This window comes from Coturnix japonica, chromosome 3, assembly GCF_001577835.2.
Source record: "Coturnix japonica isolate 7356 chromosome 3, Coturnix japonica 2.1, whole genome shotgun sequence".
Lineage (NCBI taxonomy): Eukaryota > Metazoa > Chordata > Aves > Galliformes > Phasianidae > Coturnix > Coturnix japonica.
The window spans coordinates 20,032,907-20,158,990 of NC_029518.1; the positions used below are offsets into that span (position 1 = coordinate 20,032,907).

At 38.9% G+C, this 126,084-nt stretch overlaps 2 protein-coding genes and 1 long non-coding RNA gene across 8 annotated transcripts; 1 reads left to right on the top strand and 2 right to left on the bottom strand.

Annotated features, from left to right (window-relative positions):
* Window positions 1–20,119: 20,119 nt before the first annotated feature.
* On the bottom strand, window positions 20,120–26,513 carry SERTAD4 (SERTA domain containing 4). Its single transcript, XM_015857408.2, has 4 exons — window positions 26,426–26,513; window positions 26,099–26,276; window positions 25,711–25,826; window positions 20,120–23,007 (listed from the first exon to the last, which is right to left on the bottom strand). The coding sequence occupies exons 2-4, from the start codon at window positions 26,259–26,261 to the stop codon at window positions 22,261–22,263; spliced, it is 1,026 nt and encodes a 341-aa protein (XP_015712894.1). The 5' UTR covers window positions 26,262–26,276; window positions 26,426–26,513; the 3' UTR covers window positions 20,120–22,260.
* A 10,247-nt stretch (window positions 26,514–36,760) lies between these two features.
* Window positions 36,761–118,308, bottom strand: SYT14 (synaptotagmin 14). Of its 6 annotated transcripts, XM_015857364.2 has the most exons (10): window positions 118,182–118,308; window positions 108,443–108,490; window positions 95,367–95,531; window positions 93,091–94,356; window positions 89,352–89,570; window positions 65,401–65,669; window positions 62,943–63,392; window positions 49,363–49,552; window positions 47,524–47,580; window positions 36,761–46,383 (listed from the first exon to the last, which is right to left on the bottom strand). In XM_015857364.2, exons 4-10 carry the CDS (start codon window positions 94,004–94,006, stop codon window positions 46,070–46,072), a joined length of 2,415 nt encoding a protein of 804 aa, XP_015712850.1. In that variant the 5' UTR covers window positions 94,007–94,356; window positions 95,367–95,531; window positions 108,443–108,490; window positions 118,182–118,308; the 3' UTR covers window positions 36,761–46,069. The 6 variants fall into 6 exon arrangements, with proteins under 6 accessions (XP_015712850.1, XP_015712851.1, XP_015712852.1 ...); XM_015857365.2 differs by lacking the exon at window positions 47,524–47,580 and having other exon boundaries at window positions 118,182–118,306; XM_015857366.2 differs by lacking the exon at window positions 93,091–94,356 and having other exon boundaries at window positions 118,182–118,303.
* A 76-nt stretch (window positions 118,309–118,384) lies between these two features.
* On the top strand, window positions 118,385–120,187 carry LOC107311110. Its single transcript, XR_001553863.2, has 2 exons — window positions 118,385–118,458; window positions 119,068–120,187. It is a non-coding gene; the product is annotated as an uncharacterized LOC107311110 (long non-coding RNA).
* Window positions 120,188–126,084: the final 5,897 nt, after the last annotated feature.

Genomic DNA, 126,084 nt, shown 5'->3' on the forward strand with positions numbered 1-126,084 from the left:
TTAATGCAATTGTAACACCGCTGATCTCTTGAATTACAGACCAGTGAGAAGGGATCCCTCCACAAGCAAAACGAAGGGAACTGTGCTAACAATGACTCGTAGAGGAATACACTGGTGATTTTTCTAGCAAACTAAGTAATAATGAAAACTGGAACCAGACATCTGATACCTATGGTTCCTAGAATAAATTCCTTTCTTCTCAAGGAGGAAAAAAGCCTAAATGGGGAGACCAAATCTTTCACACTCATGCATTAACTGCAGGAACCTAATTTATGTACACAAATACACACAACCTGGCCCCTCATTCCCAAGACTAGATTGGAAAGTTACAACTCTAAGTAAAAGACATTTACATGTCCCACAAACAAAACATGCTTACCGCACAAACAAGTCCATATATAGGAGTAAAGCTATGAAATGGGATAGAAACAAATGCAGAAAGAATCAAGATCCAGCAGCAGAAGGATGCAGCTGTCAACTTAAACCTGAGCTTCCAGTTGTATTTATGCATCTGTAAGGACCAGGAGTCTTCTGAATAGAGGATTTTCCTACATTGTGGTCAGAATCAGGTCATCACGGACACTGCTTTAACATCAGGTTCTTAATGAGGGAATTGTATGGTTTAAACCAAACAAACTCTTGGGGTTTTGCTCAATCCCAACCCTTTGGTCACACAAAGTCTTGAATTTGCTTCCTAGCTTGCTTGACCACTGCCATTCAAAGTCCACATGAGCAGTCTGTACACCAAGTACACAAGCATATTCTCATCATCCAACCGACATTAAAGACTTTGTTCACAGTGCATGCTTGGTATTAAAACCTTGCCACCAAAAGTAGGATTTCTGCCTCCAGCTCATAGCTGAGTACAAGACTAAGCTAGTGGGATTCTCTTCGAGTTCTCCTTGCAATGCTGAGGTCAGCCCACAAGACCTACATCAATACCCGCTCCAACAAGTGTACACAGGAGACTAGCAAGCACCACTATTCAGCAGGAAGCCACTTGCTAACCTGCTACACAGCAAATACAGAGTGCTCCCCCAGTCTCCAAAACAACACACTGCTGATACTAAAGCACCACGTCTCCTATTTCCTTATATTCATAGATCCCTCCTGTGTGTTTTGCTTTTTTCTTTTCTCAAGCATGGCCTTTGTAATGCCATATTTCAATATGAAAAATCTTGGAAGTCTTGCTACCAATACAGTAACACCCCCTAAACCTGTTCACAGGTACTTCCTTTGCCATACAATCTCTTAATAGTTATTATTATTATTTTACCTATAGAAGGATCTTTAGACATCAACAGATATCACATGCTTTGCCCTTGAATAGTTCTTTAATGCAATTTGAAAATCTTAGGCGAACTTCTTTATCTTAGTAGATGTTACAGTGATGCTCTCTCTATGAAAGATACATTTTCAGTGTCATGTCTTTCATCTTAGCAGGTTATCCAATTCTATTTTAAGAAATTAATCTGAAAAAAAAAAAAAAAAAAAAAAAAAAGCTCATTTAGCTCAATCCTGAAGCCTTCTGCTCCAAGTGGTGGTGAAACACACCAACACAGACAGTAAATGGATAGTGAACTTATTCCACAATATCTTCTTTTACAACGTAAGCGCAAAAACTTCACACTATTCACGTCAGCATTTCCCGTACGGCCAAAACATAATCCTGAAAATTCTGTGAATTGCTAAGGATATTATAAGCTCAGGATAAGATTACAGAGAAACAATGCAGCCATTTTGAGCTGAGCTTTCCCACAGTGAAAGGTTCAGTGGGGCCCAGCTGGTTGTTTTGACTTCAGACACTGACTCAGGGATTGGAAAGTTGGACACCAAGGGTGGAGTAGAGAAACAATTTGGCAGGCAAAAGGAAAAAGTTAACCTTTTTCAGTCCACTTGCTGTGCAGTGCACCTACCAGCCACAGCAATGTCTAAAAGCAGATTAGCTTCTGTATATACGGGGCTTAGTGGCATACAAGTGGTTATGACACCTTTTTCTCCTCCTTCATTTATGCTCGGCTTTAAGCTGGAGGTCTGGAAGCAGCTTTTTTAGAATGCATATATTAGAGGGTCTTGATCCCATTTGAATATCTCAGTAGTGCCATAGCAAATTACTGAAAGTTGTAACTTCCAAATAAAATCTCAGGGAACCATCTAATTTTTTTTTAAAATATATTTTCTTTTTTTTTCCTTTCTTTTTCCTGATCATTTGAAGCTTATTCTGAATGTTTCATGTTTTAGAATAACAGCAAACATCCTTTCTGCTGGTACCCTGACAGCAGAATAGCTATTTTGGTTGGTGTGGCATTGGTTTTTTTCCCCCTACACAGTATAGTGTTTGCTTACTGCTGCTCCTTACACAGCCAATGCATGTTCAATAACACACAGAGCACTGCTTCCGACTCACCCCAGAGCAAGAGATGCGGGTTCAGGAGAAGCATCCACATGCAGGGGCTACCACAGAGGGCTGCAAGGGCAGGTCAGAGAGCAGCAGGAGCCCAGGCAGCTGCCCCAGCACAAGCTCTTGCCGTGCCCTCCCGCTGGCGAGGCAGCAGCTGGGCTTTCCAGCTGCGCACAGGGCTGCTGTTATGGCCCCGGCGCATAGCGGCGGGCAGGAGGCCAGCAGACACCTACTCTCTGATTTATAGGCATCGCTTTGTTGTGCATTCCTGCTGCCTGCAGGATCCTGCTGACTTTACACATGCTTAGCTCCCAGTAAGATCAGTGGCAACTTCGCCTTCATTGAGATCGTAATCCCAGAGCCTCCAAGAGGGAATATCGACAGACAGTGCCAAACCACTTGGTATTCTGTGTTTAGAAGGCTGTGCAGGCAGCAGCCGGGAGTAATTCAGGGTGTATTTGCTGCTGCAGTGCGGCGCTGGCAGGACTGCCTAACCTCCTGGTGCATCAGCTTGCCCAGCTGGGAACACAGGCTGCAACGGGTGTGAATTCCCGTCTGGAAAGCGCGCTGAGATGCTTCAGAGAGGAGAACAATTGTTTCTACAGAGTTATTGTTCTCTGAAGAGAATTATTGCTTTTACAACTGAGAACAATCTGCTTGAAACAGTTTTCTGTCTTAGCCTTTTTTTTTTTTTTCCACTGAAGTATTTTTATTTTATTTTTTTATACTGAGGAAATATGCCTCAAAGGCATTATTAGTAACATGTTTTCTTTCCTCTTTCTGAAATCCCACTTTTCAATGCTCTTTCACTCTCCAGTCCCAGGTTAGTGAGTACTGACAAATACTATCAACACATCTCGACAAAGAATAAAGTTCTGTCTGGAGACATTTCGCTCCCTCAAAAATGTTGAGCTAAGAGAGCTAAAGAAGAAGCGGGGGTGGGGGAAGAAAGAGAGAAATGAGAAACATTTCCAAACATAACATAAAAGGTCTTGCCTTAAGACCATGGATTTCCTTTTTGGTACTTTCAAAGAATGCGTCTTTAGTTCTCTTTGGCTGTGTGACCAACAGTTGTGGGGTGTGTCTGTGGTTTTCTTCTCTTCACAGTAACGCTATTGTTCAGAAACTGCAGCCAATTTATGGAAAGAGGTGGAATGTTTATGTAACTTACTTTGCTTTAGACAAGAAATAATAATAAAAAAAAAAGGCTGGTGGAGGAAGGCCAGTCAAAACAGGATTTTTCTTCCTTTCTGGACACAGATGTTGGGGAAAAAAAGCCAGCTCTGTCTTCGCGTTAAGCGAAACAGCATTTCCATTTTTAGACACTTTTTTTTTTTTAATTAAGTAGGTCAGAAAAACAAAACCAGCCATTAGATTAGCGCTATAATTTACTTGCTTCAAAATGTGCCGTGTTTGAGAGCTGCTCTGTTGACATGCTTACAACACTATAAACTGAAAAATAGATATATTAGGGTCAGATGATAGCACTTTTGCCTAGACTGCTGTGTCCCAAACATATAGTTGGCAAGTACTGCCAGACTGCAGATGGTGAGTGTCTCTTTGTCACTAGAATGATGTTCCCTGCCATTTCCAAATTAGCTTAGTTACAAATATGATTTGCTATTGCAAACTGAAGCAAGGTAGCCAAAAGAATGAGTTATCTTATTTCTGTGTCCCCACACATTTTTCCACATGTTGGAAAAGCAGAGAAATTAGGAGAAATTAGACTTCCACCTAATCTTCTCAGTACCCAAACACTTTGCCTGACCTCTTCTCCAACCAGAATTCTGATTCAATATCTTTAGGTCAAATTCAGCTTTCCTAATTGGAAGAACAAAAATAAATCAATTTACTTCAAAGATCTTTAAATCTTAGGGCATCCTCAGGTGGCTTCTCAGAGTTTACAACAATGCAGGTTGAGCCTAATCTGAGCTAGGCAGGTGCAACTCACCTGAGGCCAGCATGTTCCATCAAAAGTGCCTCAAAATGTGGTTTTTAATGTAAGAAACAATTTGCAGCAACCGCTCAATGCCATCACAACACATATCCTGCTCATGCTGCAGTGCCACCAGCATGAGACCAAGTGGGCATCCAGCCAGGCTGTACAGACACCAGCACTGGCAATACTGAAAGAGTGTCTAAATTCATAATTTGCTCTTTGTCTGTCTCAGACTTACACACGGAAGTTTCATAAAAACAACACGGAAAATATTATAAATAGAAAACAGAATGAAATTCGGTGGATCAAAACCCAAAATGAACACAGTGTTCTCTTAAGCCACAAGAAAATACAGAGCTCAAGGGAGACTGAGGAAACTGCCCCTGCCAAAATGTTTCAGCTTCAACAGAGAGAACAACTTCTGGAGGAAGATTCTGCTTCTATAATTATCCGATCCTTTGCCTCACTAAGACCACCAGTTTATTGCATTGGACCAATAAAGGCTTTTCAGGTGCCAGTAATGTTCAAGAGATTCCATCTTAGCCCAGCACTCAGGTGCCAGAGCACTCTCAACCTACTACCAAACTCCTAAGCTTTTCAAGTTCTCTGAAAGGCAGGGCTGCACCAGTACCAGTGAGGAAACTGTTCCAGCAACATTATTCAACTTGAAACCCCTACTCGAGTGTGCAGAGTTTATTTGACCCAACGGGCCAGATTGAGCTGTGATTGCCTTACCTCCTAGCCAACTGCAACAGAATTGCACAAGCATGAGCGGAGTCTGGTCCAACTACAAGTAATCTGCCATATGGAAGCTACTGAGCAGACATCTGCAGGACATTGAAAGTGCTTTTCTATATACAGCATAGAGTGCTACAGTTGTGCATTCCACAGAGACCCAGTTTGCAAAGGGATAGAACTGAAACATTACTTAGGGTTTTGGTTTCTTGGCCTTGAAAACTGAAATCTGAAAAGAATTATAGCCCAGTGCCATACCAAATCAGTTATGCAGTCATTCCTGGATTTTCCCATGGAATTTTTACATAAGAATTAGGCTGTATTTGATGCAAACCAACACACACAAAGAACTATGCTGGTCAAAGGCAAGTCAGCTTATAGATGAGTTTCAGAAGTTTCTGAAAATGCATGTAAAGATCAATTATACTGAAACACACTGCTAAAGATTACTAGAAATCTGATGACAGCTGACTCATTAAAAGCCATAATGCTTTACATCTTGTCCCTGTGAAGGTTTTCAGTACTCTCCCATTCAGACAGTTCTTACCTTCTCTATCGGTGCAGATTTCCCTCCCCACCTTGTACACTCTGTCCCACAAACTGGGAAACTGGAAATACCCTTTTCGTCTCCATTTGGACACCTTTGGCTTGAGGCATCGCTGGGGGATGGAGCAAGCTCTGCTGTTTCTCAAGAAATGGGCAACCTTTGATGGGAGGTTGGCTGCTGTCCAGGAACACACAACGAAGAGGCTCCCTGCAGCTTTCTCAGCTCTTTGTGTACCCATGCAGCAGCTGGGCACAATCTGCCCTCACAATGGTTTGTCTGTAACGACACAACCAAATCCAGTCCTAGCATGGAAGAGAAGCACCATCCAACCGGAGGTCAAGTTTTGAATTATAATGGTGTCCCTCCAGACTCCAGATATCTGAATCAGCTGCTTCCCCCTCCACTCAGAGCACTGTAGCTAATGTTCCATTATCCCACTGAAAGTCCAATAACCTTGAAAGGAGGCAGTTCTTTCAGAAAAGTGAAACTTTTGCTCATGAAAAAGAATGAAGATGACAGCATATTAATCAGGAAGAAAAGTCAGGCAATCAGTCTTTACTGCTTTGCCTTCATTGCAGGGGACCTGGTGTAAACTTTTAGTGAGCATGACTGTGCAACAGTAGGTCTCTGATTATTTCTTGTACCCTGTTAGAGCATTTAATTCAGTTCTCTAGTCCAGTCACAAGTACCAAAACCACTGCAAGGCTCAGAGTTAGTGATTAGTGTTACCACTGACCTTCAGAGGAATCCTGGAGGGAGCCTAATCCAATTCTGAGATGCGGACACAAAGGCTTACAGCACAGAATGACCATGATGGCCTGGTTGAAAAAAAGAAAGATGCTTTCCTTGAGTTTGGACTCATTTTGAGCCTTTTATGGTTAACTTGAAGCTTTTCTTTCATTGAGCCTAGTGTTGTCATAGCTTTCACTGCATTAATCTCTAGAGTTCAAATCCCCCTTTTTAACATGACACTTTGGATGTGAGATGACAAGTGTTAATATTCATTATTCTACTGAGCTATAAATATCCTGAGGTATAGCAACTTACTGGAAAGGACACAACCGAAATTATTTCCTCAGCCCTGTGCTTACATTCAGATCTTAACTACAGATAAAATCTTTCACATACTGAAATGAGCTCGTTGCACTTTTTATGCACTAGAGCTCACTTGGGCACTTTTATTTTAGTGAAAACTTGTAAAGTTAAAATAGACACAGTAGAAGACTTGCACATGCATATTTGCGTTCAGTCTACACACCATTCTCCTGTTGCAGTACATGAAGAAAAGCAATCATTTCAGAAGCTACTGGAGTTTCCCTACTGAATTTTTCTTACAGATTATTCTTCTAACAAGATCTTACTTGCAATGTGTTTTCCCATCGGAGGTGTGCCAGATTTTTGGGGCAATGCTGAACAAAGGTCTCACCACCTTTGTAACACTAAACAGCATTTAGTCTCTTTCATAAACTTGATAGCCTGTAAATCTGGGGTGTTCCACACCCTCTGCATTCCTATGTCACATACTAACAGCCTCTTCTTTAATTACAAGGTGTGGCATATCTGGACAAGAGACAGCTAATCCTCCAGACGTGTGTGTGTGTGTGTGTGTTACATTCACCTTAGAATTTCTCCCGTATGCAAAGTTTTGGCTCTGAGTATCAAAGGTTAAAGCTCACCAACCAAATCTCTACCTTTTGGCCAGGTTTTGTACCATTTAATATTCTGGTTCACTAACAATTAAGTAGAAGTGCTCTGAGCACACCAGATTGAGATCTAAAGGCTGGGAGGTATGGCGATCTAGGAGTTTGATTCATGCTGGTAAATGTTAACAAAACTTCAGCTGTCTGCAAACCAAACACTTCAACAGAAGCCCGAGTTGCATGGGCATCACAGGACTAGCCCTGCACAGCAGCAGAGCTAAACATGACTGTGACTGTCGCCGGTGGCTGAAGCACACCACATCCATCACCACCGCCCAGTGCAGGGGAGGACAGACACTCCCCTGGACCCATGCCTGCCATGCTTGCCAGGCCATTTCCTCACCCCTGTCCAAGTCTGTCACCCTCCGTGCTTCCCACATCCCACAGCTTCAGGAAATCCAAAAAGCCTCAGCCCCACATGACTCCTCCCCTCCTTTCCCTTGAAATATTCCTCTTGTTCAAGGGCTTCACTCATAAGAAACGCCCTTTCAGCACCACCCGTCCATGGGCCACCACTTTGTGGACAACACTTGGCCGCAGGGAACACTGGGGGCTATGGGTGGTGGGCAGTGGCTTCTGGAGGAAGCCACCATGGGAAAGGCTCTCCACCACAGACCTGCCCTTACACAGAGGACTCCCCTCTGTAACTGACTGACTGTTCACTTTCCAGAGAAAGAAAATCCGGATAATTCTGGACTCCACATAAAAAGGAGTGCCTCTGCCTGTTTTCACATATTGCCTTAGGCAGACAGCTAGGATCTACAACTCGACTCTTCCTTCTGGTTCTGCCCTTTAGAAAGGGCTGTCTGGCTGGAATTCACTGCACTGAGTGCCCATGGTAAGGTGGTAGCAGTGGGGCTGACTGCAGTGACCTCTGAGAGGCCAGAGCAGCTCCATGCTGAAGTCAGACACTTCCAATGGCACCACAATAGGGCACAATATCAAGATGGCAGTAGCTTGGGGAATAAGTACTCAATAAATGGTAAAGCTCTATAAAGGCAGAGAAGAAAAGTGTGAGAAGCAGCTCTGCAAACCGCACAGTGAGGAAAGAATGATAGGAGGAGATACTCCAGGTACCAGAAGAGGGATTCCCCTGCAGCCCATGGAGAGAACCATTCTGGAGCAATCTGTGATGGATTGCAGCCCATGTGAAGGACCAGGCAAGGTAACAGTGGGAGTGGCAGAGACAAATTGCTACAGACTGATCAGAAGCCATTCTCACCCTTCTTCAGCTGCTGGGGAGGGGGTAGAGAGAGAGCTGGGAATGAAGTTAAGCTTAAGAGCTGACCTAAAGAGAAAGGAAGGAAACATGCTGTTTCAATTCTTCTCTTTTTTCACTATCCAAATATATTTTGATAAGCAATACATTAAACTGATTTTTCTCAAGTCAAGATAGCTTTGCCAATGCCAGTAACTGGCAAGCAATCTCTCTTTATCTTGACCCATGAGGGTTTTTTTATCCTATGTTTCCCCCTGACTCATCACAGTCACATGCTGGAGCAGCCACGGAAAAAGAGAGGACAAAAAGAAGAGTTATCCTGGCACTGTGGTCCAAGCCTGGAGCTCATGATGCTTCCTTATGAACTGAGCCATTATCTGAAGATTGCTCTGTTCACAGAGTCCCATTTCAACACAAGCTCATCATGAGGTTGAATTTGTGGGTTAGGAAACTAGTTATTTGCAAGGACAAGGCTATCCCTGCCTACCGCCCAGAGACAGTGTTCTTGAGTAGGATAGAATCCTGAAGCAGTCCAGGGAACGTTCACTGAAAGGAGGGATCCTCCAGGAAAGAAATGAGAAAAGGAACAGATCACAGATTAGCAGCTTAACTGAAAGACTATGAAAGGCCCCTCTTCAGGGTTGCTAGGAACACTAGTACAAAACGCTGGCGTGAATTTTAGCTCATTTCCTTTGCTAACCAGTGCAAGTTGTGTTGGCAGATGAGGCACTACCATACTGATATGGTGCCCTTTCTGCCTCAGACTGCCTTACCCTGACTACACTGCCCAAGAGTGCCAGGCAAGCATATAATCAGCCCCTGCTTCCACAACTGAACGCAGCAGAAAAACTTATTAATGCAAAAAGAAGAAATGCAAAAAAGAGATCATCTCTGGACATAGGCCAGACAAAACGTAACTTGCCATAACATAGCCCTGAAAAGCACTGCTAGCAAAACACCCTGGCATGTTACAGCATCCTCCCAGCTTGTACAAAAGCTGCTTTCTTGCCGATCTCAGTTTACTCTATTTCCAGGCATAACTGAAGTGTGTTTTGTTTTTCTTTATGGGTCACCTGGCCTCCCAGTAGGTGTTCTGGGCCACCGTTAAGGCTGAGGTAAGGCAAAGCTCTTAAACTGTTTTCTCCTCTTTGCAGAGCTTTTTATCTTGCCTTTTATTAGCTGAGCTGCAGAAGCTGCAGAGAGATGTCCAGGTCCTTTCTTGAGGCAGTCCCTGAATAACCAATGGCTTCTTCTTTCTCCCAGAGCCACCCACAAAAAGCCAGGGACTGCAGAAGGCAGACAGTATCACCAGCATTTCCCCAGCCCCTCCAATAAACTCATATAGAAAATTCACTTGCAAAACTCAATTGTGAAGTTCTCGGGTGGAAAAAAAAGAAGAAAAAAGACTCAGAATGACAGTCTTTATAGACAAAACTGCTTCCTCCCAGTTTCTCCAGCTTCACCTGCTTCCCATGCTTGACGCAGCAAAAAATCCCATAAGAAGCTCATCTATTCATACTCAGGAACTGCTCATATTACTAATGTGCATAATCTGGATGAAAAAAGTCATCAAAACTTTAGTTCATTCCTGAATCCATATCCTGTCATATTCATTGTAGAAAGCATAGGAAAAAAAGAATCAACTTTGATGCAAAAACTTGACTTGTTTTATCCATGCGTGTAAGGAGTATTAAATAATGAGTCTGCAAGGGAAGTCAGTCACCCAATTCATCAGGACCATCTGGTTCATAAAGCAAGAAAAAGGGAACTGTTAATAAAGATATTCAGAAAGATGTGCTTAAAGGAAGGACTCTGCTTCCATGGAACAAAGACTGGTTCTTAGGTACGGAAAAGCACCACTAGTATGAAGGTTAGATTAAGGGAACCAAAGGAAGCGTGATGTGAAATTGGAGGTGAAATGAAGGAGAGAAATGGAAAAATCTAATGAGAAACTGCTTGTCCGTGGATGGAGTCAGAGGAGGGAGACAGAAAATTTCATGGAAATGTTAATTCATGTCCCAGTAACAGCACATTTTTCCCCCTTCTGCCATCACCACATTCTCTAGTTTGTACACGACATCCAGCAATGAGCTCTTGATGAGGGATGAAAGCACCTGCACTATTTGCTCAACTCTGCACCTGCTCCACAAGTGAAGAACAACAGGCCACATCTCATGCAACAGCTCATTGCTTGGGAACCCACCAGCCCAAAATCTTGCTGTTCCTCTGTGACTATTCTTCAAGTTTACAACCAGCAGGGTGATGCAGAAGTAACTGCAGAAGTAATTGCTGTGCAAGCCTACAGTAGTGCCAGAGGGTTGCTAACAGACCTGTAAGCATTATTTAGTGTCAGAAGCAAATTTCTGAGGCAGCACAGGCAGCTGTGATCCAATGCTTTGCAGCTGACAAACTGGAGGAAGCACTTGTGTAGCTCCAGAAAGGCGGCATTATCATGTAGACAGTCTGTGTTCCATTCTGGCTACTTCTGTCCTCATCACACCTGAATCCCATCCCTGGTGCTCGTACAGAAACCAGGGAGGATAGGGGAGGATGTATGGGGAAAAGCAGCATAGGAAAAAAATAGCTTTCATTCGTACTTTCCCATTCAAGATACCCAGTGCTATTTCTAATAGCTGATCACTGTCACTGCCCCAGATAAAAAGCAAAACAATAAAGCTCTGATGCATTATCTATACCTCTTAGCAGAAACTTCTACAGCAGCACATGTCAGAAACAAATGAGCTATATTTCATTCTGCCCACTGCAGAGATACAAAAGGTGGACCCGGACTCAAATCTCTGCCTGCAAAATTACGGCTCCAAGCCTACTGGCTTAATTTTGGGTTAAAACTCCTAGACTTGTCCTTTTCTAAATAGTAAAAAAAAATCCACTCGTTTGAGGCTTAACAAATGGTTTGAACTAGGATTTCACAATGAATATGTGATGATTAACTGTAGGATCATAGAGATTAAAGGTGAGAAAGAGCTATGAGATCATTGCAGCCCTATGGCAGCTGCAGGATTGTTTTCCTCTGTGTTTCTCCCCACACCTTGTCCAGGCTAGTTGGAAGTGGCTCAAGCAAAAGCTCTCCCAGCTTCTTCCTGGAGGCTGTTCCACACTCAAGCAGATCTTACTGATGTTTATTTGATACTTAATTTCATCTTGCTTCACTCTATAGCCAACAGTCATCTTAAATAGTCCTTTTTTTTCCCCCCCCCACAGCTGTCTTCATGTTGCTCACATCTATTTTTCTGTTTGCTCTCATTTCCTATGAACAAGATCAGCAGAGAATAAATATCACACTTCCCATGTATGCCATACCCTTTCTGACCTCTACAAAAGCAGCCAAGCCTTTCTCTGGACATATGACATTGACAGTTGTTGTTTTGACACACCATGTCATCTCCTGCTCCCCCTTTTGGCTCTTCGTGAGGCATCAAAGTGACAGAGAGCAGGACCCACCAATTAATAAGATGTAAAGATGGAGAAACGTTTGCTCGAGGTAATTGTCTGTGACAGCTTAGCATGACGGGAGATAGATGCACACTCAACATGAGGCCCCAGGATGGCTCCAGGTCAGCTCCTGCTCTGAGCTGGGTCTGTGGGTTTTCCTCCTCACAACAGCACTGCAGAGTGGCTTTTGGCATCACGTGTTTCCCCACTGCTGCCGAGGGGCAGCCTGATCCAACCATACTACACAGAACAGCACACTGCAACCAAATCCACAGGCTGAGGCCAGGAAAAATAAGTTCCTCTCTTCAAGTCACGTTAATGGAATATTTTATGCTGGACCGGGATCAGACATTGTAAGGTAGACATTGTCTAATACACAGAAGGATGTGGGATGAACACATGCCAGAGCGAGCAGCCCTAATGACCCTTGCTTTAGAGAGCCCAGAGACAAGACAGAACACAGCTAGGACTCCAGGAAGCAACTCAGCAAATGCATGCACATGTGCATGTCCTCCAACGAGCTCACTCAGCCTCCCCAGCACACCAGGCACAGCCTACACACCCGCAGGCAGCTGCCTTCTGAGGCAGCTCAGGTTCCCGTTCAGAGAAAACAGTGGTGTAGCAGCAATGTGGCTGCACACACGGTTTTCACTCAGAGAGCTCTCACAAACGCGAGTGCCTGCCGTTGATCACAGCACTTCTGAATTTTCTAAATTCCCTGCTTACTGAAGAGTGAAATTAGACTCACGCTCACAACTTGCGGAGAGCAGCTCAAGCAGGTAGCAGAGGGGATGGCGCACAGAGGATATAAAAAAAGACAATTGTGGTTGCAAAAAAAAAATTGTATTCCAGCAACACACATTGCTTTAGCGAAGTTCAGATCGGGAATTTGCATATGGAAATTATTTTTGAAGGTACTCATATTAACATCTTGAATTGCACTCTTAAGAGATTACAGCAGTCAGGGAGAGGTAAATGAGCTCTGTGAAAACAAGAGCAGCACTAAGTGATTCCCCAAAGCAGGATCAGGGCATGCACCATAGCAGACCTCTCCCACACTCTGGTGTTGGCTAGGGAAATTTTGGAGGAATGTCTCTTTTGCTTCAAAGCAGAGGGTCCAGCAGCAGCTCTTGCTCACCGATGTGCAATTTGAAACATATGAGTCAAAGCAATGTTGATGCAAAATTAATACTAGTTGAGGCCGTAGCTCAGCCACTACTGTTCCACCTCCAGTTTCCCATGTTCCAGGGCACTTCCTATGCAAGAGGGGAATGAGAATGATGGGCTAAGTCCTGAGGAGGGTCACGAAGAAGCTCAGAGAGCTGAAACACCTCTCTAGTGAAGAAAAACTGAGGGAATTGGGCTTGTTTAGCTTAGAGAAGGCTGTGGGCAGACCTCTTTGTGGCCTTCCAGTACCTGAGGGGAGCTTATAAGCAGGAGGGGGACCACTTTTTACAAGGTCTGAGAGCGATAAGACAAGGAGGAATGGGTTTAAACTAAAAGAAGGGGAAATTTGGATTAGATGTTCAGAATGAATTCGTTACTCAGAGGGCGGTGAGGCCCTGGCACAGCTGCCCAGAGAAGCTGTGGTGTCCCATCCCTGAAGATGCTCAAGGCCAGGCTGGATGGGACCCTGGCCAGCTGAGCTGAGTGGTGCAGCCCTGCCCATGGCTGGGGCTCCATGGGCTTTAAGATCACTTCCAACTCAATCATTCTGTGATTCTATGAGGTAGCAGAGACTGTTCGCTTGTGCAAGTAGCATAACTGGTAGAAAATGTACACTGGCCATTATATACTACTGATTCAGTTATATGGTACATATAGAGAGGGGCAAACCATCTTCTGAAGCCATGGTTGAAACAGGCTCTGACAATAGACCTGACAGTGCCTTAAAGCTCACAGTAAGCACCACTACAGAAGCTAGGAAAGATTTTCCACATGTGGGGTGAACTGCATTTGCTATGGCTAGAAGAGACTGCCTCAAAGCCTCCGTGCTGTGCATTGTGAGGACTGGGGGCTGACACAGCCGAGCATTCCCAGACCTGCAGGGAGCTCACCTGAGAGTCTTGCTTTTACAGCTCTTGCTTTTTAAATTTTCATCAGTGCCCTTGTGTGCTGTTTTATGATGTCAGGCCACAAAGAGGCATTTTCTGCTGTTCAGAAGAAACAATCTCTGGAAATCAGTTGTTGTTGTTTTGTTTCTTAATGAAATGAATGAATGTAAAGCATCACCTCCACAACACTCCCTGCCACCGAATCCATCAGCACCCTTTGTGCTTCCACAGCTGTATTCTCCTTATAAAAACAGTTCCACCTTCTCTGCTGCTATGAGAAAGGCTCAAACAAACGTCAGAATCTGACTGGCAGACAGCACAGGCAGCACACAGAACCCGGCTGTTAGGGGCTGTCAGGCATACAAAGTAAACAAAAGAACAGACCTATGCCATTTTTCCTCTCAAAATCTCCTTCAACAGCAACTCTTATTTTAGACACCACTTATAAAGGAAGGTGTAACACAACAGCAATGGGTTTTTAAATGTAAGGAGTCTCATTAGTTTTGATAAATGTTTCTATGATAGCCTTATTATTACTATCAAAGGCATAAAACCTTTTATTGTGTTTAAAAAGGCATAAAAACAATGTTGTGTTTTTAGTAATGGTGTGAGTTATGGCTATGTAAAACTACCATGGCCATTCCAGAACCACAGGACTTTACTAGAATTATGTTTCTGCCCATTCACCTCTCTCATTCCCTCTAGTAGAGGCCCTGCAGCCTTTCTACCCATGCACAACCAGGACAGATCTCCTATGCTCTTTGCTCATCTCCCTACAGCTCTCTCCTTGCTGAGGCTGTGCTGAATACAAACATCTGGGAGAAGCATATCCAGGTTTTGCAGAAGTAAACAGCACAGTGGATGAGAGCTTACACATCTCTCTGCCACAGTGCAGAGTGCCTGCAGGGCTGGCAGAGCTGGGATTTGCTCTCCCATCCTGCCAGGGACTCTGGATCCGAGGGAAGCAGGAGAGCTGCATTTGCAGGTTGGGCTTTAAATCCCTTTTTCTGACAGCGAGATGCTGCAAGCTCATCTGACAGACATCTGACCCAGGGGAGGATCAGCTTTGAAAAACCTTCCCCAGGATATTTTCACTTCCTTTTTTCTCTGCATTTCTCCAGCTCCTGCAGAGGGTAATTTTCATCAGCCAAAAACCAGGCAGAAGGGGGAAGGAGGAGGGAGAGGTGCGTGGGCAGCTGGGCCGCAGGTGGGCATGGCACAAGCAGGCAGCACAGAGCAGCTCATGAACCCACAGGTTTTGCAAATGCCGCAGGCAGAGCAGGCAAGCAAGGAGGGAGAGCAGGGCTGCATGCCCAGAAGCATCCAGGCAGAGCTTGTAAGAACACCTCACACCATTAAAGTGGGACAAGTCACCAACAGGCTCACAAGCACATCAGGAAGACTTGACCCTGCATTGCCCAGGGCTGTCCCATTGGCTGCAGAGAGCTGCACCCCCTCTGCCACCATGCAGTGACCCAGTCCAGAGGAATGCACATGCAGCATGACTGCACCCAAACGTTGAGACATTTGGGATTATTCATATTCTTTGCACTTTAAAGCTGTGGAGGATATATATATATATATATTCTTTTTCCATTTAGTATCTGTCTGGTTCTACCTGAAAATCAGATGTATGCGACAGGCAACTGAATGTGTCAAAGTATCTGAAGGCTCAAAATGCACAATGCAATACCATAATATAGCTCTTTGTTATGCTAATTATTCCTTCCCAGCTGCTCCTGCAATGAGTGCCAGGGCGACCTATCAAACAGGAACAAAACCTCCAGGCGAGCTCGCTGCTGCGAGGTCCCTTACCTCTAAGCCAGAGGGGCTGCGGTTGCCACCCCTCCAGCACCAACAAACAAAGCAGAGGTAGAACAAAACAATCCCATATTTCAGCGTCACTGCCACTGGGAGCACAAACCAGGAATTAAAAAGTGATACCCTCCTGACAGTCAGGTTGCCAGGATTTATGCTTTCCCTCAGGTCCCTTTCCCCTCCATATACGTCTTCTCAGCACTTGAGTAAAGGGGAAGGAGGAGGCAGAGTGGGAAAGCACCCAGGCAAACCCTGGGGGCTCAGTCAAGATCCTTATTTTGGTACCTACTGGGATTTTCTGCGTGTGGGTGTCATATTGATGACATCCTGAAAACACCCTAGTTGTGCTACCTAAATTAAAACTAAGTTTACAAATGGTATTAGAAAAGTAAGGTTCCTGTATCTAAATTCAAAAGAACAATATGATCACCTATTTGATTGCCTATCTCTTACGTTGAGATTCAGTTAAAAGAGATCTGTCTTGCCTTTGTGTTACTAGAGATAGAAGAGATACTAGAAGACATTCTATTGGTAGCATACAGGAATATTCAGAGGAAAGGAGCTCTGGCAGCTAGAGAGGGACTGCCAACAGCTCCAAAGACCACTGGGAACACAGGGCAAGTTCACTAGCTGGATGTCTTATTTGCAACAGTCTCTAGTGAAGTACCTCAAAAGCTGATATTATACCACCATCCTTAAGCCTCAGAATTAGCAAAAGAGGTGCTTTCAAGGAGTGGGTAAATTCATATGATAAAAATCCTCAGCCTGCACACGGAATGAGGAAAATGATCTGACAGGAGCTTATGCCCTACTCGCAGTTGAATATTTTCCTTGTGACTGATGACTACGTGGGCTATTTTGAGTTTTATCTGCTGGAGCAATTCTACAATGAATGTACACTTCACAATTACATTAACATTACACATCTTCTCACAGCAAACAAAATGAAATTTGCCACCATTACACTTATTACTCTGCTGGTAAACCAGAATCCAAGCTGTCAAGCAGAGGAAAGGGTCAAAGAAGGAACAAAGTGCATTCAGCCTCCAAAAACTGAAAAATTATTCAAAAGATGCTTTCAGGACAATTATAACAAGTTCCAAAATGTAGATCATCTTGGTCATACTTGTTGAGACGCACAGAAGATAGATTTAGGGAAAACACAACATTGAAAGTACATCACAGTTAAATAGTAGCAACAAAATACAAGCACACCACCTGAGGACTTCTAATAGAAAGGCCAACTGTGTTTCAAGCCAAAACTATGCAACCTCACTCAGCCATATGGCTGAGATGACATGGCTAGTACACTGAGCCTGGCCACATTAGTGAGTATAGGACATTTTGTCCCAAAAGAGCAACGGATGGAGACAAAGAAATTTTCTACGATTTTCGGTGTTGACAGAAGAGTGAAAACTGCATTAGGAACACAAGGGGATGAGCACAGGGTGGAAACATCATTGAGAAGTGCCGTCATGCTTTCTGGATAAGCATAGCCCTGATGGCTGCAGGCCAGGCTCTCAGGGAGGCCTGCTATCCTGTCACCTCCTCCACAACTGCCTGAGCCTTCAGTTCTTTCAGAAGGCAGACAGCCCACAGTATGGAATGATGAGCCTGGCAGACCGTGCCAGAGGGAAAACACCACTGCAAGAGGTAGGAGCAAGAGTGACCTTGATGAGACAGGCCATTTATTTTCCTTCTGCAGTCCTGGCATGACAGATTGGATGCTCCCTGCAGTAAATTGGACAATGATGCTGTACTAATTGAGAGGAATTGCTAGCCTTAGAAAATAAGTTGTTTTTCAAATTCAGCATCTCACTGCTTTGTGGTTTAGTTGGGGTTTTCTTTTTTTCTGCTTTGTTTCTGCTAAATATGCCTCCTTCTTTGCACACACAGACCACGCTTGTGACTTCTCCTTGTGCCCCCTGTGTTCCTCAGAAGGGGAACTCAAACACAGACATTAAAAGAAGTTAAACTACTAGCTTACCTGACCTTCCTGCTGTATTCCATGAGAAAGCTTCATGTATTTTGCAGCCACAAGCCAGCTGCAGCCCCAGGTGCTTACATTTTTGCATGATTAGAGCCCTGGTGTTTAACCCAACCTTCCACACCTGACCACAGCCCCCTGCTGCAAAGCTTAGTGTGGAGTTCAGTCTGGTCTCCCAGTTAGAGCTGCCCTGTGCTTTTTGTGGAGGAGTGAAGGCCTCGTGTTAAGGTCCTCAGCCCCAGGGCTGATTAGTGTTGGTTTCACCACACAGACCGGGCCCTCCACTGTAACTCACGTGGTCGGCCCTCAGCTGAGCAGGATTAGCTGCTGCTGCGAAGGCACCAGGCACCCTGCCACAGCCATGTTTACACTACAGCAAATGGACCTCACAGAGACAGTTTACAAACACCACAAGACGAACTTTTGTAAACTCCCTCGGTTTAGTCATCTTTCCCCATCTGTTAGAGAAGTTAAAGTGATATTGAAAAAACACAGGAAATTACTGTGTATTCCAGGCGGTTGTGGCGGAGCGGCTTGGCTGTGACATGGGATACCTCACAGAGGGCTCCCATCTCCACTGGGATCTTCTCTGGCATGTCCCCGACTGAGCTCTCCAGCCAGAATGAGCCCCAGGGGTGGCTCACACAGCTGGGAAAAACTGGAGCCATTGCTGAGAGGCCTGAGCATCTCCCTGAGCTGGGGGCAGCCCCCACCTTTCAGTCTGCAGAGTAAGGGACATGCAGAGACAAAGGCCAGGTGTCTCTGAGTCACGTTTGCTGAATAAAGCGCCACATGAAATCTTATTCCCTGGCAACGTGGTGCAATCCTTGCACCACTTTTGTTTTGTTTTGTTTTCCTTATGTTACAGAAGTACCGATGGAAGCAGGAATTAGCCTGCTGAACAGCACAGTGCTTTATAGTGCTCCATTCCAGGAGCAAAGCATCTTAGGCAGGAAGTGAAATGATCGCCCTGGAGATAAGCTCTTGTCAAAGAGCTCTTCAGGCAGATAGACTGGTACCAAGCTCAGAATGATTCATTAATAGTAGTTATGCACAGAATATACGGATGAAAGGCATTACATCATCCTAGAAAAGAACAATTTCTTGTAAATCTCTGATAGTAACTGCTCCCAGTATTGGAGCATGCAATTGGAAAATGGCCTATCTATCTGGTTTGCACTCTCCACGTGCCATAAATCAAAACAAAACTGAGCTACAAGATCCCTACTAGCCTGTATAGTGATAATAATGGAAAGATGATAGTTGTAAATACCCAAAAGGTTATTTACAGGAAAAACTCACCCGTATGGAAGCCTTCGGTCTGCTAGGAACCACTGAGGCAATCTCCACCAAGGAGCAATCTGCAAGAGATACAGCCTTAGTGGTGCTCAGCCCTTAAATGGGGTCTACAGGAGATGGAGTCAAGCTCCACCCCTTCCTGGAGCACGGCTACATTACTCTCACCTGTGCTCCCACAGCTGACCCAACACTTGCCTCAGCTGATTAATCAGAGGTTCAGACTGTGATTACCAATTTCCCATGCATAGCCCAAGTCAGAAAGCCTGTCAAGAGATGCTGCATTTCTGGCACTTGAACAGCGGTGTTTCCAACTCTCTTTACTAACACAAGGTACCTCTGACCCTTCTGAAGCAAACAGGGTAACTTAATGTGCTGAGTGCAATGCAGCACATTCGGTATTTTTGTGAGACAGAGTCTAGAAAAGGCGGAAAGATAACCTGACTGATCTTTCTGACAACTGACAGGCTGATCTTCTGAAATGAGGCATTTCATCCCTTACAGAGCTTGATGACACTCAGCAGGACTGCCCAGGGATATGATGAATTAATTTCTACACAAGCCTGCAACTGAAGGAGCTATTACAGAGCCTAGTTCATGTCACTTCAGCTGGTGCAAATTCAACCCAAAAACTGCCACACCTTACATATGCAGACTTGCTCTTGAAGACCAAGCTTCTCTTGGGGTCAAAAAGCTATCAGTCCTCCACAAACTGTTAGCCAGTTTCTGCCTTGGGCAGTATTTGGCTAAACACAGAGCAGCATATTGTTTCCTGGTGCACCTTCAGCCTGTCCTAAAGATCTCTGAGACCTGGTGATGCTGAGCTCCACTCTGGCCTCCACTAGAGGAGTGAGTGTCAACCACAGCATAACCTCTTCAGCACTGCAGCAGTGCTCCAGTTGGATTAAATAGGATTTCCTTGGGCAAGGGAGGGGAGCATAGGGAAAGGATTCAGTAGCCATTGGAGATGTAAAATTAAAATGAATTTTGGTCATTTTAATAAATATATATCAAGGAAATCTCACTTTACTACAACAACACATTAGTATACAAGCATCTAATATTTAAGCTCAAAACATCAAGTGTTTATCAAATATTGGAAAAGAGCAGACGTTACTGGACTATCTGGGTATAACACAAGAAAAATCAGTTGTTTTTTTTAAAAAATTGGTCCTTGTGGACAAACATCTAAATGATGATCCTACTCATACACTGTATGAATGAGATCTATATTTAATATTATTATTATTAATAAAAAAGCTTTTTCTTGGAGAAATCAGGTGAGATTTAGACTTTCATTCTTCACAGCGATGACCCTTACAAACTTGTCAGGTTGCACTCACGCAGCCAACACAAAGGTGATAACAGTGGTAACACGAAGGCTAACACTGAACTATGTCTTTGATGTTCACCCATGGTCACCTGGCTCGGGAGCACAGATCATTTGCCCTGTCACCACTGCACTCACTCGTGAAAGCTGCCCAGACTGCAAATGTGGCAGCAGGGCGTACATGCTGTCCTTAAAAATCATAGCCCAGAGGTCTCTGCACTGAGGTGGATCTTGCCCTCTGGACATGAACCAAGAAGGGAAGACGCCACTTGGACGCACGATGCTGTGGGAACAGGCAGCTATTATGAGCCTCCCGTGGCTTGGATGTGGCTATTTTGCTGAACACATCCTGCCAGTTGTTATGGGGACTGTGGGAACTAATTAATTTGGTAGATGTAGGACTCACAATGCACAGTCCAACCCTGGTAATGTCTTCTGGGCATTTTCAACAGCACAGTTCTACGAACAGTCTACCTAGGGATGACTAAATGTTGTCCTCAGCCACTGAAACCTCAGCTCATTTCTCCAAAATGTTCTTTTTTAAAATTAAAAGCCTTACATTCATTCAGATAAAATCATGTTTATCGCCACATTATTGACTAATTAACATTGTGCTTTCCGTTTTCTTTTGTTGACTTTCTTCAAATCAACAGCAAAAGTAATATAAAACTCCCGCATGCTTTTGCAATCTAAAAGAGAGAAATTATGCGAAACAGAATAAAGTATAAAACATGCCACTGGTTCATGAACTTCATTATACGAAGAGGGAAAAAAAAGAGCCCCAGCAACAGACAGTTGCCATAGAAACACTCAAGCATCGAATGCTTGTTTACAAGAGACATCTCTCTATTGTTTCTTAAATCCCTTCCTAAGGATGGCAAATCAAAAAGCAATTGAGCATCAAAAAGGAAGAACAGAGATGTTTGAATAGGAAGTTGAACTCAGTACTTCAAAGGTTAAAGGTTTCTAATAATGTCGATCCACCCTGTGCTTTTTTTTTTTCTTCTGCTTAGGTTTAATCCCTGCTGTATCACTGATTCATACTTAATTTTCACACTGGCAAAAATTAAGACAAAAAGTAAGGCACCAAAAAAAAAACCTGCCCTGGGGTACAACAAGCCCCATTAGTTACTACAGCCAAGGTGACAACGCGCAAGTGCTTGAGCTGCATGTTGTGTTTCTGGTTAAGATCCCACAAACAGGTTATTTCCTTATGCTATGTCCCATTTTGTCAGTTGAACAAGACGCCAAATCCAGGAGATCAAAATCCAGGAGTTCAGAAGTATCAGTACAACACGTAAGGACAGTTTATAACCCAGTCCCCGTAGCCAGTCCTTTGTCAGAGCAAACACTGAGTCGAAGGGAGCACATCGCCTTTGCTGGTAGCATCAATTTGTTTACCAGACTTCTAATTCCTTCGTAAACATAATGGAGGTTCTTCTTAATTAATGGCAGACTTCTTGGGGGCAGCGATGTATACAACGATACGTTTTCCCCATCTGGCTGATTGGTATTTTCAGCAACAAAAGCTACACCATAGCTGCACAGACTACAGCGCTAAGTGACAACGCAACTGTGTTCTTTATGAAGTCTCCACACTTATAAATAGCCCGCTGATGCAGATCGGAGCACCGTGCTACGCAATCTGCTCCCCAGTCATTTAAAACTACGCGTAATGTTTGTGGCGTGATTGTATCGTTTGTAGAAAACTATAAAAAATCCATTCAAAATACAAATTTGATAGACAAGCGCACATGCTTCGATGGAGCAAGAAAGATGCCTCATATTTTACTTCCTTTGCTGCAGCACATTTTATTACTTGGTAAAGATTCCTTTTTCCGCAAGGATTTTTTCCAAGATTCGCTTACATCACTCTTGTCATTACACCCAGTCTCAAAATAGTCATAAAATTTGCCTTTACATTCAAAAGTATGAGTGCCTCTTACAGGTTCACAGTTTAGGGGCTCGCTGTCTCGCTCAGGTTCGTCGCTGCCCTTCTCATCAGTGAATTTGGCCTTGTCCTGATTAGCATGAGGCCTGGTGTTAGTGACAAATATTTCGCTTGCAGGTATTTGCTCGTCACTCCTGTAAGAAGGGGCACTGCCAATGTCATAATCCACCTGCTGGGAACAGCTCGGCAACGAAATGGGGGATGAGGAGGAGGAGGGAGAGGAGGAAGAAGTATTTTCTGTGCTGGCATTGACCGAGTAGGGAAGATTCAAGTAATGACCACCGCACTCTTGATAGAAGCAGCATGTGTGGAGCTTCTCATACTCCTCCTTGGCCATCCGAAGACGCTTTCGGTAAGGGCAGTCCTGGGGCACAAACCACTCCTGTGGCGAGGCAGCCCCGAAGGAGCACGTGGAGAAGCACCAGTTGTTCTGCATGATGATTTCTCCATGGATTCGCTTCATTAAATTGTTGATGAGGACGGATCTCCGCAGGTAGACTTCAGGATCGTCAATGAACTTCAGCTTTTCCAAAGACATGTAAAGAATATGGGCCCGTTCCTCAAACACTGAGATTGTCTGAAAATACAAAGGAGAGAAGATACAGAACTGAAGTCAACCGGCTTTGTTCCAGGCAAGAGAAAGGAAACGAAGCAGGGTATTCACTCTGTGCCACTGCCTTTCTCCTTCTCCTCCTCAGGCAACTAAAATCAGCTTCCCATGCTGCACACCCATGTGGAACATGTTTTTTTCTCAGCATCTGGGGTTAAAACAAAATTGTCATACTGTTCTGCTCTGGTGATGGGGGCTCTTTGATGTGAATGGACCCAGTCCCATCCCCTGTGGGGCTCCCACTGAGCCCTGAAGCCAGACACAGGTCCTTCCCACAGCCTCTTTGCAGCAGGGAGAGGCAAAGCTTTCCAGGATGGGGCCAGCAATGAGTGCCAGAACATTTCACCCACAGCCGGTGGAAGGGGCCCTCGGTGAGGAGGTCTCCATTTGCCAAGCCCTCGCTCGCCGCTCTCACATATAGGAACACACACAGGGAGGCAGGGAGAAACCATCTCAAAGCACTGCAGCATCTGGAGAGCAGCTGTTGGCCCGTGCACGACACCGCTCACTCCATGGGACCGGTGGGAATGTGGGGAGGCAGGGACAAGGTCAGGAAACAAAAGAGAGGACGGGGATTTGCAGGGATCCTGGCCAGGAGCCCACAGATCGGTTCCCCCTGCCGCAGTCCCTCCGGGGCTCTCTTTCTGAGCACTGGCAGCAGGAGCAGGTTACTGCCCGGGGGGCCCTGCTCTACACTGCAGTCACTGCCCCGGGAATCAAAACAGAGAGGGGGTAACACACGCTACTGTACGCAGCATTAACTAATTTTCATTTTTAGTAATAATTTGGTTTGTGTAGGAGGAGAGAAGCACAGCATAAAGAGAGGTTGCTCTAAATCCCCCCCATCTGTGGCTCGCTCGTTCTTCCCTTTCCCACATGGTTACAGCATTTTTGCAGAGTGGAAGTCGTAGCTATGAGGACTGAAAGCGCTCAGAGCACAGCTGCTTTTCACATCCATTCAGTTCTCCCAGCCCTGCAGCTCTTTCCACAGCCTGGTCCTGTCTGCAGGGCTCAGAAGCAGCACAGTACCTCGTAAAAGCAAAAATTGGCCCTGTTTCCAAGCAAGTTCGCAGCTGAAGCTCTTCTTTGTTAGACAGTAATTTTCTAAACATTAAGCCTAGAGGTTAACGTGCTACAGTAGAATCACAGAATGGTAGAATCGTGGAAGTTGGAAGGTATCCTTAAAGACCATCAAGGCCAACTCCCCTGCACTGAACAGGAGTACCTACAGCTCCATCAGATGTCATCAGCATCCCCCCAGCCCGACCTTGATTGTCTCCAGGAATGGGACATCCACCACCTCTCTGGCAACCTGTGCCAGTGCCTCATCAGCCTGACTGTAAAAAGAATTCTTCCCTATATCTGATCTAAATCTCACTGCTTTTAGATTGAAACCATTTCCCCTTGTCCTGTCGCAGCAAGCCCTGCTAAAGAGTCTGTCCCCTTCTTTCTTACAGCCCCACTTTAGATACTGAAAGGTTGCTCTCAAGTCTCCCTTGGAGCCTTCTCTTCTCCAGGCTGAGCAGTTCCAGCTCTCAGCCTGTCCTCCTAAGGGTGGTTCCATCCCTTGGACTGTATTTGTGGCTCTCCTCCAGAAGCGCTCCAACAAGTCCATGTCCAAATACCATTTCTTTATACTACCAGAAGGGAACAGGTAACAACCACTCCTCCTCTTCATCATCATACAGAACCCAACAACCTACCCAAGAACAAAGCTGGCAGAACAGAGAAATCAGTGCAACATGTGGGAGAGGACATCTTTCACTACCCTCCATGCTATGTGCACATCTCCCCAGAAGCAAACCAAGTGCTCTGCTCCACCTTCCAGCTGAACATTCATTCCCAGCCACTGCTATCTGTAGCTGGAAATTCCTTCAGCTGCCCTGAGGCATGTGGGAAGAACCACCCGTACCTCTTCAGCATGGGGCTCAAGCAGGCCCTGAATGCTGTCCCGGCAGGCACTGGGCAATGCAGGACCTGCTCCGTTCAGGTTGCCTCTGGGATGCAGCAGAGGTGCTGGAAAAGCTTTAGGTGCATGGCTGCACTGAGGTACCTTGGGTGCAGAGCCTCAGGGTGCCCCAAGGCCTGCGCTGTCCCCAAGCACCCCACCCCTGTGCTCAGCTCATCAACACCAGCACCAAAGCTCCCACCAAAAAGTCTGGTTTCAGTGTAGGCACTCACCGGCCTGGAAAGTGTTTGCTGTAATCCCTCCCTTGATGGCTTTTGTTTAAAAAAAAAAAAACAAAAAAATACTCTTTTCCTTACTAATCTGTTCTTTTGGAGTTATTGGCTTTCTAATAAACAGGATTAACCATGGAAGGTGCAGTGCTGCTTGCAGAGCTCTCTGCTCTTCTGCAGCCCACAGGGAACCTGCTGTGTGTCCTCCCCACGGGAAGGTGTGGGATGAGCAGGGAAGCGGGGCCCTATTTGCTCCGTTCCCCACATGTGGCATTGCAGCCCTACTCCTGTACTCGTGGGACGAGCTACCGAGGAACAAAAGAATCTGGGGGGAAAAAAAGTTAGCTGAGCATTTAGGCTAAAAGGCTGCCCGGGCAACGCGATGCCCACAGCTCGGGGCACGCAGCGAGTGCCGGCCACCTGCCCGTGCTCAGGCTGCAGGAGCGCCCCAGCGGTGCGCGGGGTAAAAATAGCGGCTCTCGGGAAACGTACTTTGTGCGCGCAGCTGCTGAGCGGCGGGTGAAAATCCTCTTCTTCCACATATTTCCTTTTAAAGTATGCGATCTTGGATGCCGCTGCAGGATTTGAAATTCCCCTGTAATGCGATCCTGCGGGCAATAAATCAGACACGACAAATGACATGCGGTTTGCCGGAGGTTCTCCAAACAAAACACTTTCCGTTTCCCCTCTCGCCGCGGCCCCGCCACGTCTCCCCGCAGCATCGTCCATCGGACGCTCCGCTCCGCCCGCCCGCCCCGCGGACCCCGCGCATCCCGCGGCTTCTCCCCCGCCCCTCGGGGCGACTCGCGGCCCCCCCCGGCTCCGGCCCGGCCGCACCTGCGCGGGGCCGCCCCGCTCCCCGCTGCCCGGCGGCGCCTACCTGCGGCGGGGGGACCGGCGGCGACCGGAGCGGGGCCGGGGGCGGCGGGGCCGGGGCGGCCGCAGGCGGGCGGCTCCCAGAGCGCGCGGTAGGCGGCGAGGTCGGCGGTTCCTTCGGCGGCGCTGGGGCGGCCCAGCCGCTGCATGGGCAGCACCAGGGTCATGGCGGGCGCCGGCTCCTGCAAGGAAGCAGCGCGGTGAGCGCCCCGGCACCCCTCCTCCTCCTGGCCGCCCCGACCCCGCGGCGGGCACCTACCGTAGGATGTCAGACGGACGCACGCCCCGAGTTCCCCTCCCGCCGCCCCCGCCCGGCCCCGGCGGCGCTCACCCGGCGGCGCGGACCCGCTCAGTCGCTGCCCATCCTCCGCCGCCGCAGCTGGCACGGCGCGCCGGCACCGACGGGCGCGGGTCTGGTGCGCGTGTCGTGGCGTGCGGGAGGGCGCGGAGCGGCGGGGATCGCGTTTCTTTCTTCCTCTCTCCCTCCCTCCGTCTCTCTTTCCCTCCCTCGCTCTTTCCCTCCCTCCCTTCCTCCCACCCTCCCGGTGGAGAGGAGCACAGACTCCGGCAGTTGTTTCCACTCTCCCCGCTCGGGCCGCGCTGGCTCTGCCTCCAGGCAAAACACAGGCACCAAATTGGCTGCGGCTCCGCGCCGCCGCTGGCGGCCCCGGGGGGGCGGCCCGGGCGGGGCGGGGCGGGGGCGGCTGCGGAGCGAACTTCGTGCGGGGCCGAGGGCTGAGCGCGGAACAATGAGCCGGGCGCGGCTCTTCCCCTCCTCCTCCTCCTCCTCCTTCTCCTCCTCTCGGCCCCCCGCGGCGGGACGGGGCCGCGCAGGTGGCGGTGCCCCGCGGGCGGCTCCGGGTTGCGCACCGCGGGGGAAGGGGGAAGGTAGTATCGGCATCTGCCACCATCGGGCCGCGCCTGGGCAAAGAACTGCGGACGCGGGGATGGGAAGCCCACGGGCAGCTCCGGTAGCACAACGTGGGCCACGCACCCCTCGCACCTTCTATTCCCAACGGAGCGCTGGCACGAGGAACGCTGGCTGACCGCGCTGGCTGAATGCAGGGCGAGAGCTGCTGAGAGCCGCCGGGCGGGTTGTGTGTTTCTTGTTCCAAAGCGTTCTGCTGCCCTTAGAAGCACCCGTGGGCACCTCAGTCTGTGGCACGGAGCTGCCCACGGGGAGACGCTGAAACCCGGCACCCGCCCTCTAGGAATAAGGGTTGGGGGCAGCTCAGTGCTGCGCGAGGGGGAGGTCAGGATCCCTCCTATTGATGGGTTCAGCATCCCTTTGTGGGATTGTTTTATGAGAATGAATTCGAAGTCGAGAATTTTGGCTGTGCTTTCTCTTATATGTCTCATCGTCTGCGGGTGCTTCTGTGCTTCAGCAGACACACGGGAGGGAAGGAAGAAAGGAAGTGTTGGGATGCCTTCTGCACAGAGCTGCTGATTTGTCTTGAAGAAGAGGCTGCTCTGGACAGCCTGGAGAGCAGCCGGGCTGCTTCTGCCGTGCACAGCAGGGACCGAGGCGGGGCAGCCACCTCCCGCTGACAGCTGCCTGCCGTGTGCATTTGCCGTGCACTCAGATGGAACAGAAACAAGACATAAAAAACCGAGCTTCCCGACGAGGAAAAATTATAAAGCCCAAATCCCGAAGCGAGCTGCTAAGTCCCTGCACGCTCTGCAAAGCCGCTTGGCTGCAAAATAGGGCTCGTTTTGTATTTAGTGAGCCCTGTTTGTAGCCAAGGAATTGCACACAGGCAGAGCAGCAGCCTTCCAAAGGGCTCCATGTGCCCACTGGTCTTCCAGAAGTGCCGGTATCTGGCTGGGAAGGTCACAGCCAGTGCCAGGGTGATGCTGGGCCAGGGGCTGAACTCCCAGTCCCCTATTGAGTGCTTCAGTCAAAGCACATGGGCACATGGGGGTCAGGGCTGCAAACAGAGCCAGAGCCCTTCATATCCCCACTGGCTCATCCCGTTTGGGTCACGTTATTGTAGGCAATGGAGGCAGTCTCCTTTACAAATCCTATTCAACTCAGAGAGACTGTGCAGAACAGCACGTGCATTGTTCCACTGCCATTAACACCACTGGAAATAAAGGACGAAAGATTCACACTGGTGCATACAATGCATTTGCCATACAAAATCACAGTGAAAGGCCAACACTCGGGCCTTTATCCCATTCTGGAAAGCCATTTGGGAGCCCCGGATGCCTGCGGCATCACCGTGAGCTCCCGCTGCCACCACCACCGGTGCCATTCTGTCACAACAAGGCACTACAGCGGCCCCAAGGTTGAAGTGTCCAACTTCACAGTGCACTGCTTCACAAGGACACAACTGCACAGTGCAACTACTCCCAGTCACTGCTTTACTCCATTTGCTGGTGTGTTCCTCTGCAGTCATTGTGATGTTAATGAGAGAGCTGTAATGATGCCATTCACACATAACAAGCCCGATGGGATGGCAGTGAAAAGGGCTTTTTATGCACATCCAGAATGTCTCTAGAAAAAAACAAAGCAAAACAACAACAACAACAAAAAAACAAATATGGAATGCCTGTTAGGATGATACTGCGGGTCTGATGGGATTAAGAACAGGGAATGGACTTGGGATGACTGCGCCTGTCATGAGGAGAGAGGGGAGGCTTTGATTGCAGCAGTGGATGGGAGGAGGATGTTGGGAGTGCATGGCCCAGCTGGTCAGCATGCCTTGATGTGCCAGAAGTTCGAGGATGAGGAAGTCACAGAGCTGGGAGATTAAAGGGCCTGGATACACGTGGAGTCACAGCAGTGCTGTGAATAAAGCTGTGGGGCCAGGGACTCACGGTGTACCAGGGTAGCCTAACCATAGTGAGCAGAAGTAGAGAACGAGAGGTGATCCCTGAATCAGGGCTCTGACAACAAGGACCAGCACTGTGGTAGGTGGGAAAGCACCTGGAACATCCAGTTCATGCTGGATTTGAACTAGCAGAACAGCATCTGTGCTGTCCTATCTCATAATGTTGGCCCACAGTGTCGGAGGTGGACATTGGTGGTGTGGCAGTAGAGGTTGAACCTTCCCCCAAATATTCCATTAGGTTTGCAGAGCACTTCAGCATCCTGGTGGTGAGCGTTGCTCCTGCTGCAGTGACAGCTCCTCTGCTGGGTTACCTTTGGGACAGCTTGGCACTGCACAGGGGCTGGGGGCAGTTTGGTGCCTGGAGGTGAAGAGAAGAGGACGGACAGCTTTAGGTCAGGCTGAGGCAGCAGAGTCCATGGGGCTTCTTGAGCCCAAGAGCAGCTTCCCTTCTTTCAGTGAGGTCACAAGTAAATCTGCCTCCTGGCTGCATTGCCTTCTGGCATCACAAACTGTGTGTGTATGGAGTTTAATTGTATTGCCTTCTTCACTTTCTGTCCACTGAATAAGGTAAACAGCACAAAAGAAGTGTTTGGGAACAAAGAGCAAGCTGTCTGCCGCTCAGCCTGCGCTGCTTTCCATGAAGAATGAGTGCTATTATTATTCTTTTACAAGTTTCCTTCTAAGGGAAATAAACACCAAAGGTAGGATTCCAAGGAAATGACTCACAAATATTGGCAACGTGCTCCAAAAATTTGATCCAGTCTTTGCAGAAGCCCTTAGCAGAATGCTAACCCCTCTCATTGCAAAATAAACTTCTCCCATCCGTGCCACACAGCAGCTCTGATGTGTGTGTGAAGGGCAGATGGGGGTGGCAGGGCCCATTTTGTTGTTTTTTTCTTTTACTTCTTCCCAATCCCCTGACATCGCATTGGATGCAGCCTCCAGTATCTGTTCTCAGCCACCAAGCTGCCCTCCCAGGTGCGCAGAGGTAACCACACACTGTGCCTCACCTTGTAGTTCTTAATCAGGGACCCCAGGAACCAGGAAAGCAGGCACTGAAGGATCAGACAGCTGAGCAGAGGCAGCCTGGCAGCATTACCATCTGCAAACAGAACTGTCTACTTAGCATATTTATTTCTCAGCTGTTTAAGATTTTGAATCATAAACGCATTCTCTGCATCCCTTGTAAGGCACATGTTCAAAGGCTCCAGCGCTCTCTCATGTTACTTTTGGGGTTTTGTTTGTTTATTTTGTTTTTGGCAGCGTAAATCTGGGTAGACAAGAGCAATGAAAATTGCGTCTCTCACATGGAATTCCTTTGCAGCTCAGTTCTGCTTAGACAGTGCCTGCAGATTAAAGAAGATTAAAGATCATTACCTTTACAAACTCCCATTTAATCACTCCACTCTGAGATGGGGGACTCTGGCATGGAGTCAGACTTTTCAGACAGTACAGCAGCGCAGCGGGACCATGCAGATTCCACACTTTTCCATGCATTCCCACAATTACCATCACCTTTCCTACTTTGGGATATACATGTAGAGATATCATCCCTGTAGTCTATGCACCATCCATGGAGTTCACTGAGACTTTGGCCTCCCATCTGTCATAACAGTCTTTCAAGGCAAGCAGGATGATGCGTGGTGTTAGATTGCTGCACGCTGAATCCACTTCTGGTTCTGTCAGAATTCATTCTTCCTTAACCTGGGTACTCCTTACTGTAATGCCATTAGTGAGGGGTATGGGAATCATAGAAGTGATAACACGTGGTATTATACATTGGCTAATACCATACAACTCAAATTATTGACTGTTTTCATGTGGTATCAAAATATTGGCAAAGCGAGGCCTGGTCAGCTCATAGGGAAACAAACTCACAGGGATACAGTGCAGCAATGAGAGAGCAACCCAACCTGGGCACAGCCAGGAGGGGGACAAAGCTCCTATTGCAGGTCTGGGAGAGGTCTGGACAAGGCCACTGGGGCTCACACAGTTCATTATTATGAGCTGGGGAAACACACCCCACATGTATTTAATAAATCAGCCTCTGCAGGGTACATCTTAAAAAAGAAATCACAACAGCTAAAAATCTGGATGCTGAGGAATATACCATTCAATTACAAAGTAAATTGTATGAGCCTCCTGTGCGTGGTTGTGCTCTCAAAAAGCATTAGTGGCTTCTTACAGCTCTATGGCAATGGATGAGCAATTTCCTTGCTTAGGGAAGCACAGTAAATCAGAAGTAAAAGGTTCTTCAGAAAAATATATAGGTGGCAATTCATAATCCAAGGGGCAGAAAATGGGTTAAAAAGAAAAGGTAGAGCACAGCCAACAATTGTGAAATAAACTGGTAGGAGAAATGGTTCTGGGAGCCAGAGTGGGTCGCAGTATGTCAAACTGTAGGCTGCATTTGTTGTCTGAAATTATTCTGATAGCAGAATTATTCCAAGGGTAAAAGATAAATATCCTTGAATAATCCAAACCAACAATGAAATATAAATCAGGTCTATGGCTTTGCTGGATTCCAGGTCTGTGTCATCTTGAATCAGCCACTTGCCCAGGTTCTGCTCTGTTTGTACAAAGGGAAGGCACTGGAGAATTTCAGGGGTCAGGCTGGACACTAAAGCTAACTTTCTTACTCAGTTTATATAGTGCGTATATTTTTAAATAGTTATGTGTTTTTTTTCTCCCCAGATCTGATCCAGGCAATACAGAATGTCTGTTATGTTTCAAAGCACACCTGTATGAAGGAAGGAATCAGTAAAGCCCAAGATGACATCTCTAAATGCAAGTGCAGACTGTAGACCTGAGTTCTGTTTGCAGGGTACCAGGCAGCAGAAGCAGGTTTACCTGTACCACCTGGGCAGCTCTGCACACAGGTGTGAGCACCACAGCACCATCCATGTGCCAGGAGGTACACATCCACCTTTCACATTATTCTGCAAAAGATTGGTGAGATTTAAAAAACAAACACAAAACAAGGCTGAAAAACCCAACAGATTTGAGTTCAGTGTAGTTCAGCTCAGATTCGATAAGGATTTCTTCACTTGCTCAGCAGCTGTTTCTTGGCCTCCGCATGAGGGTTAATACATGAGGCAGCTACTCCTCCTACAGGTCAGCCACATTGAAGTCGTGTTTGTGCAGAAAAAGCTCCCAGTGTTTCGGGTGTGTGTTTTTCAGTGCCCAACCAGGTTGAAGGTAAGTATAATCCTGGACAGAATCAAGCGTTTGCTGCTTCTTCACTACAGAAGAGATGAAACCATGATCACAATTGTCTGCATTCAGTAAAGATCCTATTAAACATTTTAATACGAAATGGCTCTTTAACCTCAAGGCTTTGGCCAAATTCCAGCTCAGAAACTATCTTCCTAGAAGTTCTCCTATTAAACTAGGAGTGATGTATTTGTCTCCTCCTTTCAACTGCTCTCAGCAGTGCCCTGAGCTGCTCAGAGCTCTGTAGGCTTCAGTGTCACAGCAGCTCCACTCAGGGATGACATAAGGCTGTCTGTGCACCCACTGGGCACACGGCCACCTATCCATGTAGTGCTTGTGAAGCGCTTCAATACACAGCTAGTAAAGGAGCCATTGGAGTGAAAAACATCACTCCACTTTGTGTCCAGAGAAGAAACCAGGTCAGGTTATGCACAATGACCTGCTGAAAAATCCACTGACAAAGAGCATCACCAGGGATGAGCAAAGGCTGAAGGTCTGCGTAGGTACCACTGCGCTGTGTTCATAGTTTCAAAATGCACACTCCCAAAAACACAATGTTTCCATCCTTAGTGCAAGGTAGAAACATTTACCTCACAGTGGTTATATGGACTGTGAATTCATTGAATCGTTTTACAGCTTTTGTTCTTCTGAGTGCAGCATTTTCCAGGGATGTTTAATTTGGATTGCCCAGAATGACAATAAGCAGTTTAAGTGTATTCTGGTCTTCAGGCTCTCGATGCAATAGATGTTATGCAGCATGACTACCTTTAAAGAAAGCTTTCAGTGAGACGCTATGCATAATTAGAGAGGGTGGGATGGGCGCTAAGGGAAGAACAATTCCTTGAAATATTTCTGGCAGTGAAATACTTGCCTAAGGGTGGATCAATCCACTCTGTGGAAAAGCCAGAAAGGAAGCAGAGAAGCAGACCAGTGTGCAAGATGTGTGATGGTTGGGTTACCAGCGCGTTTGCACAAGTGCCTGCTTCAGACTTGCCTTCAGCAATCACCACCTCTCAGCTTGCTGGTGCTCCCATGTGGGTCACACAACAGCACCCCCCAACCCCATCACAGGGTTATGCTGGGGCCTGAGCACAGGTAGCAGCACCCCATGCATACATAGAGCCCTCAGAGCAACCGGGCCTCCACACAAGTCCTGCTGTAGGACCACTATTCTGGGGGCAGAAAGAGGAATATGAGAGGGGTTGTCATTGGAGATTTGGAAGAACCTCCAACTCAATACTGACAGTACATCATTTTAAATGATAGCATTCCATGTATTTTCTAATTTATTTTTCTGAAAGGATGAGCTATACCTCGACTAAGTAGCAATTTCAAGACAACACTCTGTGATGTTCCAAACTTATTTGGAATCAGTCCTGTCTTTCCCTATGGATTTCACTTACAAAAGGTTTGGCAAGATTTTGTTAGAAATAAGATGAGAAAAGGTTGGATACACTACTTTCAGACAATAGTCATCAATGTAAAATGCCTCCATATCCCTAAGCTTTTTTCAGGTTGTGGTTTCAGAGCCATATCTAGCCAAGTGCTGACCCCTCCCTGTGCTGGCACCAGCACTCCTCTGTGATCAATCCAGTCACACAGGTGGACTGACCCCACTGAAAACTGCACTTTAAGATCCTGATAGGCTCATCTCGATCCTTCAGCAGCTCTTGCTGGTAGCGAGAGTCCCCTAGAGACCACACAACCAAGGTATTCAGCATACAGTCTTTTAGCAGAAGCTGCACATCAGCCCTACAGATTGATTTCATACTATAGCAGGTCATTCAGTGCCCAGATTTATCAGTGATATGGAAGAAAACTGGAATTTTGGTAACGAAGTTATGAGACAAAGAAGCATTTTGGCCCAAAAAGGGTCAAAATAAGGGTCTCAGCTGAGGCTACAAAGGCAGTCTGTATCAAATAGGAAATTAAATGCAATTCCCACTTTCTTAGCCCATGCTTAGACCAACACATAGCACCTCACCCTCATGCTGTTTTATTTAAGGGTGTGTTCAAGAGGCTGGAAACAGCCTGATTGCTATTTCCCAACAAGAGCTGCTACTTAACAATATAAAATGAGTTTCGTTGATGGCAATAGTCTGTGTCTGCTGGCATGCCTTCTGTATGTGCTTGGAAATAAGGAAACATATAGAACTACCTCTTCCCGATTCTCTGCTTGGCTGTACATGGAGCAGATGGTGAAGGCTGAATGGTGAGTGCTGTTCCCTAGCCTGTTGGCCTGGCACGTATACTCCTAAGTGTTTTAGAGTTTCAGAAAGCTACAACAAGCTGGTGTGATGATTTGACCCTGGGGCTTAGGTCTGGGTAGGTTTTCATGACCTTAACCTGGCTGACTGATTTGGTTTGTTTTTTTTTTTTCCTTGTAATAAATGAGTCGTCCCTATGCTCTGTATCTCCTGATTTTACCAGATGTTTTCTGGTAAGGCATTAATTAGCAAAGGCTTGTGACCAACGTTTTAGTCTACTGGTACTTTAAGTCTCAGCACAGGCAGGTGCAAATGCTGCCATGTGATGGAAAATGTGTTCCTAGCTCCAATAATCAAATGGGATACAAACCACATCTCCTTTGGCAGATTGGTGCCTGTTCTCTTTCTTAACTATTGCACCACTGCAGCAGAACTGATATAACAGGATATACTATTTCAAGTTTTAAGTTTTAATTACCAATTGATTTCTTATATTATTATTTACTGAGATGAATTGGCCTGGCATTCTGGATTGCTTTTTACAATTAACCCGGAATTGTAAACTGTGGTTACAGAGATTGAACCATCTTCATTACAGCTCTGGACTTTCGCAAAACATGAATGAAAGATTGAGCTTCCCTATTTGGAACTAGCAAAATTAAAAGCAGAATGTCTTTCCCCCCTTCCCCCCCCCCCCCCCCCCCCCCCCCTTGCATAATGCAATGAAATAATACAAAATGCAATGAGGGGTGGGGGGGGTTTACTCTGCCTGTAAAATATACATATTAGTTCAACATGATTTTACACTATTTGACAAGAGGATTTTCATTATTAATAAGATGAAATGTAAGGCTTCTAATTAAGTGGAAAACAAACCGCTGTAAACTATACTCAGAACACACAAACCTATTAGGTTTTGAATTTAATAATAAATCATTTATCTAAACCCCAAGTGATTTGTTGCATGATCGTACTTGATGATGATTCATTTCATTTGTACATTTTTAGGCTTCCTTGCTTCCTTTTATCCTTACTATTCCCAATAGCAAATCTGCTTTTTTAGAACCCCTGTGCTGAAATGCAGCTACTCAAAATGATAAGCAGGTAACAAAATGCCTTGCTGTTGCTCTCATTGATTTTAGAAAAGTAGGGTAATTTACAAGTAAAACATACATCTAATGTGAATCGAACGCTAAATTAGAATCTCACCGCTGGACTCTAAAAACAACAACACCAGGGAGAAAATGCAGGCTACAGATTCCAGAAGGAAAACGAGAGACGGCCCTTACCCACAGGAGCTCTGGGGAACGAGTAACTAGTGACTTCAAAGAGATTCTAAAATAGTACCTGATGTGGAATTTGCTGCATGAAGACAACTATTCAGAGAGAGCCTTTGACAAGCCAAGGTACATCTGCATAGAAATGATGCAATCTGGCTCTGAAACACATGCTCCTGCACAACAAGCTATTTAGGAACTGTGAGCGTTAACCTAATTCTGTTCAGCTACCTGTGTGGAACATGGGTGACCAAAAGGTGCCACCCATGGGAGCTCAAGTTGGATTCAATACATGTGTATTAACTCTTATAGGTTGTGATAGTGAGCTACTGTTATCGTATTGACTACATATTTCTTTTGTTTCTTCCAGGCTTCATAAATCCTCACTTTTTAAAGAATTACCTGATAGTTCACACAAATCACATTTTTAGTAGGTCTTGGACTATTTTTTTTCCCTGTATTGACAAGGGTTACCAAATACCCCATGACACTGACTAAAGAATACGGACACACATTAAGTGCTCCTCTTGAAGTTTCTTAATTAGCAAATAAGTACCAGTCACCATACAGAATGGCAACTTATTTGTGAGTATATTGCCCTTTGAAAACGCCAGCCTTAACATTAGAGAGTGCCACATTAGCTGGTTTGTAGAAGTCCTAGGATGTGCACAGACAACAGGAGTGGGTCCAGGTGATCCACTGGGCTATGATCCTTTCATCTGCAGAAATGGGAAAAAACAATAGAAACTCCTTACCCCAAGTCTTCCTAGTTTTAGGATATGGATGTCTGCTAATGCATATTAATATATACATATATCTAGGCACATTGTAAAAAAAGAACTACCATAAGAGCCCAGAAAACTTTTTTTTCCTATCAAATAACACAAACGTTACATAAGTATAGAAGTAGTGGAATAGAAGATCTCATCTGTCACAATGACATACTAACTGTTACTTATGGAAAGCGTTCCTTTATGTTTAACTTCCAGTATTTCAGCCTACTTTTCCTTCAGAACGTGGAAGTATTTAAGTTGTGACTGTTCCTGAAAAATACATGCGGGGCAAAAAGAAGTACAAAGAAGCAGACATAACCCCAGCAGAGCACAGCATGAAGCCAATTTCCAGTCAGTCAGAATTATCACCTGAGTGTGTCTTTACTTGCCAATATACACATCATATTTGTCCGAACATTATCACACCAGTTAATCTAAAATTCTCCAAGTAGAAGATTCATGACACCAACAAAGACTGTGAGAAATGGGCAGGAATTGTGGGAACTTAGGAAATTTGGAAACAGAGCCAAAATTTAAGTTTTTGCTTCTAACGCAGACAGCAGTTCAAATAGTTGACAAAGTATTCCTGTCTCCTAAAAAATGAAGTCTGTGATGTGTGTTTAAAATTAATGAATTCCAAAGGAAAGTGACAACAACAAGCTTTAAAAGTTGTGTTTGTTTTTTTTTTTCTTTTTTTAAATACTTTCCAGCAATTAAATCAACATGCAAAAAGCTGATTCCACACACAGAAAATAATCGGAATTAACCAAAGGATCGCTCCTGTCCCAGAACTGACAGAAATACATTGCACAGAGTAAACAATACGAATAGAGCAAACCAAATAGAAAATGGCAGCTGCAAAGCTTCAGGTATGTTAAATGACTATTTTAATGTGACAGATCCACAGTCTGAAAGTATACTACAGCATGGTTTCGTCTAGCCAACATGGAATTAAAGTTACCTGTGCTGCACAGGTAAATACAGCGACAAATGGCTGGTGACATTTTGCCTTTCGCCAAAATCAGAATAGTAATGGAACGCATACATTGAAAGACCAGCTTTGTTGTTGTGTGTTTTTTTTCCCAGAAAGAATGCTGACGACACTAACTAATATTGCACACTGAAAACCCTCAAGTTTAATAAACACCAGCACAAAATGATAAAAGTCCTTTTTTTGCTAGTTAATAGTAAAGAAAACAAGAAGTATCTGACATCACACGACTGGAGACACTGTAGATACAGTGTGACACATAATTATAAATCCTTCTGGGAATTCACTATTTGACACCCAATATGCAGATCCACACACTCACTGCCAGAACTCCATTTTCACCTGCTGTGGACTGAGACACCATGAAAGGAATGTCTTCATCTGGGTTATAATGACAGATTCAAACAAAGTCCTAAGAATTTAATAAGCCACATAAACAGTTGAAAACAGTCATTCACTCCATTTACTATCAAAATAAATTAAAAAAAAAAAAAAAAGAGAGAAAGAGAGAGAGAAAGAATTGTAATTACTGCTTATTCAACTTAAAACCACAGAATAGGAAAAGAAGCTCAAGAATCCTGAAAGCATAGAGAAAACACAGACTCCAAGATTCTGTACAGAAATGAAAGCACAACAACAGAATCAGCAAATTCAAGAAGGAAAATGAGCACTGATGTTTCATGTCTAAAAAGTTCAGCCGAAATGCTTTTTATAAAAGCATATAATTAGGAGCATGGTTGGTAACATGACTGCATAATACCCATTTTCTATCATCTTTGATTGACATATAAAAATAATTCTCCCATTTCTGTGCTAAACAGGACTTGCAAATATAACCTCTTCCCTTTAAAACTGTGCTTGGTGTCTTAAATGTTTAAGGCTATACACGCTCTGAATTTCAAGGAAATTCAAGTTGAAACATTAGTTGAAAATAGCGTTATATTACATAAATTTCCCAGTGACGAAGATACCAGTAGGAAATGTACATATAATGCAACATGAGTCTGTTTCCATATGACCTGTATATGCTACACAGTTACTGTACAACACCAGGACTTCAGACACAAAAGCTGAATCTGTTCTCAAAACTGCACATTTCAGATCTATGTATAAATGGGTAAAATAAGCTAATTTGACAGCACTGAGTTATATTTTTGTGATGTGGCTTTGATTAAAAAACATAAAGAAATAGAAATTGAGCACATTGCTACCAATACGACAATGCTCAACTAGTCAGAAAAGAGGTATCTCAAATTCTCAGCTGTGAGTCACATTTACAGAAGCTCATTTTATATTTGTTCAAAAAGATCCATTAAGTCATTTTTGTCTTTAAATAATGGTCCAAACATTGTTTGTCTGAAGAATTATAAACAGCCTTGGTTCTTTGGTTAACACCATGTGACTTACATCAGACACAGGAATCAGCTGGGAACGAACAGTCGTGTGAGGAGGTTTCTGGAAAGGCAGGATGAGGGAGGAAAGGGAAAAGCCTAAATCTCAAAGAAATGCATCGTGTCAAACTGTACCGCTATTGGAAACCTCCTGTACTAGGGATAATCAGGTTAAGACATCTCGAGTTGCAGTAACATTGCTTACACGTGATACATTAGTTTCTCTACATATTGGTCTTATACAAAAGAAACAAGGCACCGAGTGCATCGGTGGCATACAGGCAGTATAAAAGTATGCAAGAAAATGCTACATACCCTTTATTTCATACGCTTATTAAAAATGTGGTGAATGTGTGCTATCTCTATGTAATATAATGCTTCACAAACCCAATTCCTTATATCCCAGTGAGAGAATGAATTAAAATGTGAAGCACATTTTAATAACCTTGCTGATAACAGCACAACTCAATATTTGTATTCACTACGATCAGTTATTAGCTTATAGTCACCAGAAAAACACGTTCAAAATTACTGAAGATCAAGGGAACTATAATCTATAACTACGCTTTTGGGACAGAGCCAGCAGCCTTTACTCACAACAGATGTCCCGCTAAGAATGGAGAGGAGGCTCAGTTTTACCACCATTACTCACGTTAATAGTACCTTCCTCTGAGTCACTCCAGAGAAATAAATGGAGTTGCTTATGGGGAAAGGTACTACACAACGTGAAAGAAGTGTGGCTAAACCAAAACCTGAGTGAAAGGCAGTAGGTTCAGGCCCTTAGTCATTATATTAGCACTTCAGATTGTGTAACAGTGATATAGCTTGCTCATAGAGCATTTAATTTCAGATTGTTAAATCATCTTATAGAAAAATAGGTAAGAAAGCTCTGTAAGAAAGTATATATAGTATATAAGGAGAAATTTCTCCTTAAAAAAAGCAAAGGAAGGGAAACATTGAATAAAAGGTTTCACTAATTACACTTGGTCAGGAAAATCACATTAAAAACAGTTATCATCATAAACAAAACAGTACGGAGCACTAATGAACCTTGTGGTTTACTGGAAAGGACAGCAAATTAGCTGTGTGTAGTAAAAAAAGATCATTGCTCTATTTCCTTTTTTCTTTTAATTCTTTTTTTGTAAATATTCCCTAATACATTCAACTGCTTAGAAATTTTCTTAAAATGTCACAATAAGCCATTTGCAAAATTTCCTATCAAAACTTGTTCAAAGCCCTGCCATTTGCTTGCATTACGGCCAAGAAATTACCTTACATCTTAAAGCTATGATAATGCTTCTGGTTAATCCTGAAAATTCAAAATCATGCTTTGAAAATGAATTAAAAGTTATAAAGCAATCCACTTTAAACCCCAGGCATGCACTGACTGCCCACAGGATTTGCAAAACGCAGCAAAGGAATTAACTTGATACAATGGGCAAGACTCCTGTTCTCAGAACTAAGAGAAAGAAGACGACAGCAATTACATCCCTGAACGTCCACGAGGTATTCCTTCAGTAGTATGGTATTACCGCTTCTCTCCTAAGCATTATTCTCATAGACGTGCAGCTTTTGGTGGGACTGTACCAACCCTATCAGCAGATGCTTCCAAGAAGCAAATGACTGCCCATTTCCTGGGCATTGCTGTTTCTTGGTTTTCATCCCTAAAGCAGCAATACTATCCACTTTCCTAAATCCTGGCCTATCCTTCCCCACACAGATTTTATTCTATATTACACAAGCAAAACCCGATCCAGCAAGTATCAGACCTACTATTAGTTCAGACACACCGTGTCAAACGTGCACTAATCTTGCTAACATTAGAACAGTTGTGCCATATTCAGGTAGGCATAATACAAACAAATACATTAAGTGCTTAAGATTTCTGCATAGTGTGCAGAAAGGAAGAAACCCTGCTTGAACTTAAGGAGGGGCAGTGGTAAGTTCTTAAGGCTAAACTAATCCACATCACTGTAGGCCAGTCTGTACTCACCCTGCACATAAACACTTACCTACTCTTCTTTTCTCTGCAAAATACGCTAGGTTAAAAGCCCTGGGGATCCCATGAAGAGCAGCATGTGTAGCTTTACATGCATACACTCCTACAATGCACAAGACACTTTCGATGAGAAGGGTCCTCCAAGGACCACAAGGCTCCATGAGTGGAATTGGAGTCTACCACTGCGTGAAGCCATTTCTTATTTTAATGCTTTCACTCTCAGATAATGTCTATTCATCAGGCATCATTTCACTGAAACAAATGCTCCAGTGACTTTCCCCTCAAAAATTACTACCAGAACAAAGTAGCCTGAAACCCAGCTGTGATAAACTATAAGATCTAGCTACTCATTAAATAGACCAACAAAATAAAAAATTATTGACGGCTTGTTTTAACAGTAAACTTTGCCAAATATTCCAGTGCAAGCAATCAAAATGTTTGGTGACTGCTTTAACAATTTTAGGTTTTTGAGATATTCCATATCCACAGGAAAAGAAGAAACAAAAATAAGAGATACGCAAAGGATTAAATAATGAATTTGTGGTGGTACCTTGATATTTGTTTATCTCTTACATCTATTCATCACTGGAATCTCATCTGCCTGTGCTGTGGCTGCCATGCTGTATCGCTTCTTTAATTTACTGGTCATACCACACATAACATTTTCAGGGTCAGGTCTTCTCTCCTGATGATGCCCATAGGTTCCTCTCATACATATTAATGGCAGGTATGCATGCACATCCAAAAGAGAATTAAACAAACGTTTAATTGCTATTGAGAATTCAGCTTAGGATGAAGTCAATTCTGCCTTGCAACTGACAAGCTGTAATATTAAAGCCTGCTTTAGACAAGGTAGCCTTTTTCTTTTTTATCATACAGAAAAGTGTAAGGAAGAAGGGCTCAGCACAACTCCAGGTTAAACAAAAAAGCATTCTGCTGTTAGTTCCAAGCAGGAACAGCTCAGGCCAAGAGGCTTCCCATCAAACATCATTCAGTCTTTTTGTTAGAATTCATATGCGTTAAGAGCAATCTGTATTCAAGTCCTGCATTAAAAAGTCTCCATGGAAAAAAAAAAGTTTGTCTTGTCTTCTTCTTCATCACATTAGAACTGATGATTTACATTTCAGAAAACTTAGAGAGCTGGGCAGGTCACAGGATTTTGCACCATTACCTTATGGTAAGAGTGCAGGATGCCCTCGACTTCTAAACTCCAGTAACTGCCACAGACAGCTTCTCAAGGTGCTGGGATCAGGAGCAAATCATTAAGAAGAGAATAAATCAGTAACACAAACAGTTCTGAAAAAGCACTGCACTTGCCATCAGAACAGCTGCAAGAATTTACAGGTGAAAACATTTCCTAGAACAAATAACAAAAACAAAACAAAACCAAAGAGTTTTCAGCTTCAGTATTCTCTCCATTGATAAATAACCTTCAGCTCTAGTAAAAGCAAATACATTAACCCCAAAGGCTCACCTTATTTGTAATCTAATTATTAGTTAGAGGATTGTAAATGTAACCAGATAACAGATTACATCACGTTCCTCCAATAGCAGAAATTATACCTTGCGTGGTTCCTTCCTTTGCTGTCAGACTCAGTGTCTGGTTACAGAGTGGCTGCCTCTGAAGCCCTGAGCATGAGGCAGCACCACAGAAACCAACCTCTGAATCTCACCAGCACTACCCCCTGAGTAGGGAGTGAAAGCATGGCTCTGCTTACTCCATGTCTCCAAGTATGTGGGAGACAGCAATATCCTACAGAGACTGCAAGTCTCATCCTCTTGAACAGTGATTTCGTACTTCTGTACTAATTGCAATCTCACCCATACCACAGACTGGGAAAGGAACTAACCCATCTTCTACCATATTTATTATCTTTAATAAGAGTTTACCTTTGAGAATATCTACGTGAAATGTTCTAATCATTAAAATGATTGGATTATATGCAAAAAGGATAGAATATGTTCAAGAATAGAGCCTGTAAGAACTTCACTGTTCTACAGTTAAACCTTTGCTGGCAGGAAACATTCTATTCAAAAGTTTTCATCTCTATGCAGCATATTGACAAACAGAAAAGCAATTAAATAATTTGGTAAACTCCTCCAAGTACCAGTTGTACTTATGAATAAAGATAAGCAACAAAAAGCTATGAAGAACTCAAACAAATCTGAGTAAAACACAAATGCTTGTTTCTAATTTGTTTCAAAAACTTTGTTCTTTAGAAATTCTCTTCCACGCTTGAGATTTAGCTGAATGAACAAAAACACAGTATATGTATAAACCCCTATACAAGGGTCTTATACATCCAAGGCAAATTTCAAATGGGAGAGAATTGGTTCACTTAAAACAACCAGAAGAACAAAATGATGAACAAAGCATAAGAATTGCATCTATGTGAAGGAAGAACAACATGACAGCTACTGATACTGTAACTAATTCATAAAAATGCCAGGGTGAATCCAATTATTGCTGTGACTGGTTTTACATGGAAAACTGGTATTCTACCACCTGAAAATTAAATATTCATTTCCATTCTCTGCTGTTTCCAGCCTTTACTGAATAAATACAAATTAGCCAACCTTTCCTCTGTGAAGCACAAACTGGAACCAGATACCATGGGATGAGTGACATAATCTGGAAAGGGATTCCTTTTCCCAAACACGTCCAACAGAGATTGTAATAAATGTCTGCTGTGTCTAAATAAAGGTTTCAGTGTCTTAGAATTTGGTTGTTTACATGTAAAACCGAAACAATGCAACCTACAAACAGAAACCCAAGTCATGACATCCCTAGTTTAGTTTGGATTCTATAAGAGGCCATATGCTGTACCTTCCAAATTGGCTTCTTCATTTGTTCAGTGGCAACATTAAATATACCCTCCATTAGAATTAACTTCTTCCATTTCTGCTGTTAAATACCATACATTATTTTACAAAGCAAGACCTGTTCAAAGAGACAATCGTTAAGAGACACATTACAGCTTCAGGAAAATGCGTCTGAATATCCACAAACAGCATGAGTGAAAATAGTTCCATGTCCATTGAAAAATTGCTTTTGATCAGCTTTTAAGTCAGAATTTCTATCGTAGGAAAGAGAAAAGTATTGGGGAAAAAGTCTGAGCAATTTCCTTATGCATATAAAATTAATGTGGGTTTTTGTATTGTTTTTTATTTTTAAATTAAATGCTACACTCAACAGTGCACTTCAGGAACTGTGGAACAAGAACTAGAAGAAACAAACTGCACTGTAGCACTGTAAGATCTTTCCAAGTTAGAGAGGTTTGGGATTATTTCTATGTAGTAAATAAGGCTTCCATAAATGAAGCAGCAGGGAAAAAAAGGGAAGAAAAAAAAAAATAAAAAAAAAAAGGCCTGCTAATCTTTAAATCTTAAATCTTTACAACCAGAAAACCCAAATAAACCCATCAGAAGGCACCAATTAAACTAAGTGGAATTACAGTGTCCTTAGAAAGGCCCTAGTGAAACTGTTAACTAGTGTGAGAACTTGAGAACTACATGAAACACCTTATCCTATAGCTGCCATCTCCAATCTCACTATACTCAACTGTATCCTAAAGCCAGGATTGTCCAAAGGTATTATAAAGAAATTCAGCTAAAATAAAATTGTTCTAATCAGAATGCTCGAGGCTACCACTAAGTCTCTCAACAAAATCCTAAAATTCACTTTTCTACCTACCAAGTGCTAAAACAGTCCATGAGATTTCACACTAGTAAGACATCAACATCATTTGTAAGAAAAACTAATATGCTTGCTTTCCGTGCAGCAACAATTAAAAGCAAATGAATCATCACCACAGGCGAGTATCTGAAATAGGAAGCTTTTAAAAACAATAATTACTCAACAATTGACAATTTCACTGATCTGAATTGGGTTCAGCAGTCAGACAATTAGTGCGACTCCCACTAAAATGTTTGGGACAAACTGGAGTCTTGGAAGCACAGTTATTTCGCTAATTTCAGTGGAATCCAGAAGCTTATTGTATATCTGATAGAGAACTTTCTTGTGATACTGTGGCTTCTCAACTGTGTTGTTGGAAAGCTGTGCCTCCCATCCTGAACATAAACAAAGAAAATTCCTATTAGGGGCAGGAAAATTCATTCAGTTGCTGGCACAGCACTAAAAAAGAAAAACAGAAAACCAAAAGCTCACTAATGCTGTCTTCTCTAAGAAGAAAGGTAAAAACTCCTGGTCTGCTCTGTGCTTCCAACAAACAGCACTGAGTAGTCCCTCAAACAGCTCAGAAGAGTTTCAAATGGATGTCTGACTTAAAGTCGTAATATTTCTCGTTTGTTCTGTGTTGTTCAGCTGCTGCCACTATTTTCAGTCTTTCAAACCTAGCTTCTAACTGCTGACATTTTAAAGAAACCCATATTGATTTGTTTAACAAAAATATTTAGTAAAATCGTGCTCTATGAGCTTCCTACATTGGAATACATGAACACAGGAGGTGCTTTCAACAGAAAGTTACATAGTTTTACAGTACAACCTGTCTAAGGAGATTTGGAAGGGACCAAACTACTGATCTGGTCTCTTTGGATTAGGCAGAAGTACAGGCAAAGGGGAAAAACCCAATTTATGCCATATATAGAGCTCGTTCCTGTCACGTATTGAAGAAACATTTATGTCAAAGTTCACCTGATGCCCAAATGCTAGTATTTTTCAAACCAATTGCATATCAAAAATGAAAACTTAATTGTACTAAGCTCCTGGAAAGAAACTCAGTGTAAAACAACACTGTATTCATACACGCCATATTACTAAATGTTCTTCTCCCCCAGCGTGGGTTTTTTTTTTCCTGTTTGTTTGGTATTGGTGTTTGTTTTTTGCTTTACAGATCATCAACCTTTTCACATAGTGCAAATTATTGACCCTTAGTCTGAACGCAGGCAGGTCAGAAGCTACAGTCTTACAGCATTACAAAAAGTACACAAAAAGGAGCTTACACCAGTTTGGGAAAGTTCACATAAAATATTACTGAGTTGAAAAACACAAAACAATCCAAACAAATACAGCATCAGGTGGATGGGGGAGGGGCTGCTAACATATTCGCATACAGCAAGGCTCCTCTGACACCAAGGAAGTGTTTGATATTAAGTGAAGATTATACATTAAATCCCACCATTCTGCAGGTTGTGCACTCTTTAAGATGGAATGTTGATCTCATTTTCCATTTTTCACTTCCACAACAGCTCTGCAGACTGTGACTTGAAATGATCATCACCTCAAAAGACACAATTCCCTTAAAACCATGACTGCACTTTGAACTCTTCATTAAGATTCTAGTAAAGTATGCCATCTACATACTTGCTGTCCTTTAGATTCTTTCATTTCAGTCCAGTGATTGAGTTCATCTTCTCCTGAGCTGTTGAGACCTAAGGATATCCACCCTATCATCTCTTTCCTTTTCATGCTGCGCTTATTGTATACAGACAATATGAGCGTAACATCCGAAAGCTGAAACAGCGCCACTTGGAAAACGAAGGTTTCTTTGTATACTGGATTTGGCTGTCCTCGTCGGATTGAAGTTTTGCATTTGGACATCTCTTGCCCCATGGAGTTGAGGAGTGTTAATTTAACATATGTATCTACAAAAGAAATCATAATTTTGAACGTCAGATACCTTAGAACAAAAGCTTTTGATGATGAGATATTTACAAGATTCAAGGATATGGTGTATACCAGGTGACTGAACACAGCTCAGACTAGACACACGAAAAAGATGGCATGTAAGCAAAATATTACAAACACGGTAACAAATTAACTGGCTTCAATACTACGTAAATGGCTTAAATTAAAGGTATACCTCATAATCCTTCTTCCCATCCAGCCCCCATTTGTTCCAAGCAAACTTCAGTTGCATTAACACTTAGCAAGCTCAAACTAGCCACGACACTGTAAAGCATACCACTGAAATTTCAGAGAGTAAGAATGAACAAAAATTGAATCAAGGTAAGTAGTGAAGAGAAATAAAAACAAAATTTAAAAGACCACATGTACATATGCAGTGATGATATCACAACAGCCAAAATTAAGTGCTTAAGAATAATCTCTGCTTGGATGTGGTTCTCACTTTGGGCTCTTTGAATTTATTCATTTTTTTTAGACCAAAACTTCGCAAAGTGCATCAAAAGGTGGAATTTTGCACAATACCAGCTTTCAGTTCCTAGATTCATGAAAGGATACACTTTTGTTTTCTTAACATGATTCAATATGCTAGCATAAAGCATAGCTTGTTTGGTGATCTTAGGAAGCAGATATAGGAATCTGATGCAAGTAAACGTGGCTGGCACACACTGAATACCAGTATATGGGTTTAAATACTTCTTTTTAAAGCTCTGTTTTTACGTGACTAGAAGCACTAAGTGACGCTCCTGCAGAAGGATACGTACTCATGAAGATATAACTGATTTTAAGAAACACAAATGTGTTAAGTAATCCAATTTGTTTTCTTTTTTATTCTTTGTAACGATACTGTTACTAAATAATGTTAAAAAACTCAAGTTTCTCTAAAAAGAAACACATTGCACACTTCCACTTTGCAGGTACATTGAAGTTCCACTATCCATAATCAGAGATAGACGCAACTTGTGAACAAGAGAATGCAAGAAATAATAAGCATACACATTTATAAACCAGTATGGTAGGCAGCTGTGAATAGCTTTACTGCTGGCAAGTTTTCTTTGCATGAAAAAGACAACATCCAATTAGTTTCTACAGGAACTCACCTCGGATTATATAAACCTGTCCACCTATCAAGTGTTTTAGACAACAGAACAGTCCATCTGACAACAGAGGGTGGAAAGCAGTAAAAGAAATAATGACCAGATGTCAATAGCTGGGTGAGAGAGGATCTAAGGTTAAAGTTTAAGAGGTAACACCATTCACAGGACTGGAAGAACACAAAACCTTAGCAGCATAGATCAGAATAAGGATTGAACAAAAGGATTGTTGGGTAAAATTTCATGAAATGATACTTTTGTGCAGTTTTTGTGTAATCTTGAACAGAAATTACACTGCTTGTATAGTGGATTGTCTTAGCAGTTATAGCTACAGGGTTCTAAAGTACACAGAAAACAGAAAGAATCATGAAAATGATTAGGTTATAGAAGACTGGCTAAAGAACTCTAACCATTTTATCAACACTTATGCTTTTTCATGCAAACTCCAGCATATTAGAAAAACTGCACACAGTGGTTAAACTTCTTACATGAAAAGCAATAAAGCAAAATATCATTGTACTAAAAAAAAAAGATTCTAATGCCTTTAGGCGTTACAGTTATGGGCACATAATTGTAATGCTTTTGAGTAGTGATGGAGCTGGGCATAAGAATAACTGTAACCTAAGCTCTAGAAAAAGCTGAGGGAGGCTTAAATCTGAATTTCATATATGGATCTGCCTATACAAAATGTACAGATCTCGCTTATGAAAACTCATGCCCATGGATCTGTTTCTATGCTTTGTCTCCAAATAGGTGATTCTAAGGGGAGCTACCTAATTATTAAAAAAGTATTTGAGATTCATCTTTTGCCTTCCTTCTCTGTCAGTGTCAATGAAGGCTGGCTAAATTGGCATGGAAAATACAGAGAGCAAATCAGAATACAGCTGAACCAAATGTAATTAATGATTGAAATAAGACATGGGTCTAGAATGAAAGACAACAGCATCAGTCTCAACTTATTTGGCTTACTTCCTAAACTCTGAAGACAAAGTGAGATGTGAAAATCACTTACAAAATGTTGTCAGCCTGCTGGATAATCTAATAGTGCCATACAAATCTGAAGATTAGGAAACAGAAAGATAGGCTAAAACCTGAGCCTCAGGACTAAACCAAGAGGAACAGGTAGGTAAGTCTGGCTACAACTAATGTTAATTAGACTCGACATCTAAAGAACAATTTTAAAAGTTCGTTACTGAGCTTTCTCAAGCTTTATCAAAGAATCAGAGACAGTAAAAATATTCTTCATGTGACATTCCATCTGGCTCAATTTAAAGTATAGAAAGTTCACAGATATTTCAGACAAACATATTTTTGAACAAATGCTAATTACAAATCTTCCTTCTGCACAGTATATATGCCAAAGGTCTCAATTTGCTTCTACATTGTCTTCGATGACATTCCTAAATCAAATACATTTCTAACACATATACTGCAGCCTTCCATTGCTTATGTGCCTGAGTATCAAATCCTCTAGGAAGAGCAATAACTCTTCATAGTGTTTATATTAATATCAACTGGCATGTACTTTCTCTTTAAACACTAACTTTTTATTCTTGGCCTGTGATGTGAGGCATTAGTAATTTAGCAATTAATCAGTATGAGAAAGGTAATTTATTAGTCAGTCATCATGAAAAATTAAAGCAGGCTTGTCAACTTACAATTAATATTTTGAATTTTAGATTTTTGCTATTTCCCAACTGACTAGAAATAAAACATGAAACAGATTAGTTGATGATTGCTCTATTTCATTTTCATTGGGCAAGACTAAATGATAGCATTGAAGTCCTTACTACCAAGAGCCCCACCAGTACAGAAGCATTAGGATGAAAAACGATTTTCACTCACTGGGTGGTCTGTTTGCTGCCAAGTTTTTGAAGTGGCTGCCTTTTATCACTTCTGCTGATAATCTTCCAGTTGTAGCATTATAAAGGAGGCCAACGAGGATTTCTGGAGCTGAGCCATGCACCAGAGACTGACAAGAGGAGGTACTTTCACTGCAGGACACTTCTGACATGCTCATTTGAGAGTCACAACCCTACAAAATACACAAGAAGTTCTATGAATTCTATTGAACGACATTACTGGGAAGATAATTTTTAGAATAACACATTAGAAACTAGAAGAGCAGCTCATTGACAGTAACAGAAGTACCATTCAGCCACCCAAGAAGAAACATACTAAATATAATATCAGTTCACACGTGCCAGAGGTAACAAAAACTTGAAGTAGTCTGGAATAATTCTTAATTTTGTGTTTCCATTGCTTCACCGTTCAGGAGAAATAATTGTAGAAGATGAAAAGCAGCTTTCATGGTCCCTACTTATTTCAACTGAGAAGATAAAACATGCAATATAATTAGTTAGCTTCTTGGAGAATATTAAACGTTGCAGCCCTCCTTTACTTTCCAAGAACAGAAAACAGTAGTGGAATTTTGTAGTTAACTGAATGCAGGAAATACTTATTCACTCCATGTAAATGTTATTCTATTGACTGAAAATTTCTGACTAGTAAAATAACAGAATACATGCAAATAGAATCATGCACTCTTTCTAGAATAAATTGGTTTACAAGGAACTTAATCCAGAGATACAGAATTGTAACAGAAACTTTGTCCTAAGTGGCAAAGGAAGAATGTTACCTCAAGAGTAACATCTTCTTTACAGAACATATCCAGGAAGTTTGATAGAAGCTTCTAGTGGCAGTCTAGCTCCTTGTCACTAAACATCCGGTGGCATTAGCAAATAAATTCTTACAACTAAAGAAGGACCTGAAGAAAATTCTCTATCAACCATCCTCCAAATCTGCAAAATCTGATTTAAAATCCCTTGGTTATTTTTCTGGGAGTTCTTTATTCAATTCTGAGAATAAGATTAAAATGGGTTATACATTCAAAATTGTTGAAAATTAATTATGCATTTATTAATTTTGCATTTAGTCTCTTGTTCATAGCACCCTCAAAACAGGAAGCTTTTGATTCTGAACTTCAACAGGAGTTAGCAAAGCAGAAAGTTTAAAAGAATGATGTTTGATTCAGCAATCAGTATATACTGCACACACAACTGAAAAGCTCAGCTTGTCACTGCAGTTATTATTTACACCTTCTAGTCTTCAAAAAAATTTAACACACTGTACCTATGGTGCTTAGTCATATTATTCTGGGGGCAATGAATTTGAACACAGTCAGCCTGATACTGTTCAAAGCTTCGTTGTCTAGTTTGATTGCAATCATGCTGTAAGCCCACAAAGAAGACATAACACAAGGCAAGCAGCTGTGCAAACACTCCCACCCAAACCCTCCAATGGCTCTGATATCTGTACGTTTCCCTGGATGTGACTTATCTATACAGATAGTGATGTGATATTGCTCCTGAGCCAAAGGGGCTCAGTTTAAACAAGCTTATGCAGAGCTAAACTGATTACAATAGAACAGATTAGAATCAGAATAAAATTCCACTAAAAGTAAATACTAAACCTGAATGGCAACAAGTCCTGAAGTACTTTGAATGGAAAGACAAGTAGCTCCCATGCAATATAATAGAGAAAAGAGAAAACAACTGAAAAATTAAGTAAGTGTGATATTGCAAAATTACATGAGGATGAGCTTATATTATACTACAAATATTATACTTTACAGCAAAATCCTGACTGGCTGAGAGTATGACAAGACTGCATTTGCTGAAGCCAGGGAAAAGGATCTCAGTGTCTGAATAGAGAGATGATAGAAACGTAGCTGATGTTTTGGATCTGTAAGTGGGGGGAAATGTAACTAAATGGCTGTACCTTAGTACTGCAGAGTAGAAATAATGTGTAGGTATAGAGGGGTCCAACTTAAACGCTCTCCTACAATATTTTCTAAAGCAAAATATTTTGCCTCTTATTTTAAATCAGGAGGCAGGTTTCAAATATAAAGAATACTGTTCTTTTCCCAGGATGTAATGAAGTTATTAATGTCTTTCCATCCACACGCTTTAAGACTTTAAAATTAAACAACAGAAAATAAATCACTGAAGAAACAACCTAAACAAATTGGTTTTTACCATGTCACACACACACACACACACACACAAATCTCCAAACAAAAAACAATGAATTAAGAATATATTTTTTCCAGTTTTGAACCAGAAAATTCTAACAAAACAAAATGAGGGAAGTAGAAAAATTAAATAGTGAGATGTGAAGCAGAGAAATGTTAATGCGTCAAAACAAGGTTAAGCAACATAAACCAAAAGTCTAGTTTCTGTGTCTATAATTAGGGAGAAAGCAGAATTGGGGGACAAATGGCTGAAAGATATGAGGCAACGAGGAGAAGAAGGTGAGATTATATTTTGTTAAGGTTTTCTGGTTTCGTTTTGAAAGAAAATGGAAAGACCGAGGAAGTGAAAGAGAAACTGTGGGAAAACACTTCATTGTTTTAAGCAAGGTATTCTGTGATATTCAGAACCATTATCAGGTAAGTAACCTTATATTGTGGAAATCCATAAGCTACACTGGGACTTAAAAAATATAACAGACTTCTCCAAAATGCATTTAGCTTTATGTTTGTTTTTTCTTTTTACATAGTCAGAATACAAGAAGAATGCTAACACATTGAGAAATGAAGTTGCATTTTCACCTGTTCAAAATATAAGCTTCATGATCAAGTGCCACATTATAAAACGCTAATGCTGCAATTTCTAACAGGTACAACATGAATAGAAACTTCACTTTCATACTGTCACACGACAGTACTACCAGACTGTTTTAATGTGTATAAGTCTGCACTCAATCCAACTTTAACTTATGTTAATTCCACTTTGATAGTTTCACTATGAGAAATGTAATATTTAGAATCAAAGTGTCCATTTCTTTGAAATTATCTGTCTATATATATATTTATTTTCATAATTCTTGCCTCTCTTTCACTATAACCACATCATATAGTCTAATATGCAGGAAAAACTGACTAAGGTTTCATAATAGGAAAATGCCTTTTAAGATCAGTGAAGTATCAGAATAGACTAGTGAGAAATGTAAAAAAAAGTTTAACTGCAAACTCTGAAGAACTTAGATGAAATAACGAGGTATGGATGATCTTGTCACAGTAGATTCACTTCAGCTCTTTAGCTGAAATGCATCTTCATGTTCTTTCCAGGAAATCAGGGCTAAAATTCTAAATTATTTTTCTCAATGTAGCCATAGCAAATTGATTTTATTAAAAGTAAATATAAACAAGCAAAATCTTGACCTAAAGTCTCTTCCAAATATTTGGTTCAAAGTTCAGCCTTGCTATGGTGAGTTAAAATTTTTCACCTTCAGTTTTATAACACGTATCCTGCAGGACAGCACTTACTGACAAAACTAAGCTGATTTTATTTGATCATCAATTACAAGAATCGTTGCTTTTTACTGCATTATAGGAGCAATACATGCTATGTCCTACAAAACCATAATTACTTCAAAATATTCTCCCTGATGACGTTGCATGTTTTATCTAGGAAAAAACCCAACACTTCATAAATACATAATAACACATTTCCATAAAATGGTATTTCTATTTCATATGTTCCTAGTGTACAAAAGTCAGTAATTAAAAACAACACCCTTTTCTTACCAGTGCCAACAGAACAAAACACATACCATACACGATGCAAGACCCAAACTTCTAAGATGTATTTTCTAATAATCTTTTCACTCTCACAACACAGAGAAACTTATTCAACAATGATAATATACGTAAAAAAATCATTTGTCTTCAACATAATTTTACTGAAACAGGGTACTTGTTACTTACATATTCATATCCTACTGTTACTTTTGTATATTCTGAATTTCTACTTACAAACTCTTTTAAGCCAACTGAAGCTTATCACTACGAACAATGGGACCATGCTTGGAGGACAGTTAGAAATTCATTCCCCTCCTTGGATAGGTTAAAATCATGCCTCTTTATGCTTGCAAAACAAGAACATCTGAGTCTCTTGGCTTTCCAAAATATACACAGGAAAGATGAAACCTTGCTGACAATCCTTCAAGCAACAAAAATCTGATTCACAGCATGTTACATGTCAAATTTTAAATGTTAATGTTATACCACTAATCTTTTAAACAACTTCTTTGCACATTACTTTCTTCTATTTCTATGGCAATACTCAGAGAAGTATATTTCAGTCCTAACTAGGCAAAGCAGGAACTGTATTCAGGCCTTCAACATTTTATATAAAAGCGTTCATGCCTCCTAATCATCAAACAAATGCTGACACTCTTGGTCCACTCTGGTGCAAAAGCTCACTGAGAAGGCATGGATGCTTTGATACCTGTCAGCAAAGTGGAACTCTGTTCCCTAGCCCTAGTAGGACGTTAACCCTATTTCTCCTGGTTCATGGAAGAACAGTGAGGATGCATATACATAAAAACCGGAAGTCCTTAAAAATCCAATAGCTGTAACAAAACAGTTCCTTAAAATAAACAATCGATACTCTTTCTGTACATCAATACCTAAATATCAAGTTTTTGCTTTTACAGGTAGAACTCAAGAATCATGTAATCATTATAATAATAGTAAATATTCCTGAAATAAGATTAGCAATAGTAATGCCAATGATAAGGTTTAGTAAAGACAGTGCAAAATATCAATTAAAGGAAGAAGCAAGGATTGCTGTGATTTTTTTAGGTTACTTCCTGCGCTGTATTCCAATGTCATTTTGAAGCATCAACAATTTCTTACAGAACTTGACTTCAAGTGCCTGTCAATCTCTGCATAATCTAGTAAAAACACTTATTTAGTTAAAGAAATCCAATACTTTTGAAACCATACAAAGTTACCTAATCCGCACAACACAGTAGGGAAAGAATTTCAATTTGTTTTACAGTGGCACTTCCAGCTCAAATAAGAAAACACAATCTATTAGTATTTTGCTTTAAACTAATCACAGGAATTTGGAAACAAAGAAACAGTTTTATCCATCTCATAAAGACTGAAGCTTAGGAAAGCATCATTATTTATGACAGGTAATTATTTGTTGTTTTGGCGTGTTGTTTTTGTTTTGCTCAGCTGTTACCTTGAAACAGGTTCTAATTAGGTATGATGTGTGTTTTTATTCATGTACTTAAACACTTTACAGTATTAATAAATAAGTCAATGTAAATCACTAACATGACACTAAATACTCTGATATTCCTACTACATAGCTTTATTTTAGTAAACAGTTCATACTTATTTGGGGTAAAATAGTATGCTTAAAAATTACCAGGATATCCTACTCACAAGTTCCAATTGAGAAGGCTTTAGCAATAATACATTCAACAACGATGGCACTCTTCACATCAAATACGGATTTTAAAGAATTATTAAACTATTGTTGATGCAATTAAAATTTTTATCTGAACTGATAAAATTCATATTCCTCATCAAAAACTTTGTACAGATGTATAATTTTACAAAACACATTGTTTTTCATAAATGAAGCCCTGGAAGATCAAATGGAAAATATAGCCCTCTTCACTCACTTCCACCCCTCCTAGTGGGATAGAACAGGAAAAAAAAAAAAAAAAAAGTAGAATTCATAGGTTGAGATAAAAACTATTTCCTAAAACACTGGTGTTTTGACAACACTGCCTTTCTCCTAAAGCCAAAACACAGCATCATATAAGACAGGATGAAGGAAATCAGCTCTGCCCCATCTGAAAACCAGGACAGCAAGAAATGGAATCCTTACATTTCTACATACAGCTTTAATTTACCTCAGAAACTATAATGTTACAGAGCACAGATACACAATGATGGAAACAACAAAGTGAAATTCTTAGTAAAGGCAAAACAGAATTCTGCTTTCCTGAAAGACTTTAAACAATTTCACAGTGACATTTCTGTTGTTTTTTGTATTTCATGAGTTTGGTAGCAGTGCTTTTTGTTTGAAAGTTTTTTTAAACTCTGCAGAACAAAACATTAACCGTCTGCAGGTATGGGACCATTTATGCTTTACTATTACTGGATTGGTTGCATTTTAAATTACAGCGTTGGTTTCCTTGTCATAATGTGAAAACGCACCTAGTCTCTCCACAGACTTAACGGGCCTGAAATTTGCACAGCAAGCCTGAGCAGCGGAAGGAATTCAAAATAAATGTACAATGGGATTTACAGCATTTACAAAAATGTTCTATTTTCTCATTGCAAAAGTCTTCTTGCTGTTTATATAGCGATAGGTGAGAGAAAGAAATTGAACTCTGTTTTCTTAACTAAGACACACGACATAAAGAAACACTGCAGTACTAAAATGCTGTTAGCTTGTGTTAGAAGCTTATTTCAGAATACCTGACACAAGACTCAGACATTTTACATGCACTCCTGATGAAGCTATGCTAACAACTCCTGCCCAAACTCATTCACATCTCCTTTCTTTACTCCCTGTCAAACATATGACAAGAAGATGTTATTGTAGGACAGCGTCTAAGACCACAGAGCACCCAGGCTCATTACCCAGCTCTGCCTCCGTGCTAACCGCCATTTAGAAAGCACATCCATCTAAGCACATTCATCTTTTAAGGTATTCCATACCATATGCTAACTGGGGAGAGAAAAAGAAAGTGGCTACTAATTTGATTTCTTCTTTTTTTCCCCCTTGATTACACTCTTTCAAATTGAGAAAAAGATTCAGTGATCAAACAGTAAGTGTAATTTATGAATAGTCAATCTATGGACTAATATTTGATTGCACATGCAATCAGTCATTGAACTGTTTTTCACAATGACCAAATCTATAACATAAAATGCACGTTTATGATACAATTTCTCAATTAAATTATTTGCTTTTAGTAGTTTGCCCAGCTCTAATTATGACTGCTAGAGGCACCCTTTTGATTTATTCAGTTCATGTTTAATCTCAGGTTATGAGGATCACTAGGTACCTGCAGTTAGAAGGGGTCTGCTTCAGATGAAGAGCTATCACAGCAACTACAAGGAAGGGGTGAGAACCGGCGACAAGCTAGGTTCTCCAGGGGCCAGCTGACAGCCGACTGAGCACAAAAGAAAGACAAACTGCATCATGAAAGATGCAGCTCAAGGTCAGGCACTGAGGGCTATGCCTGACAAGATGCTAGTATGTGAGGACAAAAAGATCCCTTGCAAAAGACACCCTATGAGCAGAAATTTTTATCTGACACAAATACAAGCAGCTCTAATATATCCCTCAAAGCAATTGTCAGGAGATCAAGTCCAAAATGAAGAATGCTATCTCAGAACACTTACGTTACACTGCAACACTCTGGAGAGGAACCATTTAGTAAATAAACTGAAAACTAACTTTAGAAGTTGCACAAGTATAACTTATGAATTTGCAGGCTAGGTAACTTGATCTGTTTGTGTAGAGTCTCTGATCAGTGTTTTCCCTAATGGAAATACACTGGTAGAAAACAGCACACGTGCTTTTGCTGGAAGGTGCTCAAAGTTGCAAGCAGTAACCTGCTTCTGTGTTTTCCATTTTTCCCTTGAAAGACAGTAATAAAAGACAATACATTTTTGTATGTATGTATACAGACAAGCAAGAAAATACAAAGGATGAGAAAATAAAACAGCTGGGAAGCTCCATATCTCAAAAGGAAACAAAGTTCTCCTGGACTTGAAAGTTAAAGAATTTACCTCCACTAAAACATCTGACTGAGGAATATTTAAGCAGCAGCTTGTAGTCTTCAACAGAGGAAATTTCATGTTAGTGACAGCACCTTCATAGTATTTTCTTACAAATAATAGTTGTAAGTATGGGACTTAAATGGCTTCATGGTCTCAATCTAGTCAAGTGCTTCTTGGATGAATAGACTAATAACATGCCACAGATTGCCACGAATGGTTAGATGTACTCACAGAACAATCAGGAAAAGCAAACAACAATTCATTTTTAAATATGACCACTGAACTCCTGTAGTGGTAGGCCTGTATAAACTGACCAGATCCTATTTTTGAGCTTCTCCCCAGATCTAGAAGACTCAAGCAGAAGGAGACTCAGCTGACAGGGGCAGTGCTGTGGGTACACCACACAACGGGCACAAACAGTTGAGGCAGTAACAGCATTGAGAAAATAACAGCTGCTGATTGGAAAGTCCTTACTTAGGACACTGCCTTCAAATGCTGCATAACCAACCCCACACTGGGGAGACTGCTTCATTTGCCAAATATTGTCAAGTTCTCCTCTAGCCTCATTGACATGAGCACCACTTTCCAATCATCTTATAATATCCTTCAAAAAAGCGCAGACTTATCTTACTGTGTCAAAGAACTAGTTTTGATCTCCCATGTTTTTCACCACTTATTCAAATGAACTCCAACAACAATTCCCCTGATTACAATGCGTTTGATGCTAAATTACCCCTTACTTCAATGGACATAATTTTCACAAGCTAAATGGAAGCATTTATGCACCATAACATTGGAACCAATCCTTTTTCTTAGAATTCTAGTTGAATAACAGAATCATTGTCAAAGAATGGCTTTGGTTAAAAGGGACCTTAGAGATCATATAGTCCCAACCCCCCTGCCATGGTCAGGGCTGCCCTCCCCTCCCCAGCTCAGGCTGCCCAAGGCTCCATTCAACCTGGCCTTGAGTAACTTCAGGTATGGAGCACCCACAGCTTCTCTGGGCAGCTGTGCCAGTGCTTCACTGCACTCTAAGTGAAAAATTTCCTCCAAATACATAATCTAAATCTCTCCTCTTTTAGTTTAAAAATGACCCCCCTTGTCCTAACACTATCAGGCCATATAAGAAGTTGGTCTCCCTCTTGTTTATAAGCTTCCTTTAAATACTGAAAGGGAACATATGTAAATAAAATTCCATGAAAATATCGTCTGTTTNCAAATCTTAATTACCTTTTCACTAAGTGACTTAAAGTATTAAAATGGTAGCTTCAGTTTAGTAAAATACAATCATTGCACATAAACTCTAGTATTTACCCTTCCAAATTAAAGCCTGAATAGATCATACTATTAACATATAGCAGTGAAGTCATCAGTGGGACAAAAATACCAGATTTACACAAAACCTGTCAGTTCAACTCTGGCCAAAAATTCCCAAGAAAAAATATGACTTTCTGAATGTTCTTTTTCAGCAGTTTATGAAATGATAAATATCCATTAGAAGGAATAGCAGATATATGACACAAAGGGCAACATGGAAAAAATTCCTTCAGCCCCACACATAAGGAAGTGTACATGAGATGATTAACTCCAACAGGTATATTAAGCAATTAACCACCGTTCTCTGCACTGAAAGTATTTCTATATGTTACATGAAGAAATAATCATATTGTTCAAAAATGTAATTAAAATATTTCTCAGACAATCTGGTTATTTATAGAAAAGACATACAAAAATAATCCCTAATGCACAGATGATTGCTCATACCATTCATCCCTTCACATATGGGTCACACTTAGGAGTTCAGGATATTAAAACTTTCTTTGGAAAGAAAGATAATTTAATTTTCCACAGCAAACATATTGTTACTGACAACGCAAGATAAAGGATCACTCCATTTGCTCTGCAGACAGATACGTGTTTTTATCTTCAACTTCCAAAATAGATCAAAAATATAAAACATACCATTGTTGGTTTTCATTCTATATCAGAAAAGGAACCTGTGAGATGATGAAGAGGGCTACACTTGTTTTGTTTTTTGTTGTTTTTTTTTTTTATTGTTTCTAAAAGGATTTTCCTCAATAAGATGCGTATAAGATTTTATTATCGTACTAAAGACTGTTCTTCACCATCAGGAAAATTTCTTTGAGTAAGCAGAACAATGTGCAACTGAGAAAAATTCCATAGAGACTTCTTGAAGAAAAACAAACAGCATTACAATAAATTCAGAACTCCAAAACAAATGAACAAAAAATTGACAACCGTTGTGTTAAAGAGAATTTCTCTAATGTCATCAGGTCTTCCTAAGCAAACTATATTCATGAAAAGTAATCATGCACACCACTGATATATTAACTTTTGATGCAATGGCCGAAATACAAAAGGAATTTCAGATAACAGCAATATATGCAATCTCCCTAGCTCATTTTGCTTCTGTTGCTTCTTGCCCATATACTGAATGTGGAATAGGAAGCCTGAGATATTTCATTCAGCGTGTGATGAGAGCCAAGAATAGCGTGTGAAGAGGAATTCCCTCGTTACGTGGGAGAACTGTAGTGAACACATACCAAAGTGGTCTTGGGTAACATGATGGAAGAGTTAGAACTATAGAAGCAGAAGTGAAGTAGAACAAATGCAGGGGAAACCGTGCAGAGGAAGAAAGGAGTTTTTGAAGAGGATCTATTAAATGGAAACATACCTTTTTATGTTACAGGAACGACTCAGTGAATGACTGTTAATGATTAATAGCAACAAGACTGTAAAAGCAGCTAGTGCAAGATGTTATATGAAAGGTAAGAAGATGACAAACAGGCTGAAGTCTTGAGGAAGAAAGTTTGTGAATATATTTGTAAAATATATTTGAATATATTTGAAGCCTTGAGGAGCTTTGGAATCTATTCAAGGAGCATACAACCATTATACATTTACCATGTCGTGTACTTGTCCACATTTTAACAATAAATAGAGAAAGCTGCAGGCCCAGCTCATGTGAACATACCACTATTTTCCAAATGCACTAAACTTGCTGGTTCACCTTAGTCAAACTCTCCTGTGAATAGCTTTAGGTTAAAACTGAAAAAAGTACTAAACTTCACAGGATATTAACTGTTCTTATACAATCATAAAGCAGACAATCAGCTAATAAAATACATTAATATATTATGAGGCACAAACAGAGCAAATAAAATATATTCCTGCAGAAGTGATTAGCACAGATGCTTCAGTGGATTAGAAAATCTCTGTGACAAGAGGTATATTTAATATAAAATCCATATAATGAGAAACAGTGGAAAAAACAGGTTAACATTCATGTGTCCATTACTAATGTCATAGAAAGCTGTCAACTACAAACATTTCTGAATACAAAACAACACTCTTCAACTGAGCAAAGTAAATTTAATTTAGAACTTAGAATATAACTCATCATGGATTTAATGATTACAAACATCCCTGAATCTCTCCAAGGTGAAACAACACTTACCTTCTCCTATTAAGTAACTTCTGCCTGCCTTATGATTATAATGGCACAAAGATCACTGCTTTATTCAGATAAAAGCACAGTGGAGAAAGAATACAAACAGGGTGTAAGTGTACCCAGAGGTAAACACCTAAGAATAATTAAGTTAAAGGACCATGCTAGATAACAACTAATGATTATAAGTTGGCCAAGAAGAAATTCAGGTTGGAAATGAAACACTCACATGTTTACTAATGAAAATTCACAAGTCTGCGGTCAAGCTGACCTGACTGTTGATAGTAACAGCTTGAACACAGTGACAGAGGACAGTCCCTTGCTTTCAGTAAAACAAACAAAAAAAAAATACGTTTTGCACTGTAGCAAAATAAAACAGTAGGTCTGTTCACTAAATGAACATTACATAGTTTACAAATATTAATAGAGAAATAATAAAGCAATTATAGTGAAATATAGGAATTTCTAAAGGTTTAGAAGTTGATTTACATAGTTAAAAAAACCAACAACTGTGGATCCTTATTCAAGCTATCAGAACTATGAAGGTTTCTTTTGAGCAATAGAAAGGCCAAAAGGAAATCTGCCTAAACACCACTACAATAACCGATTTTGGAAGAACGTTTCACTTTCTACCAATATTCCTTATTTGTGTTCATTCCCCCCAATCGGAAAAATTAGAGAAGAATGCTGATACAGAAATCCTTACCATCACAGAAAATAAAATCCAGTCTTATCATCTATGATGCCTCCTGGAATTTGTTTACGCTCCCATTGTCGCAAACGCTCAAGAAGTGATAAAGAACAACCAATGCACAAATGGATATAACCACCAAAAGCCTATTCTATGCACTTGAGGGATATACAAATCAAAACCATTAGCCTCTTTCTTTCTAACTTTGGTAAGAAAAGAAAACATTATTTGGTCCTATTGAGAACACATACAAAATGAGTGTAGCATTTATTTTCCTAGCTACAAAACTAACAAACACAGCATTAGTAAAGTTCACACCAGGTAAGGGAAATGCTCCATCCTTGAAACAGAATGAGTTGTAGCTCCTCGGAAATCAGAACAACACTGTTTTCTTGGTAGTTTATACTCCATCAGGTGTGAATTTTAATCTCAGTTTTTATTTTAATTGGTTTACTTTTAACCACTAAATAAAACGGCATTCTATTTTGAATATCTTTTGAAATACTCATATTTGACAGAAATGACAATTTCAACTTCTTTTGGAAAATGCAGAACAATCTCCATTTTTTCCTAACTGCAAATATATTCCTTTCTCCTCCACTTTTAGTTAAAAAATAACAAACAGACAACCATGTAAATAAAGATGCCCTTGCTAAATCATCTGTTTTTCCCAAAAGTCTATTATTTAAAACACAGAAATCTCTTAAGCAATCAACATTTGTGCACTCTTTGTCTATGAAGCCCTGACCAGAACATACAAACACCCCATTTTGGACAAAAGCTTATTTAAAAGTTTGCAGGAAAGAAAAAAGAGAAATATTGTCTATAGAGATGAAAAAACAGTTAAAATGAACCTTAAAATCTTACCTCCTGAAATATAGGAAATGCAACCTGACATTCCCTTGGGAAGAAGGGAGATTTATCTGTAATCTACTGTACCACTGGCAGCCACCCTCATCACTAAATGCTTGGACTGAGCACATACAGTCTGAACTCCTGTTTTTTGACAGTGTTTAAGTTTGCCCTTAGTTACAGATACTTTGCTTTATTAAGAGTAGTATAGTTAAATTTTTTTGAGGGGGAAAATTGTTCATTAGATTGGTAGCTTCTTTTTCCCCCCAGTAAAAGTCCTTTCCAAGTTCGTTGTACTTTTCACACTATTTTTCACTTCAGATTGAGCCAGGAATCAATTGCTTACATGGTTCTAATCTGAAGTTATTAAAAATGGTTTTACATTCTCTGAATTGCTCTTTTCCGTATTTCCTTCACTAAAATACATATTGAAACCAAGAATTATCTGCAACAGATGGAGGGCATTGGCTACTATAGCTTTTTAGCTTTTACTATTTTAATTGAAGAACTGTGGGTTGCAGGGGAAAGATTATACTTATGCAGGTGAATATACGTAATATGCATTTATACAAAAATATGCCTATTTATAGACTGGAAATTTCTAAGTAATTAAAAGAAAAATGCAGGCAGGTTTTGCAGGTGGGAACTAAATGTACTTACAGAAGCTTTAAGGAAGTTATCTTTCTGCTAATATGATGACTGCTGAAAAAATCCAGTGAATGTGACGGCTATAAATATACATACCATTCGTACAAAGTTTAGGACAATGTACATCACCACATTCTTATTCTGCTTCATTTAATACTCACAGACAGACTGTAAGAAGGTTCCAATATCACTGGCACTGACATCTTCCCTTGAAGATTCAATTTTGTTAAGTGAAAAATCTTTTCTCCCACAATCCTCTCCTTTTTCATGCGACGCACACTGTAGAGTCTAAAGCGAACTGCATAATTCCCAATCATCTCAGACTCAACGTGATTAAATTTGAATGTCTCCGTGAAGACAGGGCACGGTCCCCGCTGGATGCTGGTTTTTGCTCTCTGTTTCTTTATGGGGAGAAGAACTAGGTGTACTTGCCACGAGCTTCCACCTGTCCTGCTGTATGTGGGAATGTCTGTGACAGCTGTCACTGTCACCAAAAGCTTCTGTTCCTGTGAGTCATAGTCAAAAGTCACATCCAGTGTGCCATATTTAGCTTCTGGCTCAGGATCAAAAGGTTTAGGAAGCTGTGAAGATGATCCTCGAGCTGACATATCCTGAAGAAGAAAAAAAAAAGACTTTATTTATTTATTTATTGTATTCTATTATTAAATCTAGAATGGAAATACATGGCTTTCTCTAAGCAATATGAAGTGACTATGATCTTGTTTATTTCATAAACAAGTTAATTAAGCACTGAAAGCCTGAAGAGATGCTGACTAGCATCCAAGAAAAAAAATAAAATCAAAAGACTTTACCTGGCCAATACTGCCAAAAGCCAGGAGCCAATCAGACAGAGCTTGGATTAAATTAGGCAGTATTTATGATCTCTTCTTCTCTGACCCACATGCTAAAATGCATACACATATGTTACGAGATATAATTACCTTACTTTCGAGCAAGTATACACACATTTTATGTTAACATTTTGTGGTACTTTGAGACCTTGCTGGTGATTGAGTGCATAATCAAATGCCAGCAAAGAATATAGGAATTACAACACTTATTTGCACATGCAGCTAAAAAAGTGTTCCACAGATGCACCAAGAATTATCATGACTTTATTAACGTAACTTAACTAACACTGCATACAACACGTCTGTTCTGAACAGTTTCTGAACTTCCCATAAACAGCATCAGTCCTAAAACTGCATTGTAAAGTTAATTTTTAAAACTGTTTCTTGACACTTTGAATTTGGAATAAAATACTGATCAGCTATGTTTTTAAGACAGTTGGTTTGATGACAATACTGAACAATAGGTACAAGACATCAACATCCTATGCATATAAGAAGTTATCCCAAAAATGGAAAATAAACACATCCACTGTGTATTTTCATGTTAGCAAAGATATGCTTGATTATTTATATGTCTTGGGTTGGAAGGGACCCCAGGGATCATCAAGTTTCAACCTCCCTGCCAAAGGCACGGTCACCAACCTCCAGATCTGGTATGGCCATTTTTTTTTGGTATGGTTACACTCTTATTTTAAACTGGATGCTACTTAACTATGAGAACTCACTCCTCTGAAAACCTCACTATACGAGATGCTGAATGGTTGTAAAAAAATCTTAATGGTATTCTATTACATACATTTACACCATTTATTGGCATGACACATAACTCTTCCCATTATATTTGCTGTCATTTATTATGGTTTGAGGATCATATGCACACACTATGTCTTTTTAAGCAATGAAATTCACAGACTGTAGCCTTAAATGACCATCAGACACATGTAGGCAGCTATCTGCTGGAGGACCTTGCATCCATACAGAAGCTGGGCCTTCCATATATTGCACCAGCACCTCAGAACACAACATAACTTGCCAGGAGGTTTTCTAAGACAGAAACAGCTGTTGACACATCAGAACTGCTCCCTGACATGCACTTCAAAACTTGAGAAAAAAATCCAAAGGGAGATTTGTACCAAAAAGAGCCTCTTCTGCACACTACAGCAGTAATGCACTTACCCATTACATACTGGTGCAGTAACTGGTTGTTCAAGACTCATCAAGGACATGTCAATTACAGATAATTTCTTTCTAGTAATTATTAATAAATATCGCTATGACTTAGAATGAAAAAGCGGAAAATTAAGTGATCTAAATCTCTATTACATCACTGATAATTTTTTAAAAAACTTTTTGTAATTTTTTCCCCCTGCATCATTTAAGGTATTTCACATAATCAGTTGCTTCAGCATGGAAATTGTTCACCCTTTCTTGTTTTTGTTTCTCTGGTTTTTGCTTTAATTTAGGTTAGGAAAAAAAAGTGGAAGAAATGAATTTTTATTTCAGCCCTTACAAAGTTTCTGTCTGGTTCCAAAAATAATCTGCACTCTTTGGGAACTTGTTTGAAAGTTCAGACATAACAATAACTACAATTAATAATCTGAAATTCTATTATTATATATTCTGACAAACAGTTATTATTTTTTTTTTAAAGGATAAGCTGTAACATTAGTGTTCAAATTTCTGCACTTTTTTTTTTTTGTTTTTTAGGGAAAAAAGCTCCAGAAATTTGCACTATGACACTTCAGAACATTCAACCATTTTCACTTACCTCTGGACTAAGGACAGCTGTACTATCACTTGGTACATCCTCTTCATATCCTTTGTTATGGAAGCTTTCTATTTCATGTCCTGTGCTTCCCTCACTTGGACATTTATATGAACATCTCGGACTGTTGCTACACTGAGAAAATTCACATTTACCATCTCCAACTTCAGAAGGTGTACATGATAGATGAGGAGAACCACTATCATCCTGATATGGAGGTGGCTGCAGTTCATCTAGTGGAGGCGTTCTTCTCATTCTCTGAATGCAGTTAGCTGAGAATAAGTGAAAATTCTTTATTTACTTTCTGATCATTTACTGTTGAAATAGTTCTGAGGAAAATGGTAATCCTGAATATCTGGAGAGAGTATTTAAAATGGTCCTTTTTTTACATTACAAACTAGATAAAAATACTACTGAAAAACATTCACTGAAAATGAAAGCAGTGATCTCTCAGATGAAGAATGTAGGAAAAAGTAAAGTATTAAGAATATAGTCAAAATGAACTGAAAATCATATATAAATAAACATAGCACAAATACGACATGGCAAAAAGTTTGAGCATGAAATCCTTGATGCTTACCTTGCAAAAACCTTTGGGTATCCTGAGTCACATTCTCTACAGGTGGGATGTAAACCAATTATGGAAACAAAATACACTTCTTAAAGCCATGATATCTAACTTCTGATTACCTCCCATGCAGTTGCTCAGCCAGTAAATTAAACTCAGAGGACAAATAAATTACTAATAAAGACTGACACGAGCCTTTTCACACCACTGAACTCTGCTCACTTTGAATTTAACAAAAGAAGCAGCATCTCAGAGACAGATTCTTTTCTACTTGTTTAGAATGTCTATACCATAGAATACCTAGGGTTAAGAAGGTAGACACTGAGCTCCAGCCACTGAAAATAGCACCATGAGCAATCTAGTGTTTGGGGGGAATGCTTGATGCTCAGCATCTTTGTTTTACACTTACACTAGCTAGATAGACAGAACTGCAGGGAAAGGGTTCTCAGAGAATCAACCCAGGATTCATGGCTATGGATAAAGAAAGTTAATTCCAAATGATTTCCAATTTTCAATCAATCTCAGATTTTACTACACAGCATTGCACAGAGACGGGAAAAGACAGAAAGACATGTAGTATATGAAATGAAATTAATACCAAGGATAAGCAAAATGTGATATATGTTTTACCTATGTCAGCTATGGAAGTTTTAATGAAGATTTCAATACCACTCACAAGCAAGAAATAACTTATGCAGAAAGACTTCATAGCAGTAATATTTTCTGGTGTCAGACATACCGCTTTCACATGTAAGAAAATCTATCTGGATAACATAGCTTGTTATTGAGCATATGTACTTCACAGATTTTTCTCTGGCCTCAAAGATCATATCTTTTGGGGAATGCAGTGTTCTTCCCTATTCCACTGGGCTCCCAGTGAGCTTTTCTGAACTTTAGATAAGACAAATTACCAAATGATTGTGTTGTCTGGAATCCTCTCCCCTGATGAACCCATCAGAGGCAGCCCTATCAGAGCAATCCCAAGTTTAAAAATGCAAAAGGTTCTCTGCTGTTAGTTCTATGCTCCTGAAGCTCAAGCCCCGCAGAGCAGGAAACAGAAAAAATGAGCAGATGGGGAATCCTACACTCAAACTGCTGTCATCATTCCAGTCGATACAAATACAGCCTTACACGTGAAAAGGAGGTCTCAATTGGGACAGTCAGAATCTTGAAATCACATGGGGGAGCAATGGGGAAAGTTTATTTGCAAAACATGAAGGGATGTAGGACAGCATTTTTTCAGGACACTAAATTATTTGTGCCTGTAAAACTATATAAACACCATTTTAGAATATAAACTGATACTTTAATAATAACAAAACAATAAACATTCTTTGACTTTCTATACCATGAAAACAGAACTTTTCATCACTTAGATATTTAATCAAATTCAGAGCAAAAGAATTCCTGCCCATAGTTTGTAAAAGGCAACAAACAGCCTTAAAAAGACAGTGAATAGAGTGACACAATTTAATCCTTTTTTACCTGGAGTCTCATCTGCAAAGACATTTCAGTTCCTAGCTTTTCTGCAGCCTAAAGAAATGAAAGTATTTCTGGATAACTATCAACACCATTATTGTCTTACATGAGTAAACAAATGGCTGTATAGCTCGCTTCTTTTTTTCCCACTTTGATGAACTCCATTATATGCCCCTATGGGAAAACTGCACAGGCTGCGTGCCGGAAAAGGTACTTTCATGTAGGCAGAGAAGAAGTGAGGAAAAGCAGAAATATTAACCAGCTGTGATTTTAAGATCTCTGAAAAGAAGAAACACTGGGGCAGGTTTTATCTACATATTTTTGAATGCTTATTTACTACACAGAAATAACATATAAGATCTAGGAAATAAATAAAATCCAGTGCCAGCTTTAAAAATCTAAGGATATGTCTGTCTCAACTAGCATGAACTGTTTTTGCAGAAAAGGCAACTCTAAAGTTAGTTTTAAATGAGCATGTATTATTTAATATTAATTTCCCCCTCCCAGCAGTAAATGTTTCACTAAGATTATGATATCATGTTACGGCTCCCTGAAATTGCTCAATTACATGATTGCATAATTATTGATAATATCAAAGATAAATGATTCTATAGACAGAAGAGAATACAGCATTACTGAATGTCTGATACTGGGCATTTTCCTTAAAAATTTGCATAGAATTAACAACTATAATAATCGTTCAACAACGTTTTACATACATACCAAAGTTTAAAATAAGAAAGCAGTGCCAATGCTTTCTGAGCTATCCCTGATTGCATTGGAGAAAGACATTTGGAGCTGAGTAAGAACGTATGACCTGAAATGTTTGTATATTTACTTATAGAATCACTGTTTTTAAATATATGTGGTATTTTTATTTAAAGGTGCATATTTATACTGTTATATTTATCCTTAATTGTACACACAAAGAATGCCTTCCAAAAACCACTGAATGTGGCTAATAGCATTTGCTGAAGAGTTATTCTACAGCAAATTGTTACAGTGAAAACCTAAAATTAATTGGAGCATCTTTTCTACACAAGACTAACAAGACACTTTCTGCTGTCACACAAGGTAGAAAATAAGTTGTGCCATTTCAGAGAGCATAAGCATATTCAATTATAGCATCAATTTGGACAAATCAGTAAACAAACAAACCAACCCAACCAGCAAACATATATCCTAAGCCTGCAATAAAGGAATAATCACAGAGAAATCTTGTCAGATTTAGCCAGAGGTTCTTCCCAACCCATGAAATGCCAGAACAGAGAAAAGGTAAAAAGAGACCTACAGAATAAAGATCTCACAACTTGTTTTTTCACCCTAAATAAGTAGGTTACTCCAAAAGCAATGCTTCACATTTATTTCCATGGAAACTACAATAGCTACAAAGAGTACAGTAATGCTATTTGATAGACCAAATTCTCAGCTACGAAACAGTATTTTTCAATCACCAGCAGCTATACGTTTCTGCCAGTTATGAGCAGGAGCCTCTGTGTGGCACTTGTAAAAATCTTCACCCATTGAAGTAACCCAGTGTTATACAGCTGTTATGATAGTGTCATTGCTAGGAAAATATTGCCCATGCAGTTCACCTTTCACTGGCCCAAACAGGTGGAAGTCAGAAGGTTCCAAATCCAGACTACACAGTGGGTGTGGTAGGACAGTTCAGCCAAAACTGGCAAGGTGTTCCCCAGCCTTCAAACTGGCATTATCATGCTGCAAGAGAAAGGTTATGTTCCCCAGCCTGACTCTGGAAGTTTGAGGCTTCAGCTTAATCAGCACCTCTTGTGGTCAGAGCTGCTGGTTTGCCTGGGTTCCAGGATATCCAGAAGGATCATTCTTTTCCTATCCCAAAGACAACACACACACCACTTTACTGAGTAAATATCCCACACTTACTCAACCTTGCCACAATCATTTCCAATTCACTGAAGCCAATATTCAGCTATGTACACAGTTCCCTGGTCATAATTTGCTGATTCACACAGATAAGTTGATCAACATTTTGTCAATCTCCTTTCCCACGTCCCTTTGCATGGGCCTGACTGAGAGTTGAGGGGACATGACATTTCTTGCATCAGTTTCAAGATGAAGCATATGAAATGATTTAGCTGTAGGTTTTCAGATTTTATCTTTCTGCTCTCAGTGATCCTCTATGTCCAGGTCCCTTGTGGACCACACAAGTCTGTACATTTTACCATGAAACTGGAGATGTTCCTTTCCATGTTTACAGTGTTTAGACTCTGCTATCTTTAATAATTCTCCTAAAAGCTGTCATTAGCAACAGCAGAAACTAAGCTTTCTTCAGCCCATATTTCCTGAATAATTCCGAGATTTTCTATCTCAACATGGAGAAAAAGAAATTATCCCTACGGTTGTAATTCCCTTGTCTCATAAGCAATAATTAACTTCCCCTTTGCAACTTTAAGTTTCTCATATATGTCACTCTTCTGTTCATGCTATTTTGGAAGGCAGCGTTATCACAAAAATTATTTGGGAATCTGGTTTCTAGTTCCTTTTAAGCAAATAATTGTGATATAAATTAATCATTTTGCAAGTCACATTTTGAAATTACCATAATTATCTTCATACTCAATATATTTCCTTCCTATATCTTCACATACACTTCAATTTTTTTTTTATTTTTTTTTTTTGTCTAAGAAATTTCAAGTTTTCAAGCCTTCAAGGGGTTCTATGTAAATGTTAAGACAATTTAAATAAAACATAAAATGAAATACTTGGTTAAAAATTAAAGAAACCTTTCTCATTCTGAATGATTAAATACCCTTAGAGATTTCTGACATGCAGCAGACAGTCCAAATGGAATTTGCACGTTTGAACTTTTTTTACCATCCAAAATATTACACTGAATGAATTACTCCATGTTACAAGCAGTATAAAATCCAAACATTAAATATTGAATGAAACCTTGGGGCTCTCTTTCCTTTAAAATGAGGGTTACATGCATTCTTATGAGGAAAAAACAAGTATTTCACAATTAAAAAAAATATACATATACCTCTATTTCTATTCTGAAAGAGTTATGGCATAAGCCTTAATGAAATAAAGGGAACACAGGATTGGTATGGAGTGACTGTGGGCAACAGACAAAGTCTTACCAGCTTTCTTCTATTTGCCATATTTTAGACTTCTGATCATTGAAGAACTATTGCCTTAATCAAGCAATTTGTTCAAAAACAAGAAAGGTAATCACATTGTTCCATCTTGTTTAAAAGCTCCCTTTGTTCCTTAATGTTTATAAGATTTACACACCCTGTAAGCATGAGCCCAGATTTAAACTTAATACTTAAAACAGTGTTTATAGATACATATTTCTTCAAGTTGCTTTCAAGTTTCTTCTTCAGGAAAGGCCTAAGATGAGCTGAAGCTACTGATAATTGCACAGTGGTTTTTTTTTTGTTTGTTTGTTTGTTTGTTTTTTCATCTGTTTACATTATGAGACTGCAGAACTACAGCTTGGCTTTGCTTACTGACAAGAAGAATGTACTCTTATCTGCAATGACTACTGACTTGTGAGACAGTCCACTAGACAAGAAATATTCCTTCTAGAACAAAGATCACAAAAAAGTGCCACAACGCTGAAGAATTCCAAGTTATTTCTAAAATTAGCCTAAATTAGAACATTTAACTACAAATGCATTATTAAAACATTATAGTGAACTGTCAAAGAAATCCTTTAGTTTCCTTCCCAAATATTTTGGTTGTCATTGAATGAAAATTACACATTAGGATTCCTTGAATTCATTTCTTACTTAAAAAGAAATCAGAGAATGATAGTTAAATTGTATTTTTAATAATTTGAATAGAAAATAGTTTAATCCAGTTCTTTCTGAACAGCTTTCCAAAACGCACCCCAATGACTACATAAACCATCGGTTCAACACGTTACTCACGTATTGAGGTAAATATAAATAAATCTGATCAAACTTTCCTGAAGATTATTTTTTTTCATCATTTTAAATGACATTGTAAAAACTCTGCTTTTCTGAGGCTATGTCCAACTCTAAAAAGCTTTTTTGAAGCAATAATCTTAAAGAAATGAAACTGTAAAGTCACCTGGCTTCCCTCCCACAAGTATATTTCCTTAGGTAAACTATTTGTAATAACTATGTTAATTGAACATCCTTGACAGAAAAACTTCATTTAATTTAGATGCTGGTTTCACTTTGCTTTTTTATAAGCAGTCAATCTTTTACACTTCTCTTCCAATTACTATGTTAGCTAACTTCCCAAAAGAACAGATATTGCTCCATGCCTCTGTTTACTGTTAATTTTTTCCAAATTAGCAAAATTACCACTCTCAAAAATTAATTCATAATACTTCCTCTTTTTTTTCTTTTAAAATACACTACTAGTCACTTTTGCCAAAGATGATTGACAATCAGCTTTGAAATCTCTAGGATGTCTTGGTGACAAGGAAATGCCTTTCATCATCTTTCTGAAACCTTACCTAAATTCAGCTTTCCAGCATTTTCAGATGCTAGAGAGAGAATTTTGAGTTTAACAGCTAAAAAGCTCTAAAGAATCTACACATTGTAAATGATTCTCAATGAGAGCTTCCATTTCTGACCAATCTGTGTATTGCAGTAGCTGGACAGGGACTGCAGAAAATCTTTTCCTGCTATACTTCAGTTGAGTACAATTTCCACTTCAAATTCCAGTCTAGTTGAATAGTACTACACATGCAATACATGAGCTGTGTTGCAGGATGGAGGGTGGGGAAGGTGGAAATGATGCTACTGAGAACTGGAAAACAAATCCTAGTAAAATACCATAATACACAACTAATGTTCTGGCAACATTCTGCTTCTCATTTTGTTTGGTCTCAAATAAAGAAAAAAGCACGTTTAGAAAGCAGGATTAATGTGCCATATGTACTGTGTTATTGAATATTTTAATACTTGTGATTTATTTCAGGTACATCTATTTTTGATTTAACAAGAATTACAAATTTCCCAAATGTTACAAGAAAACACTTCTAAGTTCACGGTAATTACTAATTTGATGGTATTAGATCCATGTGTCACAAAAATCAACAGAAATCCTCCATTTTTTCCTACTTTAAGCAAGACGTAAGTACTACCTCTACCACAAACTCTTGTGTAGGGAGCCTGCTTTGGCAGGGGGGTTGGACTCGATGATCTCTAGAGACCCCTTCCAACCCCTACAATTCTGTGATTGGTTAAAACGAATCAGGAAAGATATTTTCAATGAAGAACTTCTTCCAATATAAGAACACAACGCTGGCTTTAATTCCTTTGTGTTACTTCCATAGTAAATTTGAGAACAAATACTACTCAACAAATAATAGAAGTAACGCTGGCATGGGACACTGACACAGAGCAGTGCTACAATGATTTTGCACTGAGTATTTCAGTAGAGTGTGCGCTTAATTTTCTGCCTAACCATTCCAAATACTTACATGATGCTGATTTAGTTACCTCATAACAACTGATAGACACAAATATTATCATGAACTAGTAGAAGTTCACAGGTTTGGCACTTTACAGATAGAGAACTGAAGTACAGATTTAAATGAAAGGCAATAAAGATCGTTGTGAATATAGCTCTGAAACACTCATAACCACACAGAAACCTTTCACGGAAGTGTAGAATTAAAAGCAAGTCTTTGAAGAATGGCACCCAAGCCATTTCTTCTAGCTTTTATTCATTTTTACTTCAAGCCTTCTAAATTGTTTAAGATCAGAATCACAAACCGCCACACCACCAGCCAGAGATCTAATATCATGGAATGTTCTACTATCATCAGCTTTGCACTGGAAATAGTAATAATAATAATAATAATAGCATGGGGAAAAGGTGAAGAGGGAAAAAAGGCAAAAAGAGAAAGTAAGCACAATGACTCAAAGTGACAGCTTGTTAGTAAATCAGCAAAAGGATGAGAAGAAAAAGGGAGAGAAGTTGACTGAATCTGTACAGAAAATGAGAGAATGAGCAAACAGCAGGGGAAAAAAACAGAAAAGATGCAAGCAGAAAGGAAAAATAGCTAACATATGAAATAAAACAAAAAATGACAGAAAGAAAGATGAAGGAAAAGGAAAACAAAACAACACATGACATGTAAAAAAACTGGTTCAGATCTGAGAAAAAAAATGAATGTCAACAGAGTAAAAAGATAAAAGAAATCTGAGAAGACAATAGGTTGGAATATCCATATTCCTAGGTGAAAAATCTACACAGCGTAGAGAACATGGCTAGTTATGTTTTAGGATAAGAAACTTATTATCAATTATTTTTCCTATTGACAGGGGAGATGGTAATTGTTTCTTCAGACCTTGAGATTCCATACGTTTATCTTGTCAGTTCAGGTACTTTTTTTTTTTTCCTTTTTTTTTTTTTTTTTTTTTTTTACACACCAGCTCAGTGACTTCCTTTAGTAAAACAACCTGTATTTCCTACAGTAATTAGAGTATTCCTGTAAAAACAATTCTAAAAAAAATTCAGAAATTTATTTTGAAACAAATCCCATAAACTCTACCAAAGGAAAAGCAGGCAGAAGCCATGTGCCAGAAAAAAGCAACAGATACAGTAAAGTCACAGATATGGATAAATGGATAATCTTTCAAACCCAGATATCTTTCTTTCATGCATCCAGTAGGAAGATGCACAGAAAAAGCAACAGGGAGCCTTGTGAGTCTGTTCCGCTTGGTCCTGCAAAGCTTCATACAAGTTTATCAGGGCATGCAGAAGCGTGATTACACAAAACTAAATGTCCTGCACTTCTCTGCACTGCTTCCAGAACTTCTACTGTTACTGTTATCTAGCTTTACTAGGCTAATAAGTCATGTATGATGTTGTTGCTATGCTTCCATAGTCACAATATAACTCACAATATTCTGAGTTTTGAGAACACTTAATGAATGTGTAACTTTCTGGTGAGGATATTTTCATTCAGTCATAGCTATAAGTCATAAGCTCTGTGCTTACAGGGGTCAGAGAACAGTGGCTAAGCTGCATACTGCAGCATACATAAGGTTTGTGTAATGATGCTTCAGCCCTCATCAAACAGTAGGAGGTGAATTACTCTGACCTGCCATCCACCCAAAGAAACAACATCCTGCTAAACAACAGATCAGAATGCAGAATACTGTTCTGCACAAAACACTAACTGGAAAACAGTGATGTCATGAAAATGGTTCTATATGTAAAAATGTGAAATATATTAGGCTGTGTTACAGAATAAAAACATGCATATCCGACAAAAAAAAAAATTGTTTCTCATGAACCTTTCTTGTATAGGTAAAAAAAGCAATTATACACAATCTGAAATTAATGTTTAATTTTGCTTGTTGAGTAAGAGATTTAAAGGTAGTAAGCAGGAGATAATTAGCAATCAAAGTCTGACATCTACAGCTGCAAAACGTTTGTGTGATAATTTCAAAATTGAAAATGATTTATTTCTATGTGAAATTAGTGTACACTCATTATAAAGTCTGTGATTATTTTGAAAAGTACTACTGGAACATTTCAGAAACTCTGCTATGGGATTAGAAAGTAGACAACATGTCTTGAGAACTATTATCATCCTACCTGTTTTCACACTTTGTTGTCATTATGGCCTTTAGATCACTACAACTGTGTCACCATGACAAACTGAAAACATAGACAGCAAAGTGATATTTAACATGGTTCAAAACAAGAATGCTATTTCTGTGGGGTTTTTTGTCAATTGTTGTTTGTTTCTTAATCCCAGCACTTAGTAAGAGTACATTTTTAAGCAATACATAAAACTAGTACATGTAACTAACGTATGTACACGTTGCAACATAGGAAATTCTCATTAAATATAAGAGAAATAAAACTTAGGAATTAGAGTGGTTATAGATTGAAAGAGGTTACTCAGTCTTCGTTATCTTCTTCCTTGAATGTTTTAAAAGCTCTGCCACCTAGGGCCTGAAATTAGCTGCTCTCTTTCAATCAGGAGATCAGACCAGACGACCCCTATGGGTCCTTTTCAACCTATGATTCACTGATTCTACAATCTATGTTCTACAATATGTGGGGATCAAGAATGGTTCACATCCTTGGTTATACAGCACAGAATTATCTCAGTTGCATAAAGTCTCTTCTGCAATAGAGTAGTTTAAGAATTTGCAGGTAAATATGTTTACTTTTATATATAGCTCTCTCTGTGAAACTAATTACACTGCTGCATTGTGATTTATTACATACTAATATCTCACCAGTATAACCTTTCATTGTTTAATAACCTGAAAATGTAAAAAACAAAACAAGAAGGAAAAGAAATTTAGAATACTTTGTTAACTGATGGAAGTTCCACTGCAGTACACCTTGCAGCTGACAATAAGTCATAGGCACATCCGTATCACTGATATTTTTACTTCAGTAACATAAACATGTCCACATACATGTTTTAGGTAAAAACCACCAACAAAAAAAATAAAAAAATCCCCACAAACCATACGTGTGCATAATTTTTTTTATTAAATGCATACTGTATATATATATATATAGATGCATCCCAAGACCATGTATTTATAACTAGAAAAACATAGGGCTCACAAAATACTAAATATAGTTAAGATTCCATATCAAAATGCCAATGTTCAACTGCAAATATTGACCTTCATTATTTATCAAGTGAAAAAGCCTTAATTTGCCTGTTATTCAAACTTTAATAATACCTATGATAATTTAGATGGCAGAAAGCAAGTTAAAAAAAAAAAAAAAATTTGCTACCTCTTTGCATTAACATTTTGACCAGTCAACACTTCCACAGTGATGAAATGTGCAGATTGATTCAAAGTAAGATAAGGCTATTTAAATAACTCAAAATAAGAAATGGGTATTGAAACATTAGAATTTTGATAAGCGATCACAGCTGCACTAGAATTAGTTTCTATAGCAACAGAGGAAATAATGTGAAGAACTGCACTGCAATGCAAGATGGATTCCTTACAAACACTGCCGATTAGACAGAAAACTTTAAAATTATTCACCGTATTAAAATATTTCTATTAAAATGGTTATTCAAATGTCCTATACTATGTACTTTGTTCTATTTTGGTTCTCCAGGATTCGATTCTAGTGCATCTATTCAAGTTGTAGATTACATTTTCACACTTCCCTTCTATTGCTTGCCTTCCTATTTTAAAATTAATTAAAGAGTTACTCTGGAAAATTCTACATCTTTGATCTCAAACAAAACTGCATTTTCAGTCTTTTTATTATTATTATTTGTATAAAGAAGCACTCGTTACATTTACTTTTTTCCAGTGGTACACTTGTAAAACATTACAGAGTGCATTGCATGTGCTATTCATAAGAAGCTTCATCTCTGCCACATGAATTAGTATCACCATGGAACTTATAAAACTTGTAGGCATCTGAGACTTGAATGAGCTTTTATCAGCATGCACTCACACTCTCATGTCCTAAGCATGATTAGAAAACGATAGCAAACCTATTAGTATTCATGGATTGAGTACCCATAAGATGGTGAGATAAAAGCCTTTCGGTTGAGCACATCTTTAGATCTCAAATGTTGCTCATTTCTAGCACTCAGAATTATTGTTTGATTGCATCATCTCTGATCCTAGCTATTTTTGGCAACTAATTAAAAGCACATGCATGAACCTTTTTTGTATTTTGCCCTTATAATGAGACCTATTACTCTGGCTTATTTTATCCCTTTGAGTTCAAAAGTATCTTTCGAGTTACCATGGATACAAGTGATATGCCTTCTCCCATAACTGCTTTGTGTGCCTTATCAAACACCAGAAAACTGTCACAGTAGGAATCGGAGCCATCTATACAGGATGAACATCAAACCTCTTGGAAGTGTTCCTCCCCTCCTTCCTCTCGAAAGACTGAGGTATACCACACACAATGCCTGTAATTAAATAAAGTGGCAGGCTCTTTTCTATCAAGGAAACCAAAATGAAAAGATGCACACACAAAACAATCTAATCAGATCAATTCTGGAACAACATTAAAGTGAAAATAGGAGTATACAGACTAATTCCAAGCTTGCCATTAATTTTGAGATGACATAGTTTACATATTTTTAAATCAATATATCCACTGAAAATGAAAAATGTAGCCAATTTCAGCATGTATTTCATAAAAATATATGCAACTGAGATTATGCATAAATTTAAGAAAAATAATAGATGTAACAGAAATTGCTTTGCCTCTTTATACCAATTTATTAAGGGCATTTTCAAATGGAAATTGAATTCCAGTAAACTGGGATTAATTTGTAATAATAATCTGCGAATAAGGCAGCAGATTAGTAAACTTATTCTTGTTATGTTTCCACATTCTGACCTGTTACTCAAACGAAAAGACCATCTCCTGCTCAGCCAGGAAAATTTCCACAGGATTCAAAACCAAACTGCTGACATTACCTTGATTTGAATGAGCATACAAGAAATAAAGGGAAATAACCAGAAGAAAAAAAAGAAAACTGTAATATGAACCCAGTATAGATTCCTTAAGAACCATCTATCAACTCTGACTCCATTAAATTTACAGAAATACAACAGTTACATATTAACAGGTGCCAAAAAGGTAACTGAGAGCTTGCAAGCAAGAAATGAACAACAAAATGCTCCTCTTGCTCCTTTTCCTCAGTTATCTGAACTTCTTTAAGCAATAGCACAAAATCTCCACAAAAACTTAACTGAATCTTTCCTATCCTCAAGCTCAGCCTTGCTTTAAAATTCACAGTTTTTGAAGCTTAATATCTAAGCTAGAGACACTGAAAGATAAAACACAGCCTTTCATTCGCGTTTCTATAAACATTATGAGTTAACTGTATTATTCTGATAAGTTTTCCCACAAACAAATGGCATATTAAGTTTTATCAAAAGGCATATTAAACTTTATCATTTTCCAAACAGTGTCAATGTGGGTTTTGCATCCTTACATTTATCTGAATTAGATAAGATGCATTCCCTTTAATTTTTCAGTTTGACTTTGAACTTTCTCACGTTATGTTATTTTATTTTGGTGATAAAAAATATCCCTATAACACTTCCACTGCGAAAACAACTCTAACTAAACATCACTTTGGTTTGTTTTTTTCCTGAAATGTCTTTTAAAAACAATGAAACGTTAGTAAACAACAAGAAAGATCTCCAGATTGGCTGATACTTTGTGGCATTTATGCTAAATCATGTGCATTAACAAAATATCAATAATTAATCAGTTTAATGTTGCAAAAACTCAGATACGCAAAAAAGAACTGCTGAACAGCAGCAGTATTTGCACAATGACTCTGTACTCCTGCCTATCATAATCATTCAAACTTTGTTTTAATTAAGAAATAATGAGGCTAACTACCAAGTTTACCATCTTTCATTCAAAATAAACACACTTCCTTCACTCAGTCTCAAAGATGTCAAGAAATGGCCACTGCTCTTCCTGTACCTTTGAGAAGAACAGGTTGTCTCTCCCTCTAAAGCTCTTTTTTTTCTTCTTTTTTTTTTTTTCTTTTGTCAACAAGTAGAAAATGGCAGAAGAGCAGATGACTCCAAGCACTGGCTGTCACTGCCAGGGAAAGGAATTTTGCTGTGATAGCAGCCATTATGAAACAAGATGATGAATTTCACTGAAGGAGAGCACCAGATATTAATTCTTAACAGAATTCCTCATTTAAAAGGCAAAATATGATCACCAACTCAACTGCCTTTCCCAAGTGTAACAGATTACAAAATGGTTACCTATTGTTCAGATTTTGAACAGATCAACATGCACGATCAACCTATGACATTAAAAAATCTCAGAGCAGAACAATCAACTTCATCATTACAAAGATCTTTTCAGCTGTATAATGATGTGCAAATTTTCATGCGATTATTTCTATACTAAGAGGTAAACAGGTAAGCAAATAAGCACTCTAAAATTCAGGGAAAATACATCACAAAACATTGCCCATTATCAGTTAAAAATTGTTTCATTCAGACTTCATAAGTAGAATTTAACATAACTACGTAGAAAGCACTTCAAGAAAAATATTTTTTAAAAGCTGGTTGTTATTTAGTTTAAAAACATTAAGACTAATTTTCTGCTTTGTATCCATCGCTTTAAAATAAGCATAAAAGATTTTGAATTTGTTTAAATTCTCACTCATCAGATTGCCACAGATTGCAACACAAAGACAACACAAACTCCTCAAAGTGTAATACATTTTAACAAAGATGACATTGTATTTTTCATTTCAGAGTTGTCTTTTTTTTCCAATTGAAACTCAAAAAAGTCATAAGAGATTCTAGCTGTTTGAAATCTTATTAACAGTGGTTTCTGTGCTGAGGATTTCAACTTAAAGTCACACTGGGCACACTATCAAGCCACAGATTGTTGAGATGCAGGGAAAACCAAATAGATCCGTTATCAACAATAGGAACTATGAATCTGGATGCCACAAATGTTTGCATAAAATCAAGTAAAATATTCCCTGAAGATATGAAGAAATGAGTCTTATTACTAGCGATAATCTAAAGCCATTCAAAAAAAAGTATGACCTCTAAGATATGAATGTGTTTTCTGGTACAAAAGTCAACTCTTTGCAGTAAGAAACAGCAACTACGTTGTCTGCTCGAGTCACACACATAAGTGGCATTTGCTTGGGCCAAGTATTTTCAATGGAAAAAAACCCACACCTGAAGTCAGCCTCTCAAAGAGATGAACCTTTTGTAGTTTTATTCTTCAAGATTTGGATTTTCCAAATACACGTGCTCTTATCAGCTCTATTTTTAACCTGCCGCTCATATAGGATACTTAAAATTCTGAACATGTTTACATTATCCACACAGAAGGCTAATGGAACTGCATACCAGACAGTCATGCATAATTCAAATCAATATCCTCAGGCTTGCAACTCCAAGTCAAAGCTGCCTTTAAATAAGCTGGGTGTGACTTTAACATGAATAAAATGTATCTAATTTTTAACCTTTATCTGACAAATTGATACATTTGCGAAGGAATGCCATAAATCTGCTCTAAAAATTGAAATAAACAGAATATCAGGATAATGACATCTTTTAAAAACATTAAGGACAGAATTTAGAATGGTTCAACAAGACTGAGCACAAAGGTTACAAATAAAGAGCAGAATAATTCTTACATATTTCTTAAACACAGTGTACAAATATATACAAAGTGTCAGAACATTAAGCGGTGCAGAAGGTGAACGTTAAAGGATTTCCAAATTACAAACGTAAAGATCAAGCCTTAATTGAATTGAACATAGGTGACTCCACACAGAAAATCCAGTTCCCAGCTAGGCATGTCTGCTTGCTTCTGTCTAAGGAACAGAACCAGAAATTCAGTAATAAAATATTTTTCCCTTTGGGTTCTCAGTTTGCTTCCACGAGGCCATTATTCCACCACAGCAGATAACCTTGAAGCACACTGAAATAACCAGAAGCATAGCAATTACGCTAAGTATCTGCTTCCAGATTAGCCTACATAAAGTAGAAGAAGAGTGACTTGGTGAAGGGAAGAGAGCAAGGACAAGGTGGGATGAGACTTCCACGCTGTGTAACATAAAAACTTACCATTCTCCCCAGAGAGAATATTCTAACAAGTTTTAAAAGTTGGAGTAACTAAATCATTGAAGTGTTGTATAATAGCACTTACTTTAAACAATAGAATACACTTGCACTCTACAACTTCCTGTATGGAGGTTGTGATGAGGAGGGACTTTGCCTCTTCCCCCAGGCAAGAAACAGGACCCAAGGAAATGGCCACAAGTTCTATCAGATGACGTTTAGACTACACATAAGATGGAACTTTTTCTCTCTGATAGTGGTCAGGCACTGGAGTGGCTGCCCAGGGAGCCACTGACAGTGTTTAAGAGGCATCTGGACAGGGAGCTAGGAGATATGGTTTAGGGGTTTTCTGTAGGTATGGTAAAGGGAGGACAGTTAGACTAGATGATCTTGTAGGTCCTTTCTAACCTTGTGATTCTATGATAAAAAAGAGCTTATTCTAACAAAAAACAAAAAAACAAAAAAACTAAAACAAATTTTTGCCTTCACAGAAGCTACAGAGTTAATTTCATGCCCTGTACTCAAATGTGATAAAGTCCCAGAAAATACATACAATTAAAGTAGCTATGGGGAGAAAAAAAAAAAAAAAAGTATGCTAATAATTTCAAGGGAATATAGGATCTAGCTATATCTATAGCTACACCTATGAAATTAATATGCATATGGAAAAATCATCCACACTGACTGTTCAACATATCAAAAAGAATTCAGTTATAACACCAACATGTTCTTCTAATGTGATTGGAGGTCCTAACGGTAACAGATCTTTAACCCAGGAGTAAAGAATCTGGTTTGCCAAGTCACAGAATCACAGAATTGCAGGGGTTGGAAGGGACCTCAAAAGACCATTGAGTCTAAACCCCTGCTCAAGGAGGTACCCTACAAAAGGTCACATAGGTGTCCAGACTGGTCTTGAGTATCTCCATAGAATCACATGATATTACCTAAATACCAAGAAGCAAAACATCCATGCCCAGGAGTGTTTAGATCACATTAATGAAAGAAATATTGAATTTTCATTGTGAGATCTCAGATCAGCAGAAGTGGCTTTTTGGTTGATATAATACTACGTCTTACATCACAAATATTTTATTAATGTGGAACACTGGTATCAAATACAAGGAATTCAAGGAATTAGACAATCTTTTCCCAATCAAGGGCAGATCTTGATCCTTTCATAAATTTGAGATATAAACAAATGAGCAACTCAAATAAGTTTAAAACAAAATGGAAACTATCCTGTAATCATTAATGTATGGTTTACACCATCACTTCAGAGACATCATATTGCTAAGAGTGACTTTCTTCAAAGCTTTCACATCACTGCAAAACGGTAATTCTTCAAAAAACTTCAAAAATACTGGCAGGAGGAACCTAATTTGTGACTGCTTGGCTCACTTGTGTGTATCAGGAAAAAGGCCCCTTCCTATTGGAGGGCTTTATTTCCCCTTCCGTATGTGATCTAGCTGGAAAGAAATTCTCTTTATGAAAACCTTATCATAACACTGAGCTTCATTACTAGTTTTCTTTCAGCAATAGATGACATGCATTCTTCAACATCTTTTTCCAGCATCTCTGCTGTTAATTACAAAGTTAATCCATTATTTCACAATTATTCAAATTCATTCTATCCAACTACCCCGTTTCCTTTGACTGACAAAATACTATGTACAATAACTAACATTTCATCTCTGAAGTTCCCAGGGTAACTTTGTTCTTTTCCAAGCTCAGCCTTGAATCTCCTTTGGTGTTATTTCCTATATTTACCTCTTGATGGCTATATAATATTCCCCAGGAAAATTGCAGTAACAGTGAATAACACATGTGCTTCCTATCTCTATCCATGTATTTCATCCATTCCACACCTCTAGATTCTATTAGTAAACAACATGCTTGTGTGACATTTATGTGGTTAAAGAACCATGACCACAACACAGCCACATACTAATATGTGAATAAATATTCCTTTACTATCAGGAGCCTTTCAGAAGACAAAGAACAACTGAATAAGAGGCAGAAACATACAATCAGGGATTAGAATTTTTATCACTTGTATTACATCACTGCCCTTTCATCTATACCATATCTATCCTTAAAATAAAAGAATTTAAAGGATAGATGTAAAAGTTTAAAATATTGTAACTAAAAAAGAATTACTTTTCCTCTCCCAGAAATCTTTAAAAGAATTATAAACTGCTATTACACAAGTTAAATCAGCTGAGATACATGAGTATGAGTATCTGGTACACTTCATAGCTGTAACATGACTCAGTCTTCAAAATGCACTATGAAACACCTGGGAAATACTGCTCTGAACATTAAGACTTTTTAACTGCATTTACTGACGATCATTTCAAAAGTATCTTGAAGGATGTACAGTTTGAAGAACTATGTCTGTTCAAAGCCTCGGGGGTGGGGGTGGGGGCAAAAGAGTATTTCCTTCCAGTATATATTACACCAGAGAAATCTCACAGATAATCAACAAAGAAACATCAAACAAACACATGTGGTCACCTTCTTCTGAAATATTCTTTCCGTTATTTGTCTAATTTATTCTCATGCACTCCACAACTTTCTAACAATAATACTTCATTCAAATTTGGCTTGAAAATAGATCTGCTTGTGTGCAAAGAATAATCATAGAAATTAAATTGAAAGATTTGATTATCAAGGGATTAGCTGAGTGATCCACCCTTTCTCACAGCCTGTCCAGTGGCCTTCACCTTAGCTTGAGGAAGGTATTTACTGAAAAAAACTCTCACAGATTGCTTCAGCAAGTGGTGAGATATGTCTGTATGCCAGCTTTTAGGTGTTTATGAAAGAGCTTTTGGGAAGATAAAGAAAAGAAAAAAAAAAGCTCAATATGTACCTAAGTTGTGAAGGGAAAAAGAGTTTTCCCAAGACTTGTAAACTAACAAGACAAAGAAAAGGCAAAAATCTGCAAAAAGAATCAGATCCAAGAGATTCCAGAACAGTCGCCTTCACGTGTAAAGATTGACACTGAGGAGCAAGGCAAACATATGTCCAACAGGCATATCAACACAAAGTGCTGAAAGCCTAGAGAAGAATAAAAGTGGAGAAGATAAACTACAAAAATAACATCATATTCTACCTTCACAATATGGAAAAGATGGATAAAATCCAGTAGCATATGCCTGCTAGAGCAGCAGATTCTCATTTAAGAGAACTTATGTTTTCTCACTGCAGTCTTTTAGTGCTTCCATATGTTTCCTAAAACCTTGAGAAATGTAAGGCACTTGGGCCATTCTGAGAAATAGAGACTCTGAACAAATACATTTTCAGCCACAGTGCTTTACCAATTGAGATGTCAGAAAAAGTCTTTTTAAAGACTTTAAAACAAGTTGGAGATGAAACCTGTAGTTGCACTGAGTTGGTAATACATAACTAACATTTAAGTTTGCTAAACAAGTTTCATACTTTTTCCATCACAATGTTACTTATTCTATTTCAGAACTGGGATCATTTTCCTCGATTTACTTGCTGACATTCAGTTCTTGACACAGCAAAGAGCAGGACACGCTTTCAAATTTGACACCTGCCCACAAAACTCTAATTTCAATACATTTACCCTAGCACTTCCACCCCTAAAAGATACAATTGTTTTCTTAAAGAAAATATACTGTACTTGCCTATTAAGCTGTAGAGATAATAAAGACACAACGATTTGCTTGTATGAAGCCTGAGTTGTTAAATTCGGGAAGTAGCCACTACTTTGCAGACAAATAGGCTCATTTATTATCACACTATAAGATGTTTTGGAGATTGTAGTTATCTGAAAAGCCCAGTCCATTTAAGCTCACATCAGTACAGATACTAAAGATTCCAAAGTACAAAAAAAAACACACAACAAAAAACAACCACCTTCAAATGTAAAGTTGGCAAACAAATGCACTTCCTTATCTAGGCCACCATTTTGTAATAATTCCTACTTAACAGAAATATATTACCATGTTATTTTGGCACCTTCCCCCCCCCCCATTTTTGTTGTTTGAAGGAGATGTGTAATATTACAGTCTATATCAATCGTATACTATATTCAACATGATAATAACATTTGAAAGGGTAGGATAAACAGGATGTAAGAGGAACAATGTCACTTCAAATATCTATAATTTATTGGATAAGACAAAGAATACAGAATATTACTGAAAATAATAAGATTTTGGACCTTCAGCTAACCCTAGGACTCTGTGCTTAAGCAATAAGACTGGATTAAGCCCACATACAAATAAAGCAATACCGTAGTTATACATATTTCCCTCTTTACTGTAATTAACAGTTTAGAGTCAGTTTGTGCCTGACTTTCAAACATCTTCTGAACTATTTTATTTTTCTTTGTGTACCATTACTTTACTGTTCTGTACCATTTTTCTCTGTCAACATCTTTAATTTCTAATGAAACAGATTTTCTTTTCAAGAAGTAAGTTTGCCAGTAAGGGTCAAAAAACTAACATTTTGAATAGCCTGAAATATGCAGAAATGCTTGCATCTGTGTACTTTTTATTCCCCGACCTTTAAAAGATATTAAAACTAATGAGAATCTAAATGCATCAAATCTACTATATTTAAATATATAAAATGGTTCATAAATAAGCAGGTATCTGAGAAATTTAAGAACAACCTACAGCACTCCTAGAACACTTCATCGTCAAAACTCACACAAAAAATCCCACATAATAATATCTTGTTTTCCTTCTTTACTGATTAAAAGATTTTAAAAAGTGCTATGTCAGTTTGAAATAAATATGTTGAAAAGGAAGATTAATACGGCCATCTAGAGGACAAAAGAATGATGTGAGAACACGCTACACATTTTCAGACTTCAGAATAAGACATTTTTAGAGATACGTGGCTAGAAAATGCATGCAATTAAGTTACTGATACTGAGTGAATTTGAAAACCATTTGGACATGTTGGTGCTATATATAATAAATAATAGAAGTGTTATGAGCAAGATAAGGAAAGTTCTTAATACAAGGTGTATTCAGAAAGATGAGATTGTATTTTTGTCTCCTTGTAAAACATCATGTGTGTGCTATTAAGTGCAGACATGTCTGAAAAAGAACAAAACTGGCTTATAAAGTGGAGATTACCATGCACAATATACTGTAAAACTAGGAAAAACATTCATTGACTCCTTTGTAAACACTATTGCTAAACACAACATCTGATAAACTACTGAAGAGAAAATAATACAGAACTTTCTGAAAATGAAGTAACCTGTTTTAATCACTCTCATTACTCTATCCCTAGTGGAATTTTTAATGATATAATCAAGACAAATTTACCAGCAGTGGAAAAAAAACAAGTCCCATTGCTGTACTGCGGTACTATCAAGCCCTGGTCAGCACACAGAATGATTGGTGCCTTCAGCTGGCAGTGCAGCTTAAATGTTTGAGTCTCAGAAGGAGAAATGATTAAGCACATGTGACAAAACAGAAGAACACAGACGCCACATATATTGATTGTTGTTTCTTATGTTAAGTGAAGTACATAAGAGAACATTGCTTTTTTTGTAATTACAAATAAAGAAATGGTTCTCTATCATTTGCCTATAAGCTTCTTATAAAAATACAATAATAATGAAAAATTTCAAGGCTCTTATAGCAAGAAATCTCATAGATTTAAGCCACAACCTTAAGAAACAATAAAGCTTTGAATTTTTAAAAATTACACCAAAATGCAGAGAATGGTGATGCTTTCTACTTGCAACCAGAGATTCTTAACCTCATCTGGTTTGGTTGGTTTTTTTTTTGTTTTTTTTTTGTTTTTTTTTTGACTGCATGCTTTCAAAGTCCTTGGCTGAGCAGCTTTCCCTCTGTTATGCCCTTAACATAACAAGGTCTTCTCTGGGTTTTCCTTTAGTTTAGCTGTGTTCAAATTTTATAATTGCGCAAAGATTGTTGGTGTTTGACATGAAGAACAAGAATGCACTGATTACTCTAGTGTGCCACCTTCAGGTCACAGAAAAGTGAAAAATACTTGGTTAACCTGTTGCCAAGCCCAGTACCATACAGCAGTATTATTTTTTAAAGACTACTGAACACATTCAGTAGAGATCAATGGATTACAAAAATGAGTCAAAATCAGTCTCGCTTGAGAGCATTTTGAAAGCAATTTTGCACAGATTTATGAAAGTGCAGAATGATTGCAGGCTATCAGATAATACTGTTGATGTAGGAAGAGAAAGAAGGCTGTCAAAAAGTAGCAAAAGTAAAATACAGACAGCACTAAAGCTGTACACAAGTATGTGTGGTTAAAAAGATACAGTTTTCTAAGTTAGGGTGTAAGTTATGATAGCTTTTGTTCCCCACTTTTTGACTCTCCAAACCCTCACAATTCTTTCATTATAATAAATTCAATTTGCATACTAACTGTGTGTTACACACAGTTAAATTTGCAACTGTGTGTGTACATTTATATAAATGAGTTTTGCATCCAGCAAGCTTCCCGAGTGGAAACAGTGTTGAGAAGGGATAGCAGCTGGTAAAAGATATTTTTAGCAAGAGAAGGGAAAAAAAAAAAAAAAAAAAAAAAAGAAAAAAAAAAAAAAGGAGTGAAACAATTGTCATTTTCCTGCTGCATTTGCCAACTGGGTTCTTCCACTTTACAGTCTAACTATAATAAAGACTTCCATCCTGGAATTTTTAATCCCTGGGGGATGATAAAATCAGTGAGCATGAATTTTGACTATGTGGGAGGATGACAAAAAGACAACTAACAAACACCAACAACAAAAGTAGATGCATGCATGCTAAGACAATGCTACTGGAGCTTAACTTTAACAGGGCCAAACTGAAAACCTCAAATGAGTGAGAACTTTGCACTGAGATGATGAACTATGATGAGGATTCCATACAGCTGTGAAAGACAAAGAGGAATGCCACATTCCTTTCAACATGAATATTTCAACAGGTGACCTCAACAGTCCGAAAACCGACAAGTACAGCCCTCTGGATAGCAAAGCATTCTTACGGAATCTAATAAACAAAACTGAATATTTTACCTCCTGCTAATATATATCACTTTTCTACACCAACAATGACATCAGCCATATAAGAAAATTAGTATCTTATCTTTCATATTTGCCTCAGTGCTGCAGATAGATACCAGTAGACATTAAAAAAAATACAATACAAATAGGAAAACAACCCCCAGCCAGAAAACAAAGTACTTTCACTACCCCCTCATTCTTGTTGCCCCCACAACATTTCTACCACCTGATCTCCTTCTCTGATTGCTGGAATGCTGTCTCCTAGCCTTCCTACAATTCAACAGCAAAGAAAAGAACTGAAAATCCTCATAATCAGCAAATGATCTTCATATTCTGCAACTTACTTTGCTTAGGAATGTCTTGTTCCTTGAGTGTTAACCGCAGGAATCGCAAAAGAGTATGCACTAATTTCAAGTTTTAATGACAATATTTATATAATTGAATTACAACACATAATATAAAGACTAACTTTTTTCAGGCTCTCCTGGACTGGATGCAATGTTTAAAGAGACTTTATTACAGAAATCCACTTTTTATTAGAAAACACCATGCCCTAAAAAACCCTGCACTTCAACATATTAAAAGGAGTCCATCACATATCTTACCATAACACAGCACCTCTACCTGATTTATGAACACCTTTAAATAAGCACACTTTTCACATTAGAAAATGACTACAGATACAGTTCTCCCATGAAGCTATTTTCAAGCACAAAAAGCATATTGATGAAATATCGATAGCGGATCTTTCAACCTCTGCACCAGGCAGTTGCTGTCACTCTTAGTTGCAGTCTTGATATATGTATCACAAAAGAAAACATCCCTTCGCTTACATTCAGCTCCATAGAAAATTCAGATTAGTCTAAGTATATCTTTCTGTGATTCCAATAGAAAAGAAGAAAAACATTCCATTACTTGATAGTGAAACACACATGTGTGCCAGAACCAATAACCTACTCGGTTTACTTGCTGTTATGACAGTTTACCAAGAAAGGCGTATCAGGTACTTATAATACCACTGAATCCATCAAGAGTACCCACATTTCCTTCCTAAACAAAAACAGTTTAAAATAAATCCCTCCAAGAATCTAATGACTAATAAGAAAATGCAATAAAACTTATTTTAACATTATATCATTTGCAATATTTCTGGAAGGATATGCAAACAATTATGTGCTAATTATTTTGGAGCATGCATAAACGTAAAAGATACCTGGATGTTTCTTGCCGACATTGATTATTTGCAAATCAAGCCTTTTCTGTCTACAACTTAACAACAACATAATTCTGAAATTTGGCAAAAAATGAATGCTTTTTAAAACAATCTTACCTTCATCTATTGAGGCTTCACTACTGTATCCATCATATTCTGCAGACAGGGGGCTATATTTTTGCCTGGTTTCCCATACATAGTTTTTTTGCTGTCTGCCATCCACCACTGGCAGCCTGGAACTCTGGGTTCTAGACAAGGCCTCATGATATTTACCCAGTGCTTCATCTTCACTTTCAGATGATGAACCATGCTGATCTTTACTCATATAAGAGTTGTCTGTTTGAATAAAATACAGCAAATCTACTACAGCTCAAAACAGAATACAAGAAAATAACCATAAATGGTTATCATTGAAGATATTTAAGAAACTTCAATCAAAAATTCTGTAATCTTTTTTAAAAGTATCATCTTGCTGCAATTAGAGGTACTATGTGATTCTGTGATTAAGAGGGGTTTCTTTTTGGTACAAAACCTGAAGGATCTTTAAGCCTCCAAAACATTTGAAAATTTATTCAGTGGAAAACAGATCAATCTTTGTAAGGCAGTGCACACTGAAGTTCTTGAAACTCTTCATTAAGGAAGAAAATTCTCAGTGTTTTACACAAAGTAAATTCAGCACTTCTTCACTACCACATTTGGATACCTCTGATGCACCATCCCCAATTGAGCTTTGCTGCCAGCATGCAGAATGAAGTAGAAATGAAAATGACTTACAAAGAAAAGCCCACAAAGCCATTTTAGGATATTTATGTTAGTAATGCTCAAATTCATGACAACAAATGGCAAAATGTCAGTAACAGATGTTTGCATGCACAATTTTATTTAACTTTAATAAACAGACCCTTGCTCAATAACTGAAATTAAAGCAGATTCTAAGATATAGGGCAACAGCTAAAGGTGTTAAGAGGAAACTGCCTAGTTGATTTTCTAATTCCGGTTTAGCTACAATGTCCATGACAGTGGCTAACTTTATCCAGCTACATCGCTCAAGCATAGAGTCCATCATGTTTAGAAAATCTGGTTGTATTTTACTTCTGTAAAAGGAACGTTTCCCTCTCCCTTGAACAAGCTACAAATGGGTTCTATACAAATTCAACATGCTATCCTTAGTTTCATAGATCTCAAATTCTAACAGGCATTAAAAGAACACGATAACGGTCAGCATTATAACTACTCTAAGTGAGAAAGTCTACAGCATAGGACTTGTCACAGGATTTTCATTACCTACTGAAAACAGGACTCTAGGATGCTCATAATGCTGTTATTCAAGGGGATACTATTTAACGTGTGATCCTACTAAGATTAGTTTCTACTCCCCTTCTTCCTATTATGCCCCCTCCCAGGCCCTGTCCAGCCCCATTTCAGTTCCCATTAGTTCCTGTCTTTACCACCAGCCAGTCTCATTCCCCTTTCTGTCCTTTTGAACCAAAGTGATTCAGCTTACTCAGGATTCCGGCACTTGAAATCTGACTAATTCAACATGCACTACCCATCTAGGCCTCCTTTACAGCCAATCTTTTTACTCCTCTGTCCTACTACAAAGGTCTTTTCTTTGCACTTTTATCAAAGCCTGTATGAGTAGCTGAGTAAGATCACTTCCTAGAGATACACCACTGATACAGGAAAAGTGGATTTCCCACATTTCAAGTCATACAAGATACAGGAGTGCCAAAGCTATTTTTCCATACTGGAAACAGTTTTTTGTGTTTTTTTTTTTCAATAATGGCTTTAAAAATAAAGCAAAACTAAACAAATAAACAAAACCAACAACAAAAGCAACACACACACACACACACATATAAAACAAAAAAAAAAAAGCCCCACAACTTAATCTTAGAGAGAAAGCATGCCAAATTTCACCCCAAATCCTTCAGATTGGGAAAGCAATCATAAGCAACTGGAAGCAAGGTATTGAAATGGAAAATGTCAGGAAACCTTAACTGCAGATGGTGCTACCAACTTTGCATGCAATACGTATATAATGTTAATTCAATATTTGTAGGAAAACCAGTGCCTTAAAAGACTCCAGGCTATCAATTTCAATTCAGGCCTGACAAGTACACTGTATGGATGGCTCTAGAAGCAAGTTCCATTCCCGTTCACTTGTTTAGAATAACACAGTAAGTAGAACATATTCTAGCTGGCAGATCCACTACCAGTTTGCTAAGAAGAAAGCACCTCCTTCAGTGCTACACAGAGCAAAATTTTGTGTCATATGACAGTCAGCAGGATCTCCATTGCTGTAAGTAAAACAGGGCATGCCAAGACTCAGACATAACGCCAGACATCAGAACCAGGTACATCAATTCATGTTTGTGAATACGATAAAATAGGTTCATTAGCCAAAATAAAGTACCAAAAATTTAACAGTATAAAATATATTAGCAGCATATTCAAAACAAGAGCTGAAAGATATGCCACCAGAACCACACCAGAGTTTGTAAGCATCCAGAAGCTTTCGGTGATATCAGAAACTTTTTCCTCCAGTTATTAGCATAAAAGTGCAAAAAAAGAGAGGATATATACTACTAATACAGGACATAAATAAAGACTTCTTCAGAGGACTCAAGAACCTACTTAGAGTTGAAACACAAGCTACTCATGGAAACATTCTTTTAAATAAACAATGCAAATCTGTTTCTTTAAAAAAAAATAAATAAATAGCTTACTGCAACATGAAAATAAAAAATACTTCACGTTTTATGCCTCTCCTTGACACTTGTCTTACAATTTTTATATCTTAATTGGGAACCTGCCTAAGTAGACAGCATATTGTTTACAGTATATATACCATTACTAATCTACTGAAACCTATTTGTTTACTTACAGCAAAGGCAGCTTTCAGTAGAGTATATACTACTTCACAAACATTGTTTCATGAGATATCAACAAATAACATCACAGTTTATCATAAAAAATACACTAATCATCTACTAAATCAAGCAAACAAGACTAATTTATACTTCTTTAATAAGAAGTTTTCAGACAAAGGAACAAACACTAAAAAAAAAAAATACTTTCTTGATCAGATTATTCATTTCTCCACTAAAACAGCACCTCCAAAAATTCTACGTTACGTTCTAAAAATACACTGTGAAAGAGTTGCAAAAATGCTAAATCTCACTTCTTGATCTCAAGTGTTCATCACAACCCCTTCATCATATTGTTTAAAATCAGATGTTGAAGGCATCAATATATAAGCTTTCTTTGTAAGACTATCACTGCCTTTAAGACAAGTCTTGCTCAGTTCCTTCTACACTTAAAAAAAATAAAATCACTTAATTGCCACTTGTCACTCATTCTGTCTTGAAATTATGTTACATCTGCTGGAAATACATTCTGAAGATCCAGTATAATGCCAATGTAACAGAAGTTCAATTTCTCCCCACTGTCATCTTTTCACATTTTATGCAATGTTTTTAAAATATGCAAAACAAATTGTGTAACAGAACAGGTCTTAATTTCCAGTGTTAATTAATCCCCAGTTTTCACCAGAAATCACACAAGAAAAAAGAAAAAAAAAAAAAGAGAAAAGTCAAGATGAACCCTATATAGAAAAAGTTAGAATATAGGGGAAACATTTCTTAATCAGTTCCTTTGATTAATATTCGAAGAGTAACTAACTTCCAAGAAATATCAACATAATTAGGGAACAAAGCCCTAACAAAACAGACCTACTTTCCTCCACAGGAAACATCATTATTAAAGTGAAACGTGTAAGATAAGTGAAAAAAGTAGGAAGTACCATAAGTTTCAGGAAAGGCTGAAGAATGCAGTTTCCTGACAGACTTCTCACCTTTTCCTGCTGTCTTCTTATTACACAGCCCTCTTGATTTCTTTGAGTTTTTCTTGTTATCTACTTTTGCAAGAGTAGGTGATGCATTACCCTCAGATTTTCCTTTTCTGTCAAAAAAGGCTTCAGACTTCCCTTTGATTTCATTAATGCAATTGGAGTGATCATTGTGCATCTTCAAACTGGAATCTGATAATTTTTGCTTCTGCACTTCAACACATTTTGTTTCTAAGTCTTGAGGAACATTCATCCCATGCACTTCTTCAGAGTCATTGCAATCAATTCCAGGAGAATGTGGCTTGACTTTTTTATGCAAGTGATTCTTAGAATTATCAGGTATTCTATGTAGGCAACTATCCTGTTTCTCAATAGATTCCTGCGTTGTAAATTTATTACTTTTCAGGTTGCTATCCTTCGATAACTTATTTCCAAAATAGTCATTTCCTCCTACTGCTTCCCTTTTAAGAGGTCTTCCTACATTCTTGAAATCCCAAGGTACTCCTGTATCTTCTAAGCAATCATTACTACCTTTGCCTTTTAATTGGTACTGGTTTTCGCCCACAACATGGTTGAATACTCCATCTTGATTTGTGTCTTCTAAAGAACTGGGACATTGAATCTCCTTCTGTTCTGCAATATCTCTCTTGGCTTTCATATTACTTTCCTTAGGCTCAGTTAACCACGATACATTTTCTTCTCTATCTTGTGCTGGTTTATCATTCTGCATTTTGGAGCTCTCATCTTCTGCACGAAGGCCATTTATCATGTTTGTTACCTGTTCTGTTACTGAATCAGCTACACTATAGCCAACTTCTCCAACAACACTGGTCAGATCATCTACAGCACTGCTAAGAGTGTCCACCAGAGAAGACACAGAAGGAAGGCTCAGATTTTGGTGCAAGTTTCTGAGAAATGCCATTTTTTCCAATCTACTCAGCAGCAAAAAAAAATAAAATAAAATTACACAAAGATCTTCTGTTTCATAAACAGATCAACTCCATTTCTTCAAGTTCTGTTTCATAGCTATTTGCTTTTGCTACCTCAAACTCACTAACTTTACCAGGGGAGGCTGGCGCTTTGCACTTTCCATTCAAAATGCATTGAAAGTAATAAGAAAGCAGCATAAATAAAGATCTTGAAACGAATCCATAATCAACAAGCAAAATGACAGTCTTTCATCATCTGCAGCATCAACTAGCCATAATAAAATCCATTATTCTCAAAAGTAAGACAACTGTGTGAGGAAGGAACATGTATTTTTATTCTAACCTGCAAAGAAGAAGTTGTGAGACATTTAAATGATGTCCTTTCAATAATACACTTTTCACACTACAATAACCCTTTAACACACTATTTACACAAAAGCTCACATCACAAGAGACTTCCTGACCTCAAAAATTGTTGTGTTTTACATAACATATTTCAAATCATGAAGACTTGTTCTGCAGCAAAAAGAAATTTAAGAAGGAACATTTGACTTTCAGTCAAATAACCATTTCTGTCTCAAAAAAAAAAAAACAACAAAAAACAAAACAAAAAAAACAAACAAACAAAAAAAAAAAAACAAGAAAAACCCAAACCACCTGATAAATCATCTATGCCATTCAAAAAGGCAAAAGAGAAAAAAAGCCTCAAATTTCCCATTCTCTTCTCTAGTGCCTGTCTCTTCCACTCAAGACGGCTAACAAAGTCAATTCAATTTCTGCAGCCCAGCAGTACAGAGGGAGCTATTTTACTAACCCTCAGTATATTTTAGGTGGTCTGCTCTTCTCTCATTTATCAATACTATTTTCAAGGAGAATATTTAAAAAGTATAATAAGAACTTATTAGCTTGATTGATTTATTTTCTGATGATTTACATCTTTAAAAATTATTTTCCAGGTGAATAAACACCTCAAACAAAAAGTCAGTGAAGGATTTTAAAAAGCTTAGTGGGAAAAAAAAATAAATCCAGTCACAAATTTACTTGAGATTTAATTGTATACAATTACAGGACATTAAAAACACAGTCAAGAGTATTCACACAGCACAAGAGAAATATCTTCCCATAAGTAAACATAAACTCTCTAGTTATAAAGCTGTTGGTTTTCTGCAATTTGTGAATACAAAGGTTTTCTCTCTTCTACATAGTGCGAAATAACAGGGAAAAGTCAACAATACATTATTTCATCACTTAAATCAAGGGATTACTTGTGTAGTTCCGCAAAAAAAAAAAAAAAAAAAAAAAAAAAAAATCTCAGGCTCTTTTAACTTGATGTCCAATAGAACAGATACTTACAAAGCTTATCTTGTGAATTCTTTCTTGTAGGGTATCCTGAATCAAGATCAGGGAAACCACCAACATTTTCAAAACACATCTTCTTATTAATATATAGGAAAAGTAGCAACATAAGGACAATGAATACCCCAACTGCAGACAAGAATCCAATTGCTTCAGGAGATACTAAAAGAAACAGAGAAGAACGCATTAAAAACAAAACAAAACAAACAAACAAAAAAAACAACAGTCTTGTATAAGTGTAATTCACAAAAAATTCCATATTTGTTGCAATTGGTCATTAATAAATACTACTAACACTCCAAATATGTATAACTGAAATACCAGTTTTTCCATTTGGCTACATGTTTAACACTGTTGAATCTCAACAGGTTTTATTCCTCTCCCAGTCATCTTTTCAAAGAACAGAAAATATGTAGTCTTAATAAGGGACAATTGACATTGTAAGAGCTTGAAGGAGGTTCTGCAGCAGTACTGGACTCCAATAACAAGACTGGGCCTCTGCAGAAAATGAGGATATTGTTAACATGCATCAAGGCTGATACTTCCAATGGAACACTTGAGGAAGAGAAGCATATGCAAGACCCAAGAGCAATCCCTTTTCCTGGGAGGAGCTGGAGATTTGGAGACAGCACAGTAGGGCAAAAGGGAAAATGAAAAAGGGAAGGACTGTGCTTAAGGACCAGCTGGACCTCACTGCTCCCTGATAAACAGGATTCTATGGAAGCAAGAAAGCAGAAAGTTAAACAAACAAACAAACAAACAAAAACAACCCACACCAACCAGCAATGTAACAGTATTATCTTTGATATGGTACTTGTGCCACTTGAGTATAAAACAAGAGCTAAGGGAGACAGAGATAAAGCATACTTTAAACAAGGTAAAAGCATACTTTAAACAACTTTAAACAAGGTAGAAGAACCAAGGCTGAAGTACACTGACACGTCTCTCTGTATAAACAAAAGAATATGCAATCACTATGAAGCAGATAACTGAAAGATACTTTAGGGCCCCTTTGGCAGGGATAGAATCATGCAAGTCCATCAGGGCCTAAGTATATCACTAATGACATAATGGTCAAGATTACTTACAAATATTTTTAGAAATACAAAATTTGAGAAAGGATGTACCAAATGGGACAAATGGGGAAAAAATTACTTACCTTATTATTTGAAAGAGACTTCTGCTAGGTACAGAAGAGTTATAAAAAATTTATTGGAGTCATTAATTCCATTGGTAAAGCCCCTAGCATTTTATGTTAGGAGTGTAATATTGTGTGTCAAAATCTTTCATTATATAAAAAGAGGCGATATTAAAGAAAACTTACCAGCAGACTCTGTGTTCACAGAGATGTAATGAAAAAGAACAAGTAGTAGCAACAAGGAAAGCCCTAGATGGATACAGGGGTGGAAGAAAACCAAGAATAATAAGTGTTCAGCACTGGACCCTAGACAGGCTACAGAACCTAACTTTAAATTTAGTCCTGATTTGAGCAGCGGGATGAACTGCAAGTGCCTTTACAAGGAGTCTTCCAAATTAAACTACTCTGTGTATCTGCCTATGACCTTTGTAAATCTGGGTTTACTCATCTCTGCAAAAGCGGTGACTGAGAAACACAAACAGTTCCACAAGCCCTCAATTCTGGAAGGGTTTGGCAGCGTTGCTTGCAGGATGATAGGGACCATTTTTTATTGTCACAGTGTTTCTTTAAAAACCAACAACAACACAAAAACAAAAGATCAAAGAAATGCACCTTTCACAGTCTAAAATGAGCTGGTTTGATTTGAACTTCTACTAATTTTGAGCTAGACATTCTGAAACATCTGAAACAGCTATCTGAAACAGTGCAAATACTCTTTTCTTTCTTTTTTTTCCTTTTTTTCTTTCTTTCTTTTTTTTTTTTTTTTTTTTTTTTTTAAATCTCCATCCAAAGGGATTGTATAATATTGTGCTTAAATTCATTGCCCTCCTACCCAACAACTTAGAACAAAATGAACTTCCCAATAGTTTCAAACAACCCACCGAAGCAAAATTTCTGAAAAAATATACCAAAATGTCATGAAAAGGAGCCCTAAAGGAATGAAGTAGAAACCCTGATTAAACTGAAACTGGTGCCTCTATTTAGTCAAACTACAGTATGTGTGTTTCATGTTGTATTAGATCATATAAGAAGAGCTAGGAAAAGCATGAGCAACACTTAAGTCGGGAACACTTCCCTACAAAAAGCTGAAGGCAAAGCTAGAAATGATTAGAAAGCTTTGAAATTTGACCTTCATCTTCCAAACCATGAAAGTCCAAGACAAAGCTAGAAATATAAGAACAAAGTATGACTGTTGAACAAGAGAAGAATAGAACAAACAAACAGTGCAACTAGAGAGAGCAGGTGGGTCTTCAGATAGCGTAACAGAAATAGATTTACAGAGCTACAAATTTCCCCACTAGTACTTCAACATGAGACATTCTGCTGTTATGAGAAGCATCAAGGTGTAAAAGGTAGAATTCTGGTCCAGACCAGAGAGGAAAGATGACTATATTTATGTTTTCATTAACACGAACAAATACTTTGATATTAATTTACTTGGTAGTACTTGCTACTTGGATTACCTGCTACTCTCTTCAGAAGATTGGAGTTACTACTTCTTAAAATCACTTCTTACAGTGTTGCCATTGACTTAAGCTGCCTCAAACTGAAGAGAGTTGTTTGTTGTTTGGTTTTTGTTGTTGTTGTTTGTTTGTTTAAGTTTATATATATATATATATATATATATACACACACACATACATACATATATATATATATATATATACATATATATATATATGTTATAACAAGAATAAGCAGAAAATAAAGACTTGTCATTTGTGGGGCATTTTGGGGGTTTTTTGTTTGTTTGTTTTAAAAACAGCCCTAGTGGAGAGCAAGGTAAATTTGGCACATCAGGCATCCTTTTTATCATCTTCAAGAAGCTTTCCTAAATATGGAAAAGCTTTGAAATTTTGAAGGAAAAATTTTTAAAAAAAATTAAAAAACAAACAAAAAAAACAAAACAACAACAAAAAAAACCCAAACAAACAAACCACAAAACAACTCAGTTTGCTATATCTTCCTTTTTGACCTTTAAGTCTAACAGATATAATCTCCCAAGATTGTGTTGGAAGGAAATACGCTCCACCCCTTCCCAAGACAGTGTATAGATGACTGAGAATGTCCAGGGCTGACAGAATGACATTCAGTTTCTTTGAGTTACTGATTCTGACCCTTATCGGACTAGAGTGCAGGTTGAGAACAGAGCAGCTTTCTTCAGTAATTTCCAGTTGTAGTATCCATCGAAGACAGAGGCAGAAAGAAGAGGCTGCAATACACATACATCCAGGCAGCAAGAAAAGTGAAAATTAAGTGGAAAGAGGCAATTGGGCTCAAGCTAATGAGGCCCAGCAAGGAAACAGAAGGTATGAGTTACAGTTCGCATAGAGCACACAGAAGAAGTTGTGAAGCAAAAACAGAAAAAAGGGCAGATCAGGTGGAAGAAACAGATAAAGCAACTGAGACCACAGAAACTTATCAATGAAAACAACTGCTTTGTTACTGGAGCAGGTTGATCTAAGCAACTTTGCCCAAATTCAATACCAGAGATGCACTGAGCAGGAGTCTCAACTGTAATCCAGTAATTCCACAAGCCCATGACTGACAAAACAGGACAACGAACATTCCCTTTAATTAGATTAACTGTTACCTTATGAGAAAAGTAGCTTGAAAACACAAAAGCTTTTTAATTTTTCTTTAGTACTGTTTGGATACAAATTAGTTAGAAGAGAGGCTGCACACAAACTGAGTAGCTCTCTATGGAAACACAGTATCTGATGACATCTTTCTGGAGCGAAATAAAACAGCGGCTGATACTTTGTAAAAGGGATAGAATGTAACTTTAGCTGCGGCCAGACTAATAGCGCATGTAAATCAGCATGAATATAATACTCAAAAATTATGTTGTTGGCCCAATTTGATTCCACATAAAGAATCTTAGAATGCTTGTTCACAAATTAAATACATCAAGTTCAAAGCCTTCACTGTAATAGCATTATATAGTCATTAAAAAAAAAAAAAAGTACTTCAGTTTTCCCACACATAAATGTGTACAGATTCCTACCTGTGAACAAATGTTTTCTATGTCACACTAATCCTTCAATTAATTTCTCATGGTTGAAGTTACGCTTCAACCAGTTATACTTCATAAACAGAAAAAAAAAAAAAGAGTATGCCTCTATGCCAAATCTATCCATGCCACATTCATGACAGCAATTATTCTAATTCAAAACATGTTGTGATCAATTCAAAATTGGTTTGGGCAATGATTGTACTGAGAAAAGCATTTTTTAAGTTCTCCGAGACTCCCCACAGCTTATTTTAGAACCACAGAGCAGCAGAAGTGCAATTCTTCAGTAGTCATCTTTCACATTCAAATTTCAGAAACGTCCTTCTTTCTGAACTTCATAATTATCTCAACTCTTAAGGAAAAACAGCAATGGAGGTTTAAATTCATAACAACATAACAGAGCTTTACAAATGTGAAAGGAACAAATGTTATACTACAAAGCTATTAGGATTAATTGAATTGTTGGCTATGGAAAAGACGTAAGTTATACTCACTACAAAAGTATTAAATTAACTTTAATTTACTTTTGATATTATCACTAGAATGATAATTATTAGAAAACAAACTTACCATCTCTTCATCCTAAATATTGAATCACCATATCTTTCTCGAATAAAAAAAAATATACAACTGCTCTGTCACTTAGTGAGTTTTCTCTTTAAAAAAATAATAATATATATAAATATAAAAGCCTTTCAAACTTTTCAGAAGGCAATAATATCTTCAAACAAATATCAGAGAACACCAATAAAAATCCTCAGATGTATTTAAAAGGACACAGCATCATTAATAGGTATCCACACAAACTAACTTACACTATATTTAATATCCCTATTGTCCAGTCAGTTATTTCTGGACCCCTCACTCCTCATCATGCTACTCACTTAGCTAGTGCAGTACAAAGCTAACGATGCTTTAATTATTCATTTACAAATGCAATACTATCCTTTATGTGCACAAATTAAAGTAACTGGGGGACAAGGCAAAGAAATTCAACTGCCTTTGAGATCATAGCACAAAAGCATTTGAAATAATTAAAATAAATAAATAAATAGGTATGTTCATTTTTTATTCAGAAAGGCAGCAACCAACTAGAATTTAGCTAACCTGGGCTAAACACAATCATAGACAGAAACACTTCACACAGTTTTGTGTTAGAAGACCTGGAATTCTTAACTACACTTAATGTTTCACAAACAAGACAAACTCCGTGTGGCAGCTGATGTTATTAAAATACTTCTCCATATTAAAAGGAAAAAAAAAAAAAAAAAAAAAAGAAAAAAGAACAGAAGCAACTTCACCACAAAAACTGAGTAGTCAATGCTTGTGTTAAACTCATTGAAAGACTCAGATCTCAAAAAATGTTTTACTAAGCTTGCCAAAATTCATAATATACCTCCTATGCCTTCTGTGTCAGGTTGTATTAAATTTTCTTCTCTCATCAGAAACACCAGAATTGTATTAATTCCTTTTTAAGACTTCCTGATTCCTTTCACATTTCACCAAAACAAGCATCAGGAATAATATTTGAGCACACCTCAAAACTAATACAAGCATTTAAATTCCATCCACCCAAGTATTCGTAGGAGTTCGCTGCTGTTGTTGGCTTGTTTTAAAATTGTTTTATGTTTTCTATATAAAGATTGTGGCTGCTCCCTTCAATTCAGACTTGAATTCACCTTCCTTCTGGAGTACAGACTTCCTAATTTAGGCATCTACTAATGGCTGTCAGCTGATTATGATAATGTATATGTCATAATGCTAGTCTTAGGCCATTCTTTCCTATGTATTTGTTTCTCCTCCATCTTATTATACAGCAAGTTCACATGCTCTGTCACAAATTATGAGCACATGCAACATGCAGATACCTGTATTTCAATGTTTCAAATATCTATGCCCAGTATGTTAACCAGTGTTACACAGCTCCAAGTGAAGATAAACATGAAACAACTGAATTTCAGTGCATTACTGGAAAGAGTACTTCCTAAATAATAATAATAATAATAATAATAATAATAATAATAATAATAATAATAATAATAATAATAATAAATTAACATTTTTTGGTAACATTAACCTTTAAGAAGTTTGAAAGACAGAGTGAAATCAGAATGAGAGTGCTTATTTGATTTTCTATTTGGAATATGTAATATCCTTTAAAAATTCTATTTGTGTACTTCTCAAAGTAATACTGGGTAAAAACAGAAAACTGACGTTATCTGAAGTGATAAAAGATGCAATTTAAAGGGTAATTTATAAAGGAAAAAGAAGTCAAACACACCATTTAGAAAAGTAAAAACCAAAAGTGCTTGCTTACATGAAAAGCATTACTAGAATTACAGTATCACAACAGCTACCCTGCCATAATACCAGTGTCATCTTTATTCTAGTGGAAAGCCATCTGGAATAACAGCAGCTTTATCACCATTTGGGTTATGTGACTTCATACTGTCTGCACTGATACAGAGATACCGTCTGACTTCTTTCCCCCACTACTTCTTAGCATCTAATTACAAGTACTGGTGTAAAAATAGTAGTTTTATTGTCTGCAACCTAGGATTTCCTTCATACACTTTAATTTACAAACAAAATCAATTTAGATAATTTTCATTACATTACTCAACTAAATATCTACCTCAAATAGAGTTCAACGTATGTTGCAAGTTACTGTTAGCAATATTTTGGTTCAGAGTTAACTACTCGTACATCTGCACAAGATACTTGCTGCTAATTTCATATTGCCTTTGCAGATTGTCATTTACAGGATTTTTCCCTGATTTTCTAAATCACAAAGCTAAGACTGTCATTAAAAGTAAATTTCATTCTGTGAAAAGGCGAATCTCGGGCTCCAAAATATTACTAAACTAAGAAAAAAAAAAGTTAGAACTGGTAGAAGCCACAGCCTGAAGGGCAGATTTAAGCTTTTGACAGAAATCTTGTAATTCCAAAATCCTGACCAGTGTTCAGCCTGCCACCCCTGCTGATTTACCAGTCCCTCAGTGTCTTTTCTCTCTAGTACAGAATCCATCACCTTTTAAGCAGTATCTCAACAGAAATCTCTGAAAAGAAACATTTTATTGCTCCTTGGAAAAAACACAGAACACTGAATAATCTTGATTACCTTCAAATACCACTAATCTGTTGCAATCACACAGTGGGTTAGACGCCAGTATTCTCCACATGGTGGATGAGAGAACCACAGTGCCTACAGACATTTAATGGAGCTCTCAATCTCCCAGGGCAGAAGAAAAAGGTCTAGAGACTTGTGGTGTACACCTTCATAGTTACTACAAAGAAACCCCTCCAATACTGGCGAAAAAGAATTACACCATAAAAATCTTTAATAAACAAAAATTTCCAATCCAGAATCACTAAGCAGCACAATAATTAAAAAGAACACATAGCAAAGCACTGTGCAGTATAAGCCACAATGTGAACGTGTAATGTGGAGGGAAAAAAAAAAATGCTGGGAACTTAGAATTTGGATATAGCAAAGTTCTTGGCAAATAAAATAAAACAGTCAACTTTGTGCTTTCCATTTGGAACTTCTGTAGTTGTATGTTTCTAGTTATAAAGGGAGCCTCAACAAAAATACTACTTTCACCACTTCAGTGAAACGCAATTGGCAGCTCCACATTGAGATACACAGATGAGGATAGTTGACCAAGAAGTTAAAGAGCACATCATTCTACTTAGAATATATCTCTGACAAAACAAAAATTCATACCTTCTTATCTTTTTGAAATTATTATTAAAAGTGACATCTTACATTGTCAGCCAAAGACAGAGTCTCCTTGTAACTTCTTTCTTTTGCATATTAAAGAGCACTTCTGTTCCATTATTAGTCACAAAGACAGTTTGCTGAATAATTTCCTTTGTTTGCAAGACTGCTGCAACAATAGAAAGAACATCTTGCAAAAGTAAAAAGGTCTTACTAAAATAATTATAAAAAAATCTGTGCAACTCAGACCTCAGTCAGATATTCAATCTACATTTCCATCAATTAAACAAAATCCATTACTGAGTTAGAAGTATCACTTCACATTCCTTCAAAACTATACAAATGAACAATGAAAGGTGAAAGAGACCTAAAAATACTGAGGTCATTAATTTTTTGCTTTAATGTCACTTCTACATCATATAGTCAACATTATATGTATCAGACTACATTGAAGAGCACTTCAGTTACAACTCAATACCATAAAAATTCATCATTAATCTCTCATCAGTACAAACAGAACTTGAAAAACAGCCTCAATTAAAACATTAGTACATCTTACAACAGCTGATTTCAAGTTAAACTAACAGCCTAGCCACAGGGCACTGCACGGCCCTGCACAAATATATGTATTTTTTTCTGGGTTTTTCTCAAGTTTCCCAGATTCTCTCATGTCCATAGGAAATAACGAAAGGAACAGCTTACATAAATCTCATGACTCTCTTAAAAATATTTGGGTGTTACCAGCCAAAAAATCAAAACATAAGAAAAAAGCCAAAAGCAAACCATATTAGAATAAGCAGCAGACGCATTTCAGAAAACTTTGTTCCTCTCTTCTGTTATGACAAGAATCTTAAGAGGCTGAATGAAGCAAATTAGTCACTACTAAGATAAGGGCTCCTCTTTCCTTAGCCACACCTTGAATTCACACTGTCAAACAGGTAAGAATTCGAAAATTAGTATACGTACAAACTGGCATTAAATGAAAAATGGAAGCAAACAAGACATTACTCTATAATACAATGAAAAACACATTTGCCCATTTTTCAGCTTATAGAATTCAACAGTGCGTCCATATGAAGACATGCAAACACTGCAACCACTAAGCTGCATTAGACACAGAAGTCACAAATTTCAGTGCTATAATACCAAATTTCTGAATAACTGATTATACTTCCTTTAGCGGGGAAGTGTCTTGTTCTATATTCTACAGTCAGTAGATGTTACATAATTGCTTCCAAACATGCACATTTTCAAGACACGTGTAGTATAGTTACATACTTAAAAGAATCATTTATTTTAAAATACATGCAAATTAGTTTTTGAGGTTTTCCAGATAAGTCTTCCTACCGCAATCAATATTTTAGATATGCTTCTCAAATATGTATGAATCTGCAAAAGGAAACCATACAAGCAAGACACCACAGAAGTACTGCAAGCCTTCTTTGCAGACTAGAAACAGGACTGCCACAGTCCATCCTGTCTATGAAACCATGACAACATTTTGTGAAGTGGGAGCAAGTCCTGAAGAAGACAATGGCAACACCTTTAGTTAGCAAATCTGGGTTCTGTACTGGAACTGTACTGATACCATATTCACACAAGAATTCAGATAATTACAGATGTTCTGTAAGCATTACAACCAGTACTGGCAAATTTTCGAGTCTTAAAAGCTAAAAATCAATCTACAACCAAAATGAGTTTTATTTATTTCAGTGGAAGCATTGTGAACTTCAAAGAAGCTTTAATGATGGTTTGAAATGAAAAGTCAGCTCTTGTACAACATTTGCAGTTTCAGTACTGCAGCATGGAATGCCTAAGAATATGAAAAGAATGAAGGCAAGCTCTTAAAAAATAAAAAGTGAAGTTTCACATGATTTAAATTTTAACAACTGAATATATTCAAAGGCAGAAATTTGTTTTGGGGGGCTTATTTTCACAGTTATGTCTTTATATATATATATATGTATATATATATATATATATATATATGTATGTATATGTATTTATGTACAAAAAAAAAGTTTTAACTGAATAATTTGAGCTAAACAGTGTGGCTACACATACCCTTGAAGACATTTATGGTCCCTTTCGCCATTTAAGCATCAGTCACCCCAAGGTTCCTACTTTCCTAGCAAAAATCAGTTGGCAAAAAGATAATTGAGGAACAGGCTAGTTTCCTAAACAGAAAGAAAACATCATCACCGCCAACAGTTATATTTTACGTTTTATAAACCTTATTATACTACATTGCTTGAAAATTATTTTCCTTTGCATTATTCATTGAAGTCAGGTCTGCTTGCTTTTCCCTTTTCAGTACAGGACAAATAAGATGGAACATCCTGCTTAGTATATCAGTTGCTTCTTGATAAAACAATTGGAAGGACTACAAAAAGCAGGGAAAATGAAGCACAAGGTACTGGGTATCTTGAACTCTGATTTCTCACACTGGTTATTATTTACCATTAATCTTTCCTTCAGGGGTTCCACTTGGGCACTGTAACTACAGCCACTGGGTAGCTGTAGTCAGGTACCACCACCTGGCAGAAAGCATTAAAGGATTCAAGTAAATAGCAAATGCAGAATCATTTTCTCAAACATACTGAAGAAAATGAATGAATAAATGCTAATTATGCTTGAGAGTACACCCCAGGTAACACAGTCACATGGACACCAGTGAAAAGGGAGTGAAGATATTACTTTGCGCTATACAAGTCAAGTCTGCAGGGATTTTTCCTCATGTCAATGAATACTTAGTTGTCCATCAAACTTTAGCAGTGAGCCAAAGAATCCTTGGCTTTCATAGCATGGTCAAGACATGGCAAAGAGGAAGGCTTTTAAGTCACAGAATACACACTTCTCAGATCTTTCCTACACAAGCTTGAAATGAGTACCCCAGGCATCAGGGACAGAGCTAGAAGGTCCCAATTTGACCTGCTCTAGACTCCAACAAGTACTCAATTTGGAAAGGCCTTCATATTCTTAGTAGGTTACTATGAATCTGGAGCACGCACACAGATCCTGACAATCTGATCCAGACCCTGGACACCTGGCACATAAATTCATCCTTAAGAGCCAGGCCATTTGTCAGACAAAACAAAGCAAAACATCTTGAATGCATACCAGATTACATGAAGTCTCAGATAAAGTAATCAATATAGTAAAAGCAAGGAATCCAAACACTGCACAACTGAAAGGCTTGCAGTGTGATGGCAAGTTCGTTCTGCTTTACAAGCAATGTGTTAAGTATAGAGAGAGGACAGATTAAAAAAAAAAACAACCACCTGTTCCTACATTACTAGGAGAAGTTTGTCAGGGAGGTAGCTGTGCACATGTGCACAGAAGGCTACAAAAATACACATGGAAACTTGTCCAGAGAAAAAAGGAACCCAATGTACCACAAGTATAAATGGTACTAAGGAGATGCTTCTCCTTAAATCACAATTAGCCTTCGGTTAACCTATAACAACCAATGCTAAAATACATTCCAGGCAACTATTATTAAAAATTTATAATACCTAAAATCCTAAAAAGAAAAGATGCCCTCTACTCATTTGAGCTTCCCAGCAATAACAGTAGAAAACAAACAACTGCTACATCCACATACGCAGAAAACATTTTTCTTAAATCAGTACAATACCCTGAAACAAATAGGGACAAGCAAGATTAATGGACTTTGCAACTCCATCAGCAGGCTTTCTGAACTTTCTAGTTCAATGAGATTCATTATTCAGAAAGAAAAACAGAGCCCATTATAGAAGGAATAAAGAGCACTGTGGGCACTGACAACAGAGAGACAGAGATGGCAATAAAGGTTTTGATGTTTTGTTGCTTTTTGTTTATTTTTAATGGAATAACTTGAGCTTGAAAGAGAAGAAAAGCATTTTTAATTGCAATACCATCAAATGGCATACAAGTCTATATCACCCCGTCAATAAATTATGTGCAAAAGACAACTTGTGGACATAAAGCTATTTTTTACCTTAATTGGTAGACTTAATTTTGAGGGTTGCAGATAGGATGTACATATGTTTGGGTTTTGTTGGATTTTTTTAAATAATTTTACAGAAACCTGTAAGAAATTACAATGGGAACACTCTTCTGATCTGGTGAGCCAGTTCAATGAACTAAACCTCAACGAAAATTATTAAATGAAAAAAAACGGCTTTCAGTTCAGAACATAGTCAACAGCAACACCACAGCAAAAGAAGCAGAAATGAGCATTGGGCTGGTGAAGGGTGGGGGCAGAAAATAGAATTGTATCTAGTCATTCTATCAACTGAAGCATACCATCAGATTGCAACTCTGGTCATTTTAACTCAGCTTTAAACCTATAAAAACCATCTCTTGAGTATAGTTCTATTTTGTAGCCTATCAGTCACAGGTTTTGTAACTGATAAAGCTGTTTGCAAGGAATGAGTCGTTAGGATCTCAAGAAAATATAGGAAGAAAAAGGCAGCCTACTACATCGCTTATTTAAAATACCCTCACAACATACAGTTAAATCAAATCCATCTACAAAAGTCTGAAAGTAAAAGGCCGTACAACTAACAGTTGTACAGTTAACAGAGGGGCTTGGTATTTTACAGGTTTTATAGATAGAAAGATTATTGTGGTGGAAAGAGATAATCAAAAATAAATGAAATGCTCACCTGTGTCCTAGGCTTGCAGTAGAAAACTCCAAAGAGAGAGATCTCCAGAAAGAGATCCTTCCCCAGTGGCAGTCAGCCCTTAAGTGGGGTCTAGGAGAGGTGCAGCCAGGATCCACCCCTTCTGTCCACACAGCTGAAATGCCTTCACCTGTGTTTCCAGGGCTGACCAGCTCCTTTCCCCAGGTGATCAATCAGTGGTTCAGGCCGTGACTCAACAGTTCCCACACAAAGGCAAAGACTGAAGTTAATATATTTTGTGTTTTTTTTTTCCTACCACAGCAAAACAATATTAACAACCCTTGTGTAACTTAGTGAATATTGAAAATACTTTCCTTTTTGTGACAATGCATGTTTTATTTTGCAATTTCAAAATTTCACTTTATTTCATGATTTTATTTTTTTTTTAATTTACAGCATCAGCATCGAAAGATTTTGCAATACAAATACACAACACTAAAAAATAATAATAATAAGGCATTTACATTAAGGAGCTGATAACTCACTAATACTATTCACAAGCTAAGAAGGTAATTTTTACAAATTGTCACTTACCTTTTCTAATGCAGATTAGCTCATGTACACCACAAGTTCGTTCTCCACCTATTTGGAAATAAGATATTAGAAAATATTAACAAATTAAAAGTACTTTGCTTCTTAGTAAAACTTGTAAGCAGTGGAAAGGAAAAAGCAGCAAAACCTATCATTTAAGAAGAATGCGAATGATTGTTTTATCCAAAGAACATTCTATACAAATTGAAGACTTGCTAAATAAGTAAATGTATCTTTGGCTTAATATTGTGAATGATAATCCAGTTGTAAGAGTTTTACAGTAGTTTAAAGCATTTTAATGTTAAAACTAGTACAGAAGAAAGAAGAAAAATAAATATACCTAGTAATTTCACTAGAGGAACCGTATTGCCTACATTTCAATAATGTTGAAGGAATGATACTTTTCATGTCACCCATGACATGTGTGGGACAGAACCCAAAATGACCTACTTCTAAATCTTCCTAAAGGAGGAACTGGCAAAATTGATGAAGAGATTCTTTTAATTATATGAAGAAACTATTGAAAAAGTTTATTTTTAATTATACTTCTGAAAGGCAAACCAAATATCAGTGAGCCAGCCTGATGCTTTGTACACTCATCATCATTACAAAAGACAGCAATTTCAAAGATGCTGAAAAGAGAATACTATGAAGGACTGACCAAGTGCCATTCTTATGTTTTCTTTTCAAAAATCTTTTCAGAATAAGAAAAAATGGGCTTAAAAGAACCTTGGCTTATGCCATTAAAGAAATCAAATTTGGGAAGATTAGGATCTTCTTCAAAGTCATTGCAGCCATCTTCAGGTTTTGAAAGGGACTTTAAAGAGCGATCAAAACACTTCACCCCAGATTTTCTCTTCCCAGTAGATTTAAATTAAGAAGTGAAAAAAAAAATAAAATAAATTAAGAAAAAAAATCTAATGGAATAAATATTTTTTTTCATAAAATATCCACCTAGAAATGGTTCTGAGAAGACCAGTAGGCAGCATTAAACTTTCATTGTACATTGCAGTCACTGAATTCAACAAGCACAAAATACCATCATAAAATATTAATGTTAGTTATGGATTTTGCATCGATATCTTCTGTTTCATAAAGGAAGGTTATTTTTTTTTCAATCATTTACATTCTAAGACATGATGAGGTTTCACTAAATAATGCCTTTGCATTAAGCCTTTTTAATTAACTATGATATTATGTAGAAGATTTACACAATTTAACTCATTATTTTAATTTTGATTTTTTATTTTCCTGGAAACTCCCAAATGCTATATCACATCTAATAGGTAATTAATCTTTTACTCATTTTCTAAATGGCTTTCAAATAGAAAATGATTGTTAAATAAAAATATATAAGGTGACCTACATGTTTTGTAAATAAAGTCAAAGAAAGCATCTTTTTTATTTAACCAACAAATTAAACACGCAAACCATTATCCTCAAGCGAGTTGGGAAGACTTTTCCCTTGTGTGCTTCAAAAGAATTAATACATTTTTGACATCTTGCTTTTATTCACAGTTTAACAAATGAATACAATTTTCCTGTCCTTAAAGCTCCCAAGAAGGCTCTTAGCTTTGAATAATAATGAACAGTGACTGAAAGAAATTAAACTGTAAATATGAAAATATTTCACATGATGGTATGATTATGGTTAATTTAGCATTCCAGCAGTCTGAAAAGATTGGTCTGGACTGCTTTTGTGCTGGTTAGCTCGCAATTCTCTGATTGGCACCATGACCCTCTGAAATTTTCAGTCTCTGAACATTAAAGTAACTGATGATAAGACTGTGGTAACTCACCATAGTTTTACAGTTAAAAGCCTGATTTAGATGTAAACTGTAAGTAATTCTACTTCATATTGACTGTGAACAGCATCTTTTATTTAACAATTTTAAATTTAAGCAATTTTGCATGTAAAACTACATAATACAACAAAAGGCAGATGCAACATCTGATAAAGTTTAATTTTCTCAATTTAATACACTGGTTTGTACACCAAATCTCTATCTGCAAAGACAACTATCACAATTTATCACACCAAAAAGGTGAAAAGGTGTGCATTAAAGAAGATAAAACCACACCAGAATTACACATCAATTAAACTGTAATATTTTGCATTCTTCTAAAGCCAGTGCAATTCAAAATCCAGAAATCCACTGTTTGGGCTTGAGCTGTAACTCCACCACTAAGTGCTGAAAAGGACTACCTAGAAATTTTTGCATTGGCGTTGTCACAGAGATTATCAGATTGGGATTCTGGCTCTGTTAGGGATTTCAGAGCAGGATCATCTTGCCAGTATGTTTCTCAGTGCATCAGCCAACCAAGTTCTACAAGAGATTCTGTGAACATCTTCTTTACATGCAGTCAGGATTTCATGTTTAGTAGCTCACACTAGTTACTTCATGCTTTCACTGCATGACAAATTACTTTCCAATTGAGGTTTGCACTTTCATTAGCATTTTCATAAACTTGGACAACATTTAGCAAACATTCACTTAATATTTTACTCAACATTAGACAGTTATTTCTTCTTTTAGTTAACCCATGATAACCCAGTGCAGAATTACAAAGCCATGCATGCTAAGCAGCATAACTGGTTTTATATGAATGGATAGCTAACCATAGAAAAACAACAAAAAGAGCCAAAAATACTTCACAGAAGAGTAACTCTATAGCTAGCATCAGCATGGTATTTTTCCTTAAAGAATTACACAGACTCATCAGCCCATCTCACCCACAATGAGAAATCACCTCTGCATTCCTGCAGCACTCTTTACAATTTTAGTCTACAAGCCTACACTACTGCATATGTAAAAAAATAAACAAATGTTCACAGTTGAATGCTTGGTATAAGTTAAAAAGCAAACAACATTAGAATTTATTAGTAAAGAGACATAAAGTACAAAACCATCAAATTTTCTACCTTATGTAACTATGACATGCTCACACCTCACATATTTTGTGTAGTTTGTGTCTCCTTTCTATCCCTCTGCCTCAAAGGATCAAACACTGAAGGCACAGTGAAAAGAAAAATCCATAAGAACACACGATACTTTTTGTATGCAGAGTAACATTAAAAAGATGATTCTTGGACTTGTAAAAAAACAAACACAATGGATGGAGAACATTCACAGGTGAATAAAGAATGATTATTCACCGCTGAACCCACTAATGAGAGAAATAAGTATCTGATTAAATTAGCAGCAGAGGTGTTCAAGACGAGACGCTTTCAAGAGTAAACATAAAAACAGAAGGCTGATTTCTACTGTAAAGACTTCTCTTCTGCTAGCAATGATTTTAAATTATTATCTATTAAACCCCTTACCTATAGATAAGGTCTTCCGTCTGCACTGACTTAAGAATATTTTGTTATCTGACCATGCTGGCAGATAAACTTTTGTTTTTTCCACATAGAAAACATTTAATTTTTAATTATACTTCTATCCAACAGCACCAATGCCAATAACCAATGAATTAGCAATCAATGACAAGTAATTAAGAATAGCATAGTCATTTCTGTTTCTCAAACAAATTGTTCAATCCTACCCACACTGAAACAAATGGAATCTGTGTGTCCAATTCTGCCCACACTGCAAGTAAATGGAAGCTGTGCGTCCAATCCTACCCACAGTGAAATAAATTGAAACATCTCCACTGGTTATAAGAACATGAAAATATTATCTCAGCTTCCTTTCTACCCACAATCACAAGACACTTCTCTTTCCTCACTCTTCTGACAACTGAAACACAATTATACCTTGTTGTCAGTCAAGTACTTCTTCCAATAAGACTTATTAGTGGAAATGAAGAGGTACAGGATATATAACTAACATTCCATATAAATGGTTTCAATCAGACCTAATATAAAACCACTACAGAAATTCTTTTTTATTATTATTTATTTATTTTATTTTTTTTAATGAGAGTAGAAAGTGAACCAGCAGCTATAGTAAGAATGGTTACCTCACTGCAAATGACAGTAAGACAGAACAAACACAGCAAATCCACATACGCTACCATCAAATGCTAAGGAAATAAATGAGATGTCAACAAGAAAAATTGATAGTAACAAGATAAAAAAATTTAGTACGACTTTCAGCTAATTCCTACCATTTTTTGTTAGTTAATACCACTGAATCAATGCTCTAGAACAAAGTTTCATAACAGAAAGCAAGCCAAGGAACATAACTTTATGATTAATAACCCATGCACTTATGCATAATTTATTTTAAAAGTATATATTGTAATAAATTAGTTAATCAAAGAAATTGCAAGAAAAACACCCCCATGGAATTAGCACATGTAACCCGCTTTTTCATATTGCAGGTTAAACAGTAAGCTTGCTATACAAAGAGAGATTGCTAGCAAAAATTTGTATTTCAAAAGATCCCAGTTAGAAAGAAAAACGTTTATTTTAGACTACAAAACAAAAACACTTGTAAGATACGTATCAATCATTCTGAACCTATTATTTTTCACATCAGAGGATGTTCCTCAGCAGAATGTAATATATTTGCCCACAAACTCAACATTCATTTGCCAGCTTACAAATAATCATGTCAAAGTTTCTCCATCTCACTTGAGAGATGGATTTACACGGACAACAGAAAGCAAACATCTCTCATCTCCAAGAGTTAAATACTCAAAGATTAGAAATGGCAAGGATTAAAAGCTGACTTGAAATCCCCACTCCAATCCCCAGGTGCACCTTTGGTTTGACACACAATATAAGACCTTTGCCCTCTTCAGTGAGAGAACTGACAGTGTTTGGGAGAAAGCCTGAGAGAGTCAACTCTGGGTCACTCCCATCCTTCATTACAAAAGCTGGAAGAAGTATAGTGAGTTGGCTGGGAATTAATGTGAAGAGAAAGTCTGACCCAAGAGTTACAGCAGTTGAAAGAACTCCAGAAGACAGCAAGATTCTTTCCTCTTAGTTATAAATCTGTATTTTGATGGACAATATAAGCCAGCACTTTTAATCAGGTAGACACTTGGTGTTTGCTTTCCTGCATGTCCATCCTGAATGCCAAGAGCTTCAATTTGCAATATTGCCAAGCATTCAAAATGAACTGCATTCCAAAATTTCACTCTGAACAGATCATCTCTTTTTATATGAAGCACAACAGTTTCATCTCAGCCCATGGGGAGTACGTCAAAAAGTTGTCTGCAGAGTATTATAGGTTGGATTTATTATTTTTTTTTAAGAAAGGCACCCCACTGTATTACTTTAAAGTACACAGAGAACTAATGACTTTTGAATTCCCATTGGCCCAACAGTACAGTGGTGACGATGTAGCACAGATCCATCCAGGAAATTGTTAATTTTGCATGTGGAAAGTTTTTGCTGTCATCAGCAAGTAATGCAAGGGCCCGTACTTAAAATGACAACAGAAAAAAATTAACACCTGATAACTCTTGCTAAATAGTTTTCATTTTGGACAATGAATGAGCATGAAACATATTAAACAGATTCCGTGTGACTGATAAAACCAGATAGCTCAACAATTGATCCACTCCACATTTAACAAATGCATTTAAAGTGGGTATAACATGGATACCAAATGTGGCTTCTTACATTTAGACTTTACCTAATACAGCTGTTTTTCCTTAACACCTTCCTTGGCTGCACCAGTTTAGATTTAGAAGCACAACTCAATCCCATCCAGCAGTTAGCCTATTCAGGTCAGCACTGACCTGAGGATCTCCTTGCCCTCTTACACCCTCACAATGCCTGCTGCAGCAATACCCCCAGCTTAAGCAGAAGTCAAGACAAAGCTATTCCCTAGGGCAGACCCAATCCATGGGCCACACATGATACCCTTATGTAGGCACTGCACATTGCTCATTCTTCTTTCCTTGGTTTCTTGTCTGAATTACGAAGCTGATGACTACACATAGTTTTAATGTTATCCTTATCAAGCAGGGTTCTAACACCTCTCTCTTCTTATGTTCATAAACAAAAAGTAGCTTCAGTCAATACTTCTGGCTTTGTTTCCCAAGAAAATGAGGGTTATATAATCAAAAAGTCTGTTTTCCACCCCATTCATCCATTGTTGATGATTCCACTGGCTAATGAATGCTAAAATTGATACAAAGTTGTCAGAACACGATACTTTTATGATTTAAAGTTTCATGAAAATCAGCAGGCATCTACAGCACAGCCCCAGATCTCACCAAGCCCAGGGGCAGCCAGCCTGCTGCCAATCAAACAGCTGGTAGATGAGGAATGAAAGGGAGGACAAGCTTGCCAGAAATATGGGAGAGTTGAAGGTACCCCAGAGACACTCAGGAGATGCAGGGACAAAATGAAAGGTACTCAAAAGCTTGGACATGTGAGAAGGACGTCCACATACTACAGGAGGAACCATAAACAGATGGGAAAGTGTTACACTGGTGGCATCACAAGGAGAAAAGATGACAAGCCATCTTCATTAGTCTCATTTCTCAAACAATAATTTACAAATTAGAGCACTATGCTATAAATGTTTCTTCTCTACTGCATCCATTTGTCTGTACGGCTCACTATTCCCTTCAACGCTACTTCTGAATTCTTAGCATTAATGTCACAAGAAAAAATAACTACTAAATGGTTCATCTCTAAATGCATTCTATTCCTTGAAAAATGCACTGTTTTGTACAGTCTAAACCACACTGCATATTCAAGTGAAGTCCGAATGCAGCAGAAATAAATCCATGAGGGTACACAATTCTACCTCAGGTTATAGAACCTCCATAGTGACCTTTACATTTCTTTGCCATCCTCCCTGCAATACGATTTCCATTGTTAGCTCCTCACACAAAATCAAATCAAAACTCTTAAATCAGGTACCAAAGTCTTGCTATTGCTGCTACAAGGAACATTACCATGGTGATGTTGAAGGACTCTCAGAAACAGTCCCCCAACTCTCACTCTTCCCAACCCCAGCAAAAAGCCACAGGACCCCAGGCCCAGGCAGCTGTAGGTAAGATGACCTCTGTCAGACTGTTGGCCGTTCTGTCTTACTGCTTTTCTTGGTTTTGGCTGGCTCCCCACTGTACTTGCCATCCCCCCCCCCCCCCCATCCTGATATTCTCTGTATTGAGCAAATTTGCTTCCACAATTTGTGAAAATATTAAGCAATAAATCGCCTTATGTCTCAAAATACACCTGGTACAAAATACTAACATTAATTTCACTTATGAAGAGAAATATAACAGAAATAAGAACTGTAAATAAAATCGCTTAATATTATTTTCACTCAAAATCTTCCTACTAGGTTCCCCTCTGCTGTTTCCAAGCAAATCTGGGATTGCCTAACCTACGCAAACTATGCACCTGATCCCTGTAGAAAACAAGGAAAACAAAAACAAACACAAAGAAAACAAGCATTATTTTACATGATATTATCTGTCTAAAGAGAAAGATTGAACTGCTCTTGCAATGGCTAAATTAGGGTTTTTAGCTTGGTCACCTGAAGAACCCTTACTTTTCAAAGTCCCAGCAGTAACCATAATGCAAGAAAGTAATTAAGTATTGTCACTGACCACAAAGATACAGGTCCCTACCCATGGCCAGTGGCTCCTTGCTTCTCTCAAATGCTTGACAAAATACACTAAGTTAGAACCAATGTAAACTGGAATGCTCACATAGCAACAATGAAAAAAAGTTCTTACAGACTTTTAAAAGCAGCCAAAAGCTCTACATTTCTTGCAGATCACAGAAGCATATTTTAATTTGAGCTCTTTTAATTTTCTGCACTCTTCATATATATATACAGGGCTCCAAAGGAATTTTGAGCTATTTTATACTTATTTTTCAACTTGAAGTTTATAGTCATGCTTATCTCATATGGCCTTACCAAAAATTAAACATCCTCCTCTCCGCCCCCCCAAAAATCTATGCAACTGCACAGTCTTTAAAATCATACAAAGTATTTTATTTAGTTGATTAAAAACATTTACATGTGGTCATTAAATAAATTCTATATTTTGACATTTTTGGGTGTGATCCTGACTCCAAGAGTCAGTATTCACCCAAAACAAGTTCATGTTTTTAAACAATACTGAGCAGTAAACAGTGTTCATCAAGAGTAGATACTGTAACACAAACAGGAGGAGGAGTACACTGAATAAAAATTGGAACACCTACTAACAAGCCTACAGCAGTCAGCTATTTCATTGAGAACATGGAGGATTCCTGCTGCAGAATATACCAGGAAAATACATTTTGTTTTCTGTTTTCAGGAAAGAGAACTAAGTAAAAAACCCAGCAGATCAATTTCATGATCAGATACTTTTACCCTGCCTCACCTTTAATTGTGTAAACTATGAACCACATTTTGGACTCACAGGATGGTTTGAATTGGAAGAGATTTAAAAACCTATCCAGTTCCAAGCCCCCTGTCTTGGGCATGGACCCCTCCAAGCAGACCAGGCTGCCCAAAGCCCCATCTAACCCGGCCTTGAGCACCCCCAGAGCTAATGTCCCATTATGCTTGCTTTAGTTCTACAAGATACTTCTGCAGTCTGGCCCCAGTGAAAAGCATTGCATTCGTTTCACAAGTTAGATTGCTTAACTCATTCATGAGCATTTGTTTTAATTTTTAAGAAGTAGTATCTGAAATCCCCCGAAAATACAAAATCTGAGTATTTATTTGTCATGAATATTTTCCACTCTAAAAAAAAAATTCTTGAGGACTTCTGGAATAACGCAGCCTAAGAGAGAAACAGAGATTCTGAGAGTCTGACAATTGTCTTTCTGAGCTTGGGTTACTTAAAAACTCCATCTCCAGCAGGAACGTGGCTCCCTTCACTCTAACGCGAAGGCGGCTTTTCAGCACTGGCCAGCTCCGGTCCTGGAGCGCACACTTCCGAGGCAGGCTGAACATGCAGCCCTGCCGGCGCAGCGCAACTTCTCCTTCCACAGGCCTGATTCATTAATTCAAGGCAACTGACAGCACAGAAGCATCCCGCATGCAAAACAAAGCGGAGCAGCTTGTTTATTTTCCTGATAGTTTCCCTAGAATCCTTAGTCTATGACAACAGAGGCTTGCAAAACTAAGCACTGTGGTGGTCATAGTGGCATATCCTAAAGCCTTGTTTCCCTGAAACTAAAGTTTTAAGATTTTTTTTAAGGATACGTAACAAAGCTCAAGGATTTAGGATACGTACAAACACTCTCAGAACGGAGAAGGAAGGTTTCAAAACAAAGCCCTTCCTCCCCCGACAAGCGAAACCAACAAGTGCCGAGCGCATCTCACTCCTTTGTTGTTGCTCTCCCGAGTGACGGGCAGAGGCCAGAGGGGCAGGCTAGTTGTAAAGCAGCCCATCAAGTCCCCCGGGAGAGCAAGGCTTACACCTTGTCGCGACCGACACCCACCCCCGGCGCTGCTCGCAGGCACTCTCTGCCCGCAGAGCCCTCCGGCACGGCCCCCCTGCTAGCCCCGACCCCGGCAGGGCCACCGAGCTCCGGAACAGCCGCCCCAGCCACCTCCAAGGGCGGCTCACGGCAGCGGGAGGAGGCTCCGGACACAACGCCGCCGCCGCCGCAGCGCCCACGGGCGCCCGCCCGGCATCCGTCCTCCTCCCCGCGGCCGCCGGGCTGAGCATTAGGGCGGACGGGGAGGAGGCGCCCCTCGCTCCCCTCAGCCCGGCTGAGCCCCCCCACCAGCCATCCCCCTCCTCGTGCCCGGGGGAGGGGAGGTGGTCCGTGGGAGGAGGGGAGCGAGCGGGGACGAGGGGAGCCCGTTATTGGCCTACTTACCATCAATCGCCATGATCCCCGCGGTGGGCCGTACCAACTGGAGAGCACGCAGGAGAGGCGCTGCCGAGCGCCGCGTCTGCCAGACGGGAGCGACGCGCGGGGCCGGGCGGGGGTGGAGGGGAGCGGGGTGGGGGGTGTGGGGGGGGCGGGTCGGTGGAGCGGGACGGGGAGCGGGACTCCGCCCTCGGCACACAGCGCGCGCACGCGCTCGAGCGGCGGCCACTGAACGGGAGATGCGCGCCCCCGTGAGAGCACAACGGCTCCGCCCCGACGGCAGGTGGGAGATGGGCAGGGAGATGGGCAGGGAGATGGGAAGGGAGGTGGGAAGGGAGATGGGAAAGGAGATGGGCAGGGAGGTGGGCAAGGAGATGGGCTGGGAGATGGGAAGGGAGATGGGCTGGGAGATGGGCTGGGAGATGGTGTGGGAGATGGGAAAGGAGATGGGCTGGGAGATGGTGTGGGAGATGGGAAAGGAGATGGGCAGGGAGATGGGCAGGGAGATGGGCAGAGAGATGGGCAGAGAGATGGGCTGGGAGATGGTGTGGGAGATGGGCTGGGAGATGGGCAGGGAGGTGGGCAGGGAGGTGGGCAGGGAGATGGAAGGGAGATGGGCAGGGAGATGGGCAAGGAGATGGGCAGGGAGGTGGGCAGGGAGATGGCAGGGAGATGGGCAAGGAGATGGGCTGGAAGATGGGCAGGGTGATGGGCAGGGAGATGGGCAGGATGGTGGGCAGGGAAATGGGCAGGGAGATGGGCCAGGAGATGGGCCGGGAGATGGGCAGGGAGATGGGCAAGGAGATGGGCAGGGAGGTGGGAAGGGAGATGGGAAGGGAGATGGGCTGGGAGATGGGCAGGATGGTGGGCAGGGAGATCCCACCTGTCTCAGGTCCTTCGTCTCCCTCATCGCTGCTTCTGAGCTTCATCCCCTCCCAGACTCGGAGCAGTCTCCAAGGATCTGCAGGTGCCTTCTGTGCTCTTCTTCTCACCCTGAAGAATTCCCCTATAAAAGAAGCAACAAAACTTGCAGTCTTTCTGCTCCCTGGTCATGCAGCATTCAACGTGGGGTGCTTGGGATAAGAAGAAAGATCTTCGAGTAGCTCCTGTGATGATGAGAGCAAACAGAAGGGCTGGACTGTTGTGGATGAGAGCGAGAGGAGGCAGCACATATGTAAAACTCTGCACAGGAAAGCTGTTTGTACAGTGCTGTTACTGAACATGTTCAGCTATGAAAGCAGTTTTCAGGGGCATGTATAAGCTGTCCAAACAGGGGAATATTCACAAGATCATCAGAAGGAGCATCTTTGGTTCCCATTTATTTGTTCTCCTAAATATCAATTTGCTGCTCAAACCATGGAATCTTTAATCTCCTCCAGCCTAACCAACCACCTTCAGAAATGTTTTGTCATATGGAAAATTCAATGCATTTTCTCAATTTTATTCCTCACCAAAGTTAGCAAAAGCAATTTAGGAGCCAAAAAACAAAGTCAGACTGAGCAAAATGGCCACCTCAGCAAACACGTGTCCCCAGAGGACAGGCGTTTGTCCAGATTAAAGCAGCTGTAAAAAGGACTTTAAAAGAGAAAATGCCAGCAAAGCTTATGAGCAAATATAGTCCTCAGTATCAACACTGACATTTACCTCAAATTACCCCTATAATTTCCTATTTTTTCCTAGAAAGTGTTCCGGCCCTAAAAGTTTTCTGCACAATTTGTCTTGTTCGCTGTCTCTCTGACAGCATTACTGTGTTCAGCACAAGAACCAGGGCTCCTGTGGGACTCAGTACGTAACAGTTGAGTTGTTATTCTTCTCGCCTTTTTTTGTTTGTTTTTTCAAACCTTTTTCCTCCCCTTTTGGCAGAAACCCAGGATATCCCAGGACAAAGGAACTACCAGTTATGGATGTCAGAACATCAGCAAAACAGCCCAGGGTGCAGTCACCCACCTGTAGAGAATCTGGGATTGGTTTTCAAGATACATAAAATAGCATTGAGACCCTTACAAGCTTCATATCTATGTGGTTTGTGTTTGCACTTAGCATCCTGGAATGCTTTAGTATCATAAAGATATGCTCAGAATCTAGATGTTAGATACCACTGCTCACTATCATAACAGTCTAGTTTTTTTCTTTGATAACAAGAGGGACAAATCCTGAACAAAGAACCAAAATCCATCTATTTTGCTTTTTGTACAATTGCAACAGTGCAAGCTGTAGCTTCATCCATTTCCCTCATAAAATGGATGCAGCCAATCGGTTCTAAATGTGTCAGAGGCTTTCTACAAAATCCAGGGGTAACTCTTAGCTGAAGGCACTTACATGTGCTGCTATTCATCTGCCCCCTTACATGGGCTGCTATTCATCTGCCCCCTGTACAGAAGGCAAAAAGACCTTAAGTAAATCAATGGGAGATACAAATTATTTGCAGTTTGTCAGTGTTTTTCTGTCAAAGGGAAGAACATCACCTGTTGTGGCATATTTGCCAACAGCAGGTTTACCCGCTAACTCATGCACATACACAAGTTTTATCCCCCAAACCCTAAAGCTTTCAACAAACTGCCTACACAGAAGCTTTTCCCATTGCACTGACATGAAGCCTCTTCAGTGATTAATATTAAAAGCTGCTGGAAACTCTAACATGAGCATAAATCCATTAAAAGTCTTGAAGGTCTCAAATACTGCAAAAACAAGGACAGTAATGCACTATTATATAAGCGTATATATGAGATATGGTATAGTTTTATAGATGTAGCATAGTGACACAACCGTGTTTGAAGACTAACATGTCTTAGTACTGTCATTTACTTAAATCTCTGTGTGCTACATAAAAATATTTGATCTTTCTAAGTAGAACTCTACAACTACTTTTCTCACAACCAGCATGGTTTTATTTTACAGGGATATTACCCTGGAATTTTGAGTTATCTGGCCCTTGTTATAAATTGCTTCTTCGCACATTTAAGGCATGATCCACACCAGACCTACCCAGATTTTCTCTTCTGCCTTAGCCATACCCTTCACAATATTAAAAAATATATGTTTAAAGAACTTGCACTTAATGAAAATAAAGAGTATGAACGAAAAGTCTAACTGAAGGGTTAGAAAACACAGGCTATCAGTAATCACAGAGGTAGCAGCTCTGAATTAATAACCTGCTCATCAAATGCCAGGCAGATATTCTACCTATAACTTATGTGTACAAAATGGGCCCACAGTTAAATAAACATCAAAAGAAAGCTTCAAAGAGCTGGATGTACATTTTCCACTGGGACACTGCCATTTCAATCTGATCTGTAGGTACTTTGCAAATATATGACTTCACTGAAGTACTTGTAGGAGGGACATTAAGAGCATATGCAAGGTATTTCATTTCAGAAAACAAACTTGTTTTTTCCAAGTGTTTTTACTTATTGTATTTTAAGATAACATTGAAATTTAAATGTACCATCTTAATGTTATCAAAACAAACTCTTTCTGTTAGAGAACTCAACCTTTTGCTGAAATTTTCCTTAATGGGGTGAAAACTCCCACAAAACTGAACTTCTCTCTGTGTGTTTTGGGCTTTTTTGGGGGGAAGGCAGGGGAGAGGTTGAATTGTTTATTTCATTGGTTGTTTTTTAAAACCAGGGGCCTTACAAAAGTTGCAGTGAGAAGTAGAACAATTTGCAGTTCTGGGGTATTTTTCCCTTGCAAATTGTTTAAAGGTATGTAAAAATATCTGTTGTAGAAACATCAAAACAGAGAATCCCCAAAGCTCTAAACCAGAACGCTGAAGTTAAAAGCTGACCTCTCAGGTATCTTCAACTGTTAGCTCTCAAAGCTATGCTTGCTCCAGCAGCTGAAAAGATGGCTAAGGTTTATATTACAGTGCTGTTCCCTTAATTGATTTGGGATATCAGTTTGCATCGCTCCATAAGAATTTTGGCAGCAATTTTGTGAACAGTGCCAATCAAATTAGCAACTTACGTCTGTTCAGATTAGTTTTTCACACAAAGTGCTCTTTACTAGAACATTAAATACCTGACCTTTTAATATTAAGGTCTGCGTGATCGGGTTGTTGGCGCTAAGCAAACAATCTGTGACTCTCAGCCTTAGCTTCTCACTGTTTTTTGAGAGGAAGATTAGGAAAGACAGCATGAGTCCTCTGTCAGGAATTGCCTTGCTATATCTGTTAAGAAGTAATTTACCAAATACCCTCAAGTCTGCTGTTGTTGGATGAGGATCATAAACGTGACTCTTGAAGTGAATGATCTGGCCAAATACCACTCGGCATATGACTTCACGTTCATGAATAAGTGATTGAGAAGCTCAAAAAGAATGTTTCCAGCAGTACCTTCCTTCTGTCAAATACGGGGCTCCATGAGGTCAGATTTCTAACTTAAATACAGTTGGAAAGAGACTTGTAAGCTTTAGCAAAGTGCAAAGATTTTGCTCAGTTTCATGTTGCTAATCTATGGGCATTGCATCTGCTACAGAAATAAAAACTGAAAATGTAAATAAAAAATTGGATTCTGGTGCCTATTATTTCAGCTGTCATTCAGTGAGGCATATATCATGTGCAAACTTCAAGGCCAGACAGATTTGACAATGACTCTTAATGGTACACTCACTAAGAGCTCAGCCAGCACAGGTTACTTGAGGTAAACAGAATTCTGCTGTGTTGTTCTGAAACAAAAGCATCATGAAGACACAGTACCACTAAGAAAAGAAATGCAAGGAAGATTCAAACAAAATATGCCTATTAGCACACATACTGTGTCTTGCAAACAACAGAAAACATAAACTAAAACTCTGTTCAAAACTCCAGTGCCAGAAATAATCCAAAATCCATGCAGACATACCTGTGTTTCCACAAGAAGCAGAACAGAAGGATTCCTGCAGAGAAAGACCTTCACCAGTTATCTCCCTCCCTCCTTAGAGGGATATCCTTCGCCCACCCCCATCACACCCTCAAGAGACAGCAGCACATGCTGCAATTATTCCAGAGCTCTGCGTGTTCTGTTTGGACAGTCATGAGTCTGCCAAACAAAAAGTAGAAATGATGAACTGTCACAATTGATTGATTCTCTTGGCCTTTTCTTCAATGGGGGCACTAACTTCATTTTCTCTTTCATCTGCATGGAAGTTCTTTTCCACGAAACTAGAAGGAACCTAATTATCTCTGGGATCTTGATGAAGCTGATCAACTGCTTCAAAGCTGAGGCTCACCTCAGCTTTGACAGACAGAAGCATTTGGCAAAGCAAACGTATTCACATATGCTTCATTTGCTTAGGAAATCAGGCTAGCAATTTCAAATACTAGGAAACAGCCAACACAACTCCAGCAAAATAGGAAAAACGAGCCATTCAGCTGCAACAGCAAAATAATATGTACAATTTAACATATATTTTACGTGAGCAGCAACAAAAAACTCTTTCCTTTTCAAAGACAGATATCACATAGGAATCTCTCAGCACACAAGTGGAAGGAAATTACGGTACTTTCTTATAGAACAGTTCTGTGGACTTCTAATAAGAAAAACCGTAGCATACAACAGCAGTGTGAAAGGAGGCAGAAGCACTGTATGGATAAACAGTCATCTAGAAAATTATATCTTTTTTATGGAATACATCTTTTTCATCAGTAAGCCATCAAATGTAATTCCATAGAAGAAAACAAAATTGATTACCTTCATTCAAACTTAAAACATAAAAAGAGAGTGTGAAGATATGATCCAGTTCTTGCAGATGGATATTTAGAAAGAAGATGATCCTGGCAGCACGATAACCATGCTCTCAGGACCCGATCTCATAGTATGAGAAGCTATGAATGGTTTCGTGGGGACCATGCTGTACCAAGCCTTGACAACATAACACATGCAGAGGCAGAGTTAAAGATGTCACAGTGGTGATAACTGAAAAAACACTTTGCATGGTATGAAGGATTTTTTGTGAGGGTGTTGTCCAAGCCAGCTGTTCATCAGCTGCCTTGAGAATATGCTGATGGGAGAGATTCATCTGTGGTGACCAACGCAGCTTGTACAAGCAGTGCATCCACAGGCTCCCAAGCAAAGGAAATGATAACAGCATGGCAACACACTTTATGCTCCCAAAAGCATGCAGCCTGTTTCATTGACTAGCCCTGGCCATTGACTGGCCAAAACTGCCCACAGCTGCTGCTTTAGCTAACCTTGGCCAAGTGCCCTTCTGGATTGCCGAGTCTGCTTTTGCACAGCTGGTCTGCATGTGGCAGAGAAGCCGGTCTCAGTAGAGAAGGATGACGGCTTCTATCCACAAAAGAAAGTGCCTGACAAACACCGTCCCCTTAGCAACCAGTAATGCTGTAGCCGCAGCCAGACCTCTTAGGGTCTGTTCTCTGCACTTGCATCTTCAACCAGTTTAATTTTTGCCTAATTGCAGTGACTTATTGTGTGCATCCTCCCATGCAGCTGAGAGCTTGAGCCCAGCAAATTTAGCAGCCGGCTAAATGTTCCTTCTACTGATAAAAGCTTAACTGTGCCTTTTAATTATTCTGAATATACCTAAGACACATAGCAACATGTGATCTACTCTGATTTCTGGACTTAGCAGAGCTGTTCTTAATTCTGTTTCTGAACATATGTTCTGTTCTTACTTTTAAAATAACTAGCAGAATATGTCATTCATTCTGATGGCACCGCAAGGATTCTATTGATATATTAATGACTCTACTGAATTTAAAGATTTTTTTTTTCTAAAAATATATGCAACCTGCAAAATTGTTGAAAGTAACTGTTAAATGTGAAGCCCATTTAAATATATTTCATGATTAATCTCTCTATTGCCTTATTATTAAAGGAGGTTTTGGGGTTTTTTTTCCATAGGGGAGAAAAAAAAGTTCAACACCATGTTATATAGAAGCTGGAGGTATAATCTTGGTTATTTAAAAAGCCACATCTTATAAAACCACAGTAAGATTAAGAACTCTGCAGAAGGGCTGTAGAACTGAAGTTGCAGCACTATTAGTATGAAGTGCCCAGGCTCTATTTACAACTCTACAACTTTATTTAAAAATGTTACAAAAGGAGTTCATTAAAATCATTTTAAATTTCCCAGCTTTAGTGCATGATTTTGAGTGTTTCCCAGCTCCCAGTCTGGGTGTTATTTAGCAGGAATTACAACAGGGATTTCTGAAATGCACACACTCATCAACAGGGAACTTCACAATGAAAGAAAAAGATTGTTTTGTTTTGTAAAATAATCAGGAACAAATTAATCCAAGTTCAGTTTGCAACTGAAGTACATAAAAGAAGTTGTTCAAAAGACAGTCAACTAACTTGCTCTCTCTCCCTTTCTTCATCTTATTCCACAAGAAGAAACTGGTCCGGTCCTGGAGCAGCAGAAAAGTAAACATGACTCCTTGAGGATACTGGCACAACTGCCTGCCTGTGGTGGGACTAAAGTAGTACTAGTTTGGTAGATAAAAGGATAAGGTGAGTTTGTAAGGTATGGAAACATATGACTGGGCAGAAATGCATAAGCCCAACAGCTTTAAAACCATTATTTCTGCCTGACAGGAGCTTAACACTGGCATAAATTTGCATTAGCCATCTAAACTTTTTTTACAAGAAGATGTATCTTAACTTCTCTCTTGTCCAAAAAGCTGTAGGTAATTGTACTTAAGTAAAACAGTGTTTACTCTTGCATTTATTACATGTCCATGTAGTGCTCACATTGTTTCTCTGACAGGCAAATAAACAAGAGCCTTTGGGGAAAAATGAGATGGAAAATCTCATGGAATCTCATGGAAAAAGGAAATGGGGAAAATATTCATAAATCCATTACAGAATGTTTTAAAATGATCATAAAAACAAGTTGCCATGCCATATTACTATTACAATGCTGATAAAACTGTGAGGCAACAGCTGTCTATAATGACTCTTTCTAACTT

Excerpts from the sequence above, each read along its gene's own strand:
- SYT14 (XM_015857364.2), bottom strand. The coding sequence starts at position 94,006 with ATGGCATTTCTCAGAAACTTGCACCAAAATCTGAGCCTTCCTTCTGTG. Across the intron at positions 65,670-89,351 it reads TGAAGCCTCAATAGATGAAG|CTAACTGCATTCAGAGAATG; the intron begins GTAAGATTGTTT and ends ACTTATTCTCAG. Across the intron at positions 47,581-49,362 it reads GGCAGCAAACAGACCACCCA|ATGGACTGTTCTGTTGTCTA; the intron begins GTGAGTGAAAAT and ends CTCTGTTGTCAG.
- SERTAD4 (XM_015857408.2), bottom strand. The coding sequence starts at position 26,261 with ATGACCCTGGTGCTGCCCATGCAGCGGCTGGGCCGCCCCAGCGCCGCC. Across the intron at positions 25,827-26,098 it reads CGCCGGTCCCCCCGCCGCAG|GATCGCATTACAGGGGAATT; the intron begins GTAGGCGCCGCC and ends TATTGCCCGCAG. Across the intron at positions 23,008-25,710 it reads TCAGCAGCTGCGCGCACAAA|ACAATCTCAGTGTTTGAGGA; the intron begins GTACGTTTCCCG and ends TTGTATTTTCAG.